Source organism: Microtus pennsylvanicus, chromosome 6 (genome assembly GCF_037038515.1).
Source record: "Microtus pennsylvanicus isolate mMicPen1 chromosome 6, mMicPen1.hap1, whole genome shotgun sequence".
NCBI classification, from domain to species: Eukaryota; Metazoa; Chordata; class Mammalia; order Rodentia; family Cricetidae; genus Microtus; species Microtus pennsylvanicus.
In genome coordinates this window covers 78,300,591-78,444,769 of record NC_134584.1, presented here as the reverse complement: position 1 = coordinate 78,444,769, position 144,179 = coordinate 78,300,591, and the positions used below count along the sequence as shown (strand labels likewise).

The following is a 144,179-nucleotide window of genomic DNA, read 5'->3' as shown; positions in this document are numbered from 1 at the left end:
CCACGAGGAGTGCACCCACCCACTGAGACAGTGGAGATGATCTACTGGGAGCTCACCAAGGCCAGCTGGACTGTTACCAGAAAAAGCATGGGATAAAACTGGACTCTCGGAACATGGCGAACAATGAGGGCTGATGAGACGCCAAGGACATTGGCACGCGGTTTTGATCCTACGCAATGTGCTGGCTTGGTGGGAGCCTAGCCAGTCTGGATGTTCACCTTCCTAGATATGGATGGAGGGGGGAGAACCTAGGACTTACCACAGGGCAGGGAACCCTGACAGCTCTTTGGACTGGAAAGGGAGGGGGAGAGGAGTGGGGGGAAGGGGAGAGGGGTGGGAGGAGGGGGAGAAGAGTGGGAGGAGGGGGAGAAGAGTGGGAGGAGGGGGAGGGAAATGGGAGGCTGGTGGGAGGAGGTGGAAATTTGTTTTTTTTTTCTTTATCCTCCTTTTATCAATAAAAAAAGCAGTTAAAAAAAAAAGAATTGTGGGGGCTGGAGAGATGGTTCATTCCATAAAGTACCTGCTATGCAAGCATGAGGAAAAACCTGAGTGCAGATACCCAAATCCATGTAAAATCTGGACAAGTGGCATGTGTCTATAACCCCAACACTGCTGGGCAGGCTGGTCGCTGGAACCACATTTAGTGCGTGTGGTTGATGAAGCCCACATTTAGTGGAAGACACTGTCTCAAAGCAGAGGAAGACTACTGATGTTACCCTCCACTTCACACAGAGCCTTGCATACACACAGAATAGCATTAAAATAAAGAAGAAACATGAGATTTTTATTTATTCTTTTAAATTTCTGTGCACACTTTCAAATGTTATTAAAATGGCCTGACCCACTTCCGTAGAGAAGAAATGAAGTATCCAGGGAAAATGTTCTGAGAGTGGAAGGCCTCATTAATTAGGGAGACCCAGAGTCCCGCCTCTCAGGGATCTGGAGACTATATAAATGAGAAGACAGATCTGATTGGACAGATTTAAATCCCGTCTGAGGCCAGGCTAGGGGCAGCAGTGGTGATTCACTTCCCAGAACCTTACAAGCAATAGAGAAAACGCTTGTCTGGTGTCGTTGCCTTAACTGCGGCATGACATGGCGTATGAAAGTGAATCATTGTCTTGGAATTAAAACAGTCGGGACACCTTGACCTACTCACTAGCTGGCCGGCAGTTCTGGTGACTGTCTGCTCACCCTGGAACCCACATTCTTCTCATTTATAACACAGAGATACTCTTCCTTCACCCAGTGCAGAGGTGAGGACGGCTGTAGGAGGAGGTCGCTTGTTCATTCCCAACTGCTCAACCCCGAAATAATCACACAGAAACTATATTATTTAAATCACGTCTTGGCCCATTAGCTCTATCTTTTCATTGGCTAACTCTTGCATATTAATTTAACCCATTTCTATTAATCTGTGTATCACCACATAGCTGTGGCTTACCAGATAAAGTTCTGGCATCCGTCTCTGGTGACTACAAGGCTTCTATCTAACTCTGCCTTTTCTCTCCCAGCATTCAGCTTAGTTGTCCTCACCTATCTCTATTCCCCTATAGCTCTGCTATAGGCCTAAAGCAGTTCCTTTATTCACCAATGATAATCACAGCATACAGAGGGAAATCCCACATCAGATGGCTCAACTTTTTGCTTCAGGGATTCCATATTCCTGAGTTTTCCCACCTGCCGAAATGTATTTGTAACCACCAAATCAATCTTCCCTGTGTTCGGAGTCAGGAAATGTTTGAGGCTCCCTTAAACATCCCCACAAGTGATGAACCAGGCAAACATCAGACTTTCCACTTCAGCTTTCACACTGTGAACAAACGTCCTTTCACCATCCACCAAGCACCACGGTTTTTGCATTTTTGTACTCTTGTGTGGGGATTGTGGTGTGTAAAATAACTCCTGAGCTGGTGCTGAAGTATCAGTTAGTGTTTCTAAATACAAGAAAGCCATGGTGTGCCAGTGGAGGGCATGTGTGTGTTGGTCAGTCTTCACTAAAGCGTGAGCTACCATGCTGTTGACCCTAAATTCCATGTTAACAAATCAACAACATAAACCAAGTAATATCATTGAGCATAAACACATAAAAAAACAAAAAAATAATTGGTTGATGAACATGTGATTATAGACTCATGAGAACACAACCTTGTATTTCCTGCAAATGTAATATTCTGTATTTAATAATTTATTTTCCTGGTAAATTTATAGACAACAACATGATTAGTGAGAACAAACTGAATGAAATGAAACTCTGGTTTCATTTGTGTTGCTGCAGCAGGCATATCCTGATAAAAAATCAACTGAAAGAGAAAGGATTTACCTGGCTTGTGATTCCAGGTTATACTCTATTGCATCACATCCGTGGACAATAGAAGAGAGAAAGGAATACAGCGTGTTAATTTGTTTGTGCTTGGCTCCATCCCCTTATGACATTGTCTTAGTTAGGGTTTCTATTGCTGTGAAGAGACACCATGACCACAGCAACTCTTATAAAGGAAAACTTTTCATTGGAGAAGCTTACAAGCTCAGAGGTTTAGTCCATTATCCTCATGGCGAAAAGCATGGTGGCCTGTATGCAGACCTGGTGCTGGAGAAGGAGCTAAAATTTCTACATCTTGACCCAAAGGCAACAGGAAGTAGTCTGAGACACTGAACATGGTTTGAGCATATATGAGATCTCAAAGCCCACCCTGACAAAGACATATTTCCTCCAATAAAATCACACCTCCTGATAGTGTTACTACCTGTGAGTTTATGGGAGCCAATTACATTCAAACCACCAACAGATCTCTTGTCTAAGGAACAGTGCTATTCACACAGGGTTGGGTCCTCCCACATTGACTAAGGCAATGAAGACCATCCCACACAGACATACCCACAGGCCAATGATTGTGCTTCTATTCCCTGTGTGATCCTAGGTCAAGTCAGGTTGACAAAACAACCATCACAAGTGCATGTACAATTTGTTTGGGCTTTGTGCAAGTATTATATTGAATTCCAACATAAACTAGAATTAATATGGTGCCTAAAATGAGGAAAATGAGCATTTAATAAATTAACATAATGTCACTTGAACTAGCAGGTCGCATACTATAACTACTTTTATTGGGGCCTAGAGCTCAAAAGAAAGACAAAAGCACAAAGGCTTTGTGTCTCCTGTGCGCAGGCTACATTTACAGCAGCGGTTCACTTTTATTTCCTGGGTCACCCACTCACCCAGGCAAAGATCTTACAAGGATAATCTCCAAAACAATGTCACTATGATGTTTTGGACCAAAGGCAGCTACTGGTTTTCTTTTCAGAGAGCCTTCTTCCATTAAAGAAAATAGGCATTCAGTCTCTTCCCAGTCAATTCTGTCTCCTCCCGCAAGGACACAACTCTAACTCATCACCAGTGGAGAGTCTCAGGGTCTGCAGCTTTCAACACCAGTGTTTCTGGAAGAGACACCAGAAAGAAAGTTGCTTAAAAACACAGGGAGGAACTGGAGAGATGGTTCAGCAGTTGAGATCACATGGCTGCACTTTCAGGGGACACGAGCTCAATTTCCAGCACCCACATGTGCTGTGAGACAATGGTCTTTTATCCTGCCACTTGTATTATTTTTAATAAAATACTGATTGGCCAGTAGCCAGGGAGGAAGAAGAGGTAGGGCAATAAGAACAGGAGAATTCTGGGAAGAGAAAGCTCAGCCTGCAGTTGTGACCCAGATACAGAGGACCCAAGATGTGACTGCCTTCCTGAAAAAGGTACCAAGCCACAGATAAGAATCATAGGTTAATATACGTTAAAAGAATTAGTTAATAAGAAGATCCTGAGATACTGAGCCAATCATTTTATGATTAATGTAGGCCTCTGTGTGTTTCTTTGGGACTGAACGACTGCAGGACGGGGTGAGACAAAAACCTCAGTCAACACAAATGTCCACTCACAACTGTCTGTAACTCTAGTTCCAGGAGATCTGGCACCCTCACACAGACACACATGCAGGCAAAACACCAATTCATATAAAAATAAATAAACCTTTTTAAAAAGCAAGAAAATGGCCATAGCTTGCGCTCACCCTGAGAAAACACCAAAGTTCAATAAGCAGGTTTGTAAAACCCTAGTAATCTTACAAAGTCTCATGGCCACACAAGGCAAAGGGAGACAGAGATGCGGTCACAGGTTTGAAGACAATAAAGAGCAATGGCCGCTAAAGCAATGCTCAAGTCTGGGGTGAGTCCTAAAGCAGAAAAGGGGGTTAAAGAGAAGGAAATGGAACTAAACACAGTCATTAGAGCCATGGGGCCAGGCTGCTTTTTAAATATATATATATATTTTTTAAGACAGAGTTTGTGTGTGTGTGTGTGTGTGTGTGTGTGTGTGTGTGTGTGTGTGTTTCAAGACAGAATTTCTCTGTAGCTATGGAGTCTGTCTTGTAACAAGTTCTTGTAAACTAGGCTGGCCTTGAACTCACAGAGATCCGCCTGCCTCTGCCTCCCGAGTGCTGGGATTAAAGGTGTGCGCCACCACTGCTTGGCATGCTAATGATAACGTGATAAAGCACGTTTAGTGTTTGTGTTATGAGAGGCCAGAAGAAAACTCCAGAATTCGCACACTACATTTACGACTCTTCTCTGCGACTATCTGAGATAAAGGAGAGGAGAAAAGAGTGGCTGTGCAGAGCAGACTCATCCTGCACCCGAGAACGAATTGTGAAGCGAAGACTGGTCGTGGGGGCCGTGTGCAGTCGGCTGCTGTGGTCCTGGGATGGGTTCATCTGGCCCATCCAGACTCATCGCTTTCTCACCACAAGGACAGGAAATGGTTCTTTTCCTGGTGCTGTGTAGGCTGAGCACTCTTCCCAGAGCCTCTACTCTCCTGCCTCAGAACAGATGTTTCAGAACGAACTAACTGTTGAGCCCTCTTCCCTTTTCCCAGTCAGGATAAAATTGTTCGTATGGGAGGGTGACCCAGACGCCCCTTTGGGGTGAGGGTAGCTCCCCTGCAAAGACTGTAGTAGTCTACAGAAAGCATCTTCTCTCAGCAGGAGCTCTGAGAACAAGGATCTCAAATGTCCTGGGAAACATGTTCCCTAGGCTCCCAATGTGCCCTTATCATATGATCATAGTTATATCTAGTTTGGTGTCATTACAAGTTACAGTGGCCCCTCCTTCAAGTGTTTTTGAAGGGTCTTTGCTGCTTAAAACCGTCTATTAATATAGTTACTGGCAGTCACACAGGTATGATCCAAACACATGGATAGACAGCCTAAAATAATGGAAACTTATTTTCTTCTCCACACCCCACATGAACCAGCCCCTGATGATCGTCAGTAGTTGGGGATACTCCCTGAGCCCTTAACAATCTGACTGTCCTGACTTTGGAACAATACATGTGACTATAACGGATATAGTGAACTGAACCTCTAGGCCTGCAAGCGAGCACCTCCACTAAATGTGTTTAATTACAAGAGTTGCTGTGGTCATGGTGTCTCTTCACAGCAATGAAAACCACTAAGACAGTTTAGCCTACCAGATCAATAGCTTTACAATATCACTGACTCAAGTGCTCTGAGCCCCTGAACACTCCAGTGCTACAAATAAATTTCTGATTCGAAACCATGAGGTGCTGGGGTTGACCCATGACTCGAGAGAAGTAGCAACAGTGCTGGCACTGAGCAGTGGCTCCAGCAGTGCCATTAGGGATGAGAGGAAGCACTGGCATCCATTAGACTATGGATCCATTAATGCAGATGTCCCAGCTTCTGTATTGAACACCACGCGAGCCACGGGAACTCTTGTAAGATTCTCCTCCGACCATAAACGTCATCTCTCATATGAATGACAGACATGTGAAGCCAAGCAACTTCCCCGTCATCTTAGAGCTATTAAACATATCAAAGAGCAGCATTCTACAAGAGAAGAAGGACATCAGTAAGGACGACATTGCGCTAGGCGCTATGTTTGATGATGATTAAAATCAAAAAGTTCTGTACGCCTTTCATCCCAATTGTCACAGCAACCTGGCCTCCGGAAGATGCTTCAGGCTGCAGGCCCTGGAAACCATTCTGGGCCTCCTTCCTTTGTTTCCCATCTACCCGGGAAGGCAGCTTGCTGGAGCCCATGGCCCTACAGACTCTTGAGACATAGTCAGGCCCAAACTGTGGCTCCCAGAGCTCTCTCTGCTCTCTGGAAGCCTTGGATTCGCACAGCTGCCTCACAGCCAGTGTTCAAATGCAACTGACCTCCCACAGCGTTCATGGTACATTCTGACAAAGTCTCCAAACCTACCTTTCAAGACAATGTGTCTCTTCTATCTATCTGTCCTGTGAGTGACCTTCCAAATTATTTCTGACCAGCATGGGTGCAGGGAAAGAGGATCTGCCCTTGTTCTCTTGAGTCCCAAAGCGCAAGTGTGCTAGGACTCTCCAGTCCCTGTCTTCTTTTGCATCTCATCTTATTACAATAATGGCCTCTTCATCCCTTTCTGGTTCCCTGCCTCCCTGCTTCCCAGGCTCCCTCTCAGCCTCCCAGCCTCCCTGTGCCTCTTCCTTTGCATGGTCCCCTTTCGTGATGTCATTTGTCTTAAACCCATGAAATATCAGTGGATCACAATAGAAGCTCTGTCTCATCTTTCTACTTTTAAGACTTTAACACTGTACTTGGAGACTCCTGCTAGTCAGCTAAAGACCCCTGGTCAGGTTCTGTGAAGGAGGCCAACTTAGATCACTTCACCATTGCTGTGCTCACAGATGCCGGGAGCATCTGGATGCTCCCCAGCAAGAACAACTGAAGAACTACAAGGCTGAGCTCAGCATAAATGTTGACCTGCAGAATCTCAAGTCCGTTAACTCCACTTGCTTTGCAACAATAGAGCTAATAAATAACGTCAGGATAATTTTGCTAGATGTAATTTATACAGAAGAAACTAAGACTTAGTCAAGTCTAGCTAGGGGCATGGCTGGATTTCATAGGGACGCAGGTAGCAATTTTACCAACCAGCACTGTGAAACTACGAGCGGGCCCGTTATCCATCTTTATCAAGGGTTCAGATGAGCAACTGCAAACCCGGAGTCCCGATCCACTGCACACAAAGCCATAAGTAACATGCTGGGAAAGTACCAATGGCAGCGTGGCAAACAGCTGCCCTCCTAGAAACAGAAATCTGTCGTTTATTGAGCAAGACAGTAAAGGTTCCCTTTGGTGGGGGCTACTGGGGCATGCACATTCTTAGTGTTTCATATTCTTTACATCAACTATTCCCTTTATTATCATTCCTAATTGTTCTAGCTCCTTCTTTACTGCAAACTAGAGAAGAGCGTGCAGGGTAAATGTATAAGTTGTTCAAGGTCACAGCTGGTAAATAACAAGGCTGAGATCTGAAGGGAAGGAGCCTGATAGCCAGGGTCATTTTCCAAATAAAAACATTACACAGCTTGGTTTTTCCCACAATGTGTATTTAGTTGTCCAGGGTCAGTTATAAAAATAATGTGTGGTTCCATTCTGGTCCCAGGAAAGAACACGTAGTTGTTGATGTGGCACGTAGACCTCGGAAGTAACACGAGACTTCTAAGCACACACACATCAACAGGAAGTCCTCCTAACCAAGGGGATTATGGGTGGCTTTTACTTTTTTTTGCATATTTCTGCATTTTTTGAAAAATTTCTACAATGAAAGTTTTCAACTTTATTGTGGGAAATACGCTACCATTTTGAAATCCCTCAATATGTTAACATGTGTTAAATGCTAAAATGAGTGCTGGGCACATAGGTACGTAACTCAGCACTGAGTCCTGGGCACATAGGTACGTAACTCAGCACTGAGTACATGCTCAGCCTGTGTGAGCCCTGGGTTCAAACCTCCAAGTTAACATTAATTAATTAATTAGCATCAAGTTTTAACTGCACAAAGTTTCAGGTGACCATGTAAAGAAATTCAAATTAAAACCATCAATTAAAGTGATTAATCCACTAAAGCAGTTGTTTATCCTTGCATCAAATGGGCAGCTTTTAAATGTCAGCCTTCAGTGCTTCCTGGAGTCCTGGGAGATGCTGCCTAGGGCATAAGTGACACAGCCTCTCTGGAATTGAATTTAGCAATTTGTGTGAAGAGTCCATGCAATATGACACAATAACAAGGAAGTACTGCTTAAGTCAACCAATCAGAAAAAAAACCCCACAAAGTCCAAGAATATGAAAATAGGAAGAGGCTATAATGCCCAGACAATAGAGGACAATGCAGTCATTCAAAGTCGTGTTCTTTGGAAATTGTTAATACCATGCATCTCCCATGTTACTCTGCTGTAGCATTTGAAGAACAGAAAATAATATGACAAAGAACAATATGATTGTATGTGATTGTGTGTGCATGTGTGCACAGAGGGTGTGTGTGTGTGTGTGTGTGTGTGTGTGTGTGTGTGTGTGTGTGAATGCACCAAAACTTTAAACATTACCACTGAGTGGGACATCCCAAATCACTTTGCTTATCTGCTCAGCAGTCCCAAGTGACCTCCTTCTGACTCGAGTACCCTTGAGATCAGGAAATCCTAAGACGCATCAGAAGTCAGTAGGAAGGAGTTCAAGGTCAGGGCCTCTGCTCCAGATCTTGGATCATATTTCAATAAACCTTGACTTTGTTGTAAACTCTCATTTTTTAATTTCTCATTAGCTTAGAAAGATGAATAAAATATGGCAAGATATGGAATAGAAATAGGTCATAAAGAAATGCCAGGGAGGGTGGTGCAACCTTAAATCCCAGGACTTGAGGGTAGATGTAGGTGGATCTCAGTGAGGTCAAGTCCAACCAGATCTACACAACAACTTCCAGGCCAACCAGATCTACACAATGAGGTGCTGTCTTTAAAATAATAATAATAATAATAATAATAATAATAATAATAAGTGAACACGATGGCAGAGACTCAATTAAGAATGGCACAAAAACAAAATCATATACTGCAATATCCTGCAATGCACTTGCCACCCTTTGCATTATAAATCTACACAGCATTTTAGAGCCATTGCATTTGATGCCAAACCAACATGGCCTCTGTGCATGGCACCCCCCACAATTTCAGGAATGTCAAGTAGTTCAAAATCATTTTTAGAGGATAATGAATGGGTATAGCTTCTGGGTCAGTAGGCCAGCTCCAATCTCTGTATGCAGCCTGAAATTTTCACTCTGAAAAGTAATGAGAGAAAGCTGTCAAGTAAAGGGAAGAATTTAATGTATATACTAATTACATATAATTAATTAATATGATATATATATATCAATAAGTTCCCCTCCTTTCCTCTCTTCTCCCCTTTACCCTCTCCCATGATCCCCAAGCTCCCAATTTTCTCAGGATATCTTGTCTTTTTCTACTTCCCATGTACATTAGATCCTCTTCATTGTCTAGGTTCTCTGGGATTGTAAATTGTAGGATGGTTTTTCTTTGCTTTATGTCTAAAAGCCACTTATGAGTGAGTACATATGATATTTGTCTTTCTGGGTTTGGGTTACCTCATTCAATGTGATGTTTTCTAGATTCATCCATTTGCCTGCAAATCTCAAGATGTCATCCCCCGCCCCACCAATGCTATGTAGTACTCTGCTGTGTAAATGTACCACATTTTCCTTATCCATTCTTCAGTCGAGGGGCATTTAGGTTGTTTACAGGTTCTGGCTATGAGAAGGTACATTTTTAAAAACCAAAATCATACTCAGAATTAACACTTGCCCTGAGAAGACTATGCCATACCGGAAGACCACATTCAGAGGTCACATCTGGAGGCCACACCTGGAAGCCACACCTAGAGGTCACACACTGGGGGAAATGCTTAAGCCAGTGGGAGAGCCTCTCACACTTTCCCGGCTCTCATCTGTGAAACACCATGGTTTAAACGGTTGCCTTGTTTCAGCAGTTCTCAGGCACTAATGTTAATAACCGTGCAACAAGTAGAGGGTGATGGGATATTCCACACGCATGAGAAATTGAAAAATGATGCTGATGGTGCCCACCCAAACCCTCATGAGTAGCAGTACAAAATAACAACTACACATATACACATATAGTATAAAATAACAAATATACATATACACATATAGTATAAAACAATAAAAACACACATACACATATAGTATAAAATAATAAATACACATATACATATAGTATAAAATAACAAATATCCATATACACATATAGAAGTTTTTTTAAAAGATATCATCACTTGGGCAAAAATTAACTGGAAACTCCTACACACTCAGATGTAACTTCTAACTTCACGTGCTATTTAAGTTTACTGACTTTAAGTTAAATAAGATGTAAAATTCAGTCCCTTGGTTATGTTCCTTACATTTTAAGTGCTGACCGGTCACATTCAACAGAGGATTCCACAGCTCTGGACCAGAGCAGGTTTGGCTACCAAAGCATTGAATAACGTTAAGGGTTATTTCACTTTGAAGCAAATCCAGCAATGAGAGCTTGATCTGTCTTCTGTGAAATTCTGGCCACCTTTCCCCAGAAGGAAAAAGACAAAAAGGTCAGGACGATGTGATCGCTGTTAATAAAAGAAGCTTACGTTCTGTCTTCCCAGCAAAGAGCAGCAGAACTCAACCTCAGATGGTGACATTAACGGGCCGCAAGAATGATGGAGAAAGAGAAAGAATGTGAAGATAAGCAGAACAGGCATCCTGCTTGGTGCACTTCATGCCAAAGCAGTTTGGTGCCCCCTGCCCTCCGGTTCTCTTGACCTCGTACAGATAGCAATGGCACGGGGAGAAAGTCTAGATGTTAGGGAGAGCACTTCCTGTTCTGCCCTATCAGGAACACTCCAGTCCAAGATGCCAAAAAGAAACCCACAAAGAGATGCATAAGGTGAGATTCTCCGTGGAAACGGTAGCTACCGTCAGTAACAGAGAGGCTGGCAAGCCTGGGTCTGTAGCATAGGCTGGGACAAGACCCAGAGAGGGGTAGGAACTGCAGTCTTGAGGCAAAACTCCTTGCACAAGGGACTTGAGTCTTGATTGTGCAAGGCCTGCCCACATTACAGGGAGTAATACATTTTACTCGAGGAAGGGAAGGCACTGTTTCATGCTGGCCACACGTAACCTTCACAGCAATCTTTAGACTGATGTTGACCAAACAGCCGGGTGCTGTCCTCACTGATGAGAACAGCCAACCATCACAAGGATGGGTGTTACGGTATCTTTAATTGGGGTTCTCCTGTCAAGTCCCTTTCTTGAATTTTTCCCACAGCAGAAGAACAGCACAAGAAGAGGCTGCAATGATCAGTAGCTGCTGCCCTGGCAGGCGAGGCTGTTGTAGCTGCCTCCCATCTTTTCACGAACAGTCTGCAGATACTGGCGAACAGGTCTCCTGATGCCACCACCAGGGTTACCTTGAAGACAGTAGAGAGCGTGACCTCCCTTTCAAAGCCTTCCTAAGACACTGAAAACTGGAGTCCCATCTTTTTAATAATATGGCCACTTGAGACATTTGTGAAATAAGTGACATGTTCGTTAACACTTTAAGTACTTTCTGTATAGGAATAAAGGGGGGTTATTAAAATAATCTTTCTAGACTGCTAAGAGTAGCTTGAATTTTTCCTGCGGTTGGTATACAGAAAAGGAATGAATTTTCTGACCTGGAAAAATAATGAAAAATTCTTTCCATGATCTTTGTAGTTTTACAAGGATTATGTTTTTCTTTTCTTGTTTTACTGAGATGTGATTAACAACTTATGTGTGTTTAAAGTGTACAATGTGGCTTTTCGTTGTTAATCTTTTTTTATTTATGTGCATTGGTGTTTTGCCTGCATGTATGTCTGTATGAGAATGTCGGGTCGCCTGGAACTGGAGTTACAGACAGTTGTGAGCCACCCTGTGGGTGCTGGGAACCGAAAGAACAACCAGTGCTGTCAACTGCTGAGCCATCTCTCCAGCCCTGAGAAGGCTGCACACCTTCGCACACCATTCTCAGACACGCAGTCACATGGGAGACTGCTTCATTCTGTCGATGGTGCAGGTGAGGAGCATCCAGAGGTGAAGTGATGCTCTTCCAGTCACTGAGCCACCTCCTTAGCCTTGCCTAAAGTCTTTCATAGTTGTAAATGGGATTCTTGTCTTAGTTTTTCTCAACTTGATTATTGATTTCTAAAAATATTTATCAATTTTTGTGTTTTAACTTTAATGTCTTACAACTTCAGTGCATCTCTTTGTGAGTCCTAAGAGCTTTCTTAGAATTGGGGTTTCTATGCACAGGACCACCTGCAGGGTTGGGGTTTCCATGCACAGGACCATATGCAGGGTTGGGGTTTCCATTCACAGGACCGCCTGCAAGGTTGGGGTTTCCATGCACAGGACCGTCTATAGGGTTGGGGTTTCCTTGCACAGGACCGTCTGTAGAGTTGGGGTTTCCTTGCACAGGACCACCTGTAGGGTTGGGGTTTCCTTGCACAGGACCATCTGTAGAGTTGGGGATTCCATGCACAGGACCACCTGTAGGGTTGGGGTTTCCTTGCACAGGACCGTCTGTAGAGTTGGGGTTTTCTTGCATAGGACCACCTGAAGGGTTGGGGTTTCCTTGCACAGGACCATCTGTAGAGTTGGGGATTCCATGCACAGGACCGTCTGCAGACAGATGACTTTACTTCTTTATGATTCAATGCCTTTAATTTCTCTTTCTGGTCTCACTGCTCTTTTCAGTACACCCCGTCTCCAGCTGAACACCAGTGGGGCGGGCAGGTGATGCTTAAGAGAGTGAATGTGGCCTTTGACTGAGAATGTCCCCAGTTGGCTCCGATCTTCAATCGGAGCTGTGGTGAGAGAGATCTTTGCAGGTGTGGCCTTGTTGGTGGAAGTGGTGAGTTTGGAGAGTTCACAGACTCACATCCTTTCTATTTGATCTCTCTGCTTTGTACTTGTGGTTCAATCTGAGCTTCTGCCCCAGCTACTGTGACTGCCACTCATTGTCACGTCTCCTTGCACGGCAGACTCCTGTTCTTCTGGAATGTTAAACTCCTTCCATAAATCGCCCTGATGGTGGTGTTTATCACAACAATGGAAAAGTACAGTTACTCTACAGCGGGTAAGGATCTTCAAGAGAAAGTTTACACTTTCTCCCATTGATTATGATGCTGGCCATGGGTTTTTCAATACTGGCCTTAATTTACAGCATGCAGCGCACACACACACATATACAGATGTGCAAGTACATATACAGATGTTTTTAAGGAGCAGTAGAATAGACTTAGAGAGCTTACGTGGGTTATAAACACAGGATCAATGGGCTAAATGGTATATTTGCACTAAAGAAATAGACTTGGAGGAAGAACAAATGATTGTTACTTTGAATATTGTCTCTTAATTAATTCAGAAGCCAAACACAGGGAATCAAGAGAAGTAGAGCCTTGTTCCCACCACCCATTAGGAAGAGAAGCAAGAAAGAGAGAAGATCCTGGAAAAGAGTGTCTCAGAAACCAAAGGCTACTTGAAAGACCCCAAACAAAAGACCAATGCCTCCTTTCTAGGAAAGGTCTAAGATTAAGGACTTAGTTACAGAACCCATATATAGGGCTCTACGCATGCGTGTTTCCATGGAAAATTCACTAAAGTTCTAAATGACTGCCAGACAAGTAGATCACAGAAGCAAGTTTTTGACTCTAAAAAATGTAAATTATATTTCATCCAGAGAAATAAACCTTTTCATTATTTATTATTAAACTTGCCCACTCAAAAACGAAAGAAATCTGATGCAGCTTTCTTTTAAAGTTGATCATAAAATAATACTGTTGAGATAGAAATCAAAACCAGAAAAGAAAGACACAAATATCTCCACCACAAAGGTTGACTGAGCCCCAAGCTTTCTGGCAGCCAAATGAAAGGAAAACACAGCGAGTTAGTTAGCGAGGCCTTGGAGGAAAACATACAAATGCTTCAAGGGAGAAAAATCTTTCTTTCTGCTAATACATTTTCCTAAAAGGATTCACCCCAAGATTAAACAATAATGAAGAACAGGTGGCATTATGGATGGTGTTGCTTGCACTGGTGTTTCTTAAAGACTGCTGTATTTTGTCTTGTCTTAATTTTGTTTCAGCTCTTATATAGAAAAGGGGAGTGGGCATGTTGGTGACGCTATAATTGTATAGTTTTAGAAAAATGCCTAAAATGTAAACAACAAGGTACAGTTTGGCTTTAAGTCGCACACAGGCAAACATCACCACTGGAACCCAGCAAGATGCCAGTCCAGGGTAGCAGCCAATAGAACTGGCTTTCATCTTCAAATCTAGCAAAGGCTGTAAAGAACTGCCAGTATCCTAATAAATAAATGACCATGCCAAAAGAATAATAGTGCCAATGGGATTTTAAGGGGGCTTTGATGTTTTATTATAGTCCAAAGCCTTTAGAAGAGTAATGTTTCCATTTTCACGTCAGAAGCAGAAGGATGGCTACTCTTATTCTGAGCAATAGTCAAGTGTGCCCGCAAAAGGGCAAGGCTCATGGGCAGCGCTGCAGAAAACAGGAAGTGGAGCTCTGGTTGGGGCCACCAAATGCTAATGAATGGCAAGAGAGAGGGGACAAAGACACAGAGAGACCACAGAGTCTGGGGCAAAGGAGAATTTCAAAAGGAAGTGATTAAAAACTGCCAAAAAGCCTTCTTTAATTACAGACATCCAGAAGAAAAACAACTTAACAATGGCTTTAGGAATTTTAGAGTCTGTGGAGGGGAGTTGTCTCTTAAGAAGAGTCACATAAACCAGGAATAATGGCCCATGTCTTTATTTCCAGCACTCTGTGAGTTCAAGGCCAGCCTGGTCTAGCATAGTGAGTTCCAGGATAGCCAACACTCAATAATGAGATCTTCTCTCAAAGACAGAGGGAGGGGCACATAATATACAAATATTATATATTAAATATAAACATATAAATGATACATAAAATGCATTTATACCTCATGCTTCTAGTAGAGGACCGCATGGGCAGCTGTATCTGCATGGGCATCTAAAGCCCTGTGACTGTTGCTGTAGAGAGAGAGGTTCTTCTGGTCTTAGGTGGGACAGGGGAGCAGCAGTGTGCAGTGCTCGGATGTGCCCCCATTCTCACCTCTCACTGGTCCTGTGACAGCAAACCAGCAGCAAGGCTGGAAAAGGGAGACCAGAATAGGGGGAGTGAGATGGGACAAGGTCCAAAGGACTTAACTACAACAGCGCCATCCACAAAGAAGGGAGGGCAATGATGCTTTCAGAGAGTTCTGGGGTAGGGGCGGGGCAAGAACGCCAAGGAAAATGGCGGAGGAAGAGAAAAGGGGAAGGGGGAGGCAGGAAGAGAAAGGGCGGAAGAAAAGGTTCTTGTTATGTTCACAGGGAATCTTAGACCCTCGGAGATTTTTAAATTCAAGTCCAGTTTTGCAGGAACAAAGTAAGGGGCTCCAGCTCAGGAACACACTGCAAGTTTTCAGTAGACTTTTCTCTGTAAAACAGCAAAACAAAACAAAACAAAGCAAGGCCACCCTGTTACCTTAGGAAAGCAGTGCTGACATTCGTGGCGTGCACACCCACCCTGACTGCTGTGCATTTACCACCTGAATTTGTTTTTATCTTCTTTGAACTTGGTCATCTAAAGACCTTCTCCTAAATTTAATGGATAATATTTCATGTTCCATTTAGGTTTAAAGTTAAAGGAGCCCTTGAACATCTTGCTCATTACAAGCCTGCCAAGACTGGGCATGTAGTTTTTTTGGAGTAAATAATTATTACCTCTTTGTTACTTTAACAACTGTCTCTGAAGACAATTGGGCCCAGACATGTCAATTAGTGGCAGAATCATTAGCTCTTGGCAACAATAACTTTTTGATAGCGTCTACCTTGTCCTAGCCAAATTCTTCCACTGCCCTATGGACTGGAGGTTTTTAAACGATAGGCAGAAAGCGTATATACAAAGGGGAAAAGTTGTGTTTTTTTTTCCTGAGGGGAGAAAATTTAACTCTCGTTGTCAAACACGCTTTGAAGGCATAAGTCACAAACAATGCCACACCAGTTTGGAATTATGATTAATAGGGTGGTATTTATTTAAAGGGGAAAAAACTTACAGATGACCGTCTCAGACAACAGCCCTCTGCGCAATCAGGAAGAAGTCTAGTCACCGGAAGCGGAGCAGGAAGCAAAGAGAGCGAGAAGGGAAGTAGCCGCTTTTTTAAAGGGAGAGAGACCATGCCCCAATGGGCTGGTATCTCAGCGGCTATTGGCTGGAGGAGCGGAAGGACCTCCCGCAACAATGCTTATATACAGAGAATAGTCGTACGTTTTCCTTATATACAGAGAGGAATCATATGTTTTGGTTCTTCCAGTCACTTTGCCCAGGTCACTGAGATGGACACAGGATTTTGATTGATGCTTGTTTTTCCTTTTAATTATTTCTTTTATATTTTTGAGTTTATAATTGAAAAGTTTCTGCACCCCATTAAGCCTCTCCATCGATGATGCAATCCAAATCAGACCCAATCAAACCAAATTAGAAAAAGCCCAGGATTAATGTATAAAATGCTTGGGGTTTGATTTTCCAGTGCCCTGGAGAGGAGATAGGGAAGGAAGACTAAAAACCCACATGTCTGTTTGGGGTGGGGGCAGTTTAAATACCCTGTGGGAATGGTCCTGAGCATCTCTAGGGGAGGAGACCTGTTTGGCGGGTTTTCTGAGAAGTATTAGGGTTTGAAGAGAGATGGAGGACAGGGTTGAGATGGAATTTCCATGGGAACATACAAGACTTTTTGGGTATATGGATGCCAGAGGCTGGGGAAAGCTTCCACCAGAACAATAATTACATCATTTCCCCCTCCCTTTCTTCCCTGCAAACCCTCCTATACACCTCTCCTTGCTCTCTTTCAAATTCATGACCTCTTCTTTCATTAATTGTTGCCATACACACACACAAACACACACACACACTTTTTTGTTTTACTGAGCTATACATTTTTTCCACTCTCCTCCCTTCCTTTCCCCTCCACTTCTACCCTCTCCCATGATCCCCAGACTCCAAATTTACTCTTTTTCTATTTCCCATGTAGATTTTAGGGTCCTCTTTGTTGTCTATATTGTTTGGAGTTGTGGGCTGTAGGCTGGTTTTTCTTTGTTGTATGTCTAAAAGCCACTTATGGGTGAATACATATTTGTCTTTCTGGGTTACCTCACTCAATACACACATTCTTAAATTCGTAAATACAACCTGCTTGGTCTGTGTAATGTTACCTGTATGTATGTTTTCAGGATAAGCAATTGGTGTGCTCCTCCCTGGGGAAGACTGTTTCTGCTCTCAGCATCCTTAGTTGCTTGAAGGTCTTTGCCTAGGGTTGAGGCCTGGGTCTTCCCCATCCCCATTATCATGCCTGCTGTTGTTGTCCCTTTAGGCATTCTATGGGTGTAGCTTCTGACAGGCCTAAGAGAGGCAAAACCCTAGTTTCTATGCGCTCACAATCCTTCCTGCTCCTCTTTCTCAGTGGTCCCTGAGCCCCAGGTGCAGGAGCTGTGTTATCTGTGGATCCCTTTGAGCTAGGTTCCACAGCTCTGTACTTTGCTTGGTTGCGGTTTTCTGTAACAGTCTCTTTTACAAAGAGGTTTCCCTGATGAGAGTGAGACTCCACGTGTCTGTGGGTAGAATGACAAATGTTCCGACTGTAGGTGAGGATGATGCTGGTGCTGTTTATTTTTCACCAACATACATCCATCTACTCGGGGCAACTGCACTTTAGATTTTGTTCAACATTTTAAGCAAATTTCTCAACTTCTGATTTGGTGACTGCTGTCAACCACACATATACACACACATATACACACACTAATACACACACAAATACACACATGCACACACTGAAAGAAGGACACTTAAGTCACATTATAGAAAAATGAATCTAATAATAAAATGCATTCCAATGCCTGAGAGAACTGGTAGGCAGGCCTGCGTGATAAGAAAAGGACACGGACACTTAGTGATGGGATAGAAGACGTATTTAAGGGTCAGTTCACAAGAAGTGTAATAATCTGAATCTGAGTGGTCAGAAAAATAAGAAAATCAATTCTGGCTCTGTTCTGAACCTGAACAAATACAAAGATGGCCCTACCCTTGACTGAACTTACAGAACTGATTCTACACTTGAGTGGATAATTTTCTGAAGTCAGTTCTGTAGAACACGTGTGTTGTAACTATAATATTAAGCCGGGGTGTCACCCCAACCCTCTAACACCCCTGTATCCAGGAAATCTGGGATGATTGGAAGCCCCTGCCCTGGCAGTTGCCCTGGCTTGGACTTCAACTCCCAGCCTGCCAAGCGCTGACCCCTCCCTGAGGAGGGTCAGGACCACTCCCCCAGGCTATTTAGGTTTGCACTGGAAAGAAGAACACATGGTTTTTGGGTTTGCGTGTGTGCTCCCTCTGTATTTCCCCTGCCAAGCTCTCCCGGCCACCCGAGTATGCCATCGATTAAACACAGGCATTTGATGTGTTTTAATCTATAGATGGTCTGATTGGATTTCTTCGTGCCGGTGGTCTTAAGATGTTTTCTAACAGTAACACGCGGCTCTTTCTTGCATTTCCTGCCACCAACAGTCCAAGTTTACCTTTCCCAAGGCGTAGCCCCCAAGTTTCCTTTCTTCTCCCAACCCTACAGCCATGGGCTCACGGTCTCACAGCTTCAAAGTTCACCTCTATGTTCATTATTTTCTAATTCCAGACTGAGCCAGTGCTCTGAGTCCACCCTGGTATGCTGGGGTATCCTTGAAGTCCACCCTGGGATGCTGGGGTATCCTTGAAGACACAGCTACCACCACAGACACATCCTCAAACAAGTGAAGCAATGGCACAGACAGAAGGACAAGGATAATTTTACTAACGTATTCTGGAGCTCACAACCCTGAGTGTGTGCTAAAGTAAGCCACAAAGCATTTAAAGTTCATACAAAGACTGCCACGCTCCTGGCTGTCTGTGGGAACATCATGAACACCTGGTTGAGCGCCTCTGTGAGTCTTGCCTGTTAAGTGATGGCTGAAAATCCTTGACTTCCAATGAGAAGAGCAGCGCTAAAGAGCTCAAGGTCTGGAAAAAGAAAATGTAACAATCAGAAGTGTTTGGTTTAATCTTAATAAAAGCCTCTCCGCTGACACAAGAAACTCCAATCAAACCAGATTAGACAAAATTTATTTATTTATTTTATTTATTTATTTATTTAAGATTTCTGTCTCTTCCCTGCCACCGCCTCCCATTTCCCTCCCCCTCCCCCAATCAAGTCCCCCTCCCTTGTCAGCCCGAAGAGCAATCTGAATGCACCAAGAAAGATCTAACAGTCCTATGCCTCCAAGTCACTCTTAAGCCCTTCAAAGTGGAACCAAGAGACAAGGTGAAGAGAAACTAAGTAGACAAAAGGACGGACAAAGCATTTTAAAGGAAATTTAGTAAAGATGACCAAAAATAGGGATGCAGCTGAAAGAGAAGGTCAACTCAAGAAAAATACTGAATTCTTTCTAAGCAATCAGGTAACCCTTTATTCTCTACATTTTTAAAAGATATTCCCCCAATGCACTGAAAGCATCATTTTTAAAATGTGGGCTTATAATGATCAAAGTTGTATTATATTAAATTAACTCACATTCCTAGTCTACTTATATGCTGCATTTGAAATGCACATAAGTTATCTATCATACTTATCATACTCATACTTATATCTAAAAACTTTAGCCACTGGGCAAAGGACAGAGCCTTGGCCTCCCATTCAGCACACTTTCTTCTGTCGTTCTTTTCGAATGCCGTTCCTCTCCATCCACCACAAACTTTCAACAGCCTTTGTCCTTTGAAGGTTCAAGTTCCATAACTTCAGGTCAGGGTGGGGGTGCCCGGTCCATTAGAGTGTTTCCCTATTGAATTAGCTGGGTCTAAGAGAATACTGAACCTTCGTGGCCTGACTTTGGCGTGGTTTCTTTTACAGTTCCTTGCCTGGCAAAATCCTCAAGCTGAGCACTGACTCACGCAGACTGTCCAATTAGACCCTCTAATTAAGAGAATAAACGTGTTCATGTGACCTTGTATGGAGCTAACCAAAAGTGATTCTCGAGCACAGAAAAGAGTCCCCCGCGCAAAGGGAGCATGCTAAGCATGGCTAACTCACTCTTCAAATGTTTCTAGGAAAACATCTCCAGCGGGGTTCCTCTGTGGGGGCATAATTCTGGAACACTGGTGAAAACGATCTATCCTGTCGGTCAGGGCTAATGGGTTGTTCTACTGAGCTAAACAAAAGCACTAGCTATTTTGTATCTGTCTTTTCTCATGTAGTAATGTCTCATTGTTAATAAGACAGACAGACTGTTGTGCTCAAGGAACCATCTCTAAGGAAGTCAAGAATTCTACTGACTTTTAAAATCGAATCCTTGGCCTGGTAGTGTGGTCGGTAAGGAAGAAGGAGATTTTTCGTTTGGTTTCCATCTGATTAGCACAAGACCGGTGGGAGAGAGGGACCTGCGAGGACAGTCTTTGCCAGTTCATGGGTGAGAAAACTGAGGTTCGGTGTTTGAGGGATTCGCTCTAGACCTCAAGGCGAGAAAGTATCAAAGGGGAAACCACACTGTGTTAGTCACTTTCTCAGTGAAGAACCAACCTCCCTGACAAAGGCAACTGAAGGGAACTCAGAATTCAGAAGGCCCAGGGAAGGAAAGGCATGGCAGCAGGTCGGGGAGGCAGAGTGGCAGAAGCTGAAGGCTGGCTGGTTACATCAAATCTGCACTCAGAAAGCAGGAAGGGGACAGAAAGTGGAAAGGAGACAGGAATCAGAAAGGGGCAGAAAGCGCTGCAGGACACTCACAGGAGCCTGAGGGAAACTTCACCTGCAAACCACAGCACCAATTAGAAGATGCTTCTGACAGCTCATATTGTCCCCTTTAAGTATCTAAGCAGACACCCATACTCCCCAGTACTGTCCCCATCCCAGAGGATTTATTAACCACTCCTTTTTCAGTTTACTTAGGGAATAAATTCCAGAACAGGATCTTGGTTACCCAAAAAGAGGGGAACATATCTCTCTGTGGGCCTGTGGACCAAACATGTAGTTCCAGGTATACCCATCTTGAGTTAGGTAGGAGGTTCAGAAGTTCAATACCTTCTGAATGAGTTCTGAATGCGCTAGAGTGAGTTCAAGGCCAGTGTGAAGACATCAGTGAGCCCTTGTCTCCAAAAGTGAAAAGGGGGCTTCAGGAGCCCCCTCCCCTGTTTAGTTATGTTTAATGACCAGGCTGGCCTGCCTTTTTCTTCGTCACACTTGAATTTTGAGTAAGTATGAAGACGTGCTGGAATACTTGGGCTCCTGGCTGGTAGAGCAGTCTCTCTCCAAACGCTGTTGAATTTGGAAACAATTTACTCCGAGCTACTGAAGATGCACCTTCCATTTCGCAGCACCCTGCTCACTCCTGTCAATCTTCCAACAACTTTCCCACTGCTGCTAAATCCAAACATCCTTCTTTCTCTTCTCTTTCTGATCTTCTGTCAGTCCATTCTCAAACTCCCTTTCCTTCCTTCTTTGTCTTTCTTGGTCTCTGTTTGTCAGACAGAGTTCTTCTGCAGCTCCAGCTTGCCTTAAACTTACGATACTCCTGCCTCGGCCTCCTAAGCACATGTACCTCCACACCCTGTTCCTCGCTGTTAACTCTGACCTTACCTCCTATCTACAGTGGAAACAGAAGCAAGCGGATGATGCCTGCCTCTTGGGCACTGCAGTATCTACGTGCCCTGCTGGGTCAGCACCACTGACACCAGGTCAAGGACTTCCTGTCCCACTGTCCCTAGACAAGACAGCCTGTGCTTGGCCAGAAATCCCTAAAACGTCAGAGCCTGCTCTGAATATTGAGTTGAGATCCCACTCTGAAAGATTCCCACACAGATAGACACACGCTGTGGCGGTACCCCACTTTCTGCTCTGAAGAACGGCCTCGACTCAACCTCTGCATTTCCTCCCATCCATCACCACCCATCTGCCTGCTTCCCTACTGGCCATATGGACCATTCTTGTCAAGGCCAACAAGACCTTCATCTTGCTTTCTCTGAGGTCACCTTAGAATTCCTGCCAGCTTCTTGGCAGCTCTGGGCATAGTGGATCATGTCTTCCTTGAACTGTATTCTGGGACACTACTACCGTAGTTCCTCTTCTTCTCCTTTATGGTCTCCTTCCATGCCTCTCTATTCCTCACCTCCAGGGTGTGGAGGCCAAGCTGTCTTTGACTCTCTCCCTTCTTCACATTGCTACGCTCTCCAAAGGAGACTCTCATTCTCATGGCTTTAAATGACACAGATAAAACCTAACACATACTCCAAAATATTCTACCTATACACTGGGTAAATCCTCTGGGTTTACTTGAATATCCGGCTGGCCACCAGGTACCACTCCTATCTTGCAGATATTTCACACACACATAAAACTGAGCTTTGGTGGAATCTGCCTTCCTGAATATGCTCCATCTCCATGGATGAGGGCAACCATCCTCACCTCTTCTCACAAAGATTCTCACTCAGTCTCCAGATTCTTCCAGAATCTTATTCTGTCTCATAACTTCTGTTGCTTCTAATCTTGACAGGCTTTTTGTTCCCACCCTTCAGCATCCTTCTACATCTTGGTAGTCTGTTTTTCACAGAGAGCATGGCATTTTAATAATCAAGTCTAATCGTCTTTATCTCTTTCAACCCCTCCAATATCTTAAAGACAACTTATAACAATTTCTGCTGTGTTGGGCTCACCGCAGAGATTTTCAATCATGAGAGTATATTGGCCCAAAAGCCCCTGAAATCCACTTGAAGTTCACCACTGGTCTCAACAAACCCACCATTCCTTCTGGATGCTTCCATCCAGTGACCAATGCTGAGTCATATCTTGGGACATACATGACTCCTCTGCTGGCCATGGCTCAGGGTCTCACTGGTGACCTTGCCATACCTGTATAGCAGTGTGACACACATCTGTAATCTTCTTGAAATAGTCCCATTTTATCAGAATCTTTGCCTACAGCATGGATCTTTAACTAAAGTTATATTAGGAGTGTATTTTGTTTAGTTATTGGTAGTCATGTCTCTAGAATATTAGCTCCCTGGGGGTAAATCTATTGTTTGTGTTGTTGCCCCACTGCCTAGGGCACTCAGTTACACACTGACTTTGTAAAATGTGTGATTTCTATAATCAAGCATGAGGTGATTAATATGTACAATAACTTTATAGCCTTCAATTGGTCGCCATCCAAAGCGCTAGGACCTTAATTAAGACAGAGTTTGACTCCAGCCACAGCACTGCTTCGACAGTGCTCCGTTTAAGAATTCTGCTCTTGTAGTCCAATATGACACTTAAGGTTACCAATGGGATGTGGGGAGCCCTGATAACTGCTGTCTGTAGACAGAGCATCTGGAGAGCCAATTTTATCTGCTGGCTGTCAGGCCATTGTGTCTCTCACTGAAGAAATTAAGAATGTTGGAGAGTGAACTTGAAAATCTTTAAGGTGGGGTGTGTGTGTGTGTGTGTGTACACACATGCACAAGCATGTGGAATCCATGGATCAACAGGATATATTTCTCAAAGACTCTCTTTCAGACAGGGTCTCTTGATGAGCCTGGAGATCACCAATTTGACCAGACTCCTGCTCGACAGGCTCCAGTGATCTTTCCATTTCTGCCGCCCAGTGCTGGGCTTACAGGTGTTACAGGGCACCTGGCTGATGTGGGTAGTGGGGATTGAACTCAGGGATTGAACTCCTCATGCTTGCTCAGCAAACACTTCACAGACTGAGCCATCTCCCCAGTCTTAGGTCTTTTCCTCTAATATTAATTCCTGTTGTGGAATATTAGTTAAAGATATGCTGCATTTGTTTATGCTATGGAACATTTATTGAGCGATGCAAAGATGTGTTGCATTATTTTATGTTGCATTTGTTTAACTCTATGAAGATGTGTTACTTTGCCTGCCTAAAACACCTGATTGGTCTAAAAAAAGAGATGAACGGCCAATGGCAAGGCAGGAGAAAGGATAGGCAGTGCTGGCGGGCAGAGAGGAGACATGTGGGGAGGGAAGATCTGGGAGCAGGAGAAGGAGGACTCCTGGGGCACTCACCCAGATACACAGCCAACCACGGAGAAAGAAGTAAAAAAGGTACACAGAAATAAGAAAAGGTACAAGCCCAGAGGCAAAAGGTAGATGGGATGATTTAAAGTTAAAGAAAGCTGGCAAGAAACAAGACAAGCCAAGACCGGGCACTTATAAGTAAGAATAATCCTCTCTGTGGTTTATATGGAAGCTGGGTGGTGAGCACCCAAAGAGCAAAGAGTAAAAACAGTCAACATTTCCCCCAAGGAACATTACTATGAGAATACATCCTGAAAGCTTTGTCAGGCTGTGTCTGTGGCTGAGATCCTATTGCATTGCTCTCAGGGAGGCTCTGGGGTGAGAGGGAACCTTTAGAAAGATGGGGTCCTCAAAGGCAACACTGTCACTTTGAAGAAAATAAGATTAGCCCACAATCACTCATATTGCAATTCCCAGAGGACTCTGGAGAGAGAGAGAGAGAGAGAGAGAGAGAGAGAGAGAGAGAGAGAGAGAGAGAGAGAGAGAGAAGAGAGAATTAGAGAAGAGAGAATTGCTGAGCCTGTCCTAATTTCTTACAGAAATATTAGAAAACTTTTGAAATGTTAGCTGTAAATACATTTTAAAAACTGTTTCTTTTCACTTCAGAGGCTTGAGTGTGGGAAATGAACTAAATGCTGTTCTCCGGGAAATCAACTAGTGTGTACCAATTTAGAAACCTTTCAGCTTAAAGCATGCAACCTGGTTATCCCCTATTCAGTTTTTAATTTCCTTCTCTCCAATGACTATTCCTACTATCTTTGTTTGTTTTTGTTTTCTCTTGTTTCATTAGGAGCCCCAAAGGAAGAAAGGGGAATATAATTCAACAAGCAGTTTAAAAATCTAGAAAAGAATAAATATGCAGGGGTCATATGTAAGTGGATTCACTGGGCATGTCTAGAAAGACCCCCTTGTCATGGAATGATCCTTTTGTAGACTGGGAATATGTGTCTTTGCCAAAGCACCTTCTGATTGGTTTGATAAAGAGTTAAATGGCAAGAAGAGATTAGGTGGATCTTCTTGGACCAGAGAGAGAAGAAGAGAGGAATCCAGGCATGGAGGAGACACCAGGGGGAATCTGTGAGGAAGCAGAGCATGCAGAAGAGGTAAAAGCCATGAACCATGTATAAGAGGCTATGCCCCAGTGGGCGGGAAACCACTGGCTGTAAGACTTCCTACAGCAACTAAGAAAGAGAATTACAGACCTATCTCACTCATGAACATTGATACAAAAGTAATCAATAAAATACTAGCAAACTAAACTCAAGAACACACCAGAAAAATCATCCATTATGATTAAGTCAGCTTCATCCCAGTGATGTAGGGATAGTTCAATATACAAAAATCTGCCATTGTAATCTACCACATTAAAAAAAAGTAATCATCTCATTAGATGCAGAAAAAGCCTTTGACAAAATACAACATCACTTCATGATAAAGGTCTTAAAGAGAAAAGAGATACAAGGAACATACATAAACATAATAAAGGCACTATACAATAAGACAACAGCCAACATCATACTAAATGGAAAGGAACTCAATGTGATCCTACTGAAATCAGAAAAAAAGACAAGGTTGTCCACTCTCTCCATATCTAGTCAATATAGTTCTTGATGGCCTAGCTAGAGCAATAAGACAACAAAAGGAGATCAAGGGGATACAAATCGCAAAAAAAAAGAAGTCAAACTCTCACTATTTGCTAACGATATGATAGTTTATATAAGTGAACCCAAAAATTCTACCAAGGAACTTCTACAACTCATAAACACCTTCAGCAATGTAGCAGGATACAAGATTAGCTTAAAAAGATCAGTAGCCCTCCTTTACAAATGATAAATGGGCTGAGATAAAAATCAGAGAAACATCAACATTCACAATAGCCACAAATAACATAAAATATCTGAGTAACTCTAACCAAACAAGTGGAAGATGTATATGACAAGAACTTAAAATCTTTGCAGAAAGAAATTGAAGAAGGCAACAGAAAATGGAAAGATCTCCATGCTCTTGGATAGGTAGAATTAACATAGTAAAAATGGCAATCTTAAAAAAAATAAAATAAAATGGCAATCTTACCAAATCAAATGAAATTCCATCAAAATACCAGCAAAATTCTTCACAGACCTGGAAAAAACAACTTCATATGGAAAAGTAAAAACCCCAGGATAGCCTAAACAATCATATATATATATGAGGTTCTAGAGGCATCACAGTCCCTGACTTTAAACTCTACTACAGAGCTACAGTACTGAAAACAGCCTTGGCATAGAAACAGACAGGAGGACCAATGCAACCAAATTGAAGACCTGGATATCAATCCTCACACCTACAAACACATGATTTTTGACAAAGAAGCTAAATATATAAAATGGAAAAAAAGAAAGTATATTCAACAAATAGTGCTGGCATAACTGGACATCAATATGTAGAAAAATGAAAATAGATCCATATCTATCACCATGCACAAAACTCAAGTCCAAAGACCTCAACATAAAACCAGCCACACTGAACCTCTCAGAAGAGAAATTGGGAAGCACACTTGAATGCATTGGCACCGGAAACCACTTCCTAAATATAACCCCAGTAGTGCAGACACTGAGAGCAACAATTAATCAATGGGACTTTCTAAAATTGAGAAGCAAAGGACATGGTCAATAAGACAAAACAGCAGCCTACAAAATGGGAAAAGATCTTCACCAGTCCCACATTGGACAGAGGACTGATCTCCAAAAAATACTAAGAACTCAAGAAATTGGTCATCAAAAGAACAAATAATTAAAACAAAATGGAGTACAGACCTAAACAGAGAACTCTCAACAAATGAATCTAAAATGGCTGAAAGAGACTTAAGAAAATGCTCAACATTCTTAGTCATCAGAGAAATGCAAATCAAAACAACTCTGAGATTCTATCCTATACCTATAAGAATAACCAAGATCAAAAACACTGATGACAATTTTGCTGGAGAGGATGTAGGATTAAGGGAAACTCCTGCATTGCTGGTGTGAGTGAGAACTGGTACAGCTGCTCTGGATATCAGCACGGCAATTTCTCAGAAAATTAGGAAACAACCTACCTCAAGACTCATCAATACCATTTTGGGGTATATATCCAAAGAAAGCTCAATGATACCACCAGGAAATCTGCTCATAGCAGCATGATTTGTCATAGCCAGAACCTGGAAACAACCTAAATGCCTCTTGACTGAAGAATGGATAAAGAAGATGTGGTACATTTACACAATGAAGTACTACACAGTGGAAAAAATAATGACATCTTAAAATTTGCAAGCAGATTTATGAATCTAGAAAACATCACAATGAGTAAGATAAGCCAGACCCAGAAAGACAAATATCACATGTACTCACTCATAAGTGACTTTTAGAGTAAAGAAATTCAGGCTACAATTCACAATCCCATAGAACCTAGACAACAATGAGGACTCTAAGAGAGACATACATAAATCTAATCTACATGGGAAGTAGAAAAAGGCAAGATCTCCTAAACAAATTGGGAGCATGGGGTTCAAGGGAGAGGAAAGAAGGTGAAGGGGGAGGAAGGGAGAGAAGCAGAGAAAAATACATAGCTCAATAATGACAATTAAAAAAAGAAAGGTCCCTGTCTTATAATGTTGTGTTTGGCCTTTCTTTTTTCTAAATTAAAAAAAAATGTGCCTTATTAAAAAGAAAAAAATAAGGACAGTAAATGTTCTGGAAAACCATTAACACAGCCAGAACATCTCCGAGAAGTGAAGCAAACGAGAGTACAAAATAAAATAGCCTCTAAAACCTAGGGTCCTCAAGGCAGGAATGATTTTCAGTCTCAGAGAATGAAATGACAGTGTAGCTGTAATGACCTTTCCAGTGATTACATCCAGAGGCTGTCACTAGAGCAACTGCAAGAACTTGTAACTACTTCCTGCAGATGCACAGACATTAGCATTTCCCAATATTATTTAAGCACAGACCACTAGGAGTGATGGCAGGCCTGGGAAACACCACTCTGGAGAGATGATGCAGAAGGAAACACAGAGCTAGGTAATTCAGTGCTTCAGAAAAATATCAAAATTGAATACTTGTATTTGAGAAGATGTAGGAAGTGGACATAATCAAATATGTGGAAAAATGTTTTTGTATTTTAGAGATACATGAAATCAAACACTTAATGATATGTGTCAGGGTATATTTATATTTACTTTAAAATACTTCCACAAAAAAAATATGTTTATGAAAAAAGAGTTAGAATCACTTATGAGAACATAAAGCAAACTGTGAATATTTTTTGCTGCTGTTTTCTGGGGGGTTTTGTTGTTCTTATTGTTGTTTTTTTTTCTTAGATACAGTTTATCTGTGTAGCCCCAACTATATTGTAACTCAGTGTGTGGAACCAGGCTGGCCTAGAACTCAGAGTTCTGTCTGCCTCTAGCTCCTGGGTGCTGGGATTAAAGGCATGCACCATCACACCCAGCCACGAACATTTTTAAAGTCATTAAAAACTATAGCACAACTATGGATCCTAGAGGGTAAGAGGTATGCTAAGTATGTCTTGAAAATACCACTTGAGACACCAAGTGTAAGCATAGTTGTTGCTAGGGATTGAGTTGTGTCTTCTACATTTCTGTGCTGCATTATCTCTAACTTCTTATTTGCTAACTCTAACATCTTAATTTAACCCATTTATTTTAATCTGTATATTACCACGAGGTCGTGGCCTACCAGCAAAGTTTCAGCAAATCTCTCTCTGGCAGCTCCATCGCGTCTCCCTGACTCCACCCTTCTTTCTCCCAGCCTTCAGTCCAATCCTCTCCACTTACATAAGTTCTGCCCTATCAGCAGGCCAAGGCAGTTTCTTCATTCATTAATGGTGATCACAGCACACAGAGGGGATCCCACATCAGGGCTTTGCTCTCTACTCCAGAAAAATATAATAGAATATTTCCCAATAAATCCTTTTCCCAAAAGTTACCAGTCATCCTTTAAAAGCCTAATGCACATGCTGGTAATAGAAAGTGTTGATTTTCCTCCTCCAAATGATAAATATAAATCTTGTGAAAGGATTCATACTTCATCTAAGTAATGAGCCTGTTCATCTTTTGGCAGTGTTTCTAGTTCCTGAGTTATTTTGAGAGTGTGTGAAACAGAGAAGTGAGCCTAAAGGCTAAGTCTGCTGTGCTTTGAGCAATATTCCCCACTGGCCATCTCCAAGGCCACTCTCTCCTCATTTCTCTGACCTCTCAGGACCACCCGTATTCTCTCCTCCCTCCACGTCTCAGACACTGACTGTCCCAACTCCCTCTCTGATGTCTCTATTTTGGACAAGTCTCCAGCTCTTGCTGTGCTAACCAAAAACTTGGCACAGGACTCCTTCTGGTCTCTTGCTGTTTTTCTTTTACTCATTCTGTCTTCAAATGAAATGCATCCAACTCACGGGTTCAGCCACTAATTACCCTGCTCTCCTAGTTCAAGCTTGAAGTCTTTACCTAGACCAGGTCTCAGCGGACATCAACCACCGCAGGCTGGCTGTTTGCAAAGTATCTCGGAACTGAATTCTTCTCCTGTAAGAAGAGAAACCTTCCTAACCCGGAGTCCCTTTCCAGAGACACTCAAGTGCTCATCTATCCGCGTTTGGCTTATTGTAATGCTTTATATTTAATAACATTATATATATGTATATGTATATACATATATATAATATAGTGTATTTTTATAACGCAATATAAATAGAGCTGTCCCTCCTTTTGTGCTATTACAGAAGTGCAATACAGTGACTTTAAGGGAGAAAAAAATCATCCTCAAAACTAAGGATGTCTTCCTCTTCGACAGCAATGTCCACTTCAAATCTAAAGGCAAACCTACACATTTGCCTAAAAGAAGTTGGAGAGCCGGGCGGTGGTGGTAGCACATGCCTTTAATCCCTGCACTCAGGAGGCAGAGGCAGGCGGATCTCTGTGAGTTCGAGGCCAGCCTGGTCTACAAGAGCTAGTTCCAGGACAGGAACCAAAAGCTACGGAGAAACCCTGTCTCGAAAATCAAAAAAAAAAAAAAAAAAAAGAAAGAAAGAAGAAGAAGAAGTTGGAGGTGGCTGTATAGCTCAGAGGCAGAACACCTATTCAGCCTGGATTAGTGCCCAGCACCACACATACCTTCAAAATGTAGACACCAGTGTTCTTTATGACTCTGCTGTAAAAGTAAAAATTGAAGAACTTCAACATCTGGGAAAACTAACTAAGCAATTTATAGTGTAGCCAGATTGTGAAATACTCAGAATTCTGACCCCCTGACATGAAAAAGACACTGTCAAGATATATAGGTGGAGATACAAAGACGGCCACAGCAGATAAGGTAATCTAACCTCATCTATATCAAATAAATAAATACAAAAAACCCAGTGTTCGTGTATGTATACGTGTGTGTGCACATGCATTTATGTTGCTGGGTTGGAATAAAAGGCAGTAAATGGCGAAAGCGACTCCCCCCCCCAGGAAGGGGAGGATAATGGAAGGATGCTGCTGAACCACCCTCCTTCTTTGCATGCTTCCACGGTTTTTCGTGAGGTGACATCTTCTACCACAACAATCTGGAAAAAGCACAAGAAGCATCAAAAATGGTTGTTCTGAGTGAGGGCCGTGTGCTTGCAGCCCAGCTGACTAGCACTGGCTCTTCTCTGCTAGATGTTGCCATGGCTGCATTGGGGAATACTCTTCATAGGCTCATGTGTTTGAATACTGAGACCCCAATGGATAGTGCTGTTTGGAAATACTGAAGAGCTTTTAGAAGTCCGAGGCTTGTTAGAAGTGACCACCGGGAACAGCCCTCGGGATTTACAGCCTGGCCCCACTTCCTGCCCCATCTCTGCTTACGCTCCTGCCACCGCAGCCACAGGCAGCTCCTATGGCTATACGTTCCCCATCGTGATGAGCACCCCCCCTCAGACCATGAGCCGAAATAACGCCTGTCAACCCTAATGTGCTTCTTATTCGTATTTGATTGTAGCAATGAGAAACGTATTATCAGACAATACCACACAGGTCGAACTCAGACAGCCACATGATTTTATTGTTATTGTTGCTTGCTTTTTGCTTTTATATAAATAAAGCACCACTTGTGTATTATCTATTACCGGTTCTCAGCTTCAAGGACAGAGTTAAGTAGCAGATACTAACGCCATTGGGCTTTTATAGCTAAACATTTTAATATCATGGAGCTTGCAATTTCTACTCTAGAACAACGACAAGGACACCCCCCTCTCCCCGTGTGTGTGTGTGTGTGTGTGTGTGTGTGTGTGTGTGTGTATGTAGAGGCCGGTTGTCAACTGAGAAGTCTTTCCTCAAGAGTCGTCCACTTTGGCTTTACAGACAAAGAAGCCTCTCACTAGTACAGGGACTCACCCATTAGACTGGGCTGACTGGCCAGTGAGTGTCAGAGACACACTCGGCTCTACCCCCCTGCCCTGGATTTGCAGCACAGGCCACCACCCACAGCCATTTTACGTGAGTTCTGGGGATTGCAAGCTCAGGTCCTCGGACTTGTACAGCAAACACTTTGCTGACTAAGCTGTAGTCCTAACCCAACAAGGTCAGAGGAAGGCTTTGTGGGGCTCAGACTCTAGACTGACCTCACTCTGGGCATGCTCTAATCAGGTTAGCCAACATAAACATTGCCTATGGGAGCAAGACAGATGTCAAAGCTAAGCCTCTTTTCACAAAGCCCTTTCCCTGCACTTTCTTTTTTTTTTTTTAAGTGTCAACATTTTTTTTTAATCTGGGCAATGTTTTGTTTGGATTCCATTTTCTGTATTTCTAGACCAAACCCCCTTATTTCTTCTATGAACTGAAAGGGACAATTGATTTTATAATTGTGGTTCTCTACCTGCCACAGAAGCTAGGTTCTGTTTGTATTCATAGAAGTGTAGGCTGTAGGTTTTTAAATTGTTTAAAGTATCGCTGCTGAGTTGGAGAGATGGTTCAGAGGGTAAGAGCACCTCATCCACAGATCCTGAGTTCAATTTCCAGCAACCACATGGTGACTCACAACTATCTGTAATGAGATCGGATGCCCTCTTCTGTCATGCAGGCATACATGTAGGCAGAACACTGTGTATATAATAAATAAAAAAAATGTTTTTTTTAAAAAAAAAGAATTACTGCCATTAGAACAACAAGATTTTAAGTATTCAAAGTAGTTTGAATTGCTATGTATTCCTAGCAAAATGAAGGTAAATAAAACCCCTACTCTCTTGGCCAACAGAACAAACCAGTGGAATTAGTAGATATTGTGTCCTGGAAGTGTAACAGGAAACAGGGAGACAGTAGTGCTTGACATGGAACTCAGGGCTGGGTAGAGGGACAGGATCCTGGAAGCACCTAGTAACCAGCCCAGCCACTGGCGAGCCTCAGATTCACGGAGAAATGCTGTCTCAGACAGCAAGGTGCAGGGCCGGAGAGATGGCTCAGAGGGAAAGAGCACTTGCTGCTCTTACAGAGAACCAGGCTTTGTTTCCCTGAACTCAAAAGCACCTGGAACTCCAGCTCTAGAAGATCTGACAGCTTCTTCGGGTCTCTCCAGGCATCTACATATGTATACACATACTAACCCAAACATATGTACAAACGCACTCGCACACACACAGACACACACACAGAGTGCCTTTTGATTTAATGAAGTAGAGGGTAATGAAATAAAATACTCAATGTCAACATCTGGCCTTTACGCATGCACACAAAAGGCATGTGCATGTGCACACTCTCATCCATGCACGTGCACCACCAGCAACAGCAACAAAAACAATCAACTAAAACAAGAAAGTTGGTGTCCATGATCCAGCTCCCACCCATCAGATACTGGAGAACTTGATCCATATGTGCTGCAGTAACAAAATGACACCTAAGCCTGGGAAGGTTTTTTGTTTTCTTATTTGGTTTGGTTTTTTGAGACAGGATTTCTCTATGTGACAACCCTAGCTGTCCTGAACTCTCTCTGTAGACCATGCTGGCCTAGAACTCACAGAGACCGGCCCACCTCTGCCTCCCGAGTGCTGAGATCAAAGGCTTGTGCCACCACTGCCTGGCATGTGGGAAGTTTGTAAGAAACAAATTACTTCCCACCATTACAAAGGCCAGGAAATTGAAAAAAGTGGGCACGTGAGGTCTGCTCTCTCTAGCCTTAGCATTGCGCTCTCCTGAGATGAACAGGTAGACAGGGAGGCCGAGAGGCACGGTGGTCAGCTCTCAGCCTCTTTCATAGGAACAACTATCCACTCATGAAAGCACTGGTAACTTCATTGCCCCTCCCAGCAGAGATCGCATCATTTAGTACTAACACATGGAGATGAAGCTTTAGCATGAATTTTGGAGGGAGCACTCTTAAATGATTGACTTTGGACAAACCACTCAGTCTTTCTAAGCTTTGGTCTTACCAAAAGCCACAAAGGGCCATAACAGAACTTATTGTACATTCATTCCAAAAGGGAAAAAATCCCCCCAAAGAGAAGAAATGACAGATCACAAGCAAGTCCAGAACAGGGAGGATAAGGTATCTAGCTTTGGTTTGATTCTTTGTCCTCCAGGCCTTCCTCGGTGGCAGTGTGACCTCAGCACCTCTGGAGGTGACAAATCCCTGAGGCAGCAGGAGGTGTCACAAGGGTCTAGGGAAGTGCAGAGGCAATCCCAGTCATTGCCAGTGAGATGCAGTCTTCCTTGGGCCTGTGGTGACAGTGGCGGTTCTGATTAATGATCTCTGCATCACCTTGGGGCCCTTCCTCGCTCCCCTTGGTCAATAGTGCGCATTTGTTGCAAGTCACCCACTGGCTGGACCTTGAATTATGTCTGCGCTCCTTGTAGTTCCCAGCCCTCTCCCTCTTCACAACTCACATTGCTCTGTCTATGCTTTAGTAATGAACGAACTAAAGAATCTTCAAAACATAAAGTTATTCCTCTACATCCCAAGACAGTGTTTTAACATTGAATGTATTTCTCTCTGGGAATATGTACCTCTATATATGTCACATGTTTAGAGGTGAGAGGACAATCTTGGGTATCATTTCTCAAGCACCTTCTATTTATTTATTTGTTTGTTTGTTGAAAGAGTAGGCTAGGCTGGTTGGCAAAAAGCCCCAAAGATTTCCTGGTCTCTAACTCCATAGCCTTGGGACAAATGCCTGCCGGCACACCTGGTGCTTTTCTTTCTTCTCCTTCTTTTCCTCCTATTTCTCCTTCTCCTTTTCTCCTCCTCCCACTTCTCCTCCCCTTCTGCTACCTCTTCCTCCTTCTTCTCCTTAGAATGTGTTCTTTGAGGCTTAACTCAGATTCTCGTGGACCTTTCAATACAACATTACTGACTGTGACATCTCCCCAACTCAAAACCAATCAATGTTGTTGTTGTTGTTGTTGTTTTGCTTTGCTTTTCTGAGATGGGGTTTCTTTGTGTAATAGCACTGGTTGTCCTGGAACTCACTCTGTAGACCAGGCTGACCTCGAACTCACAGAGATCCGCCTGCCCCTGCCTCCCAAGTGCTGGGATCAAAGGCATGCGCCACCACTGCCAGGCTGTAAATTCTTAGCGATATCTGATGCTGACTTCAAGTGGTCCAAAACGAACAAGCAAAAAAGATGACCTTTAAAGTTGGTTTTCTAAACCTGGTCCTAATCAAGACAATGCAAATGTTCTTATCCTGTCCTGTTGGCCGCCCTTAAATCTCTTTTAATAAGAGGCAGGGCTGGGGTAGGGATCCCTCTGTATTGGTTGGCTTGATGAGGAGACAGAGGTGGTGGTCTGGGTTAAAGTCGCCCCTTCAGGCTGTGTGATTGCTTCTCTTGTTGCCCCTTCACTCTATTTTCTGAAACTGGAGACAGTTTTTATTGTATTTAAGTCAGACATTTCTGGAATGGACCTCAGAGGACACTCAGCATCTGGTTATCCCATTATAAGTGATGCCAAGACTACAGATTTCTCAGCTCGCCAATGGAGTCAACAGCAATTGAGCTAGATAATGTCGTGAATGTTTTTGGATGGGATAACCTGGGGTTTAGAGGACTGAGTCCAAATTGTTGCCCCAAGAAAGAACTTTAGGCAGCAGTGGGGCATGCTTTTAATCCCAGCACTTGGGACCCAGAGGCAGGTGGATATCTGTGAGTTTGAGGCCAGCCTGGTCTACAGAGTGACTTCCAGTATAGCCAGGGCTACACAGAGAAACACTGTCTTTAAAAAAAAAAAAGAAATAAAAGGCAGAGAAAACACTTTAGAATTGTAAGCAAGCCATCCACAGACACACACTTCGGAATACAATAGACCCTGGGACACCACAGGTTTGAACTACATGTACCCTCTTGTTAATAAAATTTGAGTTTTCTTACCTGAAAATAAGGCTAGTTTAACAAGGAAAAGATATGCCATAAATCAGCAAAACCTTGTAGATAATAGTCCAGCTTATCATGTACTACCATAAAATATACATAAAGAGCATAGAAGTTAAAATTTAAATAAAATAGACACAAACACTGACAGACTATGCCTGGTATCATTGATCAAAAAGTATAAAACTATAATTTATTAATGCATTTTGTACTAGTGTAAAAACTTAGACACAATCACCTATTGTCGGGTGACAAGAGTGGCCAATGTCTGCTTAAAATCTATGTGATGTGTTTCCTCTTCTGGAAGCAGTTATGTTTCCAGTAAACTGTGCCTAACAATAAAAGTGGCCTCTCCTGATTCTCACACATTTTCAGCATATGCTACACATATGAAGGGAAAAATGTGAAGTAATCCATTGTTTCTGTTACCAGTTGGCTGCTGGTGAACGGGAGGCTAGTCAAAGCTGAATGCTAGAGAGTTCTATTGCCAAGCTAGAGCAGGAAGTGACCCAGGTACAGCTGAGCATCCCCCTCAAAGCCATCACATCCTGGGCTGAGTGAACCCCAACCCAGGTCACCAATTGCCATCAACGTGCAGCATGGTGGAAGCCCAACATCCACCTTGTCCTCAAATCTAAGGACACCTCCTAGGAGGGCAGAGAGGGGTGGCCCAGGAGGAGCCATGTTAATGGCACTTGGTCATGGCAGGAACAAGACTGTCATCGTAAAAGTTTAGAGAACATAAAAAAAGTCTATGAAGCAAATATGGGTTCATCAGCAGTTGTGTTCCAAAGACAACAGACCACTGTATGGAAGAAAAACACCTGGAGGTAGCTTCCTTGTGCAGAAGCTGGAAACGGATAGGTTTTGTTGGTGCCGTTGAATGGGGAAGGCTTGTGGGGGTAACAACATTACAGGCCCTGGTGACGTTCCTGCTTAAGACAGCTTGCAACCAGCCCACATCCAGTGTAGGCTCTAATCGCCTTGTAGGTCTCCTTCACATGGTACAACTACCAGAACAGTGAAGGAGAAATAGGAGAAGCCCCAAGGTCAGGCCTTCCTTAAGCTAGTCAGTCTGTGTAAATGCAGTGATAGAAATGCGATTTCTTAGGGCCCTGGACACTGGGCAAGGCCAGCCTACACTGTGGTGAAGAAGATGGGTAAACTCAAGAAGAGACCCAAGGTCAGCTGCCATCTCAATGGCCCTTCATCTCAATGCAACTTCAATTATGACTCAGATTCCATAAATTCAAAGAGGGAAAATCTACCTATCCCTAGATGAGAATGCCTAGGGATTCAAGGCCTTCCTGTGGGAAGGTAGGGTGTCAGGAACATGAGGCATCTCCATGGCCTGAAGCAGGGGAAATGCACGCTGATGCTCAGCTCACTTTCTCCTTTGGATTCGCCCTGGACTCTGCTCCCCACGTTCAGAGTGGGGCTTCCCTCTTCAGTTAAACTTTCTAGAAACACCCTCTAGACACACCCATTGCTGGGTTTCCATGGTGATTCTAAATATCATCAAGTTGGCAAGTTCCTGTCACCATTTTTCCCCACAGGGAGGCGAGCCTTGCACCCTCAACTGAGAGCCAGTGTGCACCCTACATCAAGTTGCTTCTCAGCAGGCATTTGGTCACATCAACAAGAAAGGTAACCAAACAGGGAATCAGTGTCCCCAACAAGTGCCAACCACATTTTCTTTTTTTTTTTAACATTTTTTTTATTGAGAAAAGGAGAAAAAAAAAAGTTTCCACCTCCTCCCAGCCTCCCATTTCCCTCCCCCTCCTCCCACCCTTCTCCCCCTTCCCCCAACACATTTTCTTTTGTAAAAAAAGCACGTACAAGTCCATTTTACACAACTCACAGATGTTTCAACTCATATCTCTCACAGACATCATACACACACGTCTCACACACACCACACACATCTCTCTCACACACCACACACCCACATCCCTCTCACACACACCACACACACATCTCACACACCACACATACACGTCTCACACACCACACACACATCTCACACACCACACCCACATCTCACACACCACACACACGTCTCTCACACACCACACCCACACCTCACACACACCACACCCACATCTCACACACACCATACCCACATCTCACACACCACACACACGTCTCTCACACACCACACACACATCTCACACACCACACCCACATCTCACACACCACACACACGTCTCACACACACCACACACACATCTCACACATACCACACACGTCTCTCACATTCACTGCTCAACACAGACTGCAGCAGCAGCTCTGAGCGTCGTGTTACCATATACGTCTCCCTTTTCCTTCTTTCCTTTATCTGTGGTTCTATAAATCCTTCGTTTCCTTCTTCCTTGGGGCATCTCAAGAACCAACCAAGGCACACATTCTCAGCAGATGCTGTGAGACACATCTCTTGCTCTGTGCTGAGTTTGAAGGTCATGGGAGTTCAGCACCTGAAGTGAGCTTGCTGCTCTGAACCAGGCAGTACACTTATGAGAATATTTGCCTTAGAAAACATGAACAGTTGGTTGAGTGCTGCCTCGAGTATGTTTTTCTTAACCTACGGAGGTTACTGTTTATTAGACCATCCTGGTCCGCTGCCCAGCAGTGTCACTGCAAATGGCTCCACAGAAAAGCTCGCTTAGCGGACTGGTGGAGGCAGAATGCAAGCAAGTTTCCCTACGTCTAGAAAGCCTTCAGACCTGCATGTTTCTTCCAGGGAAAACAAACAACCTTTCAAAGTCAAGCTTGGGAAATGTGGCTAAATATACTAATTGAATACCCTTGGGGAGACTAAACCGGGATTACAGAGGAGGTGGGGTGAGAATACTGTCTTGCCTACAGAGAGAAGGGTAACCAGAAATGACGTAAATTTGGCCAAAAAAAAAAAGATTAATTGAATTCACTGGGGCCATTGCCTTCAAAGTAAAACAGAAAAGGGAGCTAAATCTACAGTGCTAAGGAGCATCTGTGGTCTCTCACCGACGGGGCAGGGTAAGCTTTTCAAAGACAGAGCTGTCTGGAGCAGTGGTTCTCAACTTGTGGGTCGCGACGCCTTTGACAAACTTCTGTCTCCAAAAAAAAAAAAGTGAAAAATTACACTTGATCTATAACAGTAGCAAAACTGCAGTTATAAAGTCGCAATCAAAATAACATTATGCCTGGGGGTCACCACCACATGAGAAACTGTATTAAAGGACCCCAACCTTAGGAAGTTTGAGAACCGGTGGTCTGGTAGTTTCTATGAGCAGTCTACTCAGATTTGAAGATCTTTCTTCTAAGAGGCAGTAAGCTCACTTTATAGATAATAGGGCACATGAGCAAGGCGGGTTTTTGTCTTGACATCAGGAAGGTTTGTTTCTTCCTGGCAGACCATACACAGTATATCTTTATCACTTCGACCACTTATCAGTGCACAGTTAAAGGGCACTGAGTTTGGGTGGTGTGTGGCTCCCAGAGCCTTTACACCATCCACCAAAACTCTTAAACACACAAAACAGTAAGTTCCCCTTCTCCAAAGCCCTGGGAATCACAATTCTACCTTCTCTATGGTTTTGACTATTCTAGGTCCCTTTTATAAGTGTGAAAATAGTGTTAAATTTAAAAAAAGAAAAAAAAAGAGAACAAAGCAGGAACACATCAAGACGGACTCTCTCGAGCTGAAGTCCATGTCATTAAACAGAAACCAAGCTGTTGGTTATGACCTCTTGAAGAGGCAGTCAAACATCATGGGCATACAAAGCACTCCAGCCGTACACCCAACTTCCCAAAGTTGCCTTTTGACCTACACACAGACACTCACAAGCAAACAAACTCCCCAAATAAGCCAGTTAGGTGGAATTCTTTCTAAATACAGAAAAGCTAACTTGAAGTAAGGCCAGGTTACTTCAGCCAATCAGGTATCTCCCATTGATCTGCCTCTTGGAGCCAGTCTTACAAAGAACACAAACCAATCTCCATTTCTTTCTGCATTTTCAGCCTCACTCTGTCGACAAAATTAGCATCTCCTGCCTATTTTGTACACATATCCAGAAGCTGAATGTTAGACCACATAGCAATTCTAGGCTTAGTTACCTGAGGAACGCTGGTCTGTCTTGCACGCCTACTGATCTATTTTATACCCCTGCCCACAATAGACAGGGGTTTGCTTCTTAGTACCCATGCCAACACTTCGTATATTCTGGCTTCATTAGTGTATAAATAGTGACCATCATAATGGGTGTTAAAGAGGATCCTGGTTCTGTACCAGGGTGGGACCAGCAAGGGGTGGGGGCCACTAGGCGTGCTGTGACAGAGACGAGACCAACTGACAAGTTCAGTCACACAGATGCTGCTGGCTCTTCAAGCTTCTGACCCTGGGGTGAGTAGGGCCTCAGGTCCAGCACATTTCACATACCAAGTTAAATTCTTCCTGTAAAGTCATGTCGGCTTGCCAGGCTGTCGGCACAAAGGGCGGTAAAACCCGAGACAGTGATTCTGGCTCCTGCCTGGAGATACTCTAGGTAGACCAGATTCATGGACAAGGTAATGCCTGGTCCAACAGAGCTAGAAGAATATTAAGATCCTTTCCACCGTGGTATTCTGCTATCTCTTTAATGGTTTTACAAAATGGTCCCTGAGTTCCTTGACACTCCTCATATTGACAAGTGGGTTCTCTGTATCATCACCTTTTATCTGGAATCAGATGCTAACAGAATTGTGTGCCAGTATCTGGGCTGTACACAGGGGGGCAGTTTATATTTCTTTAGACATTTCTTCTTAGAAACTAGCCACTATGCTGTGAAGTTGCTAAAAATCCCTTGGTGGGGGGGGGGGTGTAAGTCCTGTACCCGCTCCTCCTAATATCCCAAGAACAAACTGAGGTACGATTCCACCACAGTTACTGTAGGGAACCAATGAGTTGTTGGGCACCCATACAGGCACGACTCTTTCTCTGAGGAACCCAACTGTTAACTGGCATGCAATGGCCTTTGGCCCTCATCCCTCCTCCTATTCCCTCCTCCCACCCCCTCCCTCCGCCGCCCCGCCCCCCATCCCCTCCGCCAACGTCTTGTCTTATCATAAGGTCTTGACACAGTCTTGTGATAAAGTCTTCTGTGTGGTCTCCCCATTATCATCTTAATTATTTGGGCATCACCATTTCTCTGCCCATACACTAGAACCTTCCACAGACTCCCCAGTTTCCCCATGCCCTGAGCTAGGCGTTGTAGTTTTTCAGAGTTCACTTGATCCAAGGACATATCTTCCTCAAAGGTAAGCAAAGTTGACAGGGGGCAAAGGAGGCACGACCCTTGGGCCCTATTTTCCCCTGCAGATCAAACCCGCCTGTACTCACTGCCTGGTGCCTTTAGCTTCTTCCTAAAGCCAGGCACAACTCTGAGGCCCTCTGAAAAGCTCTACTCCCCTTTCTACCCCATCCTAAGTCCACCCCCAGCTTTATCTCAGGAAGGAAATAGTTAAAGATTCCTGCCCTTAAGGGCCTGGCGGGGGCAGCAGCGCCGCAGTTTGGTGGCTGCTCCCTGGAGGGGAGGCGGGCTAGGACGCCCCTGCAGTTCGGTCCCAGAGTGGAGGGGACGGTCTGGAAGCCTGTGGAGCCTGGCGAGGACCGCGGGAGGCGTGTTCCTCTGGAGTTTGCTTTTGCTTGGGAGACACGCGCGCACACCCATTCCTCTGGCCTGGCGACCGTGCCGGGGAGGTGGAGAGCCACTCTGGTCCACCGAATCGTCGCCGGAGGTTGGGAGCGGGGCGAGATCTCCCTCAAAGGAGTCGGGCCCTGCCGGGGAAGTTTCCCCAAGTCGACGCAGTGCCGCAGCCCCGGTCACCCGCCACCCTACGCGCCACCCTTGTTCTCCCACTCCGGATCCGTCTGGCCCAGGCACGGACCTGGCGCTGTTTGCGACCTTATAAGAAGATCCGAGGTCAGTTCTAGTCTTTCCTAATGGGAACCAGAACTGGGACAAGGGATAGGGTCGCGGCCTGGGGCTATTGACTGGGAGGAGTTGGGGTGTCGCGCAGCGCCCGGGAAACGCCGCACCCGGGGCTAGCTCCTACCTGCCCTGGCGTCCTGTGTGGGTCACCTTCCTGGGAATCTTGAGCGCTGCGGGGTGGGAGTGGAGTGATGAGCTTTAACCACAGATCAAAAGCATTTTACATCCCCAGGCAAGACTCTGATTTTTAGGAAAAGGAAGTTGGGTCAGGGGTGTCTCTTTCTCCACAGGCAGAAAAGAGCTTTCAGTACATCATGCTTAAAGCCTGCTCCAAAGTTTACTGGTGAAGTTGGTGGAGCAGCCTCTTAGCATCCCCCATCCAGGGTGTGAGTAGCCAAGGACACTTACTGCGAAGATCCGACAGCTGTGAACCCCTCCTCACACCACGACTGCAGCTAGTGTTGGGAATCTGGCTGTTGCTGGAGGCCTGGGCTGTTTGCTCTTACTCTCCTTTAAAGGGCACTTGTTGCCTTTCACGCAACAACACTAGCAGTCTGCAGATAAGCCACCTCTGTTTACACCGTCCTAATGGCCTCACCCCAGCAGACACGGGGTGAAGGCATATTAAAGTCAGACGGTGCCACCAAGGAGCGGCAGAGAGCAAAACCACAGAGAACTTCAAAGAAAAGTTCTTAGTTTAATTTTTTTCTCCCCTTGTAGTCGTTTATGGATACCCCCCCCCACACACACACACTAAACCGTCTGTTTTTAAAGTGTTAGCCAACTGAGAAATACCCTGGCAACAGTATCTTGCAAATTACCTGTTCTAAACATGTGCAGTTTGTGTGCCATGGGAATTTCCAAAGAGCTAACGGTGAATGGACTTTCATCCGAGAGTCTGAAATGCTGAACAGGTAAAGGGCTAAGCAATCAGCGCTTGTTAAAGCACTCCAAAATCTCTACCCCACAAAAGGAAGAATGCTGAGTCCTTAGTCCCGTCCTTCAGGCTTGAATGGGGTTGCTTCTCCAGAGTTGTGTCTGACTACAACAGAAGATGCCCAACCAAGCTTGCCTCGAATGCACCAGAATGAGCTCCAGATCCGTCCTTGGGAGAGCATGCATTTGAAAGAGGTTTCTTTCATTTGGTTTTGTGTTTTTTCACTCTGTGACAATATGGTAGCCACATGTTTTTGGCAGATGTCCCTTAGATGTGGAGAACTGACAGAGGTGTCAGGAGTTCTTTGGTAGTGTCTTTGTTGAGGGGAAGCCGGGAAGGAAGAAATTTTGATGGTAGCTGACTCACACCATGACAAGAAGCCGTGGCTGATGGGGGAAAGCAGCAACTCGTGTGGGTACCAGTGAGGTGCTTTAGGAAGGGTACAGGGCCAGTGACAACCAAGTGGCTCATGAAGTCACTCCTAGATGATCTTAATATAGCTCATGAAGCTCTTCTGTTTGTGGAAAAGACCTTTGCCACTCAGTTGTAGGAAAACTACTACTAATTCCATCCCCGTTGGGAAACTAGGATCTTTTAATTAAAAAGCAGTCAAGAAATTAAAGAATTGTGTGGTCCCTCATTATTCGAAGAGACAGATTTTAACTAACTCTGTGCTTGGGATTCTGGCCTCCATCTGGGAAGGGTAATGAAGATACCCGATACTAATGAGTCGGCCAGAGACTGTTCTGTAGGAGACAAAAGAGGAAATCTGTAAATTACTTATAATTCAGGGTGAGCAGAAGTAACACGGCGACAGGATGGTGGCAGGTTCCTCACTTTGAAATCGTAGCAGCAAGTGGACCCCTACAACTCAGTTATGAAATGGAATGGCTGGCCTGCCACTGTCTCCCCATGGCCCATTTCTCTCAAGTGAAGTGCGGATTTTGCTTCTACCTGCTCTACTGGAAATGCTCAAGCCAAGAAACAGATGGTGTCCCTCAGGTGCGATGTGTAAAACGCTATTGTTGTTTCCGGAAGCAGAAGTACATGGCGCTTGGCTGGCCTTGGTGCTCGGCTGGCCCTGTACCTCCTGTGCCGGTCAATATGTCTTGCTTTGTCTACAGAGGGACTAAGACTCAACTTAGTGATGCCCCACGACCGCTACCAAAATTCATAAAAGTGGTCAGCCACAGTCTTGAGCAGAGTCCAGGAAAAGAATGTGAGTCTTAAAATTTAGGATTAGTTGTGTGCCTTCAATACATACCACTGCCCGTAAAGGAAGCTATGGTCTTCATGTTCAGATTAGTAAAAGAAAGACACAGAACACTGAAAGAGAAGGAGCTATTTGCCTTTGATTGCTAGCTTCTCTCCTCCAGCCATCCTCGGGTTTCTAGTGTCTTTTCTTTAGTGCTAGAGGAGAAACCTAGATTACTGGGCAACAGGGACCATGTGCCCTTTGCAGGTGACAGAACAAATGAATGCCAAGTAGTCTTTTGATAACATCTGGCCTCCCTCCCTAAACTGCTGCCTCATCTAAACTCTGGAGACATCGTCAGTATGATGTAGACATAAATAAAGCATGAACACGAGACAGGATGGCCTTGTGGGTAAAGCTCAGGTTTGGAGTCAGATGGACTCACAAGGGGGGAAATGACTGAGGAAAAGATTTAGTTTGAAACCCTTGAGTTGTGGATTTGCCACCATCTGTGGCCTCTGTGAGCTCCTGGGCTTTCTTTTCCGCCTCCCTGCCCTCCCGTGTGTGACTTCATGAACTAGACAGCAGCAGCAAGTGACATCTTCGCAAACCTACCTAGGTAGGATGCTTGCGGGATCGTATAAAGCTCGCTAGCCCTTGGCAAACCAAACAGTGCACCATCCTGGGGAAGCCTGTCACTCACATGGTGCCCACTGACAGGTAACGTGGTGGTTGCTGAGGCATGGAAAGGGGAGGGTGCTGAAGATGTGGATTTTTGCACATTAGTGGTCAAGGATTTCAAACTAAATCTTTTCATCAGTCACTTTTTCCTCCTTTTTGAGCTGCTGGAGATGGGCCGGTGTGAGCGTGCACAGCGAGTGTTCTCCTGCAGCCCCAAGTTATCCCACGGTTCCTTAAAACTTGAATTGTTAGATGTACTCATGGCGCTAAGCAGACATCTGGCTTTAACTGAATGCTTCAGTGCTCTAGACTACACCATTGTCCCGCTCGTTCCTGCCATGTGCAAAACAACACTCACTGGGGGAGCCTAAAATTTAAGTCACAGAATTAGATTCTTGTCTTTTGTGCCTCAATATGAAGCAACTTTTCCTCTTTTACCAAAAATGTTTCTGTCTCACTTTTGGAATATTCAGGTTCTTCTTAGACCAAATGAAGAGAAAAACCTGCTGTTATTGAGGGAAACAGAAATATCTTTATTTGTATTATGGTCTAGATATAGAAAGAGCTGTAGCTAGAGCCCAGACGGAGGACGAGCGGGGGTCATTTCTTGCTGTAATAGATCTTTGGTCTTTTCTATTGTGGTCTTCCATGGGTAGACTGAAGTAGTTATATCATATCCAATTACCAAATATGGGTTATATTTTCATTAAATTAGTCATTGCCTTTGGGGGCTGATAGATTTTGTAGCAAATAATAATAAGAATTTTTCCTACTTTTTTTTCTCCCAGGTGAAAGAAAGGTGTAAAAACAACTTAAGACTTTTCTTCAAATCCACACTAAGATGGATACTTTTTGCCTCACGACATCCCTTTGGCTCGTCCTGGTGGGAGGAGTAATCAGTGACAATCCCGAGAGACACAGCACGAATCTAAGCAGTCAAGCGGGGGACTTCACCCCTTTTCCGGGGACAGAGCTCAGCTTTCTGGGAACCACTCATCGACCTACGAATTTGGCCCTGCCCAGCAATGGCTCAGTGCGTAGCTATTGCCCACATCAGACTAAAATCACAACAGCTTTCAAATACATTAACACTGTGATATCCTGCACCATCTTCATCGTGGGGATGGTGGGGAACGCAACCCTGCTTAGGATCATTTACCAGAATAAGTGCATGAGGAACGGCCCCAATGCACTCATAGCCAGCCTGGCCCTGGGGGACCTGATCTACGTCGTCATTGATCTCCCCATCAATGTGTTTAAGGTAGGAAACTCCCGTGGACTTTGCTGACCTCTGACGCCTGCTCTGTTCTGACTGGGAGACTTATTTCTGCTGTCTTATAGTTCATTGACGGTTTAAGATTGTTACTGTTATATATTAGACTATTTTCTAACTTAGCTGTTGACAAAACAGTATTTCAAGGATGACCTTTGAGATGTGTCTACTGCATGAAGTGGGTTCCCACGCCAGTGCTCAGTTTGCTGGCTCCACAGGAGGTCGTGGAGCAGTCAATGACTGGAAGATTTTTGAGTTTTTAGGGCGAGATGTACCAAGCTCCCAAAGAACATAAAGTTAAATATATAGTCAGTCTTGGTTATCTTTCGATGGGATGCTGTTCAGAATAGATACCACAGCAGAGCTTCAAGTGGAACGCTTCTATTTTAGTCCGAGGGCCTGGGTGGATGGTTGAAGGTGAAGGACTTGCTGGCTTCCCTCACTATCTGGTGACTTGGAGATAATGAAACCCATCCATAGAAGGCCAGGACAGATTTACTAACTAAAACCATTCACAGAGGACTGTTTGCTCCTTCCCTTTTCCAGCTGTACCATGTGCCCTCCTCTGAGCTAGGCAACAGGGGTCCGAAGATAACAAGATAAGTTGCTGCTTCAGTGGGGGAAGATAAGTGTCTAAACATTGCGGTGATTGCCCTGCCTTAGAGACAATTTAAGCAAAATAAACTAAAACCGAAAGAAGCAGGATATTTCATATTTGCTGCAGTCTTTGTGAGAAGGAAATGCTAAAAAAAATTTTAGTAAAAGTCAAAGGAAATTGGCATATGAGTGCTGCGTGTTCAGAGATGCCTCACCCTAAACCCAAGGAAATTGCTTTCCCTAGACTTTCTCTCTACCCTCTCCTTCCCCTCCACATTCCCCCTTCTCCTTCTCCTTCCCTTTTCCTATCTCCCTCCTCCCCCTTCTCCTCTTTCTCGCCTTCCTTTTCTTCCCCATCTCCTCTAATGTGAAGTTAGCCTCCTCCCCATCTTCTTTTCCTCTCTCTACTTCCTCTTATTTCTTTTCCTCCTACTCTTCCTTTTCCTCCTCCTCTGCCACAGAAATAAATTAGTCTAGGTCAGTGGTTTTCAACCTGTGGGCCGTGACCCCTTTGGGGGTTGCATATCAGGTATCCTGCATATCAGATATTTATACTATTATTCACAACAGTAGCAAAATTACAGTTATGAAGTTGCAAAAATGTAATTTTATGGCTGGGGAAGTCACCACAACATGAGGATCTGTATTAAAGGGTCACACATTATGAAGGTTAAGAACCGCTGTTTTAAGTGATACAGATCTGAAATGTTACTTTAAACTGCTTTGTCAGTTGAATTATGAGTATCAGGGTAGCCTGGGGTCTCCTCCCCGTTTCTGGTAGATGTGCTAATCCAATGAAAACTCATGACAATATCACACCAGTGTTCAAGGACGAAAGATGGAAGAACTGGTTTGTTGTTGTTTTCTTCTTTAGGAGGCTTTCTCTGTTTAGTCTGGGCTGTCCTGGAGCTCCCTATGTAGTCCAGGCTGGCCTTGAACTCACTGAGATCCTCCTGTCTCTGCTTCCTGTGTACTGGGATTAAAGGCATGCGCCACCACAGACAGCTGATATTTTTTTTTTAAATGTTAAAGATTTTTCAAAATTGTACCATGTACTTTTTGAAAAAGTAGAGAAATTAAGACAATAAATAATCAAAAAATTACATACTCTTTCTTTGCTCAGAATAAGTTTGAATGCATGTGATTTCAGTTTGAACACAAAAACCGAATTTTGGAACTAAACTATGAAGCAAGGTTGAAAATACATAATTAGTTTAAATGTTCAGTACATGCTTCAAAATTTACTTTTTTATCTTAAAGAGTTTTTAATTTTCCATCTATGCCTAAGTTGCCAAGAGTACTTCTAGTGATAATCTCCAATGACAAACTTTGTCATGACTTTTGGTCAAAATTTGACTCTTTAGTCTGAGTTGATTATTGGTGAGTATTATTATGAATTCTTGATTATTTGTGTGTAGACACTGGCTACCTAGCTCATTCATCTTTGTTCAAGAGAACAAAGAACTTACTCCCTGTTTCTGTTCTGTCTGAGGCATGCCCTGTGCAACTCTGTGCAAAGCAGTCTTTTGGCAAACCAATAGGGGAAGCTGCAGGGGAGGGGGGGTAGAGAGTGGGGCTGCTTGTTTTGAGCTGCTCCTGCCAATCAGCACCTTAAACTTCATTTCCACAGGACGGTGGGTCACATTAGCTGAGAGTGTTCTGACTATTGTGGAAATCCAAATACAATCTACGTTGTGTTCACGTAGCAATTAGATGGACAGACACATCCATGTCCGACTCTGTGATTCTTCACTTTGGGGACTTTCATGATTGATGCACCTTCTTATAATTTGAAGTAATGTGGACAGTCTGGTCATGGTGCTTTCATATCACATGACTGTAGCTGTTGTTAAATACAATATGAATCAGTGGACCAATATGAGTTTCAGAAGTTAAATCTTTTAAAATATTTAAACATTAAGTATTTAAATAATTACGCCAGTCCTCTTTTGAGGAAAGGAAACAGCACTGCCGTGAGCTTAAGGGACCCAACAATGACGTTCTCTCCAAGCTGTTCTGTCCTACTCTTCCCCAGGTCAGAAGCGCATGACCTCTACCCAAGCTAGTGAGGAGACATCCTTCCGGGTAGTGGGGTCAGGCCCTGTTCCTCTCTCCCTCGCTGCCTCCTGCCAGTTCACCCCAAGGCACTCAGTTATCGCCTGTCTCAGACTTGGATCCTCTAGCCACATCTGGTTCACAATGTCAGCTCCTGCCCATCTCACTTCATCACTGTATTTAGGTGCCCAGAAAGTACGGTAGAGATTTCTCTAAAAGCATGGATGCATGAACTCTTTTCATCTCCCTTGTTACTGGAAGAATTATGTTGAAAGTAGAAGGGCTGGCCAATCTTCTAGACTCTCTAAGTAGTTGAGTTTCAGGGCCGGGGATGTGGTCTAGTGGACCAACTATGAGGACCCATGTTCAAATCCCAGCACCTGAGTGAAGAGCCAGGCATGGCAGCACACGTCTGTAACCACAGCGCTGCGTGGTGGACACAGGTGGATCCTGGCCACTTGATGGGCAGCCGGTCGAGCAAAAAGAGCGAAGTCCAGGGAAAGCTTCCTGTCTCAAAAAGCCTTTGACCTCCACGTTGCACACTTGCATGCACACACACACACACACACACACACACACACACACACACACACACGATGAGTTTTCCATCCCTCTTATTCTGTTTAGCAGTCACAGCAGATAATTTTTTTTAAACTCGCCGTCCATTTTTCATTAAACAAAGAATTTTTTTAAGTTGTAGGAATCTTTAAAAATACTGTTACACAAAAATGGGTCTTGTTAGAACTTCCGTTTCACTACACATATTTAAAGTAGAAGCCACACACACGTGGGGTGATCAATGCATGTCTTCATTCAGGAAGCACAGGCTCAAAACCATTTACCCCAAAGTCCGCTTCACCTGACATAATGTGTACAGGCAAGCCCAGCTGCCTCAGTCGCTCCTCACACCCGAGGGGGAAAGCAGCTGTACAGACCTCCAGAGAGGGAGGCACCTGGTGTCAATGCCCCTCTGATCCAAACATTGTATTGTTGTAGCCTTATGACTTTCCACCCAGCATTCCCCATGTGATGGACCAGAAACTGTTTCTTTGGCAGACAGCTAATGTAGCTGGGATCACAGTCGTCCTCGGGCATCGACACTTATTGTTTGACATGCGGCTTTAGCCCTATGGCTGGAAAGGTGGGCCAACGGTCATAGCCCTGACTGCTCTCGCAGAGGACCTGGCCTTGTACCCAGCACTCACTCTGCAGTTCACAAGCACCTGTAGCTCCAGGTCCAGTTCCAGAAATCCAGCTTTCTGGTCTCTGCAGGTTCCTGCATGTACATAAATTCATGCACACACACACACACACACACACACACACATACACACACACACACAATAATAAATAAATAAATCTTTTTTTTTCAAAACAATATTCTTGTTGTGAAAAAAGCCCACTTCCATTAATGGCACTTAACTACTGTTTGGTCTCACTTGTACATGAGAATAGATGGGTTAGAAATAGGCTAGTTACCTTCAGTTGAGTCTTACTCAAATGGGGGATCATAAGTTTTCTGTGATGAATTCACCTGTGACATAGGCCCTCTAAAAATTTCATCTCAACGTGTGATCTGAAACCCTGTTCTGCCTCAGTTACTGCAACCACGCCACGTCCATACTCAGCCTAAGGTGTCTTGGGTTAGAGTCCATTTGCAGAAGCGGACTATGTGCAGACGGCACCTTAGGGCAGCTACGTCAGCGGCAGCTCAGTCACGTGCAGCAATGCCCGGAAGAGAGAGAGACTACCATGGCTGGCATTCTGCCTATCAACGTTGTGTCTCTTTTCTCTCATTTAGGAAGGGATTGTACGGGAGTCCCATAGAACGGCTCACGGGAGGCAAGTGTCACACACAGCTGAGCTGTTTCCCATGCATCATTAGCCATGTAGCGGGGCCTTGGTGACTTTCCATGGTCTCTAGGCATGTGTACCAGTGAGCTCGACCCCAAATAGTTGCTGTCAAGGCATTTAAAGACCTTAAATCAAAAACTAGATTAGCTCTGGAGTGTATATGTGGCATTAGGAAGAAATGAATCGAAAAAGGAAGAGCATGGCTCCAGACTTTGCTTACACGCACACCCTCACACGGGTGACGAGAGAAAATCACACAATCTAACAAAGCAGAATGCCCAGCAGATGGGCCACAGAGCACAGATGAGTGTCAGTTGCTTCTGGGGTCTCGGACACCAAAGCCTTGCAAGTGGTGGTGCTGAGGGACAGCTGTGACAAACTTGATCCAGGACAACTCTAATTTTTAGTTGCTCAAAAGGCAGATAATAGCGTAATTGCAAAAGAAGACTAATAAAAAGGGGGAGTGAAAAAAAGAGCTTGCATGATCTTTCCGATGCCCAAGCTTGCAGTCTGTACTGGATACACTAGAGATGGATTTAATTTGCCAGCAAAATGCATTCTCTAGTATCCAGTATTCAAGAAATACAAAATTTGGCCAAGAATATTATTATGTTCACAAAGCATTTGCGTGCTAGAATGGCAACACAATGCAAATATCATCTCTGTATTTGAGAATCAAAACTAACCCCAGTTAGCATATTGATTAGATACATAGAATGTAATAATTTTTATTCTTTAATGATTTAGGAAATTATATTTATATCAGGTAGTATTGCCTGCCAGGATATGAGCTATGCTTTGCAATAAAGTAGAGACCTCAAAAGTATGGTTTGTGGGTGGGCCAAAGCTTGGCAGCATGTAGTTTCAGGATAATACCCAGATGTTCACACAGATGTTCCCATCAGCCACTGCGCCTTGCCTTTTAAGCAGAAATAAGAATGAGAGAAAACATATGTATGAGAGAAGCAGGGTGAAACGAATGAGAGGTACGCGCACGCGGAGAGGCGAAGAGCTGAGCTGTGGCACAGGACCTCAGGCAGTGACAAGCTCAGACTGCGGGAGCTCTTTGGACAGTACAGTGAATAACACCTCCACTTAGCGCAGAGCGAGAAGTAGGTTCGTGAGAATCAGATTCTGTATAGTGACTGGCGACTACTGATTCCGGCCTACTTTAGGCAACCACCCCTTACTGGGAGCAGCAACCAAGTTTGTATGAAATCATCAAGAGTGTTCTGCAATGGGAAGCCAACGCTCCCAGGGCCTCTTGCTGGCAGAGGATCTGAGCAGGGTGCTAACAAAAGGCCGATGACTCTCCATATTCACCCAGTCTCTGCATCTTGTACTCTTTTGAGGGCAGCGGTTACGAATGTCATTTCATGACACAGCCAATCACCAAGACAGTTTGGGTCTCAGAAATAAGCTGTCATAACTTATACACCAACCACCTCAAACAGAGATGTTCGATACCACGAGAAGCTCGGTAACGCTTGTTCTGATTAGACGTGCTCCTTGACTGTTGAAATTAACTTCAAATTGATTTTTCTTTTCAAGTTATTTATTTATTTTTATTTTATGTGCATTGGTGTTCTGCCTCTCTGTATGTCTGTGTGATGATGTCAAATCACTTGGAGCTGGATTAAAGACAGTTGTGAGCTGCCATGTGGGTGCTGGGAATTGAACTTGGCTCCTCTGGAAGAGCAGCCTGTGCTCTTACCTGCTAAGCCATCTCTTTAGTCCCCGTAATTGATTTTTCTGAGAACTTCAGATGATGATGGTGATGAAGCTGAGACAATGATGATGATGATGATGATTTAACCAAAGGATTTTTTATTTATAGACTAGGTACCTGTTGTCTACACCTCCTATTTTCCAAATTAAATTCCATATGTGGCATTCACACTGCTCCTACTGCATCTTCCACAGAGAGAAGCAGACCTTTTTCATTCATGCCAGTAGCCATGTTATAAGCATGAAGTTAACTGCAGAAATTGCCCCCAAACTTTAATAGAGAAAGCCTGTTCCTTTGGTCCAGATCTGTGCCCCTTGCTGGTGCCCTATATTCCAGCCATACACGCCTCCTCTCCAGTGCCTGTCTTTTTAGGCTTCTATCTACTCCAGCAACCTGACCTATCCAAGATCTCAAGATGGTTCATCCTCTTCAAATAATTTCCCCTCGTGTCTCTTCTGGGCTTATTATACTCTGTATTCTGGAACTCAGCCCCAGCATCTTTCTGCCTGGCAGCTATTCCTGACCCAGACTAGGTTGCTGCCTCCCATGTGCTCCCACGACATCCCCCCATTAACCCTTTGAGAACATTTAACACATGCTCCATTGTATTTGCCAATCTATTGGCTTGCCTGCAAGTTCCTTGAGGCAAGTTGTCATCATTCCCTTGTCTCATTGCCTCTCCTATGCCTAGCTTAAAATACTTGATGGATGAGGTTTAAAAAAAAAGCATTGTAGTTAACTTTATTAGACTGTTTTTCTCCCAGACCTAAAAGCAGACTTGATTTATTGACTTTCTTACTCAATTTATTGACTTTCTACTCCTCTCGCCCCCACAAATCAGAATGACTTGGGGCTCATAAAACTGAAAAAAACTTGAGAGAAACAGAACACCACACCGTTACTGAATAGACCCCATCCCTGTGTTTCTGGAGGCCAAGAATTCTTTTCCTATGGCTCAGGAATTATGCTATATAATTTCCTCTCTCTTTGGGAATATACAACAAGACAAAAAGTCTTTCCAAAATTACCATGCAATCCTCAGTTTTAAACTTATTTATGATGTGATTTAGATAGCCATATTTAAACCCACAAGTGATTTAGAATAGCGAAATGAACATTCATATAAGAGAAATTTCATTTACTTTTCAGAGAATAAGAAATGAGTTAAATGTTTCTGGCATTGTGAAGGCATGTTCATTGCAAAAATCCATCTAAATGGCTTAAGAATAAATATACACATGAAATGGCAGAGTGATAATTTATTAGCCAGTTTTCTGTTTGTTGTTAGGAAGTTGCTGTCTGGACAGACTTCAGAACCCTATCCAGGTTTTCCTCCCTCCCTTCTGACTGCTCATTTCCTGTGTCTGGGAACCTTATTGCTTTCTCTCATGGTCGTGTTATGTGATTATTCTCATGTGGGTTTGCTGTGCTGACCCTTGGCATCTGCCTTAAAGCACAGTGTTCCCCACTTCAGCTATGGGGGATGGAAACTATCGTAACTGCAAGACTCTTCCCCTGGCCAAGGAAGGGAAGATGGTTTCCATTATTGTTGGGAGGTTCTGAGAGGTAAATGGAGTCGTGGCTGATGGGATTTCTCCATCAAAGAGTTCACTCCTCCTAACCAGAGTTTGCTTTATTCCATACTGCGCATAAAATGAACATGTGAAACCAATTTAGAAAGTAGTTTTCATAGAATGTACATGTGGGTGTGTGTGTGCGTTCATGCATGCGTGTCTGCATGCATATGTGTATGTGTGTTGCCTTGATTGCAGTATTCTGACTGATAAAAGCAGATGACTCTGATGTAGATTTCTAGTGTAAGCTTACGAGTTGCAGAAGATGATGTAGTTAGTGTGGGCTGTGCAAAGTCAGGGGAGCCTCTCAAGCTGAGGTCAGGCTAGCATGGCAAACCGCTTTAGGACACCCAGCTGGGATGCGAAGGCTGCCTCCACACTGGCCATGCTCTCTTGGGAACTAGGATGATGACTTCCTGCATCTGCAGTTTTTTTTTTAAACTGGGGCCAGTTGTTCTAGAGAAACTTCTGCACTGTGAGGTTAACTGTATGATGGTAAAACTGAATGTGTCATTCAGGATAAATTGTGGATAGCCTTGTATCTAAATTTCTTTTTTAAAAAATATTTATTTATTTATTTATTACGTATACAATATTCTGTCTGTGTGTGTATGCCTGCAAACCAGAAGAGGGCACCAGACCCCGTTACAGATGGTTGTGAGCCACCATGTGGTTGCTGGGAATTGAACTCAGGACCTTTGGGAGAGCAGGCAATGCTCTTAACCTCTGAGCCATCTCTCCAGCCCCTGTATCTAAATTTCTACATCAACATTTTTCATTTAAATGTGGAGCATTTGAATTCTTTGACCTCAGGATCCTGAGTCAGACGCACCCTCAGAAAGTTACTATCAATTGCACACGTATTAGTGCAAATTTAGAATCTAAATTTCTCTTTCACTTTTTCAAGTGAAAGTTAAAAAGTTTTTAAAATTTTAAAACAATTTTTCTTAGACTACTATGAATAGTGGAAGCAAATTTCAAACTTTTCCTAACTCTTGCTCAAACTCAGGACTTGGGGCTGCAGAGATGGCTCAATGGTTAAAAGTAATGATGGCTCTTTCTAAGGACCTAGGTTTGATTCACAGCATCAACATGGCAGTTCACCATTGTCTGTAACTCAGGTTCAGGGAACCCAGGCTCTTTTATGTTCTCCTTGGGCACCTGGCAGTACCTGATACACAGACACGCGTGCAGGCAAAACACTCTACATATAAAAAACTGAGTAGAGAGGGGACAATTTAAACAAAACAGGAATCCAATCAATTCAACTTTGTATTCACAAGCCAAAGAGAAGGCAAATACTTAACCATTTGATTACTGAGTTTCATTAGGACTTTATTTCCTAAGTTTTCTTCATTAACTGTACAATAAAGACATTAGGGAAGTAACAGTAAACAAAACTCATAGACACTCTCACCTTTGTGGAACTTATAGGAAAGAACAACAGGCAAAAGGAAGATAAATAAGCAAATATGTATGTAGAAAAATTCTAAGAATAATAAAATGGGAAAAGAAGAAATATATTAACTATTAAGTAGGTAGAGGAACGGGCCTCAAAATAAGTTACAATTGAACAAAAACTTATATGGGGAATTGAGGTTGTAATTTAGTGAAGTCTTTGCCTGATATACTCAAAGGTCTGGATTTGTCAAAAGTACCACAGGTTTTTTTTTTTGTTTGGTTGGTTTTTTTTTTTTTTTGGCTGTTGTATTTTGTTTTCTAGGTTTTGGACATTATGTTATATTGTGGGTTTTGGCTTGGTTTTTTTTTCTGTTTTGTTGTTTTGGGGGTTTTTTGTTTGTTTTTTGAGAAAGAACGTAAAGTTGGATGGATAAGAAGGAGGCAAGGATTTAGAAGAACTTGAAGGAGGGTAATAAAATTATCAGAATATATTTAAATTTAAAAGTAGTTTTAAGCCGGGCGGTGGTGGCGCACGCCTTTAATCCCAGCACTCGGGAGGCAGAGGCAGGCGGATCTCTGTGAGTTCGAGACCAGCCTGGTCTACAAGAGCTAGTTCCAGGACAGGCTCCAAAACCACAGAGAAACCCTGTCCCAAAAAAACCAAAAAAAAAGTAGTTTTAAATAAAAAAGTAAATGAAAACTGTGAAGGCACACACCTGTAATCCCAGCACTTGGGAGGCAAAGGCAGGAGGCTTTGGGATTTAAGGTCTCTCTCAACTACATACAGAATTCAAGGCCAGTGTGAACCACTTTAAGACCCTGTCTCAAAAAAGAAAAAGAAAGGAAAGGAAGAAAAAAAGGGGAGAGACGGGAGAAAGGTGGAGAATCAAACTTTGCTGACTATCCAAGGCAAAAGTATTCCCGGTGCCAAAAAGAGTAGGTTCAAAGGCTCTATAACAAGATCACTGCTAAAAGTTTAAAGAAAGCAAGACGGCCATGATGGCTTAGTGGGAGGGACAGAGCGGTAATGAGGTGACAGGGACAAACGGGAGAGAAGCAGATCACAGAAGCCTAATTGAGGGTGACCATGTAAATTACTTGTCTATATCAGGAGGCATGATTAATAATTGCCTCTGGGTAGATAACAGGCATAAATCAGGAGTGATTTGTATATATAGCAAAGTGAGGGAAGAAGACAAAATATGTATATTAATTGTGAAGTCTGTAGAGAGAGAGTGAAAATTTACACGGGGAACTGGGATGTAATACAGGAGGAGGGATAAAGTGGGAAGAATGGTCCATCTGTCTCCATGTCCTTGTGAAGCCTGTGGCTTTCTTCTCTGAATGAGCTGGAGAGTTTAGAAAGGTGTGCAGGTAAGGGTGTGGTCTGGCTTAGACTCTAACAGGAACATCCCAGCTGCAGTTGAGAAGCATCACCACACTAATAAAACAGGAACGGGCCATCATAAAAGATGGTCTAGATGCCGCCTCTTCATGGCTGTTTATTTCCTTACTGCGTGTGGATTCATGACTGGGGAGTCAGAGGACTTGTGGGAATCACTCTCCTTCCACCATGGGGGTTTCGGGGATCAAACTCGGGTTGGCAGGCTTGGTGGCAAGCATCCTTACCTAATGAGCCATCTTGAGGTCCCAATATACTGATATTTATTCTGAGAATAGTTATTTCCTAACTTAGTGTCCACCCTCTGCCAGGCTCGCTAAGGCTCTCTCCCTAAGAAATTTACAACATGCCACTGTTAAATGACAAAATTGATACACAGACTATTCCAGTAAATCTCCTTGAGTTCATGCAATGCACAACTGCAGCGCTGGCCCCAGGGTTGCGACACCAGAGACTGCACTGTAAGCCAGTGAGGCTTCTTCCAGTACCTCCTAAAGCAAATGCATCCAAACCCCCACTGCTATCCCAGAAGCACAGCTCCCAAGACCTCAGTGACAGAAGCCATCCATCCTTCTTCTCATGTTCAGTTTGTAAACTTTATTTGCTCACTAATCTATTTATTATGGCACTGAGACTGGAACCTAGGGTCTCAAATACACAGGCAGCATTCTCCCACTGAGCTACAGTCCATAGCCCCCAGCAGTCTAGTTCTCTATTTAGAATGGATGTAACTTATTGTTAAGGAAAATGTGGACACTAGAGATTTCTCTCCAGGATCGCAGCTGTGCCGGAGACTTGCACACTGCCTCAGAGTACCTGGTAATCGGGATTTGTGTATGCTATATTTATTGTCATGAGAGTGAGATCAACCGACAGAACAAAACATGGGAAATAAAATATAAGTAAACAGACTAAGAAGAAAGGTTGGACTCTTGGATGGACTCTTGCCTAGACACGTGCTTAGAGGAATACTTTTGGCCACACTAATGTAGGACATTAGTCCTACATTATAGGATAGTTTCTTTTAGCAATTGAAAGGCCCGGCAACAAGGTGTCTCCAGACACAATGTAGAAAGATGGGTTCCTATGATTTATCCACCATGTCAGCTGAGATGGAAAGCCAGGCTTGGCCGGTAGACCTGAAGGTTGTCTTTGTAGACTTGCTTCCCGTGTGCTTGCCAGGTGCACAAGAATCTAAAGGACAATGTGGAAATGTAACATGTGACATTTAGGGAAATGTCTAAACGGATTGTTAAAATAAGTCAGAAGTCCTCAGTTTTAAAGGTATTTTTTTTAATTGACCTGTGATCACTGTATGTATTTACAAGATAAAGAGGCATTTCGGTACTCGCAGTACGATGTGTGGTGATAGACTTCCGTTATCTGCATCCGTCACCATTTGGCTGTATTGGCGACATTCGGAATCCTCCCTACCAGCGCCGTTTCTAAGTTGAAGTCTGCAGTTAAGTGTTCTCAGCTGTCTCTACTCTGCCACAGAACACTGCAAGTTACTCTCTCCCAGCCGCTCTGTATCCTTAGTCATCTTGGCTTGGTTTCATTCTCACCACCCCCAACCCCGTTTCCTGATAACCCCTATTCTGGTCTTTACTCCTTAAGAGCATCTTCCAGCTCCTAACGTGATAAAATGCTCTCCTTACCTCGTCATAGCTTATCTTGCTTAACATCACACCTTTAGTCCGTCCATTTCACCATGAAGATGGGGGCAAATCTCCCACTCTTACGGGGTTTATACATAAAGCACACCGGCTATGAAATAGTTCCACAGAATCTAATCTATGGGGATTTTCATTATTTGTCCCTGATTTAAAATATGTCTTGAGAATGTTCACACTGTCCAAAGTCATTGCCTGGATGCATGCCTATTTGTCAGGTATGGAATGCTATGCATCTGTATCGTGTGTGATTAATGTCAGATAAAGGATCTAATCAGTGTGAAGTTTTAGCTCACAGGAAGACTTAAATCTTAGGTTCTCAGAGTTTGCTGGAGTTTCTCTTTAAAGGGGTCTTTCCCCAGCTACTGCCATAGATTTATGCGTTTGTAGAAGCTAGTCCTATAAAAATGGCAGCAGTGCCCCGTCATTTAAGCACCATAAGTTAGACATCCCGCAGCAGTAAACGTACTGAAAAACGTGCTGCACAAAGTGAGCGCAGGCTCACCACTATAACTAAGACAGACAGAATGCTTCCCAGACGTCCCACTCACCATTGTCACCCTAAAGAATCCCTTCCTGACCAGTGGCATGGGGGTGCACACTTCTGGGCTTCCCCTTCCTGACCAATGGCGTGAGGGTGCACACTTCTGGGCTTCCCCTTCCTGACCAATAGCGTGAGGGTGCACACTTCTGGGCTTCCCCTTCCTGACCAATGGCGTGAGGGTGCACACTTCTGGGCTTCCCCTTCCTGATGAACGGCGTCAGCATGCTCACCTTTGGGCTTCATTCCTATGGATTCGGCTCATGAGATCTATTATTTTGTATCTGGCTTATTTGTCTCACCAACAGGCCTCTGACAGTCATCCATATGGTGGTGTTGAGTTATAGCTCATTCCTTCTCACTGTGGGAAAGTATCTCATTCCGTGAATAGGGAATTAAATAGTTTTCAGTTGTAATGAGGTGTGTACATGTGGACATTCTCACATGTGTTCTTGTGCACACATTTATGCACTCCTGTTGCATGTATAGGTATATGCTGAATAGACATTTTAATGTGATTATTTATACTAAAACATTTATACTTTAATTAACAAGTTTGGAGAACTATATCAGGACAAAGTACAGAATTATGATTGAAGTAGAATTTTCTAGGAAGAATTTTTTTTTACTAATTCAAAACCTTAGCCAGCCATGTAGCCTATTGTAAACTTTGTCCATTATGGTTCTTGACCTTTCAAGGAGATCTGCTATTTCTGCCCAGATGGATAACCTTTGGGTCAACCCACACACTGACTAAGCATCTGAGAAAACAGAGAAAAACTGAGGATACTTGTGACTTCAAGTTATACATGTTCTTTGATGATACAGACAAATATTAAAGTTAGTCTGAACCCCAGGGGAGTTTTACAATCTGTTTGTTTCTCTGTCTGTTTATCTGTGACGGTTCTGACTAGTCTGGAACGCACTGTGTAGACCAGGCTAGTTTCTAACTCCACTCTCCCTCCCAAGTACTGGGACTAAAGGCCACCTGGCTTTTATAGAACTTTTGAAACCATAGAGCACACAGACTATTTTTAACGTAAAACACCATAAAAACATCCCTTTAAAAGCATCCTTCTCCCAGAATAATAGATCCATCTGAAATTCCAATGGTCAAATTAATCTCAAAAGACACAGAAAGAAATAAGGTTTGTCTTCGGTGTTTCGCACTGCCGTTTTAACAGTCTTCTTTGTAAAGCTAAGGCACACTGTGAAGCATGGTTAGGAGGGACAGGCGCAGCCAATACATTTCCAGTGGTCAGAACTGGGTTGTCAAAGCACTCCTTCCTGACGGTACGGTGTGCAACTGGGTCTGCCCACTCCTAGGTCACGCAAGAAAAGTACACTAAGAGGATTAATAGTAAAAACTGTAAAAACTTTTGTTGAGTTTTATTGAGCTCTACATTTTTCTCTTCTCCCCTCCTTGCCTCTCCCCTCTTTTTCAACCCTCTCCCATGGTCCCCATGATCCCAATTTACGCAGAAGATTATGTCCTTCTCTACTTTCCATGTAGATTAGATTTATGTAAGTCTCTCTTAGTGTCCTCATTGTTCTCTAGGTTCTCTGGGATTATGATTTGTAGGCTGGTTTACTTTGCTTTGTGTAAACTTATGAGTGAGTACATGTGATATTTGTCTTTCTGGGTCTGGGTTACCTCACTCAATATGATGTTTTCTAGATCCATCCATTTGCTTGCAAATTTCAAGATATCATTATTTTTCTGCTGTGTAGTACTCCATTTTGTAAATGTACCACATTATCCTTATCCATTCTTTGGTTGAAGGGCATTTAGGTTGTTTCCAGGTTCTAGCTATGACAAACAATGCTGCTATGAACATAGTTGAGCACATGTGCTTGTGATACAATTGAGCATCCTTTGGATATATACCCAAAAGTGGTATTTCTGAGTCTAGAGTTAGGTTATTTCCTAATTTTCTGAGAAATTGCCACACTAATATCCAAAGGGGATGTACCAGCTTGTATTCCCACCATCGATGCAGGAGTGTTCCCTTTACCCTACAATCTCTCCAGGATAAGTTGTCATCAGTGTTTTTGATCTTGGCCATTCTTACAGTTCTAAGAGGGAATCTCAGAGTTGTTTTGAGTTGCATATCTCTTATGACTAAGGATGTTGAACATTTCCAAAAGTGTCTTTCAGCCATTTTAGATTCCTCTGTTCTCGGTTTAGGTCTGTACTCCATTTTTTATTAAATTATTTTTTTCTTTTGATGACCAATTTCTTGAGTTCTTTGTATATTTTGGAGATCAGACTTCTCTCTGATGTGGGGTTGGCAAAGATATTTTCCCATTCTTTAGGCTGTCGTTTTTGTCTTGTTGACTGTGTCCTTTGCTTTACAGAAGCTTTTCAGTTTCAGGAGGTCCCATTTATTAATTGTTTCTCTCAGTGTCTATGCTACTGGGGTTATATTTAGGAAGTGGTCTCCTGTGCCAATGCGTTCAAGTGTACTTCCCACTTTCTCTTCTATGAGGCTCAGTGTGACTGACTTTATGTTGAGGTCTTTGATCCATTTGGACTTGAGTTTTGTGCATGGTGATAGATATGGATCTATTTGCATTCTTATACATATTGATATCCAATTATGCCAGAATCATTTGTTAAATATGCATTCATTTTCTATTTGATATTTTTTGCTTCTATGTCAAAAATCAGGTGTTTGAAAGTGTGTGAATTAATATTCAGGCCTTCAATTCAGTTCCATTGGCCCTCCTGTCTGTTTTCATACCAATACTGGACTGTTTTCAGTACTGTAGCTCTGTAGTAGAGTTTAAAGTCAAGGATTGTGATACCTCCAGAAATTCTTTTATTGTACAGGATTGTTTTGGCTATCTGGGGGGTTTTGCTTTTCCATGTGAAGTTGAGTACCGTTCTTTCGAGGTCTGTGAAGAATTTTGCTGGGCATTGCATTGAATCTGTAGATTGCTTTTGGTAAGATTGCCATTTTTACTATGTTAATTCTACCTACCCAAGAGCATGGGAAATTTTTCCACTTTGTGGCATCTTCTTCAATTTCTTTCTTCAAAGATTTAAAGTTCTTGTCATACAAGTCTTCCATTGTTTAGTTAGAGTTACGCCGAGATATTTTATGCTATTTGAGGTTATTGTGAAGGGTGATGCTTCTCTGATTTCTTTCTCAGCCCACTTATTATTTGTATAGGGAAGGGCCACTGATTTTTTTTGAGTTAATCTTGTATCCTGCTGCATTATTGAAGGTGTTTTAGAGGTTCCTTGGTAGAATTTTTTGGGTCGCTTATGTAAACTATTATATTATCAGCAAACAGTGAGAGTTTGACTTCTTCTTTTGTGGTTTGTGTCCCTTTGATCTCCTTTTGTTGTCTTATTGCTCTAGCTAGGACCTTGAGAACTATATTTAATAGATATGGAGAGAGTGGACGACCTTGTCTTGTTCCTGATTTCATTGAGATTGCTGTCTCCATTTAGTTTGATGTTGGCTTTTGGCTTGCTGTATATTGCCTTTATTATGTTTAGGTATTTTCTTTGTATCCCTGTTCTCTCCAAGAACTTTATAATGAAGGGATGTTGTATTTTGTTGAAAGCTTTTTTAGCATCAAATGAGACGATCGTGGGTTTTTATTTTTCAGTTTGTTTATATGGTGGATTACGTTGACAGATTTTCATATGTTGAACCATCCCTGCATTTTTGGAATGAAGTCAACTTGATCATGGTGGATGATGGTTCTGATGTGTTCTTGGATTCAATTTGCCAGTACTTTATTTAGTATTTTTGCATCAATGTTCATGAGTGAGACTGGTCTGTAGTTCTCTTTCTTAGTAATGTCTTTCTGTGGTTTGGATATCAGGGTAATTGTAGCCTCATAAAAAGAGTTTGACAATGTTCCTTCTGTTTCTATTGTGTGAAATAATTTGAGGAGTATTGGTATTAGTTCTTCTTTGAAAATCTTATAGAATTCTGAGCTGAAACCATCTGGTCCTGGGCTTCTTTCGTTTGGGAGACTTTCCCACCTTCTTTATGTAGGCATTTAGTGCTATGAACTTTCCTCTTAACACTGCTTTCATTGTATCCCATAAATGTGGGTATGTTCTGTGGTCATTTTCATTGAACTTTAGGAAGTCTTTAATTTTCCTCTTTATTTCTTCCTTGACCCATTGATGATTCAGGTGAGCATCGTATAATTTCCATGTGTTTGTGGGCTTTCTGGAATTAGTATTGCTGTTGAATTCTAGTTTTAAGCCATGGTGATCTAATAAGATAAATGGGGTTAGTCCATTTTTTTGTATCTGTTTAAGTTTTGTATCTGTTTTATGTTCCCAAGTATGTGGTCAATTTTTGAGAAGGTTCCATGAGGTGCTGAGGAGAAGGTATATTCTTTTATGTTTGGATAGAATATGCTATATATGTCTGTTAAGTCCATTTGAGTCATAACATCTGATGGTTCCCCTATTTTTCTGTTAATTTTTTGTCTGACTGACCTGTCCAGTGGTGAGAGTGGAGTGCTGAAGTCTCCTACTACTAATGTAGGGGGTTTAATGTATGATTTAAGATTTCAAAGTGTTTCTTTTACATATGAGGTTGCCCTTGTATTTGGGGGCATAGATGCTCAATATTGAGATTTCCTCTTGATGATTTTTTCCTGTTACTAATATGAAATGTTCTTCTTTGTCTCTTTTGATTGATTTTAGTTTGAAGTCTATTTTGTTAGATATTAGGATAGCTACACCAGCTTGTTTCTTAGGTCCATTTGATTGGAATATTTTTTCTCAACCCTTTACTCTGTCTTTGAGGTTCAGATGTGTTTCTTGTATGCAGCAGAAGGATGGATTCTGTTTTTCGTATCCAATCTGTTTTAGCTTGTGCCTTTTTATAGGTGAGTTCAGTCTATTCATATTAAGGGATATTAATGACCAGTGATTGCTATCTCCTGTTAATATAGTTTTTATTTTTGGTGATGTTAATTTGTGTGTTTTTCCCTTCTTTGGGATTTTCTGCTGTAAGATCATCAATTGTCTGTATTTTTGTAAATGTAGCCTACTTCCTTGGATTGGAGTTTTACTTCTAGCACTTTGTGTAGGGCTGGATTTGTGGCTAGGTATTGGTTAAACCTGGTTTTGTCATGGAATATCTTGTTTTGTCCTTCCATGGTGATTGAAAGTTTCGCTGGGTATAACAGTCTGGGCTGGCATCTGTGGTCTCTTAATGTCTGCATAACTCTTGACCATGACGTTCTGGCTTTCGTTGTCTCCAATGAGAAGTCAGGTGTAATTCTCATTGGTCTGCCTTTATATGTTACTTGGCCTTTCTCCATTGCAACTTTTAATATTCTTTCTTTATTTTGTATGTCTAGTGTTTTGATTATTATGTGGCAAGGGGACTTTTTTTTGAACAAGTTTATTTGGTGTTCTGCACACTTCTTGTATCTTCATAGGCATATCTTTCTTTAGATTGGCAAAGTTTTCTTCTATGATTTTGTTGAATGTATTTTCTGTGCTTTTGAGTTGAACTCCTTCTATACCTATTATTCTTAGGTTTGGTCTTTTCATGGTGTTCCATATTTCCTGGATATTTTGTGTTAAGCTTTTATTAGATTTAATGTTTTCTTTAACTGATGAGTCTATTTCCTCGATTGTATATTCAACACTTGAGACTGTCTCTTCCATCTCTTGTATTCTACATGTCTGCATTTGTGGTTCCTGATCATTTTCTCATGATTTCTCTTTCTATAATTCCCTCAGCTTGTGTTTTCTTTATTGTCTCTATTTCTGTTTTCAAGTCTTGAAATTTTTCTTTCATGTTTGATTGTTTTTTCTTAGATTTCTTTAAGGGATTTGCTGGTGTCCTCTAATTTTTTTGTTTGTCTTTTCCTCTATTTCTTTGAGGGAATATCTCATTTCCTCTTTAAGAGTTTCAAATATTCTCCTGAAGTTATTTTTATGTTATTTTCTTCTGTTTCATCTATATCTCGTTGTTCAAGTCTTGCTGTTGTAGGGTCTTTAGGTTTTACTGGTGTTCTGTTGCTCTTTGTGGTATTGTGTGTGTTCTTACCTTGTCTCCTCATCTTTTCCTCTAATTGGTGTGGTTGGGGCCATCTGGGACTCTGATGATTAATCTTCTAGGTCCCAGTGGATCCAAGTCTCAGATGGTTGTTCCTCATGGTACAGTCAGTGCCACAGTTCTAGTTACCCCGTTGGTCACTCCATGTTCCTGGAGGTCACTCAGTTCTCCCAGGATTTGCTCCACTTTCTTGGAGTTTGCTGTCTCAGGCCTGCTCTGGTCTTGGTTGCCGGCTCAGACCTGTTTCTGTAAATGTCCCTGGTCTGGATCTGCTCCTGCGGAGGTCCCTGGCTTGGGGATGGCCCTGCAAACATCTTTGGCTCTGATCTTCTCCCTTGGAGGTCCCAGACTTAGGTGTTCCCAGATCCGCAGAGGTCCTGGCTCAGGCCTACTCTCTCAGAGGTCTCAGACTCACACCCAGACACCCAGGGGTCCTAGATCAGGTCTACTCCCTTGAAGGTCCCAGATTCACACCCAAACCTGCAGTGGTCTCTGGCTCTGGTCCTCTCAGCAGTTGCTCCCCTGTACCTACTCCTGTGGAGTTTGGCCATCCCAGGCCAGCTCCAGCCCAGGTCCCTGGCTCAGTCCTGCTCCAGTAAAAACTTTCTAAATTGTAAAACATAAACATAAATCTGAAAGAAAAATTCCTTTTTAGCCACCAGCCAAGTGTACATCATAGCATCCACCAATCCAAATTTATCTAAATGCTGTTCACATACTAAATAGAAATATCCACAAATACATTAGGCCACTCCTTTTCTCACTGAAATTGGACAAGTTTTCAACTCTTTGCCACTTGCTTAGCTGTGATCATAACCTTGTCTTTCAAGCAGTGAGAAGATGAGCACACTGGGCAGCCAGAGTTTTAGGTAGGCATTCATGTTTCAAGGAAAGGGAATAAGGGAAGCCTGGCCCTCTTTTCCTTAGGGAAGGTTCATGCTAACTGGTAATAAAGCTGTTAAAGATGAAAAAAAAACATTGCAAACTTGAAATATTCAATATGAACATTTCTATACATGACATTTGTTTAAATGGACTGATTAAATTGCATTGTCATAATTAAAGGAAGTGAATTTTCTTCCACTGTTACTGGAAAGATCAGGAATAACTTCTTTCACAGCCGTAAGAAAAGCCAAGTGGCCCACAGAAAAGGAAGACATGTGGAGGTGAGATATGCCTGCTGTGCTCCATTTAACACTGTGTGCACATGCATGCTTGGAATTCTATGACACCATGCTATTTGCATACATAGACCTTTCTAGATTGCTGGAGAGAAGAAAGGGAAACTATAGGGGTTGGCAAGAGGAAAGCAAAGTCAGATGGTGGAAGACTCCCCACCAGGCTCATCTCTTAGATGCCAGCTCTCAACAGACACCCTGTGTGGATTCAAGGGTGCTCAGATGCAGTGTGTGAGACTTCTACCTATGGTTTTAGTTATGAAAGAAGCCTGAAGAACCAGAACCATTTTTAACTTCACAGAGGCAGGCATTCCAACCAGCCCTTGTCTTTTGTTACTTTTCTAGTATGGTGATAAGACGCCATGACACTGGCAACTTATAGAAGAAAGAGTCTGTTTGGGGCTTACAGTTTAGAAGCTGAGTCCATGAGTTACATCATGGCAGGGACCATGGCAGCAGGCAGGCATGGAACTGGAGCAGTAACTGAGTGTTTACATCTTAATCTGCAAGTAAGAGAGAGAGAAACTGGGAATAGCACGGGCTTTTGAAACCTCAAAGCCTCCCTCCAGTGACATACCGCCTCCAACAAGGGCCACACATCCTAATTCTTCCCAAATAGTTTTACTGACAAGACACCAGGCATTGAAGTCTATGAGCCTATGGGGACCATTCTCATTCGAACCACCACAGCCCTGCTTGCAAGTGGAGTTATCCAGGCAGCCTCCAGTTGCTATACCATCCATGTCCCCTGTGAATTTGAAGTTCATTTCTTGTTTCCAGGGCACTAGTGAGCTGTCTGAAGTGATGAACGTCTAGTTTCCCTGTGAAATCTCAGGTGACAAAGTCGATTCTAGAACTGATGGTATCTGATAAAAATTTCTTTCTCAGCAAGAATTTCTGGATAAGTGATGAATGACGAAGACAATATTTGTCACTGGGTTGCTTTTCGGGGTCTGTGATTCTTGGTCCATGCCCACAGTTTGCTCCGACTACCCCTTCTCTGTGAGTGCCATGTCTTTCAAGGACAGTTCTTCCTCCACTAGCAGATGTACTCTCAAGCATTTATGTCTTTACAGTCAATAAAAATGTTCAGAGTAAATTCTAATTTTCCTTTTCTTCCTTCCTTTCTCTTTTTGTTTTTTGTTTTTTGAGTAAGAAATGCCTTCTTTTCACACACGAAGAGAAAATGATAAACGCACTGAGTTTTCCTGCTGGACCAGTTGCCCCGTTTCTGTTTCTTTTATAAAGCTAGTGTTTATGTCGTTTTTTTTTTTGTTTGTTGTTTGTTTGTTTGTGTGGTTTGACAGGATTTTACTCTGGACCTAAACATGCCCTTGACTTGAACTCATGATAATCCTCCTTCCATAGCTTCTCAAGTTCTAGGATTATAGGTACAAGCTATCATGCCTGGCTTTTCTGTTTAGTTGTTAGTTAGGTGTAAGTTGGAGACCAAGTAACAGGTTTCCTTCTAGAAGTCCCTCTATATTTCTCTCTTCCACCTCCCTACACCTCACCCCCACTTGCACCATTACATATTCCAGTTTCTTAATCAATATTCTGCACCTTGGTCTTTTCATTTATCATTCTATCCCAGAGGCCTTTGAGAACATATAAAAGGCTATTTCTTTCTTTTTACAGTTTCACACTCCCCACTGTGAGAGGACATCATAGTTTGTATGATCATTTGCTCTAACAGACAATGCTATGATTATAGATGCGTACATACACCCTCCTTATCAGTATGGGTATGATGAACACATGAGAAATTTCCTCATATTCCTGGAACCAAGGGTTACTATGCATATTGCTTTGGCAACTGCAGCCAGATTGTCTCCATAATAGTTACACTTTCTTAGTGTGTGGGTGCAAATGGGGATGTTCTACTGGGAACTCACCAAGGCCAGCTGGCCTGGGTCTGGAAAAGCCTGGGATAAAACCGGACTCTCTGAACATAGCGGACAATGAGGACTACTGAGAACTCAAGAACAATGGCAATGTGTTTCTGATCCTACTGCACGCACTGGCTTTGTGGGAGCCTAGGCAGTTTGGATGCTCAACTTGCTAGACCTGGATGGAGGTGGGGGTTCCTTGGACTTCCCACAGGACAGGGAACCCTGATTGCTTTTTGGGCTGGGGGGGGACTTAATTGGGGGAGGGGGAGGGAAATGGGAGGCTGTGGCGGGGAAGAGACAGAAATCTTTAATAAATAAATTAAAAAATAGTTACACTTTCTTGCACTCCCAGTCACAATGGAAGGGGTTTCTGTTTCCTAAACATGTTTTTTTAAATTGAGATTTTTCTTTCTTTTGTATTATCGTTTTTCAATGCCAAGGAGAATGTTGAGAACATAGGCCCCTGAGTAAAGTACTTGCTGCCCAGGTGTGAGGACCCACACTTGACTTTTCAGAGTCCTCATGAAAGCCAGACACAGTGCATGTATCTGTAAGCCCAGGGCTCCCAGGATTGGTCAGGAGGTGGATGCAGGAAGATATCCAGGGCCTGTGGCCCAGACACAGTTCATGCATCTGTAAGCTCAGTGCTCCCAGGACAGGTCAGGAGGTGAAGGTAGGAAGATCTCCAGGGACCTGTAGGCCAACTAGCCTGGCAGGCCCAGCAGAAAAACTACAAAGAAACCTTGTCTTAAATAGGGTGTAAAGCAAAGACTTGCTCTCAAATTCTGAATTCCACATGTGAACTGTACCGTGTTCTCTCTCTCTCTCTCTCTCTCTCCCTCTCTCTCTCTCTCTCTCTCTCTCTCTCTCTCTCTCTCTCTCTCTCTCTCTCTTTCCTAGTGTTGCTTATAAGAATAGTGAAATAAAGTGGAATAATTTGGAAAATCCCTTGGGTCTCAGAACAAAATGCTCAATAAATCATTCACTTATGCTTAAAAATAAAGAAGACACTAACTCAGAAGAACGGAGTAGAGTGCTCGACATTTTCCTACAGGCAGTGATGTACACTCTGAGTCAGTGAGTTCTACACTCTCATAACTTCAGAATTTATTCACCTGAAAGTGGCCAAATCCATTCACCTTCATACAGATTATTATTAATTATTAGAAAAAGAATCTATGGCACACTCCTCCAAGCTACTGTACATCACAAAAATGTTCAAAGTGGAACCAAACTATTCCATCATCCTGGAAGAGATTTCTAAGTTCAGGTTGAGAATAAAGTGAGGCCACCGTTGGCGGTGGTGGGCTGTGCTCAGTTTTAGAATTGAATTGGTGAATTGCAACAACTGTCTTCCATTTCATTTTCACTTGCATTTTTTGACAGATGAATGAAAACCTGGTCCAAACCCTGCCGGCTGGGCAGTGGCTCAGGCAGGAGCTGGAGCATGAGATAGAAGTCTCCAGTGCCAACTTAGACGGTGGCACTTTAAGGCTGATGTCGTGTGGCACTTTGAGTACCGTGACTAGCTTGACTCTGGGTCTCATTGAACTGAGCTAAGTGTCAAAATGCCCAGTGTGCTGTGCCCTCACCCATGTGTAGGCCGAGGCCCGTGTGCTGTGCCCTCACCCGTGTGTAGGCCGAGGCCCGTGTGCTGTGCCCTCACCCGTGTGTAAACCGAGGCCCGTGTACCGTGCCCTCACCCGTGTGTAGGCCGAGGCCCCGTGTGCTGTGCCCTCACCCGTGTGTAGGCCGAGGCCCCGTGTGCTGTGCCCTCACCCGTGTGTAAACCGAGGCCCCGTGTGCTGTGCCCTCACCCGTGTGTAGGCCGAGGCCCCGTGTGCTGTGCCCTCACCCGTGTGTAAACCGAGGCCCGTGTGCTGTGCCCTCACCCGTGTGTAGGCCGAGGCCCGTGTGCCGTGCCCTCACCCGTGTGTAGGCCGAGGCCCCGTGTGCTGTGCCCTCACCCGTGTGTAGGCCGAGGCCCCGTGTGCTGTGCCCTCACCCGTGTGTAGGCCGAGGCCCGTGTGCTGTGCCCTCACCCGTGTGTAGGCCGAGGCCCGTGTACCATGCCCTCACCCGTGTGTAGGCCGAGGCCCCGTGTGCTGTGCCCTCACCCGTGTGTAGGCCGAGGCCCCGTGTGCTGTGCCCTCACCCGTGTGTAGGCCGAGGCCCCGTGTGCTGTGCCCTCACCCGTGTGTAGGCCGAGGCCCCGTGTGCTGTGCCCTCACACGTGTGTAGGCCGAGGCCCCGTGTGCTGTGCCCTCACCCGTGTGTAGGCCGAGGCCCCGTGTGCTGCGCCCTCACCCGTGTGTAGGCCGAGGCCCCGTGTGCTGTGCCCTCACCCGTGTGTAGGCCGAGGCCCCGTGTGCTGTGCCCTCACACGTGTGTAAACCGAGGCCCGTGTGCTGTGCCCTCACCCGTGTGTAGGCCGAGGCCCCGTGTTCTGTGCCCTCACCCGTGTGTAGGCCGAGGCCCCGTGTTCTGTGCCCTCACCCGTGTGTAGGCCGAGGCCCCGTGTGCTGTGCCCTCACCCGTGTGTAAACCGAGGCCCGTGTGCTGTGCCCTCACCCGTGTGTAAACCGAGGCCCGTGTGCTGTGCCCTCACCCGTGTGTAGGCCGAGGCCCCGTGTGCTGTGCCCTCACCCGTGTGTAGGCCGAGATCCAGAGCAAGCACAGATCCCAGGAAACCAGAAGTGACAAGAAAAAGCTTTCATTCCCATGCAGAGCCCCTCTGCAATCATGAACCCAAAGACTCATCGGCCTCACTAAGGCGTCCAGCCTCCCCCACACTGTCCTCTTCAGATTGCCATGCTGAAAGCTAATGGAGGCTAGAGGCTACAACTGTAAGAAAGAGTGATGGCCACAAGTTCCCAATTAAGATCATGGCTTGTTTGCTTACCTAACAACAAACAAAAGAAAATATCACCAAGGTTTTTATGTGATCTGTAGTAAGCTATGTGGCAATTCTATCCCTTTGAGTTGTCCCATCTTTAAAAGTACCTTGAGAGCCAGCAGGATAGTTCAGTGGGAAAAGGCACTGGCCACCAAGCCCAATGATCTGCATCTTAAAATAGAAACACACATGGTGGTGGAAAGAGCATGCTCCAGCAGGTTGTCTTCTGACCTTCCACACATGCACACATCTGAGTGTGTACACACACACACACACACACATATCTCTCTCACACCACACACACACATCAAACACCATAAATACAGACACACCGCAACATACCCACACACGCCACACACACATCCCTCTCACATACCACACACACATCAAACACCATAAATACAGACACACCACAACATACCCACACACACACCACACACACACACACACACACATATCCCTCTCACATACCACACACACATCCAACATCATAAATACAGACACACCGCAATATACCCCCCCACACACACACATATCCCTCTCACATACCACACACACATCAAACATCATAAATACAGACACACTGCAACATACCCACACACACACACACACACACACATATCCCTCTCACACCACACACACACATCAAACACCATAAATACAGACACACCACAACATACCCCCACACACATATCTCTCATACACACACCACGAACACACACAGATGTACACCACATACCCATAAATATATACAAATATACACACACCAATAAAAACGTAAAAATATATATAAGTTTACTGATCTAGATTTATTTCCTCTAATTTTTTGTCTTCATTTTTGTATTCTTAAAAGTTGTTGAAGGGGTTGGAGAGATGTCTCAACAGTTAAAAGTGCTTGTTGCTCTTCCAGAGTACCTGAGTTCAAATCCCAGCTGCCACCTCAGGCAGCTCCCGACTGTCTGCAACTCCAGCCCAGGGAATCTCATGCCTTTTTCTGAGGTCCTTCACTACCCGCATGCATATGTGCATATTCACACAGAGACACACGTAAATAAAAGAAAAACAAACGCTTTTAGAGCACTATTGAGGCCTTACAACTAGCAGTTGTAGAATATTATTTTAAGGTGTGTTACATTTGTTTAATGATGCAAAGATGTGTTACATTCCTTTATATTGAGTTTGTTTAACTCTGTAATGCTGTGATCCTTTGCCTGTCTAAAATACCTGATTGGTCTAATAAAGAGTTGACTAGCTAATAGCAAGGCAGGAGAAAGGATAGGTGGGACGGGCCGGCAGAGAAAATAAATAGGAGGAGAAATCTGGGAGGAGGGAGGAAGGAGCAAGAGAGAACAAAGAAGGGGGAGTATCAGGGGCAGCCACCCAGCCACACAGCAAGCCCCAGAGAAAGAGAAAGTAAGAGATACAGAAGTAAGAAAAGAAAAAAGACCAGAGGCAAAAGATAGACGAAATAATTTAAGATTAAAAAAAAAAAAGCTGGCTAGAAACAAGCCAAGCTAAGGCTGGGCACTTTTAAGAAAGCTAAGACTCTGTGGCAGTTTATTTGGGAACTGGGTAGCAGGCCGCCCAAAAGAGTAACAAGTAAAAAGAGTCAAAACAATCAAGTACAGCTAGTTTCTTTATGACTATTGAAATGTACCACATTACAAGTAAAAACTTGGAATTCTATAGAATATATATGCCTTGATTCACAAGAAAGTAGGGTAAACCCATTAAATATTAATCATTTTTGTTGAGAAAGGGGTGTTTTTAAACAACAAAATATTTAATGAGAAGAATGGCACTAATTTGGATTTGAATAAAACTCTTTAATGTCCAGCGTAATAATACGCAGCTGAATTCTCCTATTAGTTCCTGATTTGGATGGGTTGAATTATGCTTTTTTGTTTTAAACATATACATGAACACATCTGGTCTCTCCCATATAAGTAGTTGAAGAAGAAAGAGAACATTAAGAGCTTTTTCATATCATTATGACTATTCTTAATATGCTACCCACCTGCCCCTGGCAGCATTTTAAGCCTTTGATATGGCCTTGAGGAACTAATGAACTCTCGATACACTCACACTGGAAGCCCGCTGTGCTTCCCACGCATCCTTAGCAGTCACAGGCTTTGTCATGCCTGTCGGCAGACAAGTCCTGGGTCGGTTTTTTTTTTCTTTTAATTCATCTCGATCTTCTAAATGTCAGCCTATTTGTGGTATTGTACCAAAGACACATCCACCAGTACCACTAATGGCTTTGTCAACCAGGAGATTAAAAAGATTCACCGTCTTCATGGAGCTTGAAGACTGAAATCAGATTGCACTGCGTTGACCAGTGGGACCACATGCTATCTCCCAAAGATACGGACAAAACAAGTCCAACTCATCTTCAGAGCTCGAAAGTAGTGTGTATGTTGGCAGACCCACGAATAGAAGCTCAAAATTAATTCACTGAAATTGTCTATGAAATCACTAATAGTTCCACTGTGATGTTTATAGCCCACTGAGTTAACCTACTAGATGGTTTAGCTTTTCCTTTGAAAACCATAAAATAGGCTGCACACCCTCAGAACATACAATCTTGTGGCTCCATCTGTGGACTTTCCCAAGTTCTAACAACCTTGATCTTTCATGTAGGGAAAATATAGAGGGATAAAAGACTAAGGTAATCTGTGGGAGAAATAAAAGAGAAATAGAGGCAAGAGAATTAGTCATCTAGACCAGGGAAAGGATCGTGGTCAGGCTAAGAGGAAATGGAGCAATAGCTTCAAACAAATTTCATTTGGACGTGAAAATAATAAATAATTTAAGAGCTTGCTAAGGATTTGGGGTCAGGGGTGAATTCTGGTCCAGAGATTTTTAACTGACAAAGACCAGAACCAAGACTCAAGGATTTCAGCTGGGGCTAAAGCCCGCAGCCAGGTTTCCACCCGCTCCCATGGCACATAGGCTGCATCCTCCCTCTGTGTTATAGGCCTTTTGTGACTCTGATGTTCTGTGCACTGCACATAGCACTTAGCTGTGCTTCTGGTGCCAGAAGGGGAGACTTGTTAAAGCATATGTCATTTTCCCATGCAGTCACTGAATAGTGAGGTCCCCTTGAGTTTGCTGACTCTAACTTAGGCCTCTGCTATCAGAAGTGTGATTTTACTCTCACACGAATTCCTGTTACTAGATACTCAGAAACACCCCCATCTTCTTCCCCTTCATATTGGCCACAGCGTTGATGGTCCTCAGAACACATATGGCATTGTTTGTCGTCATGCACACAACGCTGTCTTTACAGACTCATTGTTTCCACATACACACACGATGATTGTGAACACATGGCACACTCTAAGTTCTGAAGAATTTTTACATTAAATCAGTGCATCAACTGCATGTTTGCAGGTATGCTCTTCCATGTCTCCTAACTGTTGCCACTGGGAAGACTACTACCTAGGTCTACATCTGCTCATCTGAAATAAGCCCCAGAGGGTCCTATCACAGAGGCTTAGGATTACAAGGAAGTCTAAAATTTTCCATTAGGTTTTAGGCCTTGTTATACATCCTCCTCAAGGCACTGACTGTCAGTAATTCTGCTCGTCTTTTATTACAACAAATCACCGGTCTCCAGTCGGCAGTCAGGTCTCATTCACTTTGCCACATGAACCTCTGCTCGGGACAAAGCTGCCAATCGCTGGCCACACACTCATTGTTACATAGTAAAATTTCACTCTTAACAATAGCTCATTTTTTTTCTGCTTTAAAATTATATTCTTTCCACTCAGTGATCCTTTGGTTTTATGTTTGCAATCTAGGAAGTCTTGGGTCCTTTGGTTCTGTGTCCATTTCTTTGAATGTGTTACTCAAGAAAAGACTCTGGTTCCTACCCATCAGGAGATGATACTGTGGTATGAGAAGCCTCTAGGGTAGGAAATCCTCTGGAACTCTGTTTTATTTTGTTTTTCTGTTTGGTTGCTTTTGTTTTGTTTTTGAGGCAGGGTTTCTCTGTGTAACCCTGGCTGTGCTGGAACTCACTCTGTAGACCAGGCTGGCCTCAAACTCACAGAGATTCTCCTGCCTCTGCCTCCCAAGTGCTGAGACTAAGGGTGTGCGCCATCACACCTAACATTGGATCTGTCTTTAAAAACCATCCTCTGGGCTGCAGAGATGGCTCACAACAACTACAACAAAAAAATCATTTCTTTCTCTTCTAATCCCTCTTCCTTCTGGTTAGTATTAACATCTATGTGTTTCAGATTACAGAAATTAAAGGCCTCAGTCAAAAAAAACCCCACAGAAACAGTTAAAAAAAATAGTAGCAATGATTCTATGCTTCCAACACAAGTCAGAGGAATAAGACAAACCCTCAACCTTCAGACCCCACCCTGTTCACCCTCCTGTGCTTCACATCCTGAACAACGCACCTTGCCACCGCAGTCATGGACACCAGCCACACCATGCGGGTGCTCTCTGATCCACACCATGCGGGTGCTCTCTGATCCACACGGTGCGGGTACTCTCTGACCCACATGGTGCGGGTGCTCTCTGACCCACACGGTGCGGGTGCTCTCTGATCCACACGGTGCGGGTGCTCTCTGACCCACACGGTGCGGGTGCTCTCTGATCCACACGGTGCAGGTGCTCTCTGACCCACACGGTGCGGGTGCTCTCTGACCCACACGGTGCGGGTGCTCTTTTATTCACAGTTTCCATCGAGGAACAGGGTCGTGTGCTCTTCGTGTGAGATCACATGACTCCTTCCGTTGAGGTGTGTAGCTTAGAACTTCGGGTGCCATGACTTCTGCCTGTCTTCTAGACAGTAGATTCCTTGAGAATGGGGGTCTTGTGACTCTGTACCAGGTACCTGCCCACTCTTCCTCCACCTTCTGCTCCACAAAAGCATTGGAGGCTTAGTTCCCAGTCCATGACACTATCAGATGGTAGAGCCTTTAAAGGAAAAGTCTGGAAGAAGGAAGTTAGGTCATTGGAGGCATGTCCTTGAAGAAGACTGTGTAACTTTGGCCCCCTCCTCTTCCTCTGCCTTTGCTTCCAGGATACCATGAGGTAAGCAGCTCTCTCCAGCACACATTCCCTGCCATGAAGTGTTGCCTCGTAGGCCCAAAGACCATGAGGCTGGGCAGTCACAGACTTCTAAAACATGAAGCCTCACCCTTAAGTTTGATTGTCTCAGATATTTTGTCCCAGTAACATACGCTAGACAACCTCCTTAGCAAAATGAGACCAAAACATAGAGCTGGCCGAAAGTCATCAGTGACTACATTTCTCGTTTCTAAACCATTCCTTGTGTCAAGCTCTTTGCTATCTCTGCTGCTGTCTGTAGCAATTAGTCCTCTGAGGCGGCTACCAGAGTCTCCATCATTTATAGAGGAAGACATGAGAAGACGAGGAGTGAGCCAGTGTGCCTGAGCCGTGGGTCAGAGAAGGCACAAGTCAGACCTGGTCCACAGCTGAAAGGAAGCTTCCTCTGTCCCCCGTGTCACTGAGAGCACCCAAAGCCAGAGCAAACAGCTGTGCCCCTTCTCTGAATGTCACATACCATGGGAGGCAATCGGAACCTTGACAAAGAACTGTGTGTGGATGGCACAGATGCCAGCTTTTACTACATTTGTGTGAGCTCTGCCTCAGTCCAGAGGTGGTTAAAACATAATGGAGGGGCAAGAACCTTTCTTGTCATGAGAGCAACTGATCTTGGAGCTTCTGACCGGAGAGCGGAGATAGCCAGAACTCATATTCTCGCTAAAAGCACTGTCGTGGGATCACAGGCTTTGAAATCATCTCAGTCTGTGCTAGTGGGGCCATAATCTTTTCGACGGCTTGATAGTGTAACAACCTGTATATCCTGACTCTTAAGAGTGGAAGGAGAGGGAAGCAAAGAAAAAGGAGTCAAGGGAAAGGAAGGAGGAAGAGGAGGAGGGGAGAAGAGGAAAGGAGGGAAGAAGAAGGGAGGGGGAACGAAGGAGAGGAGAGGAGGGGATGAGAAGGGAGGTGGGGAGGAGAGGAGGGGGAAGGGAGGAGAGGGAAAAAGAGGAGTGGAGGGCAAGAGAGAAACAAGTCAGTCCCTGCTCTTCAAGGACTAGAGTCTGTCTGGTTCCAAGTGACCCACAACAATGCATGTTCCAGGGGAAGTGAACATTTTTTAAATGGTGAGGTTTTAAATATTGCAGACTGTGTCCATAAATCCTTCATTCCTGTCTAGGATGGGCGTGGTGAGACAAAGGGAAAATCTCCCGGCTTTACCAGAGGGGTGGGGGGAAATCAGGACAAAGGAAAAGCTGCTCCTGGTTTCTGAGTGCAGCTTTAAGCTGTGGTGACAACGACAAACCAGGGCCTGAGTGACGAGATTCAGTGGGGCAGGAAGTAAGATCTGGAGTCAGAAAGCAGGCGCACAGTTACTCAGATTACTCATTTTCTCACTAAAGTCATGCATAAATGGCACATGCGTTTATTTTGGGTTTACAAATTATAGCAATCCAAAATAATATAGCATTGATAGTATGTGCTCAGATGGCAGGATTCTCACATTAGCATTGTCCTGTCTGAGCCTCCCGAGTGGCCATTGCACCGTCACCGCAGGCTTGAGACCACCCCCATTTGATTGGTACAGAAACCGAGGTCCAATGCGTTAAATAGCTCACACTAGATCATGCAGCATCAGGAAGTCCTCTTCTTCTGTCCTGACCAGAGGGCAAAAACAAACAGCATCAAGTAGTGAGGTCCAGACACTGGACTGCTTGTTGCATTGACTGAGTATCTCTGTGCACTGCCCTTAGGACAGTGAGGGAAATGAGCTGTCAACCCCACATCCCCAAACTGTTACAGTGGCTTTCTCCCTCGTATTGTATATTGTAAAATATACTGTATATTTTCCCCTGCTCGTCCAGTTCTAACTGGCTACCAACTCTCATTCTCACTGCTCACGGAGCTCCTAGCACACTGGTTCTGAAGCAGCTTCCGAGCCTCTGAGCAGTTAGGAATGCCTATGCCCAACCCCAGAGCTCCTGACTCCCTAGTTCTGGGACACAGTACAACAGTCTGTGTGGTCAGGAGCCCTCCGGGTGCCTTTGATGCTGTGCAGCTCCCCCAAAGCAGCTAGCCTAGCTGCCCACACATCCTCTCTTTACTTCTGTCCACTCCAGAGATTCTGGTGTAGTTCCTGGGACGGTGTGTTTCAACCTCAACAGCACTGATGTCTTGCATCAGGTGGTTATTTGGAGGAGATACTGGCAACTGCCTTGCAAGATGTCAGCATCTATTCCCTAGATGTCAGGAACATCCCTCCTAGTCCTTAACACCCAGAAGATTCTGATATTGTTTCATATTCCCAAGAGAGACAGATCCGCACAGGTCTGGGTTGTGGCCCAGGTGCTGGGATGGTTTTCACTAACTCCCTTAATCCTCATACATTAATCCTCATATTGAGAGTACTTCTCCGAAGTGCTTCTCCTGGTGATTAGCTTGAATCTGCCAACAAGTTAAAAAAAGAAAAACTGAGCTTGTAGCACTGGAAGGGATGTAACAATAAGCCAACCTACAATGAGGACTGTGTTTACCTGCCAGGACTAGGGATCGCTAGGGCAGGATGTTACATCATCTAGCTCGTCCCAGACTTTGCCCTTACATCTGCTTGTCAGGCATGTTCTAGATAAACAACGGCACAAACTGACACTGTGCATACCAAATGAGACACCACTTTGCACAAAAGTACAAAATACCGAAGTGGACATAAAGGTGCCTGGGATTTAGCCATTCTGAAAACAGGCCCTCATATGTGTACCAGATTATACACATTTGTAAGTAACCTATGTCTAGCAGGTTTAAGAAAAGACACCCTGTCGATTTTATGACGTTGGCTTGACACAATCCAAATCAACCACCTGAATTGGAGTTTTTACATTAATTTGCAGTCTTAGCATGAGCATCTACTTCAGCTGGTTAGAAAAAGGCCAGTGTCCCCTGCTGAGAGGACTGTCCTCTGTCATCTGCGGTGCTCCTCTGAACTCTGCTGCAGAAAGGGGAGGAGACAAGTTGAGGGTTTACCCACATGACTTGTGTCATCTCCCAGATCTTCCCTGGACCTCCTAGAAAGCTATGCACCTGTCACCAACAGGAGGGCTTACGGCAGCCAGCCACCATGTAGCCTAAGTTGATGCTTTCCCACCCAATGCTCTGTGCATCATTTCACTTAACAAAAATAGTGGAAACGCTACTTTGGAGCACTAATACCTTGTGCTGCAGCCAGCGCAGCCTGAATAGCCAAGACTGGCCGGGGTAGGGGGGACGGGATTGAGACAAGGAGGCTTCTTTTCAGGTGAAGAACAGCAACCTTTAGTTTCCTTCTGTGGAGACCCACCGGCCAGAAAGAACACAAACATCCTTGTCAATTAGAGACCACAAGGAAGTTCCCCTGCCGGTCAGGGGGAGTGAGGGCAGGCAGCTGGATCACAACACTTTGGAAATGGAAAATAAATCACAGCGTGAATATGCACTCCGAGCCTGCATTCCTTCATGTCAGAACATGAGGTCATGATCTGAGTTCATGACTTTAGGGTCTATGATGCAAGGGTGGAAGCCCTGGTGCAGTCGGTGCATAGGGTCTCTGGTGCAGGATGGGCTGGAAGCCCTGGTGCAGTCGGTGCATAGAGTCTCTGATGCAGGGGTGGAAGCCCTGGTGCAGTCGGTGCATAGGGTCTCTGGTGCAGGATGGGCTGGAAGCCCTGGTGCAGTCGGTGCATAGAGTCTCTGATGCAGGGGTGGAAGCCCTGGTGCAGTCGGTGCTTAGGGTCTCTGATGAAGGGGCAGAAGCCCTGTGCAGTCGGTGCATAGAGTCTCTGATGCAGGATCGGGTGGAAGCCCTGGTGCAGTCGGTGCACAGAGTCTCTGATGCAGGATGGGGTGGAAGCCCTGGTGCAGTCGGTGCATAGAGTCTCTCATGGAGGGGTGGAAGCCCTGGTGCAGTCGGTGCACAGAGTCTCTGACGCAGGCGTGGAAGCCCTGGTGCAGTCGGTGCACAGAGTCTCTGATGCAGGATGGGGTGGAAGCCCTGGTGCAGTCGGTGCACAGAGTCTCTGATGCAGGATGAGGTGAAAGCCCTGGTGCAGTCGGTGCATAGAGTCTCTGATGCAGGATCGGGTGGAAGCCCTGGTGCAGTCGGTGCACAGAGTCTCTGATGCAGGATGGGGTGGAAGCCCTGGTGCAGTCGGTGCATAGAGTCTCTCATGCAGGGGTGGAAGCCCTGGTGCAGTCGGTGCACAGAGTCTCTGATGCAGGCATGGAAGCCCTGGTGCAGTCGGTGCATAGAGTCTCTCATGCAGGGGTGGAAGCCCTGGTGCAGTTGGTGCATAGAGTCTCTGATGCAGGGGTGGAAGCCCTGGTGCAGTCGGTGCATAGAGTCTCTCATGCAGGGGTGGAAGCCCTGGTGCAGTCGGTGCATAGAGTCTCTGATGCAGGGGTGGAAGCCCTGGTGCAGTTGGTGCATAGGGTCTCTGATGCAGGCATGGAAGCCCTGGTGCAGTCCGTCCACACTCTCATACCAGGAACCACACACTGTTCTCAAAGTGACACAACGTGAGACTTTCATAACACAGGCCTTTCTATGGTATAAAAATAAGCTATGGCTCCCATGTTCCAAATGAGCCTTTGAGTCACTTCGACTTGACAGTTTGTTGTTTCTCTCATGGCGCTGATCATCGCTTGTGATCATTAAAGAAATCAGCAGTTACTTTTCCGTGGCCGAGATATCATACTAAATAGCTGCTAATCAAGCGTGGTCCTTGCGAAAACTGTTTCATCCAAGCCCTTTTAAAGCCCAAGACCTTATTCTTAAGTAATAGTGCTTTCCATTAAATTGCTCCAGAAAAAGAAAACACACTGAACTTTTAAAATTATTTTTGCATATGTTCCTGTTTGTTTAAGAAAAGGGCAAAGACTATATTGCATTAAAAGTTTTCTGTAAGAAACCACATAGCCATCAGGAAGGGTTGCCTTTAGGTGGGAAACTTGGAGACCTGATGGACTTGTCATTTGGTTTGGTTGTCATTGACTAAATGTAATACAGCTTAATTCTCACCATCTTAAAATATTCTGTTTTTAATTTTACGTGTTAGTAAATAAGAGGAAAGATGTATCTCTGGCACTCATCAGAAACCCCAAGAGCGAAAGAAAGAAAGAAAGAAAGAAAGAAAGAAAGAAAGAAAGAAAGAAAGAAAGAAAGAAAGAAAGGGAGAGGGGGGAGGGAAGGGGGAAGGAGGGAGGGACAGAGGGAGGGAGGGAGGGAAGGAGGGAGGGAGGGAGGGAGGGAGGGAGGGAGGAGGGAGGGAAGAAGAAAGGAGAGAGAGAGAAAGAAAAAGTATGTTTAGTGGCAACAGTGTTTACCTCAAAGCCTGCTGACCTGAGTTTTTCCCTGGGTTCACAGGATGGAAAGAGACAACCAGCTCTGATCTCAACACTTTTGTCACCACACACACACACTCACACACACACACTCACACAAATAAATAAATAAATGTAATAAAAAAGAAAAGCCAGGAAGCTGTGCACTGCACTGCTTGCTTCCATGGTGCCCCCTCCTTTTATTCCTATTTTATTGCTAAGACAGAGCGAACTGAAAGATCCCCCATCCTTTGAGCTGATTCTAGTTTGTAGCAAGTTGCCGTTAAAACCACGATCCTTGTGTTTTCAAGGGTGCTTCAGCCCGAAACTCATAGTCCGGAAAAGGTAGTCCGGAAATAGTGCCTCGTGCCTTTACATGTACCAGACACTAGGCAGCCACAGTTATGGAATTTTTCATGAAGTTCACAAAGAACCTGAGTTCAGAACAACATTTTAGTGGCAAGACTGTGGATGTCCTTGGACAAAGTTTCTGTGGAAAGTTTGATAAGCTGGTTAAGACGGTTATAGTGCTTGAGGAAGAGGCTGGGTCAAAGGAAAAGCTTCTTTCGAAAGATATTCGGAAAGAGGGGGGGGCTTGAAAGCTAAAAGGAGAAAACTGTTGCTATCTGGCTACATGTTCACACACAATAGTAAAAGTGCAACTGGGGACGCAAGCGTGGGTGCATTCTGGGCCAGCCTCTCTGGGGACACAAGGGGGTGCATTCTGTGCCAGTCTCTCTGGGGACACAAGGGGGTGCATTCTGGGCCAGCCTCTCTGGGGACACAAGGGGGTGCATTCTGGGCCAGTCTCTCTGGGGACACACGTGGAGGAGGGGGCGTGCATGCTGGACCAGCCTCACCATTTCTTATTCCTGTCTCATCTTTTCAGCTGTTGGCGGGGCGCTGGCCTTCTGACCACAACGATTTTGGGGTATTTCTCTGCAAGCTCTTCCCCTTCCTGCAGAAGTCATCCGTGGGCATCACCGTCCTGAATCTCTGTGCCCTCAGTGTCGACAGGTAACAAACCACTTTCTTTTCACTCTAAAGAGGTTTAGAAAGTCACCTTTCTCAGAAAAAGAGTGTGAGAGTCAGTGCCACAGACGACTATTAACCACAGGCAAGTGAGGTAAGACGTTAACAATCTTGCCCCCAGCGTTTAGAATTGCTTCCCACATTTGCCAATTGGTATCCATCTCATTGGTACATCCACATGTACCTAGCATATTTGCCAATGATACACAATTTGGCTTCCTTAAGAAATAAAATTAGTATATTGGAATAAACTTGCTGAGAACAAGAGACCTAGAATATGCAAATCCTATGTTTTAGACTGGTGATATGCCATTATTATTAAGAAAAGGAAAATGCTGTTGAGTCATATTTCAAATGCTTGAGCCACGCAATGATGCGCAAGGTTGTAAGATGTTATTTTTCAAGCGAGGGCAACAAAAGAAAGAACTCCAGTTTGAAAGACCCATAATCCTCACAAATGACTTTGGGGAAGAGCTTCCTAAACTGATGCTTGCAGACCCGAAGTTGCAACAGCAGCAACAAAAGGAATAGTAAGAGGTTTCTGAACATTTGATGACTAAAAATAAACTCAAAACCAAATGTGTAGTGAGCCGGAAGGTGTCTCTGTACTGTTTGCCCCTGCTGCACCAAGCGGCTTTGCGGTAGCCTTGGTTCTGAACGCACAGTGTGACTTTACAGTGTGTGTGCTCTCGTCACACAGGGCCGATACACACTGCCTGGAACACCTCGGCCCAGATTCAAGATGCACGCGCACACACACACACACACACACACACACACACACACACACACAATATATATATATAGAGAGAGAGTAGTATAATATAAATTTGCAGTGTTTGTTGTACATATTAAACATAACGGTTTAGTTACAGAAAACAAAGACTTGCAATATTCCCCTGCCATCATTGCTAAGCAAGTACATTTGCTTTGACTTGGGTTAGAATGTTTGATTTTAAAAGCTGCTCTTTGAGTTTCATTTTAAAACATCATAAATGCATCGGGCAGTGGTGGCGTGCACCTTTAATCCCTGGAGGCAGGGGCAGGCGGAGCTGGAGCTGTATGAGTTCAAGGCCAGCCTGCTGTACAAAAGCTAGTTCCAGGATAGGCTCCAATGCTGTTTCAAAAAAAAAAAAGGATTAGAGCAGACTTTCCAACAGTTTCTAAAACAGCTCTAAACATGCTCTTGCCATTTTGTACTATGTCTTGTAAAAAGAGATATTCGCAGCACTGGCGATTATAAAATCAAAAAATCAGTCAGTTCTGAAAACAATTGAATTTAGTCCACATGGTACAATACAAAAATGATCTTATTTTACATGTGTGTATGCAGGCACCCACAGAGGCTAAACGAGGGCATCGGATCCCTTGAAGCTGCAGTTAGTAGGCTGTGAGCCGTCCAACACGGGTGCTGAGAACTGAACGTGGGTCTTCCTCAAGAGCAGAAAACACTCTTAACCACTAAGCCATCTCCAGCTGCCCAAAATAGTGATCTCAAGAGCTCCCATATCATTAGTGTACCATATTGAATTTATTTTTAATAAATGGCAGAATTGGGCCGGTGAGATGATTACAGTGCAAGTCCAGTGATTTGAGTTCCATGTTCAGAACCAACATAAAAGTGGAAGTAAAGAACTGACTCCACAAACTTGTGTTCTGACCTCTACAAATGCCCTGTGACGGATCACACACTTACTATGCTCACACACAATAATAAGAAGTAAATAAAATTATATGTATACTAAACAATTGGGTTGATTTACTCATGGCACATTATCAGTAAATGTTTCATCTATGTGTTTATTTTATGTGCTTATAAACATGGTGTCTCATGAAAATTTTCTCAGGCAAGGGGCTAGAGAGTTGGGTCCATGGTTAAGATCATGCATGCTCAAGACCCAGCAACATCACTTTTGGGTATGTACCCAAAGGATGCCCAATTATAACCCAAGGATGTGTGCTCAGTTATGTTCATAGCAGTGTTATTCACAATAGCCATAACTTGGAAACCACCTAGATGCCCCTCAACTGAAGAATGGATGAAGAAAATGTGGTACATTTACACAACGGAATACTACTCAGTGCTAAATAATAATGACATCTTGAAATTTGCAGGCAAATGGACGGACCTAGAAAAAACCATATTGAGTGAGGTAACCCAGACCCAGAAAGACAAATATAATATGTATTCACTCATAAGTGACTTTTAGACATAAAGCAAAGAAAAACCAGGCTACAATTCACAATCCCAAAGAACCTAGACAACAAAGAGGACCCTAAGAGAGACATACAGGGATCTACATAGAAAGGAGAAAAAGACAAGATTTCCTGAGTAAACTGGGAGCATGGAGGTCATGGGAGAAGGTAGAAGGGGAGAGTGGAGGAAGGAAGGGGAGCTGACAAAAGTGTGTAGTGCAATAAAAACAATTTTTAAAAAAGATCATGCATGTTCTTCCAGAGAACCACAGTTTAGTGCTTGACACCCAGACCACCTATGATTCCAGCTCCTCTGGTTCCATGAACCTGCACATCCCCCACAACAGACACACACAATTAAAAATAATAAAAGTTTAAGAAAACTTGGAAGTAAAAAAATGGCTCAGGAGTTAGAACACTGGCTGCTCTTGCACAGGACCTGGGTTCAGCTCCCAGAACTGACATGGCAGCTCCAAACAGTTTGTAACTCCAACCCTGGGAGATCCAATGCTCCCTCAGGCATCCAGAGATGCATAGGGAGTTCAAAACCCCCTGCAACTCCAGTTCCTGAGCTTCATCGCCCCCGCTGGTCTCTGGGGACACTGCATGCACGTGATGCACATACCTATATCCAGGCAAACACCCAGTACATAAAATATACATAAGACTAGACAAAATATATTAGGCAAAAAGAATCACTAATGGAAAATTTTTCAGATGACATTGAAAAAAAATACCTGATTTAAGTCAGGTAGTAGAGACACATGCCTTTAATCCCAGCACTCTGGAAGCAGAGGCAGGAGGATCTCTGTGTTTGAGACCAGTCTGATCTACAGAGCAAGTTCCAGGACAGCCAAGACTACACACACACACACACACACACACACACACACACACACACCACGAAATCTCTGTCTCTAAAGGAGAGGGGAGAGAAGAAGAGGAAGAAGAAGGGGAAGGAGGAGAAGAAGGTTTGATTTTTGTATACTTCTAGATGATGTTACCTTCAGCTTCTAGCATCCACCATGACCATTACTATAAGGAATCAGAGTCAGGACATCTTGTGGTGCTCCTGCACATTTCATACAGTGCTGTGTGCTCAGTGTGCACGGTAGCGTTCCTTTGGCTTATGTGCAACTTAGAAAAACTTTCCATGACCTTAAGTCACGCCACTAACGATCACGGCTGTCAGCACCGAGTGAAGCTCTCTCTCGTAAAGAACTGAGTGCTTATGGATCCTCAGTTATGATTAATAATTTTCAAATAAAATTATTATTGTTAAGACATCAAAGCTCATTGGTAGTTATAAATTATAATGGTGTCCTTTCATATAGTGCCATGGCCCTGATAACAAAAATAAATAAACTGTCCTGTACTGCTATTTAAAATAAATTTATTACTTTTTATATTTTATTTTTTAAAAATAATTCCACCGATAGTTTAAAATACAGTGGTATTTTATGGATGGTAAATATGGATGATAAAAGATGCCCTTGTTTCTGTGGTTAAATGCAAAAACTAGCTATTAGAATTCGCAGCAATCCACTGAGAGACAAGTTATAGGTGATATGCCTCTGCCTTGTGTCAGATGCTAAGGGTTGCCGCACTACGTCACGGGAGATGTGGCTCGTTGGCGAGCACCTCCAGGCATGTGCAAAGTCCCACGTTTAATTCCCAATAGAAGGAGAAATGAAAAGCAGCATAAGAGACCACTGAACAGTTCCCACCGACTGAATAGCAGATTGTGGTGAGCTGGCCATTTCTCTAAGAAGCTAAACAAGTCTCAACAACCCGATTTGAGTCACTAATAAATTCTCACTGTTACTCCCTTCATGCCAGTGTGACTTCTTCCATCGTCTAAGCGCTGTATTACCCGGCACTGGAGGGGCTGTGGTAGGCATGGCTGCCTCCTGATGTGCTGTGAGATCTGAGAATAAGAAGCTTTTATATGGTGCCTGTAACGTCACTGATAGAATGTACGATTGGAGATGTATTCTCATTACACTCTCTGTTTAAAATAAGTCTAAAAGTCATGTGGGGAAAAGAAACAAGAAAAGAATTGTGACAATTGACGAAAGGAAGAACATGTTATTCCATGCACTGTGTTCAACGTTTAAAAGCTATAGAGTTGCCGCGCGGTGGTGTGCATGCCTTTAATCCCAGCATTCAGAAGGCAGAGGCAAGCGGATCTCTGTGAGTTCAAAGCCAGCCTGGTCTACAGAGTGAGACCAGACTCTTAAAAAACTACAAAACCCTGAAAAAAAAAAGAAAGAAAAAAAGAAAATGAAACAGGCAGTAAGAAAGGGGACGTCTGGAGTCCTTTTAAAATAATTTTCAGTTTATAAAACCATATTTTTCTTGTTTGAACCAAATTACCACCCAGGCAGAGTTTCCATGGCATTTTAATGATATTTAATGATAATCATCTTTCATTTTGGAGTTGTTCAGAGAGACAGCATATACCTAAGGACTTTTGGATTTCTTCTCTAATTACTTGCGCAAATACAGAATGCAATCAAACCGCAGAAATGTCCCAGCTTCCTCGCCATGGGTCTGAGTCAGATAAACAAGGCAGTCAGGAGTCATAATTTGCATCTGGCTGAGGAGATTTCCTTGTTCATCTATGTACTGACCTCGGCTTATCCTTTTTACTAATCCTCCTTAAATTAAACTATTATTTACTTACCGTAAATTTATGTTCTCATTCTCCTATGAAAGAGAAAAGAAACATTTTTCAAAAAAAGAGAAATTTAAGAACAAGTTTTGACCTCTGTTCGGCTTTATCAGTAACTTTCCAATGCAAAGATTAAGTACACTTGTGCAAGGACTAAGTTTCTCCCAGAAACTTTGCAGAATCAACTGTTACCAACCATGAAGTGGTTTTTCTTGCAGCTCTAATGAGCTTCAAATGTTACTTTTACTTTATTTGGGGAAGAACCGAAGAAGAAAGGCGATTCAGTGCTGCTCTCTGTGAGGTTAATGGTCTTGTTTAAAGTAGAAGATGATGACAGGGTCAAGCTATAAACAGGCCTGGGTACGGATCCAACTTGTAGTTAGAAGATGTCTGGAGAAGGAGCCCATAAAAAGATAAAGCTCATTTAACGACTCTTCCAGAGCAATGTATAATTAGATTCCTGGAAAAGCTGCAAAGATCATCAGGAAGGTAGCTTTCCTTTGTATGCCCTTCACTTCAGACGCGATGGCGGGCGCGGCACTGCTCAGGGCCCTCGCTCACCATCTCGCAACGAATCCTGACTCCACAAACCTAAGGTGGTGTCTGAAGTGCGTGCCTTGCTCTTGAGTCCAGTGTCTCCTGTCCTGTTTGTATATCCTACTGCTGTGTAGTAAGCGTGAAGGCACAGAAGTAGCTGAGCCAGAGACCATGTGTACGGAGTCCCCCACTGGCTAGGGCACCTCAGGATCTCGTCTCGGGTCTGTTCCGGCAGCACGCAGTTCATCATCCTTTATCTCGGTCTCCTGTCAAGGATCAGGCAGCTGCTCAGTTTTGTTAACTGCTTTTCTCCTTGATAACCAGCTACCCTCAAACTCGGCCGTTTAAAACCGCCATTTTATCAGATCTTACCATGTTATGCAGGAATTTGGACGCTTCTGCTCCATGTCACCTCAGCTGGGGTCACGGTGTTTGCAGCTGGCACTGAGCTTGTCTCGGGTCCACAATCACTTGTCTGACCCCTTGGCAGGGACAATTGGGGCCTCCCAGCCTTCTGCCATGGCAGGACCGTGGTGCCAGTTATCAGAGGCCCAATCCTGGAACAGGCGGTCTTGAATCAGCCAGCTACAGAAATGTCCGCATCTGCATCTCCCGTTCACCCGGCTCAGATGGTCTCTTGAGAAAATTCTCTCGGACAGGATTCTCCCTCCAGGGCTCGGTATAGCAGTTTGTCCTTCGTGTGAGGATATAAATCAGAGTAACCACAACAAATGAAAGCTTGCTCTCAATTAGACAGACAGGAGCAAAGGTGGATGTACCCATTACCGAAGCAGCAAAACTGAGGAAACCCCAGTATGTTCCGGTGTGAGCAAGCTGTTGTCAACAGGCACTTACTAGACCATGCTTTTTCTACCACATGAGCCAGCGTGCTGAAGCACAGCCATCATCCAGGTGCTTGGGAGACCGAGGCAGGAAAATTGCAGACACTGGAGCAGGCTACACAGTGAGGTCCAAGCCCGGCTGCACAGCACAGGGAGACTTTATCCCCAGAACAAGTGTGTTTGAGCTGCCTCCCGTTGCCTTGATTTAGCGATGCTACTCCTAATAATTCATCTAGGAAAGTTACTCACAGTGAGGAAAAAATATGTGTACAAATGTGGTCTTCACCCCGTGACACACTAGACATGACACACACAAGGCTGACGGAAATGGGAGCAATACCATTTCACCGTGTGCAGCCGTTAAACTGACGAATGCCATGTGCCTATGGGAGAGAGTTCTTCCATATAAACAGGGCAAAAATACAGTGATAACTGATTCAAACTATGCTTATAGTAGTAGCGATGGCCAGGCAGTGGTGGTGCACACCTTTAATCCTAGCACTCGGGAGGCAGGGGCAGCCAGATCTAAGGAAGGTCTCTGTGAGTTTGAGGCCAGCCTGGTCTACATAGAGAGTTCGAGGCCAGCGTTCTACACAGAGAGTTCCAGAACTGTCAGGGCTACACTGAGAGACCCTATCTTGAAAAAAATAATAAGAAAGAAAGAACTGCTTCTGGCCTTTTAAACATTTTTAAATTGACGTATAGGCATACGCTAACTATAACAAACAATTTCACCTATGTAAAAGATGGTCTACCCTTTTATTGTGACATGCCACAAGTCAGTTCGTCAGCAGACACACATCCTGTCCCAGGCTCCCCATTCCCTGGAGACACCCACCCTTTGCCTTTCCAATTCTTAGGGTTCCCATCTGGAATACAAAGGCAATATTGACAGCCCAGAGGTCCATCCTTGTTTTAAAATGATTTAATTCTATGCTTTAAAAGAAAAGGAGAAAGGATTAGCTTTTGTATGTGTTACCTAATCCAGGACTAGCCTGAGAAGCAGCAAAGTATTCATAACATACAGTGCTTTGTCCAACAAAGTAAAACAGCGCGTGGTCGGGTGGGGGGGGGGGACACAGCAAGGATGGGAGAAGACACTTGACTCAGCAGGTATCTGTCCGGTACCTGTCCCTTCATACGGGAAACACTCAAAGTGCCCTCTATGGCAATGGTTGTCTAGATGGAGGGCTGGCTCAGACAATCAACAAATACATAAAGAAAAAACTTTTGGTTTGTCCCATAGTGGTTACTAAGTGGAAAACAGACAAATGTAAATGGAACAGGAAGAGGGCTCCGAAGTTTGAAGTAGGGGTTTCATAAAATGTCAGGTGATCCCCAGCTCAACAGATCTGATCCCAGCACCTGGGACAGTAATGTAGGGAACCACAAATCCAAGCCCACCTGTGGCTAAATAGTTTGTTTCAGTCCAGTCTTGGATGCATAGTGAAACCTAAATTTAAATTTTTAAAAATGTTTTTAAGATACAACTGAATGTCTGGCAGTGGTGGCGCACACCTTTAATCCCAGCACTCGGGAGGCAGAGGCAGGCGGATCTCTGTGAGTTCTAGGTCAGCCTGGTCCACAAGAGCTGTTACAGAGAGAAACCCTGTCTCAAAAACAAGCAAACAAAAGCTACTACTGAGTAAAGACCTAAAGGAAGAGAGCAAGCAGATGTGCGGGTGCCTCATGGGTGTCCCTGAAAGGAGAGCAGTCGAGGCAGGTGGGAACAAACTGTGTCCTACTTAGTAGGTTCGTCTCCATTGCTGTCCAAAAAAGGCTGTGGCAGGGCAAGATGGGTCCAGACACCAGCTAGGAAACTATCAAAACAATTTAGGCAGCGTGATGATGGGTGAGGGGGAACGTGAGCACTCCTTTTTGTGGGTTTTTATTTTAGTTTGGTTTGGGGGCATTGGTTTTTTGGGGTTTTTTGGTTTTTATTTGTTTGTTGTTTGTTTTTTGAGACAAAGTCTCTCTGTGTAACCCTGGCTGTCCTGGAACTTGATATGTAGGCCAGGCTGATCTCGGACTCTCAGTGATCCTCCTACCTCTGCCTCTGCCTCTGCCTCCTGAGTGCTGGGATTAAAGTGTGTTGCACCATGCTAGGAGTGGGCACCTTTGAAGGCAGATGTGAAAAGATTTACAAAAAAAGACTGAGTGTGTGCTGGAAGAGGAGAGAAGCAAGGTTTGGGAGCATATATGGGTGCTCACAAGATGCCCAGTAGAACTCTCAAGTTGATAACTACCTGTTTAAATTCACAGTGTGAGTTGGGTTCGAGGCTAGAGCTATAAATTTGGTCATTATCAACACATTTGGTTTAAATGATGATAATTCCGTAGGATGGAGGTGTTCCGAGGACTGGGGTCTAGCAAAATCCACTGCTAAAGATTTGGGGCTGGATTGGACCCAGCTAAGGAGATGAGGACTGACCTCATCCGTGGTGACGATGATGGCAGAATATGACACCTGAAAACACCTTTCACACACACAATCAACTAAACTAAAAGCTGTTCAGCAGTAAGAAAAGGTGTGTGTGTGTGTGTGTGTGTGTGTGTGTGTGTACACACACAGACACGTGCTATAATAAAACTTCCAAGAAAAAAATGAACATTTAAGGTTTCTTATTTTCCACAGCCTCCCATGTCCATCATTACAAGCTGTTGTTTCTATTTGCTCTGTAGTCATTTTTTAAATCTCACAAAGATGATATCAAGATTCATGTGATAACAAATGGAAAATAATCTAGTGAAAAAAGGACGAGACAGGTTATGAGTTGTTTAGTGAACTAGTTGCTAAACATTATTTCTACGCATGTAAAAAAAAACCAAACTATACCAGATTATGGGTGTGTGTGTGTGTGTGTGTGTGTGTGTGTGTGTGTGTGTGTCAGATTTACTCATGATACAGTATGCAATGATGCTGATTTGTAAACATAGTCATCACGTTGTCTTACCATCTTCTTCCAGAGATGCCAGCTAAGAAACCCAGCTTCTTCGGCTCTTGGGAGAAAGGGTGTTTTATTTAAATCACCTCAGCTGGCAGTCTCTGGACACAGACATCCTGTCTCCACTCCAGCTTTTACAGAACATCAGGCTGCCAGATCAATAAGCCACAAAGAGAGTCAAATAGAATGGGAAATCAAAATAGGCACCAAACTTTATCGTACTAAAAAGAACCGTGAGTTTTAGGATGACTTTCTGCCGAACTATGAGAGGTTTCTCGTGCCTCTTCGTATAGCTGCATTTTATCCCATTCTCAACTGACCTGGCCTTTTCCCAGACATTCTTATGCACATAAATCTTACTCACCCTGAAAATATCCTGTAAAACATTTCTCCAGCCAAGTGGGCTCCACATGTGTCCTGTGGTGTCATCATAACATACAGAAGTTTATAGGTTCTAATCTCTAAGTAAATCTCAGAAAGGATTAGGCATTATTGTTCTCAGGAGCTGGGTTTCACAGATAAATACTGTGTAGACACACTGAGATGGTGAAATAAATATAAATGGCGAAAACCTCATTTTGGTGAAATTGGGGACTTGTACACTGCCTTGACTCACTGATTAATCTTCAGCAGTCAATCTCAGGTCCTACAAACCCAAGTGCATCTGTCTCCGATGCTTTGGTTTGTTATACAGCCTTCTCCTGCACTATTCAATGAATGCTATAAAAATAAAATGTTTATTTTTCCATTACAGCAGGAGGGAAAATGTCGAGAATAAGACCACAAAAACACCATGCCATAAAAAAATAAAAATAAAAAGATCATGCTATGTCCCAGGTCTTTTCTTCGTAGTAAGTCTGACAGCAGTTACCATCGGGCCATCAGATCAAGTCAAAGAGCATGGACTTTCCAAGCCAGACATTTAAAGGCAGTGGCTATCATAAAAAAAATTAAATAGCCAGGCAAGTGGCACACATCTATAATCCCAGCACTAGGGAAGTAGAGGCAAGAGGGTCAGGAGTTCAAGGTCATCCTAGGAAATGTGAATTCTACATCCTGGGCTCCATGAGACACTGTCTCAATTCATACACACACCATAATATTGAAATAAAAACTAAAACAAGCATGATTTCCTTTTTAATTGTTTATTTTTATCTTATGTGCATGGGTGTGTTGGGTCCCCTGGAACTGGAGTCACAGATAGCTGTGAGCTGCCATGTGGGTGCTGGGAATTGAACCCAGGTCCTCTGGAAGAGCAGTCAGTGCTCTTAACCACTGAGCCATCTCTCCAGCCCCAATAAGCACGATTTCTTAATATCAGAGAGTTATTTATATTTTATTTCTTATTCATTTACCCTTATGCTCTATCATCAGTATGAACTATTGTTTTCTCTTAGGTTGTTAGTCTGAAGGTTAGGAATAAAGGGTTTGTAACTCGCTTTCATATTCCCTGGAACAGAGCTAAAATGTGAGATACTTAACAATCATTTAGTACTTGCAAAAATGGTATTTGTTGAGCCTGCTGCCTGGTAAAGCCCACTCTAATAATATCTTGAAGACAAAGGAAGGGAGGAACTATGGAATATGTGTGGTGATGATTTACTCAAGAATCGCACACTTCATTAATAATCTTTCAAGTTTTGTTAATAAAGAGAAGCCAAAAGTGGTGGCCCATGTCTTTAAGCCCAGCACTCAGAAGTCTGAGGCAGGCAGATCTCTATGAGTTCAAGGCCAACCTGGTCTACAAAATGAGTTCCAGGATAGCTTGAAACTGTCTGGAATATGCATTGTGTGTGTGTGTGTGTGTGTGTGTGTGTGTGTGTGTGTGTGTGTACATATTGCTATAGAAAGAACTCGAAGGTTTCGCTACCCTGCTCTCCTCCTGGTCCTCAGCGTACAGCTCATGGGCACACCCACAGACTGGTATCTCTAAGTATGCCAAGATTTTCTTTTCACTTTTGCCATTATTTGCTTACTTACTGCTTTATTGACAATTTCATACTTATATGCAATGTATTATGATTATATTCAGCCCCATTACCCTCTCTTGTCTCCTCTCTCTGAGCCCCTTCTTCCCGACTAGTCCTGTATCCCACCCATCCCTCAGTTTAACTAGGTTACTTACGAGCATGGGTGGATGGTTATTTTACTGGAACATGAACAACTTGCCAGTGGCCACACTACTGAAGAAAAAGACACTGCCTCCCAGTACTACCATTAATGGCAATGACAATTTCTCAGGAAGGGGGTGGGTACCAGCCGCACCATGATGGACTGCCAAAGGGCCCAGTCCTGTGAAGACCTCATGCAGGAGGAGTCCCATAGCTGCTACGTGCTCATGGTTACCGCATCCACATCATATCCGGATGACTATTTCATGGCACTCCTTAATCTTCATTCTTTAGAGATTTCGGACAGCCCCGCCATGATGGGTAAACTGCTTTTGCTTTGTTTTGTTTTATTTCACATCAAGGCTCAAAGAAAACACCCGAAAGCCAATGGTGTTCTTCTGCCAAGGGGAGGCACCTTCTGGTCAAAATTAGTTGAAACTATACTAACTTGATTTAACACTCTCCCTTCCCCCTCCCCCTCCTCTTCCCCTCCTCCTATTCAGGTATAGAGCAGTGGCCTCATGGAGTCGTGTTCAAGGAATCGGGATCCCCTTGATTACCGCCATTGAAATTGTCTCCATCTGGGTCCTGTCCTTTATTCTGGCCATCCCAGAGGCCATTGGCTTCGTCATGGTACCGTTCGAATACCGGGGTGAGCAGTATCGAACCTGCATGCTCAACGCCACGACCAAGTTCATGGAGGTACTGAGCCCAGTTCACCCACCATATCCAGGTCAACATTATAAAGACATGCTAAAGCCCCAAATGAATTAGCTGGGCAGGGAAACTCTGTCCTTCACTGTCCTCAGCTGCCAGGAAGGCAATGCTGGCCTTGTGTAGCCTCTTAATTAGAGCAGCTGTGTCCTCTCCCACTCTCCCCTCATAGCGCAACTACAGACATTCCGTCCTACAGACACGGACATGTCACTGAGAACGTGCGGGTTGCTCAGTTAGAGTTCTCAACACAAGTCTTATTTACCCTAAACGTCCGTCACAAAACTCTTCTCCAGCAAAGCGAGCTGCACGCGTGCCCTAGGGGGAATCACTGTAGCACACACCAACTATAGATCCTGACCTCTACACACACTCGGCAAGGAATTGGACACCCAGAGTCCCGGAGGTCAGGCTCGCTCGCTGTAAACAGGCTGCCTTGCTGTCTGGGCTCATACTGACACCAACTCTAGGCCTGGCCCCCAGGAACACATCAGCATTGTTCTGAAAAGCTTAAGCACCTGCTTGAGCACACTGGGAAATGCAGTTCAGAATGCATATTCCCTTTGCAAAACTGGTTCCAGGTGGACAGAGGGCAGAACCACCAAGTTATCCATGCCCCCCGAGGCGGGAGAGTTAAGTGTTTTGATGCCAGCATCACCTGCTCAGGTCCACATCACAGACAGCTCAAGCTAGGTTTTCCTAAGAGGGAAATTCACCAAATTCATGATTTTGCAGTTTATCGGTTATCCTGCTTGGACATTTTTTTTTTTTTTTTGGTTTTTCGAGACAGGGTTTCTCTGTGGTTTTGGAGCCTGTCCTGGAACTAGCTCTTGTAGACCAGGCTGGTCTCGAACTCACAGAGATCTGCCTGCCTCTGCCTCCTGAGTGCTGGGATTAAAGGCGTGCGCCACCACTGCCCGGCCTGCTTGGACATTTTTATTTTAAAATTAAAAAAACTCATGAAAACTGGCAACTCAAAAATCCAAGTCTTTTTCTTATTGCCTTCTTAGACAGGCCAGTTTACACAATGAAAAACCAGACAGTGGGTGGTGCAGCCCACAGTTAGGGTTTGGAAACGGGAGGAGCACATAAGCATTAGACTGTCCAAAGAAAGGCAGCAGAGGAGGAGGGTCCTGCGAGAAGGCCCTTTCCAAGCCCTGGAAATAGAGCAGATGAAGCAGGCAGCATCCTAAAGGGTTTGAAACGAGGGAGGCCGAGTGCCGGCAGGGAGGGCCGTGGGTTGCAACAAGGGTTTAAGTCGGACTGGTGAGGTTTCGGAGTTCGTCCCAAGCCTGGAATAAACACACTTATTTTTCTAACATGACCTCCCATTTACTTTCAGCTCCCCTCTTCACCTTTGCTCCACTCTAGACTGGCCCAAAGCCCTCTCCAGTCCCCAGCTAATGACATCAGGTTCAAAACAAAACTGTGCTCCCCTTTCTCAGTAGGCCTCTGAGATGGGGGTGTGGGGGCTACTGCAGCCAGCTCTGTCCTGGGTCACCTTCCAGCCCCCAGGCAGCTGCTTCTAGGCCACACCCACTTGCCCTTGGTTACTTAGGAAGAGGATACAAGAGTGGGGTGGATGGAGGAGGGAGTGGAGGGGGTGGGGCAGCCTTAGAGGATGTTTGTGCTTGCAAACAAGGACAGAGTTGGATTTTTTTATTTTTTTAAGTTCCAAACAGAGATCCTTCTGCAGTAGGTGCACTAAGGGAGATCTGTTTAACAATCTGAAAAAACAAAACTTCTTTGGGAATCTGTACTTCATCTGGGATTGAATTTCAGGAGTCTAGGAGCTTGGATGGGAAAAAGAATGTGTTTGTTTTCACTGAGTTCCTCTGACTTTAAAGGTAGACAATAGCCTGTCAGTGGTGGCACACATCCTTATTCCCAGCATTCGGGAGGCAGAGGCAGGTGGATCTCTGTGAATTGGAGCCAACCATAATAAGTTCCAGGACAGCCAGAGCTACACAGAGAAAAGCTATCTCAAAAAACCAAAACCAAAACAAAACAGAAGTGTAGTTAGCAAAGCGCTGTGACTTCTTAGAGAGAAGCAAGTGGGCGCAGTCCTGAAGTGTTAGCACTCACTGCTGGCATTAATGCTTGATGCCTGGCAGCTTTTTAAGCCATTATATTATTTAGCAGGACCCATATGCTATGCAATTTTCTGCTGAATACATATCTTTATCAGAATTTTATTTTCAGTATTTTGGTAACTCCATTTCAATGTAATTGGTTTCCCTTGTGACCAGTTAACTTTGTGTCCTCTTTTTCCACTGTGACATTTAACTTTGTGCTTTTTAAAATACAATGCTGATGTCTAGGAATTTTACCAGTTGATAAAATGATAAAGTTCAATCAACAGAATCCATGTAAAGAGCTGGGCATGGTGGAACAGGCTTGTAACCCAGTGCTGGGAAGGCAAAGGATTGCAGGTCCACAGGCTTTGGCCAGGAAGCCTAGCCAAAGTGGCCAGTCGTAGGTCCCAGTGGGAGACCCTGTCTCAACAAACAAGGCAGATGCTTTCTGAAGAATGGTATCTAAGGTTGTTCTGCCCTACACACACACATACACACACACACACACACACACACACACACACACACACACACAGAGTATTGTTCTCGGAAGGAACCCTCATGTTCACCAGATTTTTAAGGGGGTCTATGGCATTTGACAGTTAAGAAGCCTTGTCTTAACTTTTGTCTTCTGGAACTATTTTTAGATTATTTAAACAGTCATAAAAGGTTCCTTTCCACGTCCAGAAGCTGTCAGGATTTAGGAAACAGGGTGACCATATTGAGCTATTACTAGAGGCTACATGAGAAGTTAAAAAGCATGTCTTCCCAAGTTGGAGGTTAATTCAGTAAAGCATTTGAGCATCATTAGCCAACTTTCAGCTGTATGCTCCTTTAAAAAGACAGAAAACCAGGGGCTGGAGCGATGGCTCAGCGGTTCAGAGTACTGACTGCTTTCTCAGATGACCTGGCACCCTCACACATAGATGCAGACAGAGAATAAAGATAAATCAAGTTTTAAAAAAGACAGAAAACTGAACAGTTTGGATTTGTATAACTCCTTGCCGAGAGAGACACATTGCAGCCTTTAGCTGCCATGTTCCAGGTCAGTAGTTTCCAGGTGGCAAGTATTAGGAGAGAGAGTGGAGTTATTGATGGCTGCGCTGCTTGACTCTGGGGTCACATAGCAGTCATACCAGGCAAAGGGTTAAGTCCACTCACCGCAGCCACAGATAAGCTATTCGCCGTTAGCTTTCACTGTTCCTACATGAGTATGCCTTAACTACACTGATCTTATCAGAACGTTGAGGCTCATCAATACTCAAAGATGAAGTGTCTCGGATCCCATTTTATGAACTTCAAGAGGAGACTTTGTACTGATAGAGCTCCTCCACTGTGTAATAGAAATTGGAACGAGGGTCTCAGAAGTCTCCTTGTGGGGATGAGGAGATAATTTTGAAACTCATGATTTTCATGTGCTGCAGTTTAGAGTACAGAACTTGCCTAAATCCACTGCTAAAAAATAAAAGTAAATATTGAGCATAATGCAAGTTCTTTCCTGCTGTCAAAGAGGGGCATGTGACTGCATCTGTAAGCACAAAGGGTGGGGTGGGCAGCGTGCTGCACGGTCTGCTTACGTCCCGTGCCCCTCTTCCCTTGTCCTCACGGGACAGGCAGCGTGCTGCACGGTCTGCTTACGTCCCGTGCCCCTCTTCCCTTGTCCTCACGGGACAGGCAGCGTGCTGCACGGTCTGCTTACGTCCCGTGCCCCTCTTCCCTTGTCCTCACGGGACAGGCAGCGTGCTGCACGGTCTGCTTACGTCCCGTGCCCCTCTTCCCTTGTCCTCACGGGACAGGCAGCGTGCTGCACGGTCTGCTTACGTCCCGTGCCCCTCTTCCCTTGTCCTCACCGGACAGGCAGCGTGCTGCACGGTCTGCTTACGTCCCGTGCCCCTCTTCCCTTGTCCTCACGGGACAGGAAGCGTGCTGCACGGCCTGCTTACGTCCCGTGCCCCTCTTCCCTTGTCCTCACGGGACAGGAAGCGTGCTGCACGGTCTGCTTACGTCCCGTGCCCCTCTTCCCTTGTCCTCACGGGACAGGAAGCGTGCTGCACGGTCTTCTTACGTCCCGTGCCCCTCTTCCCTTTTCCTCGCTGGACAGTTTTACCAAGACGTGAAAGACTGGTGGCTCTTCGGCTTCTACTTCTGCATGCCGCTGGTGTGCACGGCCATCTTCTACACCCTCATGACCTGTGAGATGCTCAACAGGAGGAATGGCAGCTTGCGGATTGCCCTCAGTGAACACCTCAAGCAGGTAAGTGTCCACAGTTGCCGGGAACTCGGCCGAGGCCATTTGGGATGAACAAGCCCGTGAATGCAGGCACTTGCTTACAGAAGCATCACAGTCGGCTGCAGCTGCACAAATGACCCTGGCTTCAGTAAGATTAAAACGGATTGAAAACCGTCATCGTTTCTTACAGTGTCTTCTCCATGCATTGAATAAGCAAACATCAGTGTGTTACAATTACCTAAGCTAGCCAGCACAGTAATGTGTTGTACAGATGTGTAGTCTAGGAGTGACAAGCTGGACCACACAGCCTACTCTGAGGTAGATAATACCATCCAGGAGTGTGTTAGTACATGCTATGGTATTTGCACAGTGTTGAAACTGCCTCGCTACACATTTTTCAGAACATGTCTCTGTCTTTAAGCAGCACATGACCATGTGTTATGTAACAGATTTATGCTGATTTTCTAAAAATAAAGATGTTCTCCCATAGATGTTTTCTTTATATAGCCTTAGGAATTCCTATTGGGAAGTGGGAATCCTGCCTGTACACCAGATGGCCCTGGGAGGCTGGGCTTAAAGATAGTTAGCTCGAAAAGTGTATTGAGCATGTGTGTATGGGTGCATTGAAATGGGCTTGTGGTTGTGCCAGGACGGAAAGATGCCTGTGCTCATCTTCCCCTGTGCATTTTGTAGTCTAGTTGTGAATAAAATACAAATGCAGACAATTAGAAAACAGAACAATGCAGGGCAGTCCAAGCAGCCCTAGAATACGAAGCCGGGGCCTGTATGAAATGAAACTGGAGAAACTGCCTGTGGATGAGGGAGAAAGCAGAGGACAAAAGCTGTCTCAGTTGGAGGATGAAGCCTTGGGAGAACGTGGAATGGGCACCAGGCAATTGGAAACGGGAATTTAAGAATCAGTTTGGTCAGATGAGCACCTCAAATAAGACTCATGATAGGAAAACTGACTGAACACAGAAAAGGAGCTAAAATCGTGGAGGGCCAAAGTCTCAGAAGGAATTTGGACATGCCAATGGGAGTTAATGTGTCCTGTCGGCAGCAGCTACAACAGTCATATGGACTTCCTAGTTACATGACATTGGGCAGATTACTTCATGTCTCTAAGCTTTTAGGTTCTCATAAGCATGTAGTAATATGTTTACAGATTGCCAAAGGTGTATGAAGTGCCTAACAGTGTTCAGTTCCTAGTACACACTCAGCAAATAATTCACTTATGTTGATTCATAAAGTGGAAGTGCAAGTAAGTGCTTGGCAGCGGTGGGAGAGTACATACGAACATATAATAACATGGGAGAGTACATACAAACATATAATAACATGGGAGAGTACATACGGACATATAATAACATGGGAGAGTACATACGAACATATAATAACATGGGAGAGTACATACGAACATATAATAACATGGGAGAGTACATACGGACATATAATAACATGGGAGAGTACATATGAACATATAATAACATGGGAGAGTACATACGAACATATAATAACATGGGAGAGTACATATGAACATATAATAACATGGGAGAGTACATACGAACATATAATAACATGGGAGATTACATGCGGACATATAATAACATGGTAGAGTACATACGGACATATAATAACATGGTAGAGTACATACGAACATATAATAACATGGGAGAGTACATACGAACATATAACATGGGAGAGTACACACAAACATATAACATGGGAGAGTACATACAAACATATAACATGGGAGAGTACACACGAACATATAATAACATGGGAGAGTACACATGAACATATAATAACATGGGAGAGTACATATAACATATAATAACATGGGGAGAGTACATACAAATATATAATAACATGGGGACAGTACATACAAACATAACACGGGGAGAGTACATATGAATATATAATAACATGGAGAGAGTACTTATGAACACTCAGTCACATATGGAGAGTACATACGAACACTCAGTCACATATGGAGAGTACATACGAACACTCAGTCACATATGGAGAGTGCACACGAACACTCAGTCACATATGGAGAGTGCACACGAACACTCAGTCACATATGGAGAGTGCACACGAACACTCAGTCACATATGGAGAGTACATACAAACACTCAGTCACATATGGAGAGTGCACACGAACACTCAATCACATATGGAGAGTACATACGAACACTCAGTCACATATGGAGAGTACATACGAACACTCAGTCACATATGGAGAGTACACACGAACACTCAGTCACATATGGAGAGTACATACGAACACTCAGTCACATATGGAGAGTACATACGAACACTCAGTCACATATGGAGAATACATACGAACATTCCGTGACAACAAAGGCAGTGAAGCTGTTGCTGGAGCCCCTAAAGCTAGCCATATAATTATCACACACAAGCACACATCAGCGCCCTTTCAGTCACTCTGCTGATTTCCTGAGTTTCAGCCCTTGCCTGCAAACCAGCCATAATAATACATGAATGTGCTTTTATGAGACTCTCAGGAAGGAATGTGCACATGTGTGCTCTGTGAAGTCTACTGTGTCCCACAAATGGTAGCTATTACCTTTGACTGACAGGAGTGTTTATGCTGAGAAACTGTAGCCCGACTTTGTTCAGGCCAGTTGTGGTGGTGCAGTCTTCAATCCCAGCAGTAGGGTGGCTGAGGCAGGTGGATCTTTACGAGTTTGAACCCAGCCTGTTGTACAAAGTGAGCCCCAGGCCAGTCAAGGATAGTAAACAAACATTGTCTCAAAAATAAACAAGCAAAAACAAAAAAAATATAAAACTAACTAACCCAGCTTTTAAAAGCCCCCAGCCTGCAAAGTGGAATGCTCTCTGTCCCTGCTCCACACAACGCTCCGGAACCACACCCCGGCTGGTGTCATGACTGTGGGGGATTAAAGGCTTCAGTCCTCTGGGCCACAGCAGCAGTTTGGTAGAGAGTCTCTGCGAAGGGCTCAACTGCATATGTTTATTTTAGGCTTCCTGAACTTAATGTTAGAAGTCTCCAATTGAGGCAGCATTATTTTCCCCGCAGTCTGTTTCCAGTCAGCTTTGTTTGGTGTTGACTGACCCCAGTTTGCATTTTATGTCCCTAGTTCTGCTTCTGACTGTGTGTTTGTGTGTGTTGGGGGGGGGGGGTGATATATCTCAGCGGTGTGAGGCTATTCCCAACCTATGGCTGCTAAGACCAGGAGCAGACCCAGAGAGCGGTGAAGCTTCAGTTGGAGTCATTGCCTCATCAGCACCCAACGCTTCCCGCCATCGCTGCTCATAGCCTCACCCTTGCCCTTCTGTTTGCAGAAAGCAGGTCTCGGGAAACTATATGGCATTAAAAAGGAATTTTAAAATTAAAAGCAAATTTCAACCCAGGCATAGTGGCACATGCCTATAATGAGGCAAAGAGATCTCTTGGGCCCAGGAATTCACAACCAGCATGGACAACAAAGCAAGACCCTGTCTCAAACAAAATAAGTAAACAGTAAATAAAAGCAAAACAGTTGTAACAGTAGTTTCAAAATCAGAAACAAATGGAAATGGGCTGCTTTCTCTATACACTTGTTCCTTTGGGCGCTGTGTCTAGTCACCTTGGCTGTCATGCCAACTGCCTGACACTCAGCTTTCAACTAACTTTAAGGAGTGGCCTCTAGCCCTCCGCACTCCTCGAAAACACACATGCCCTCAACAAACACACATGCTCGCATGCTTAAACTCACAAACACACATGCTGCATGCTTAAACTCACAAACACACATGCTGCATGCTTAAACTCACAAACACATGCTGCATGCTTAAACTCACAAACACACATGTCCTCATGCTTAAACTCACAAACACACATGCTGCATGCTTAAACTCACAAACACACATGCTGCATGCTTAAACTCACAAACACACATGCTGCATGCTTAAACTCACAAACACACATGCTGCATGCTTAAACTCACAAACACACATGCTGCATGCTTAAACTCACAAACACACATGCTGCATGCTTAAACTCACAAACACACATGCTGCATGCTTAAACTCACAAACACACATGCTACATGCTTAAACTCACAAACACACATGCTGCATGCTTAAACTCACAAACACACATGTCCTCATGCTTAGATTAAACCACAGTGTAGACTCTGGCCACTTCCTGATGTTCTGGCCTAGACCTCTACTGTTGTCCTGAGGACAACATGAGCCCGGCAACTGAGCAAAGGCGTGGTTAATGATGCTTCCATGAGACAGTTGCACTCTGGGTATGTGGGGGCCGCTCTCTCCTCCCTCTGGTGTGTCACTATTCCGCCCCGTGGCAGCACTCACCTCTCTCCTTGTCTGCGTGCACTCTCCCCTAGCGTCGAGAAGTGGCGAAGACCGTGTTCTGTTTGGTTGTCATCTTTGCGCTCTGCTGGTTCCCTCTTCACTTAAGCCGCATTTTGAAGAAGACTGTGTATGACGAGATGGAAAAGAACCGATGTGACCTGCTCAGGTACCGTTCCGGGTGCCCACTGAAAAAACTAGTCTCCCAGCTTTCCACATTTATAGAATGTTTGCATTCTTACTAGCTCTGAAACTTAAAATTGTAACCTTAGTTATATGTTTTTAGCTGACACAGCCCATAACTGATCCCAAAATGTGAGTCCTGTCTGTTCCCTTCCTAAAGCCGGGCACAGGGATTGCCTCTAACCACAGCATTGGGCCTGCCGCCCTTCTTACAAATGTCCACCTGCCACTGTGAGACGTGGCTTTGGGGCACAAGAAATGCTCATCTGAGGGACAAATGCTGCTTACAGGTTTTCAAGTGGCGTGTTCTGATGACACTGTTTTCTTTTGCTCTAGCTTCTTGTTGCTCATGGATTACATCGGTATCAACTTGGCAACCATGAATTCTTGCATAAACCCAATAGCTCTGTATTTTGTGAGCAAGAAATTCAAAAATTGTTTCCAGGTAAGACTGTTTTGCAAGCTCTCTAAGGGCTACCGGCTCAGTGTGTCCCATACCCAATGGGCATAGCCCACTCCATTTCTTCCTGCTTTGACCAGTCATGTTTCTCTTCATTCAAGAAATGAAAATCGCTTCTTGCTGCCTAGAAAGAAAGTCAGACTTGAACACGGAGCGGAAGATCGGTATATATTCAGATGACATATTCACAGGTTAAAGCTAAAAGGACTGTCTTTACCGCATGCCAGTTTAGTGCCTCCCTTCAAGAGGAATGCTCAAACGTAAGCACCATACTCTGGAAATACAGAAAGCTGATCCACACCTTTCATTGTCTTAGACGTGAACTATTCTTAGGCAAACATGAGCTCTGTGGCTGAAGAAGCTCTCGCTAAACGCAATTAATGGTGCATTTGATAGCATTCTTTTCCCAGTTGGAGAGGTGATCCAGCAGGTAAGGACATTCACTGCTCTTGTAGAGGCCTCAGGCTCCCCTCCTAGCACTCACATGGTAGCTTAGAGCCATCTGGAACTACAGTTCCAGGGCATTCCATGCCCTCTTCTAGCCTCCTGGGACACCAATCACACACGTGGTGTGCATGCAAGCAAGCTCTCATACACATAAAATAAAAATAAAAAATTAAAAATAAATATAGTAATAATAAGTAATAGTATCTCCAAGAAAATGGGATACATACTACTCTGGACATCTGTCTGTACTGCTGTGACTTCAGACGAAGTCTATGTTCTTGTTTCAAATCTTCTTCCAGACAAGCCAACATCCTTAGGAGCCCCAAGCCTGTCATTGATGTGCCTTTTTCCCATTCTGGACTGACTGTAGCATAGCCCTAATGTTTACTGGGTTGTGTTATCTTGAACCAAGATGTTTGACTTTAGGTCACAATACATATTATGCAGAACATAGTAGAGGTAAGGGGAACAGGCCCTGGAAGCAGCCAATCTTGCCCGACAGCACCACTCAGCATTTATTAATGGTCTCATCCATGTGTGATTGGTGCCCCTCCAGCTCACTCAGTAACCTCACCTGAAAAATAGATGGGCTAAATAACCATCCAGTAAGTACGACTCAGTGGGCATGACTGATGGATGAATGGATAGGTAGGTAGGTAGACAGACAGACAGAAAGACAGATAGATAGATATAGATATGTCTTAGGTTTCTATTGCTGTGAAGAGACACTGTGACCACGGCAACTCTTATAAGGGAAATATTTAATTGTGATGGTTCACTTACAATTCAGAGGTTCAGTCCATTATGGTGGGGCGTATGGTGACATGGAAGCAGGGATAGTACTGGAGAAATAGCTGAGTGTCCTACATCTTGCTGGCAACAGGAAGTCAACTGACTCATTGGGTGGTATCCTCAGTACCTCAAAGCCCACGCTCACAGTGACACACAAGGCCGTACCCACTCCAACAAAGCCACACCTAATAGTGCCACTCCCTATGACATTATAGAATTATGGGAGCCAATTACATGCAAACTACCACAAGATGATAGAGAGATAGTAGAGAGATAGACAGACAGACAGACAGATAGTAGACAGATGAATGGATGGATGGACGGACAGACAAACAGATACATATACACACACAATAAGTACCCAGTATGAGTAGCTGGCTATTGCTTAACATAGAGAAGGAAAACAGTAACTTCTCTCACAGAACCCGTGATCTAAACAAAGACAGACATATCACTCAGAGGTTGGTACAAGCAGGTGAGAGTTGGTGATGGAGCTTCACTGCCATGACTTTGAGGTCTCCCAAAGGCTACAAACCACGAAGTGCTGGGACTAACATAGTTTGGCTCACATACGGGTCCCAACTTGTGTATTTATATATTAATTATAGGACAAGAAAAATTTCCTGTTAAAAATCCTCAGAAACTAAAACACATTCCCAAAGGAAAGAGTCCGGTCTGGAGAGCCCTGCCTTGCAATTCCCATTCTGCTCTTCTCCTTGGACCCCACTCTCATCCTTTATAAAGAGGTGTCAACAGCCCTACAGCGGGGCTGTAAGGAAGGTTAGCGGAGATACTGATAGATGCCAGCACCTCATAAGGAATACACTCTGATGAAAGCAGGTACCAGGCCCTTTCCCAGCTGATCTCCTCATGCCTTGGAAGAGCCTCCTCTCTTCTGTCCCTCTTCCGAGCTGTGAAGAACACAATTAATAAGAAGCAACTTCTGCTCCAACTGTCCTCAGTTGTCCATGGGCGTTGAGCCCTCACTGGTGATCCCCAAGCCTTCATGTGTGGCTAGGAATGGGCGGGCTGACTCAGTCACTCACACACCCTCTCTCTTTCCCACCCCCAGTCGTGCCTCTGCTGCTGCTGTCACCAGTCCAAAAGCCTCATGACCTCAGTCCCCATGAATGGAACAAGCATCCAGTGGAAGAATCACGACCAGAACAACCACAACACAGAAAGGAGCAGCCACAAGGACAGCCTGAACTAGATGAACCAGCCCTCTGCAGATTCGCCAATCACTGTGTCTTCAAGTCCTGGCGGGGAAAATGGACACACAGCAGCGGGCCTCCCTAAAGCTCCCAAATTCTCTCCCTTGGTCCTTCTCTAATACAACCCAAGAAAAGAAAAGCACTCCTGCCCTCCCAACAGCATGTGGTGGAACAGCTTCCAACCACAGTCAGTGGGTCTACCTAAAAATTTGCATATTTTGCATGTCATATCCAACACTTGAAAATTATGAGAGCTGAGGGAGATCGTTCAAGGAACCCATACAATATCTGCAATCTTTGCAGGAACACAGAGTTTGAAAGTTCAACCAGCATTCAGGCAGTTCTATGGGGCAGTGAGTAAGCTGAGGACCCTAGAGCAGTGGTTCTCAACCTTCCTAACCCTGCAACCCTATAAGACAGCTCCTCAGATTGTGGTGACCTCCAACCATAAATCATTTTTCTTTGTATTTCATAACTGTAATTTTTCTACTGTTATGAATCATAACGTAAATATCTGATATTTCTGATGATCTTGGGTGACCCCTCTGAAAGAGCCATTCGACCCCAAAGGGGTCTGACCCACAGGTTGAGAACCACTGATCTAGTGGTTCTACTGGGTTTAGTGGAACTGAAGAAGTGAGGCAAAGGCAATCAGGAGTTTGAGGTTAGTCTCATCCTCGTGGTTCATAAAATATTCTGTGTCAGAAATACAGATTTTAAAAAAGTTTAGAGATGATGACAAGATTCTTTTCGTTAGCCAGAAGCACTGTGAGGCTAAAGTACTTTGGAGATGTCATTTGGTGTTAGTGTTTTATATCTGCTTGGACCCTGGAAATGATTGTCCCTCTTATTTGCATATACTCAGAAGAAGATGCAGATGAGAGGATGGCATCGATGAGCAATGGGGCATGTTTCTGTGTCACTGTTTATTTGCAAACGTGACTTCTAAATGCCACAAATGCAGCCAGAGCCTGGCACTGCCGGAGCAGTGTAGTAGCTGCTCAACAAAGAATTTTTAAGGCCCTCTATTTTCTTTTTTTCTTCCTTTTTTTTTTGTTTTTTTTTCGAAACAGGGTTTTTCTGTAGCCTTGGTGCCCGTCCTAGAACTAGCTCTTGTAGACCAGGCTGGCCTCGAACTCCCAGAGATCCGCCTGCCTCTGCCTCCCGAGTGCTGGGATTAAAGGCGTGCGCCACCACCGCCCGGCTCTTTTCTTCCTTTTTTTTAAATGATGTTTTTATTAGATCATATTTGGATTTGGTTTTATTTAAATTTTGAGACAGGACTTCACTATGTACATCAAGCTAGCCCCTGAACTCACAGATATCCACCTGTTGCTGCCTCCCAAGTGCTGGAATTAATGGCGTGTGCCATTACATCTGGCGTGAGCATATTTTTATGTCAAATTAAAAATAATAGCACTTAGGAGCTGGACAAGATGGCACATGCGACATGCTTAAGGCTCTTAACACTTGGGGAGGCTGAGGCAGGATGACTGTGAGTGTCATCACAGTGGGAGGGATTCCACCTTAAAATAATAGCTATTAATAATAATCTGACATCCTCCAGTTCTAGTTCTCATAACCCATCTTTGGCAATGTGAAGGCATGTCCTGAAGCTAAAGTGAGTCGCTGGAGTGTGCCTGAGACGCCCAGTGCCATGCCGGAAGCACACCTAGGAGGAAAATGCCGAGTGGTTTCTGAGGACCTGAAAATCTTCTCCAAGTTCTGCGGTAGTAGCACGTATATGATGTGCGGTCCATTTCGTGCACTCAGTGTCTTCCACAGCGATGCCTGGCTACGGGCTTTCCTGCTCATTCCTTTTTCCAGGCAGGGAACAATGTCATAGTGGCCAAAAAAGCTGATTGTGTTGAGTGAAATGTATTATACCTGCGTGAGCCTTTAACTCTTCACTCCTCTCTGATATAAACTTCAATCTCCACCCTGTCCCCAGATTCCCAGTGGTCACCATTTCAAAGGGCCCTCAGTAATTCTACTGGGCATTTTCCCAGATGTTTACAGACTGTGAGAATGACAAATATCTTTTATTCTGTATGTATATAAATATATAAATAATTGTAAATTGCTTGTAGCCAAATTTTCTGTGATAGTCTCTATGGAATGTGTGAGAGTATAAGTGTGTGTGTGTGTGTGTGTGTGTGTGTGTGTGTGTGTGTGTGTGTGTGCGTGTGTGTGTGTGTGTGTGTTTAAGTACGTTTGGATTTAATATAATCTTAGGATGCCTTGTGTTTTTACCAAAGCACATGACTGGGAATGGATTCTAGCTTGTTGTTCATTATATAACCCATAAGAACCTCAAGTGTTCCATACTTGTGACTCGGTTACCATTACAGATTGTGGACAGCATCATCCAAGGGAATGAGCAGTCCATAGGCTAGCAGTTGGGGATTTTGTTAGGTTGGATGACTTGAAAAAGCAGCATTCGGGGCCATAGAGTTGTCCATGCTGGAGCAAGGTGTTTTGTAGTTGGAAGTATCATACTTCTCTCTTTATTTCCTTGAGTGTCTTTTTATTTGTGTGTGTGTGTGTGTGTGTGTGTGTGTGTGTGTGTGTGTGTGGTTACTTTTTGTACTGGGGATTAAGCCCATGACCATATGCTAGGCAAGTGTTCTACCATAGAGCGACATCTTCAGCCCAGAATTACTTTTGTTCTAATCCTCAACTGTGGTACAACTGAAAAGCTGCCTGGAGTTTCTGCCATATGCTTGGCTTATGGATAGATTGTTGGTGGAAAACTAGCTATGTTGACTTGTGTCCTATTTTATTACAGTCACCACATCAGGTTGTTCGGACTGCAGGGCTGAGACATACTGTCCCTCTGTGTGGTAGTAGTCAAGTCCCATTGCACCACTGGAGTGTCACACACCTGTACATGCCTATAATTAGATATAGAGGCACACAGTTTTGTTTATTAGGCCGTTGTCTTCTTAAAGATGCTCTTTTTTACATATAAAATACATGTTTTAAATCCAGAACCTCTTAGATCTGAATACACAGGCTTCGGTGTGCATTTTGTTCTTGGACTGATAACTGTGGCTCACTCATACAAACAGTTCTGATTTCTACCTTTACCATATTTCCAGCAAATTACTTTGTCGAAATGAGGGAGAAGCTAAGGGCCTGGGTTGGTAGTGTCCTTAAACAGAAAATAAAGGTTTACAAAAATATTGCAAGTGTCCTTCTCTCTCTTCTTTTTTTATCTCTTTCCCCCTGAGACAGGGTTTCTCTGTGCAGCCCTGATAGTCTTAACACTCATTCTGTAGACCTGGAACTCAGAGAATTGCCATCAGCGCTGGTGTGTCTTCTCACTTAAATAGATCTTCCTAGGAGTGCCTGTTGTAGAGAGTCTCGAGATTTCACCTTAGTAGCAGTCAGGCAAGCAATCTCACTTTTGAACAGATCCTCTGTCTAGTCTCCATCACCCTGCCCTGTTGTGCCGCACAGTTAACTCTCCCATCCGTCCCTTATCTTTCTAGTCAAATCATACTGCTTGATATTGGTTATACAGCAGTGAACAAAACAGACAAAGTCCCAGATCTGATGGAGCTTGCGATCCAGAGGAATTAAGAGCCAATAAACAATATGCTGTTTGACTACACAAAGAAAAACACACACCCATGGCCTGTTTGTTTGACATCGCCAATTAGATGGCTAATAGACCATAATATATACAGAATGAACCTGACATCTCCCAAACTGTGCTAGCAAAATATTCTGTTCAGTTAAATACAGTCCCATCTTTGGGCTATTTAAGACAAACATTTGAAGCCACTTCTCATTGTTTTCTCTTACACCTTACACCAACATCTCAGTGAGTGCAGAAGCCCCCTTGGTAGATTGTGCCTAGGACTGTGCCACCTTTCTGCCCACCTCTGTCTCCTACTGTGTCGTCTATGTCACCTGTGACACTCCACCTGGGGCCGGTGTTAACTGTAGCAGGTTCTCATCCTGTCTGCTTGTTCCCTGCTTTGCACACACCCACACTCGTGGGAGGTCACACTCCATCCACACTGAGACTGGGTAAAGCCAGGCTGGCCAGCGTATTTGTGGGGGTTTGGGGTCTAAGAAAGCATTAGGTAAGAGAGATCCGTGTCCCTCTGTGCTAGGGCAGAAAGCTCGTGAGCCTGGAGCTGGCACCCGTGGTTTGGGATGATGAAAAGAATGAATCTATCCAAGACACAAATATGATGAGTATTGAGGTTGCCATTTTGGGGTTTTCTTAATGCTTCCCATGGCTTGTGGGAACAAATCAGCTCCTTTACCTTTTGTCCTGTTCTGGTTAGAATCCGTTTTCCATTGCTTAGAAGAACACATTATAAGACTAGCTCGCCTAAATTATCTTGATTCATCTTTTTGCATTTGGAATTGGTTTGTTTGTTTTAGAGCAGGTTAAAGTGTGCAAAAAAAGTAAACCAGAATTGAGTTGTTTCTACACGCTCCCTTTTCCCCCCTCCACTCTCAGTGTCTCCCATTACCCTTTGGCTCAGGACAGCAGGGACTGAACCAAGGCTAACATGGCTTCATTACTAAAGTTTAGACTTTACATCGGGACTCGCCCCCTGTGCTCTACATCCTGTGGGTTTTAGCAGGTGTCACATAACCTCCAATACCGTCATTCAGGAGAGGTCCCAGCTCAAAAGCTCTGGCACCTCTCTTCTCTTCCCTCCTCTCTCAGCCCACCTCTGTCCCTCAGACCCCTTGGCTTATCTTTTCACACAATACAAATACAGATGTTCTGGCTAGTTTTAAGTCAGCTTCCACAAGCTAGAGTCCTTTGAGAGGAGGGAACTAGAGTTGAGAAAATGTTTCTGTAAGATCAGGCTGTAGACAACAAAATAGACGGGAGAGGGTGCAAACTGTTGTAAGTGGGACCATCCGTGGGCTGGTGGTCCTGGGTTCTATAAGAAAGCAGGCTGAACAATCCATGAAGAGAAGTAAGCACCCCTCCACGGCCTCTGCATCAGCTCCTGCCTCCAGGTTCCTGCCCTGTTTGAGTTCCTGTCCTGACTTCCTTCAGTGATGATTTGATTGTGACACAGAAGTGGAAGCCAAATAAACCCTTTCCTCCCCAAGTTGCTTTGGACAACGGTGTTTCATTGCAGCAATAGTAACTCCAAGACAGTGAACGCCCCCCTGTTACATGGTATTAACTGCCAGAAGCACGCCAAGAGATGTAGAGATAAATAAATGCAATGGAATATTTGGTGAGAACTCAGCAGACAAAGGAACTCAGGGCTCAGGAGTCAGCATGAGCGCAGACATTGTGAGCCCTTTTCAAGTCTGTGGAAATAAGACAGGAGTCTAGCATCATAACAAGAAACAGCAGCCTTGCCTCTGCATTGTGTTAAGTCAGTAAGTATTACTTCCCATTCAAAAAGGTACAGCTACCCAGGGACTGGAGGTCTTGCTCAGGGTTAGTGTACCTACCTACCGTGTGGTAGGACTGAGTTTCCATCCCCAGCACTGCAACTATAAATAATAACCAAACGAATACTTAACTCTATCCAACGAATCTTAAAGGACTAACATAATGAACTAAGTGGACATGGGTCCAAATAGCCAAGCTAAGCGTGCATATAGACTAGCCTGCTCCCTGCATTCTTCTTCCCAGTGCTGCTAGCCCCTGGCACAGTATGGAGGTGGCACTCTATGCCTGAACTGAGGGAACACTCTGCGAAGCTCATGGAACTTCCAATCTAGTGATTCTGAGTTGGTCAGAACTAGTGCTGTGCCATCTCCACTGATTTTACCTGACACTTGAAACAAGCAAAGTTACATCAGAACACACGTCTACCACACACGCACTGATTGGTTCTGAAGGGGTAGTGAGGTCTTCCTATTTTAATATTCCCCAGCGGTTTTTAAATAACTCTCCATGCGCTAGAGTTTCTGTCATTCTTTTTCTCTGAGTAGTAACAAAGATGACCCGGGATCTATATTTGGTCAGCATTGTGCTCTGTGCCTTTTTATTTTTATAATAAAACCGAGAAAAGCCTCAGCTCTGAAAATAAGAAAATAATAAAGGATGCAGAACGCTTGCCTGTGTAAGGCTGGTCTCCCGTAAGGCAGCAGACTAGCACACTTCCTTTGTCTTCCCCTCCTTCCCTAAGCTTTGGCATCAGGATTATTCAGTAGAATCTATCAAATGTGTTCGTTCCTGGGAGGAATTAAGCCAGGAGCTTCCATGCCAACTCGAAATAGAATCAGAGGAGTCATGGAACCTCCCCAGAGCAAAAAAGAGAATTCCAAAGATTTTTCCTTTTTAGTTCAAAACTACCATCCCCTTATCTGGTCGATGATCAATGCTCACTTCAATGTGATTCTGTGATGGCAGATACAAGTATGTGTTTGGTGTTGTGTAATAGATTTGTCCCAGATGGGAGTTAACCTTGCCCAGACTATGTACTACCCCACTGTCAGCCAAGTCACTGGCCCAAGCCCCTCCAGGGCACAGCCCTGACTCACTCCGTTTACACATTTTCCCCAGAATACAGCCACTTCTCCATCAACTGTAGCTCTCTACTTATCCTCAAGCTTAACTAGTAAGTCCAAAAATGGAAAATCTACCAACACACATGTGTGTGCATGCTTGTGTGTGCGTGTGTGTGCATATATGCATGTGTGTATGTGTGCGCAGTGTGTGTGTGTGTGTGTGTGTGTGTGTGTGCAAGAGAAGGCTTGGTGCATTTAATAGACTGTAAATCAACAAGGGGAACGAACCAGGCTTGTAAGCAGTTGTGGGAGAGGACCTGTAGATGGCATCGGCCACCAGCTGACCCCAGAAAGACAGTTCAAGAGAAAAGCATCCCGTGTTTCTGAGACAGAAGAACTGAGGTTGGCAAAAGGAAAAGACCCTATGTGGAGACAAAACAAAGACAACTGATATATCAAGGTCTCCAGGAAGTGAGAGCAGGATACAACAGCCAAACTCCAGAAGGGTGATCCTCTCTGCCGACAACCAACAGCTATATTTTCCTGAATCCCTTGTCTTCTGGCTCTGTTTAGAGTCTAAGGACAGGAAGGAGACTTTTCTGCCATTTAAAGGCATGGACCAGTAAGATGGCTCAGCAGGTAAAGGCACTTGCCCCAAGCCTGGCGATTCAGAGTCAGCCCAGGAACCCTTGTAGACATAGAGAGTCCAGCTCCTCCAAGTTGTCCTCTGACCTCCACACACCCATGATATACAGGATCCCCCTCTGTATAACAACAGCAACAAGAATAATAATCCTTCTTAGGATAAAATATGCCTAAACATTGAAAAGGTAACCAAAAGTCACCTTCATGAACGCTTACTTTGCCTGAACCACCTCTGGCTGGGGTGGGAGTGACAGGTTGGAGGGAGCTAATCTACAACTGGGATCAGAAGAAATCTTAGAGACTGTGGCTGATGTCCATGGATGCTCAGGTCTATAACGTATAAGGTGACCAGGAAGTGTGTGTGCCTGCATTTACAAGCACTATAGATTTTTATATGAGTTTTGATCTCCCTCAATCTCGCTTTTAGCTTCACACATGCCAGGCAAGCACTCGAGCACCAAGCTACAGTCACAACTGAAGTATTCTCAACAACAACTGTTACAAAAACTGTAAGAGCATTCAATTACACGTCTATATTTTTTTGCAGAACTGAGAGGGATGGTGAACATCCAGTTGCTGAAGATCTATCTGTACGATGATGCCTTAGTACCCCATGACAGCCTACACGGATGCTCTTTCTCAGTATCCTGAGTCCGTCTGCGATGGTGATATCAGAGATGAAGCCCTGAAGCAGTCTAGCTTCCTATATCTGTCCTTAGAGAATCTGTCATGTTGTAGACTGTTTTCTAACTACCCCTCCCTCCCTAGGCAGCACATTCCCCAGTATGCTTGAGTCTGGTGTTCATTAGGCAGGAGAGATCCTGGAGTTACAACTTTCTCTTCACTGTCTCTGTTTCTCAGATTTCATAACACTTGTAGATATCCAGTAAGTTCGTTCTACACTGCAAAGTTCTTTAGAACCTGCTAGGCGGTACAGTCACACGTGTCTACAGGCTGCCTGGTATCCAAAGGATATTTTCAGCCAAACCACAGAGGGCTCAAAGGAGCTCCATCTACTGGACTCTGAGCCAGCTGAGGCAAAATGATGGTTTAAGTTCCAACCGTCACCCATCATCCCCACAGACTAGCTCGGTACTACAGGAAGTGCTTTGTGGTTATACTTATGTAATCTCAACCAGGAATTATGATATATGACGTACAATTTACAAGTTCTTGCCTCTGTTATTATACAGGACGCAACAAGAAAAAAGCGGTCAGTTTAAATGTTACCTCCCCAGAGGAAACATCCGGTCACAGAAAGGTTTTTTTTTTCTCTCACTTAATAATGTGTATGTATCATTTGTGTCCCCTCATTACGCAAAAGACATAGTTGCTTTATGGTTTATGGTTGGGGACAGTTTATTATACTGTTCCCACTGCCTCGTGTAATTCTGGGTGGCACAAAGTGTGTGCTCAATGTGTAGACATTAATGACTTTAAATCAAGGGGACACAATATAGGAAATGAGTAGGAGTCTACCTAAGCATTCCTCAAGTCTGCCTTTAATCCACGTTGAATCTTCCTTATCTAAGGTCTTGAGCCAGAAATATGTTAGATTTTGGAGTTTCCATGGGCTGTGCATATTTGAATAAAATTTAGTTGAACTTCCATAATTCAAATTTCTGAAACCTCAAATGCTTCAAAATCTGAGATATTTTAAACATCTTACAGCCCTGGAAGTTTTTGGTTCTCAGATTTTCTGATTAAAGAGACTCAGCCTGTATCTGAATAAGCAATTCTGTAGAGCGGGCAAGAAATAAATGGCAGTAAAGAGGTTTTGATTGTTACCTTGGCCTTTACTCCAAGGCCTTTCTTATTGATTTGATACTGTTCTTATGAATGAATGTTGGAAGGAGCCACTGCTTGTTGGTTCCCAGATGCCCAGCTAGCTTAGACCTAAAATAATCACACAAAAACTGTATTAATTAAATGACTGCTTGGCCCATTATCTCTACCTTCTTATTGGCTAGCTCTTAAAAATTAATTTAACCCATTTCTATTAATTTGTATATCACCACGAGGTTGTAGCCTACCAGCAAAGTTTCAGCACATCTGTCTGTGGCTGCAGCTCCACGGCTTCTCTCTGACTCCACCCTTCTTTCTCCCAGCATACAGCCTAGCTTTCCCTGCCTAATTCCATTCTTTCCTACTATATGTTCAAAGCAGTTCTTTATTCATTAACCAATAAAAGCAACACATAGTCAGAAATACTTCCCACACCATTTCCCCTTTTCTGTTTAAACAAAATGGAAGGCTTTGACTTTAACATAGTAAAATTACATATAACAAAACAGTTATCAAGCAAGAATTACAGTTACAATATTTATATCTACTTTATCTTTTATAATAACTAAGGAAAACTATAACTATAAATTCTTCAACTTCATCAAAGACTCCAGAAGGATATATTACCTAAGTAAACAGGAAGTACATTGTAAGCAACTTCCAAAACTCTAGAATTGACAGAGACATCTCACTGTCTGAACAGTCACCCAAAGTTCTTCTGTACCGTTGGGTCATCTATCTTCTGCTTACAGGTCCATAGTATCCTGCAGACTTTTCCATGAAGCAAGAAATTTCAAAGACAGTTCCACCTATATTGGCAGTTTATCAGTCACTTTCTTCTGTGTTCTGCAGAATGTCTAGCAAACTCTTTCATGAAGCAGGAACCCCAAAGGACCATCTCACCTTTAGGCAAGTTCAGCAGTCATTTCTCTTGGGTCCTTCATGTTCAGTTAAGCAGTCCAGGCAAGGGCAGTTTCTTGCCCAAATGGCAGCAAACTCCATAAGGAGTCCTTTGATGCCCATCTTCCTCTCAAAGTAATTGGTACTGCCAGGAGAAAACGTGTCTCATTGTCATGAAAAGTCCTAAGGCATTAAAACATTTTAAGTACCATACTCTGTAGTCTTTGAAAGGTTTGAAGAATACCTACCTATCTGAAATACATCTTTGTACACCTTGAAAACCTAACTAACATAACTACAAGCTTGGCTTTTATAGAAGACTCTCTATTTGCCTATACTTCTTAATTATTCATTACATTTTAATGAGCTGCACAATCACAATACCTTAATCAAGAGCAGAAATATACATAAAACAAATTTGACCCAAAATTTATTATTAATAAACCAAGATCCACACCAATGCAAAGTATTGATCTCTATAGCATGTAAAGAAACATTAACAAACAATATTTGGGAATATGGGTGGAGTTTTTATCCAAACTTCTTCCTGCTGTTTATTGGGTGAAGTAATTTTTTGAGGGTAATCAAGGCGACCTTTCGGGGGTCTTGTTCCATCAAGCCGTATTTGTCTGGAAGCACTCCACAGGGTCTCATCTTTTGTGGAAACAAAAGAAGATCATTTGGCCAAAGCAACATATCCAGACCCAAATTCTGGAGTCAAGATACCTTTATAATATACATGCTGGTTAAGCTTAGTAGCCCATACAATGAAATGTCTCTCTGTACTTAGCTCCTTCACAGTCAAAAAATTCAAAGCAAACACAGTAATATACATAATCCAGACTCTTTGTGAATTGTCCATTTTGACATGGCTTATTTTTCTTTACTCCTTTTAAGCTATGACTATATGTACTCTGTCTCCTTAAAGACTTTACCATTTTTTTTAAAAAGCATTAACTTTATTATATGACTTTCTATACCTTTTTCTTCTCTCTTCTATGCCTACATACATTTATCCAACACTGTGACTCATCTAGATTTGTCATTTTTGCATATCTGTGATTTTTTACTGTCCAGGAGCGCATTTTAAAATGTTCAGCACTTCTTACAACTTAAGCAGCGTCATTACTAGGGTATATACAGTACTTCATGTTTGCCCCATCCAGCCCAGCATGGTGGAGCTGCTCATGCCTCTGAGCCCTGCACATCACCCCACTTCCAGGCACACAGCTGGTCCATGTTGCCACCAAGCAAGCTGCAGCACATTGCTCACAAACCCCATCCAAATGCTCGGTTTCCCAAAAGAGTCAGAGTTTGTGCTAGCAACACAGCCCACGGCTGGGAAGCTGCCATTTTGAAACCACACAGCTGCTACCACTGAATCAGTAAGACCTCTCTTAAAGGAACTGCAGCATGCCACTAGCAAACAGCAAGAAGCTGTATTAAACTCTGTGTTTTTGTGTCTAGAATTCCTTTTCAAGCCCTCTCAGGTTTTAAGTGGATTTTAGTCAATCATGTTGGCACCAATTTGTTGGAAGGAGGCACTGCTTGTTGGTTCCCCAGATAGCTTGGACTAGAAATTAATACAGAAACTGTATTAATTAAATTACTGCTTGGCCCATTAGCTCTAGCTTCTTATTGGCTAACTCTTACAAATTAATTTAATCCATTTATATTAATCTGTATATCACTGCGAGGTTGTGGTTTACCAGCAAAGTTTCAGCACATCTGTCTCTGGTGGCAGTTGCATGGTGTCTCTCTGTCTCTGCCCTCTCTCTCCCAGCATACAGCCTAGCTTTCCCTGCCTAGTTCTCTTCTTCCCTGCATAGGCTCAAAGCAGTTCTTTATTCATTAACCAATAAAAGCAACACATAGAGAGAAAGACCTCCCACACCAAATGAAGAATTTCTTTTCTACTAAATTATTGTTGTTTTGGTTTGGGGTGGTGTTTTGCTTGTTTGTTTGTTTGTTTGTTTGTTTGAGATAGGGTCTTATGCAGCCCAAACTGGCCTTGGATTCAGTAAGTAGCCAAGGATGACCTTGGATTTCTGATTCTTCTGTCTCCACCTCTCTAACTCTTGGTTTATAAGCAAATGACACCATCACGTCTTGAAATGCTGAGGACAGAACTCTGACCTTAAAGATCACAAAGGAAGCACTCCACCAACTGAGCACATCAGAGCCTAGTCATTGGAGAGTGGTTGGGAAAACTGTGAGCTTAACCCCAATTTCAACAAAGCAGGTACCTAGTTACATACCCATAAGGATCTATATTCTGGGCTTCAAAGAAGTATTGAGGCCAGAGATGGAACTCTGGTATGATACAATTATCTGTATTCTGTCAATTATATTTTAAATAAATGCTGATTGGTCAGTAGCCAGGCAGGAAGTATAGGTGGGACAACCATACAAGAAATAGAGATGGGTCAATGAGAACAGGATAACTCTGGGAAAAGGAACGCTTGATCCACAGTCCTGGCCCAGCCACAGAAGAAGCAAGATGTAACTGCCTCGCTGAATAAGGTACTAAGCCACGTGGTTAGCATAGACCAGAATAATGGGCTAATATAAGTTATGAGTTAATAAGAAGCCTGGGCTAATGGGTCAATCATTTTATTGTTAATGTAGACTCTCTGTGTGATTTCTTTGGAACTTAACGGCTGTGGGAACTGGGTGGGACAGAAACTCTGACAACGGAACTCACTGATGGGGAGCTTGCCTGGTGTACTCCAGACTCTGAGTTCAATTCCCAGCCCTCCAATTCCTTTTTGTGCAACTTCTGGCTTTCACTACTTCTGGATTTCGTATGTTCCTTTAAATTTATTTATTTATTCATTGATGATTGTCCTTGGATAATTTCTTTTCATGGATGCAAATTACCTTATTCCTTTATTCTAAAAGTCCCCTCCCCAAGGTCCTTGGACTCCCCTCAAGGCAGGGAACCCTGACTGCTCTTCGGGCTGAGGAGAAATTGGGAGGTGATTGGGGAGGGAGGGAAATGGGAGGCGGTGGCGGGGAGGAGACAGAAATCTTTAATAAATAAATTAATTAATTAAAAAAAAGTCCCCTCCCCACACAAGAGTGATCTTTTGTCTGGGTAATGAATTTTAGGGAGAAAACCATCTTTTCTTAGGCCAAGGTGTAGTTAGTGATAGAGCACTTGCCTAAAATGCCCAGTGTCCCAAAATCCTGAGTGAAAGAGAGAGAGAAGAAAGAAGGAAGGAAGGAAGGAAGAAAGGAAGGAAAGAAGGAAGTTAATTTGATGTGTTATCATCAATACCTATAGTTACTGGATTGGGGATGTGACCATTGCCTATGGCACAAGCATTAAATAAAAGCTGAGCCCAGAGGCACAAGTCTGCCTTACTGCAGCAGAGGACCCCTCATAGCTCACTGAATGGCTAGTCCGCCTGAAGGAATGGAAGAAGATACTTGACATTGATCGTTGGCCTGCTGGCCTTCACCGAAGTGCAGGCACCCACCACACAATGCAGAAGGGGGGGGGGCGGGTAGAGAGAGAGAAAGAGAAGCCGATGTTGTAGGAAACATCTACTAATTATAAAGCTCTTACTGAGATAATCTATTGTTTTGCCCTCTGTGTAGACATTTTGCTTTGCTGCCTGACCTTGGAACTTCAGAGCTTTCTAAGATTTTCCCCTCAGCCCGTTTATTCATTCACTCATGCACTCAACAAGCATCAAGTTACACATGTGTGCAAGCGATAGGGCCGCAAATAAACAATCCAAATACTCTGACCCATTTGGTTTTGTTATTATTTTATAAGACTGGACCTCTATCATCTCTTTTCATATGAAAACTCAATTATTTTTAATCTGGAAAAAAAGTATTAACTGCTATCTATTTTTACTTTGACTTTGCTGAAGACAGTAAGGTAATAAAGGTCTCTCAAATCTTCCCATGTGTTTTATTCAACTCTAAATTCTGAAGGATGACCTAAGTTTTAAAGTTGACCATTTGAACTTCTTTCCCATCAGCTTTTTTTAAAAATTCTTTCACCAATTGTATTTTTTTTTTTTTTGCCTTTTCACACTCTGCCTCCTCCTTTCCTATAGCAGCTTGGCTTTGTTTGGTAGATGCAAGTTTCCCTTAGGTCTCTCTGGGGATCATATTTACAATTTGCTTGAGGCTCTCCTTTTTTTGAATAATGTTGTCTCCAGGACCAACTCCTACTCCACCTTTGCTCATCCATGCATGTTGTTTGTTTTCCTCCCCATCTAGCAATCCACTCTCTGTTCACATCACTCAGTACTGGGGGAGGTTATTTAGCACAGTAAGTTGAGCTGCCTTCTCTTAGCTGTGACGATCTGTTTCCCATGAAGGCTAACCTTAGATAAGTGGGCAAACTTGTGTTTGGAGGCAGTCAGGGTGAGTGAGGAGCCACGGTCCCTTTCAGATGTCAAATTATGGGAAGCATTTTTGTGTCTTTTACCCCAAACACTTTCTTCTCTTTAGCCCGCTTTTCCTTTGTGCTTTGTGTGGTATCTGAGAAGCCTGGAGTCTTCATAAACGTTGGACTGCTTTCTTCTCAGGCATGAGTAATCTCTAGGGGCCTCATGCAAGCCGGCTGTTATTAACCGAAGCCTGTGGGACAGTCAGCTCCAACAACATCCCACCCCAGCCATGCAGAGTGTCCCAGTTAGAACAGGTGTATAATTTGCAGGCGCTGGCATCAAAGCAAAATGTCCTTTACAGTTTATTTTGCCTTTATTTATGTGTATGTCTTGTCACTTTTTAATTGGGATTTTACTTTAGTTTTCTATTGTGCTCTTTGTTCTCCATAGACAGTCTGCTCACTTGCTGTAGACTGTCCCTTCACCTGCTGAATGGCTGCTTTGTGACACCCTCCCTGCAGTCCTGACAGCGAGCACTCTTAAGCCCCGAGACAGTTCATTTCTTCCTTCTGCTTCTCTCCCCAATAAAACACCGTTCGCTTTCTGTCTTTTTTCTTTCTTTTTCTTTTCTTTTCATGTTTTCTTTTTTATTTATATTTGGTTTTGTTTGGGGGTTTGGTCCTTTAATATAAAATTGTTATTAGTTTTTGATAATTTCTTAATTGCATAAAATATATTTTGATCATCCTCCCTGCAACTTCTCCCAGACTCATCCACTCTCAACCTCATGTCCTCTTATTTCTTCCCCCATAGCCCATCTGGTTCAATCTGTGCAACCCATATAATCACAGGCATGGGGCCATACTGGAGTGTGGTAGACCTATAAGAAGCCATACCCTTTAAGTAAGGAAAACTGAGTCGTCCTTCCCAAGAAGTGATGTGGGATTCTCCTCTATATGATGTGAATATCATTGGTTAAAAAAGAAACTGTTTTGGGCCTATAGCAGAGCTATAGAGGAAAGAGCTAGGTAGGGAAAACTAAACTGAATGCTGGGAGAAAGGAGGCAGAGTCATAGAAAAGCCATGTAGCCCCCACTGGAGACAGATGCTGGACGAAAGTTCAGCAGGTAAACCACAGCCATGTGGCAATACACAGAATAATGGAAATGGGTTAAATTAAGATGTAAGAGTTAGCCATCAAGAAGCTAGAACTCAGCCAGGTGGTGGTGGCACACGCCTTTAATCCCACTCAGGAGGCAGAGGCAGGCAGATCTCTGTGTGTTCAAGGCCAGCCTGGTCTACAAGAGCTAATTCCAGGACTGACTCTAAAGCAACACAGAGAAACCCTGTCTCAAAAAAAAGGCAGTATTTTAAATAATAAAGTTTCATGGACTGAGCTGCCGCACAGCAGGGGAACCAATTAGCGGCCTCCCTACAACAAAGAAGTATCTATCAATACTTCCTCAGCTGGGGAGGGACTTATGAGCACCTCCCATCTCAGCACTAGGCTGTTGATGGGTTTACCCCTGTGCAGGCTTCATGCAGGCTCCCACAGCTGTGAGTCCATGAGTCCAGTGATCTTCCCTTCTCCAGAAGACAGTCTTGCCCAGTCCTCTCCAACCGCTGGCTCTTATAATCTTTCCAACACCTTGTCCACAACGGCCTTTGAGTCTTGGGGAGAGGAAAAGGATGTCCCACTGTGGCTAAGAACAATGACGTCTTCGCTGCACCTCTTGTGGGCTTCTGCAGTAACCACCCGTCCACTGCACAAAGAACCTGCTCTGATAGCCTCACTAATCTTTGAATATAGAGACATAAATTAGAAAATAGGGTGATTTTATAAGTATTTAGCAAAATAATAACAGTAAGTTCACCCCTTGGCCCTATGAGCCCCTTAGTCATAGATTCTTGGTCAGATTTACAGCATCTGGTCTGTTTCCTCCTATGGAGTAGGCCATAAGCCCAACCATAAATTAGTTGATTACCCCATAACATTCATGCCACTGATGCACACAAGGGCATATTTTGTCACTCTGATTAGTACTGTAGCTCATGGGTTTACAACAAATACTGTTGAAGTCCGTAAGCTACCCCAGGAGCCTACATAGCCCCTTCCTTCGAAAGCTGGCCAGCCAAGAGGAAGCTTCCTCCTGGTTAGTACCAACTTGATTTTTCCATGACCTGTGACCAAAGTGTGTGGTGTCTTCAACAAGATCTCACTATCAAGTTCTAGCAGACAACCAAAAGCAATGGCAATACTGTAATGTTTTGGGGATCTCTAGGGCACTGCTGATCACTAGTTCAAGGGGAGGTTTCTCATACCAGGCATGGGTTTGTATTTTTCAGACAGAATCTCTCCTCTACAGCCTGGACTGGCTTAGGGTTAAGTAGCCCAGCCAAGCCTCCAATCCCTGAGCCTTTGGAATGTCAGAATTACAGGCATTCTAGCCTAGTGGTAGGTTGTTTTGGTTTTGATTTGATTTTTATGATAAATGCTTAAATAAGCAGTACGTGCAGATATACAAATATACAGATAGGGAAATTCTCAGAATGCCAGTCTGTGGGCTCCTGCTGTTTCCAGGGGAGATGCAAGAATGGGGAGGGAGGGAGGGAGGGAGGGAGGGAGAGAGGGAGGGAGGGAGGGAGGGAGGGAGGGAGGGAGGGAGGGAGGGAGGGAGAGAGGGAGGGAGGGAGGGAGACACTGAGTGGCTCAGCAAGCAAAGGTATTCTTCCTCAAGCCTGAAGACCTTGCCTTGAGTTTGATACCCTGAACCCACATAGAAAGAGAAGAGTGATTCCTACAGGTTGTCCTCTGATCTCCTCATGTATGTCATGACTGTGTGCCCCCCCCCACAAACACATGTGCACACGCACAAAATAAATAAGATGCCTTTTTGAAAAGCAAAGCAAAGATCCTGCTTATTCAGGAAATTGGAGCCGTAGCCGGGGTTCTGGGTCCCGGCAGAAGCTCTCTGGAGTTCCCTGGTCATGTCTGAGGCAGCTGTATATAGAGAGCAGGCAAGTGTACACTGAGTGACTCAGGGAGCTTCTGCTTCCCAAATAAGTAGATAAACAGAAGACTTCAGTCTCCAGACTCATTAATCGGATACCTTCTAGGAGCACTTAGCATATACACAGGGCCAGAGGAGAGCGTTCAGTATAAATACATCAACAATAACATATGTTTTGAATTGTCCAAAGAGAAATTAATTAATTAAATGACATTTAGAAATAAATCACTTATCCCATAACACATATGACATGTTTTTTAAAAAGAGAGAGACACTGATCCACCTGATGCGCTTTCTTGGTGCAACCTTGTGAGCGTGCCGAGGGCGACGAGCCTGTAGATCCGCTGAGCTTTTCCACTCAGATGCCTAAGAAAGCTCTTTCATTTGTTGACTGAAATAGCTGAGTAGTTAACCGAGTACATCTCATGTTTTAGAACAAACTGAGCTTGTCGTGGAACAGCACACAGTGCTGCTCGGCAGTGTTGAGCAACATCGTGAAGGGCCCGAGTCCACACCTCTGTGCCAATCTTCGCAGGAGACTGTCCTGTGACGCTGCTTCTGACCCCTGCTGGACCACTGACCTTTGGGGAAGTCTGTCAGGTAATAGTCTGTTGCCGTTGCCGCTATTGTTATTGTTTGGAAACAGGATCCAACTATGTTGTCCCAAGCTGACTTGGAACTCTTTTTTCTCGTTTTTTTTTTCTTTTTTTCTTTCTTTTTTTTTTTTTATTTTTGGATTTTCGAGACAGGGTTTCTCCATAGCTTTTGGTTCCTGTCCTGAAACTAGCTCTTGTAGACCAGGCTGGCCTCGAACTCACAGAGATCCACCTGCCTCTGCCTCCCTAGTACTGGGATTAAAGGCGTGTGCCACCACCGTGCAGCTATGACTTGGAACTTTTTATGTAGCCCAGGCTAGTCTCAAATTTGTCATCTTCCTGCCTGAGCCTCCTGAGAGCTTGGATCACAGGTCTGTGTGCCACTATACTTAGCTTCTGTGAATAATCTTAAATACATTTTCAAATACACAGAATCATCTGAACACTAAGAATACTTAAATATAGTTACCAAAATAATTTTAAAAATGAGCCTGTGACAAGACAAGGTAAGACTTCTTTACTAACACATCAGAACACTCAACTATCATCATCTCAAAGGAATAATGAATGGAGGTGATATGAGGAGACATCTGCCAGAAATAGAAAAACACGTTTCTCTGTAGAGCTGAGAAGTTGATCTCACGGGGGTGGGGGTAGGCTGGCCGTCCAGGAAGGCTGGGAAAGGATGGTGGCCTGGCATGGGTGATGGGCATAGGAGTGTGGCTGGATAGGAGGAATTTCTGCATGGAGCACAGTTGGGTGGTTATGGTTGCAACAACTAATTTTATATTTCAAAAGATAGTAGAGAGGCTTTTGAATATTCCTAACCCAGAGAAATAATACATTAGGAACCTGGTAAATATGCTAATGTCCTGATCTGATTACTCGTTGTGCATCTAACACATAGGATGACCAAATGCCATACCGGCTTCACAAATACAGCCAATTATTGCAGGTCCATTAAAGATAAAAATAAAAACGTGTATTTTACATGAGTCTGTATGTGTGTGTATATTTGCATGTATGCAATTACTATGTGCATACAAGTGCATATGTGTGCATGCTTGAGGCCCAATACTGATGCCAGAGTCTTGCCCCTTCCACCTTAGTCATTGAGCCAGAGTCTCCCAGTGGAACCAGAGTTCACAGATACAAGTCTAGCTAACCAGTTTATCCCAGGGTCCCTTCTACACCTTCTGAGTGTGGGAATTGCAAGCAGGCCACCGCCCTATGGCACATACACAGGTGCTGGGAACCCTTGTACAGCAACGTTTCCCACTGAACCATTTCTCCAGCTCTGTATTTAAAGTGTGTGTGTGTGTGTGTGTGTGTGTGTGTGTGTGTGTGTGTGTGTGTGTGATATGCCCTTATCCAAATACTCTGTCCCCAAATTCTGACTACCTCCATGCCAGTCTCTTTGATTTTAGAAATTCTTCTCTCTAAACTTACACTGAAGTTGATAAATTATGTAAATGACTTAACAATGTCTCCCTGCTTCACCTGTGATTCACCTAAGGAGAAAATGAACTGAGTGAAATTGAATAGCAGAATAAAATTTGCCATTTTAATCATTTCACAGTCAGGGGGGTAAATGCCGCAGTGTTTGCGACATCACCACTGTCTGGTTGCCTGGTTTCCCATCACCCCACGATGTCTCATGTTCAATAGACAGTCACTCCTTACTCCCATCCCCCAGATGCTAGAAACCACTGATTTCCTGTCTCCACCAATCAGCTCCTCTGGTTACTCCAGACGACTGGAATCCTGTAACAACATGGAGTTTGTTTAGGAGCTGCTTTCCTTTGCTTGACTGGGAAGTTTTAGCCTCTGTGTCTTGGGAAGGTGGGAAATAGGAAGCAGAAATAAAAAGCAGAACTGTTTTGTCATAGAAGTATTGGGAGGAGTCATGAAGAACTCAGTTTTCTGCCTTACTATTTTATCATGACTTAGATAACACATCTTTTTCATCTGCTCCAGAAACTATTCGGTGTGGCTCTTTCTATGGCGTTCCACGCTGACCACAGCTGGCTTCAGGTCAGGGCTGAGAATGTGAGTGATGTCAGGGGGCCATTCTTCCCCTTAGGGAGGCCCTCCTTCCCAGAAAGTGGCCAGACAAGACCCCATTGGTCTTAAGGTCACATAGCCTGAGGGACCCAAGGGTATTTATTGCCAGACACTTACTAAGGATAAAAGCAAGCCGTCTTTGACAGCAGGAAAAATTATTCATGGATTTTATTTAAAAGGGACATATTTACAAAGAGAAAAAAAAAGAAAGGAAAAGACAATCACATCAATTCCAGAAATTTTTTCCAGAAGAAAATTTCTACCCCTTGTGATACATATGGCGCCATATTCACGGCCCGAAGAGCACAGCTTACTGGGTTTGCTCGGAAACCGGTTGCTACAAAGCATACACAGAATGAAGGAACACGCAGCATTTGGAGATGAACCTTGATGACCCACCACGACTTCGCGTCTTCTGAAGCTGGCTGAGAACGAAGGGGCTTGGCAGAAAGGACCTGAAGGCTCTGAAAATGGATGCCTCACAAATGTGGGGTCCCCCCAGGGCCAGCTCTCAGCACAGCAGCCCTTGCAGCCCTGTTTCGGGGCTCCTAGGTCTCACTTGCTGTGCCCTGCAATTCTTATTTGATCTGATGAAGGTCATTAAGAAAGACAGTGGTTTATTTGTTTTGTTTTAGCTTCTCTCTTAATACTCATCTCTCTCTTTTTCCCTAATAGCCAAACACGAATACACTGCAAATCATTTTAACCTTTAACTGCTGTAACTTACACACTTGCGATCATCAAGTCTGGACTCTTCCTCAAACGGACTCCTGATGTTCTGCTCCTACTTCCCGACATGGACCATTCTTCCTACTGTTATCCCGTGCTGACTTTCTTAGATGTAATCGAATACAAAGGTGCTACAGCAACTCAATAACGCAGTCCTTGTGAGGGTAAGGGAGCTAAGGGGGGTGGGCTGCAGGGATAGCCCAGCCCCCTTAGGGGGCGTGCTCGCCTCAGGCTAATGTTTTCATATAAATCTGGCGAGCATGAGCCCGCCACCCTCTTTTTTTATATCTCCTGCTCACCACTGGATCCCTGGTGTTGTAAGCTATCCCCTCATTAAAATTTGCTGTTTCATATTAAGCTAGCCTGGTTATTACACCAATTACAGGGAGCTTCATCTCGACACAAAAGGCTTTGCAGTGTTCTTTCCCCTCAGAACTTTCTGGACTCTGTAACAGAACTCAACAGACTCCAGTTACAAACTCACATTGGCTTCCTTTCAAATAATTGCAGCTGTCTTTTATGAGAACCCTCATTCTATGCCATAACATTTACATGCAAAAGATGTGACTACCAGACGGTGCCACTTAGCTTGAACAAGTCTACCTGCATTTGTCCACTCATATGAATGATGTCCAATATAAGCAGTCAGCAACCTGCTAAGGATTTTCAAAATAGCTCTGGCGTTCCAGTTAGGAGATGAAACAGCTTAATCTAAATACAAGACTGATAGAATCTTTCCTTCTCCCCCTTCTGGTTTCTCTTTGTGTGTGCACACATGCACCTGAGTGTGTAGAGGGAGTGTTCATGAGAGAGGGGAGAGAGAGGAGGGGAGAAAAAGGAGAGACAGGCAGAGGCAAGCTCTGTAGGCCAGGCTGGCTTGAAGCTCCTTGTGCCTCTATGTAAAGTCTACATGCTGAGACTGTGGGCACATGCTAACAATGGGGTTCTTTCCACGTGCTGGGACTATGGGCACACTACTACCAACGGGGTTCCTTCCACGTGCCGGGACTGTGGGTATACTGCTAACAGGGTTTCCTTGCTAATACTAAACATCATTCCAAAATAAGAGCCAGAAAGATCTGGAACTATAGCAGTGCTGTTGAAAGAAGTATCCAACCTTCCAAAGCAGCTCCTCTAAAAGATGACATTAATTTGAATATATGGGTTTTTCTTTCCTGAGAAAAACGAACTATTTTTAACCTTGCTTGATTTTCACACACTATATTACTAGTTGGCTAAAGGCAGTTGGCTCTTTTTCAGCTTGGTGTAGAATCCAATTTTATCTAGTAACTCCATTTTTGGACTGAACAGATGTAGAAAATCTTCAAATGCATTCTTAAAACATGCATGGATATATAATATCAAAACCAAGCCATATTCTATGTGCAACTGATATGTATAAACATATATATGATTTGTATACAGTCATAATAATTAAAATTAAATATACATATGTATATGAACAAAGTGTTCAAATATAAGCTCTCTCGCCATGTGCTTTCAGGGACTTGTTTCCAGTACGAACTGTGTTAATCATGCCTATGACTGGCTTCTCTTCTAGAGAAGAGCATTGAGGCTGGAGGTGAGGTCAATGGAAACCCTGCTGGATGTCCTCTGGCCTTCTCTCTGTTCCCATGTCCTAGTGATTGCCTAGAAAGAATTCAGACTAGACATGCTGAGCAGAGTGCAGAGACTTTACCCTTAGGTGATGTGGAGAAGGCTCAGGAATGAGAGTGGGCAGTGGCCTGAGACCACTGTGCTGGCTGTTTTCAAAAGACCTTGAAAAGGGGCCAGAGAGGTGGTTCAGAGGTTATTGTTGTTGCTCCTACAGAGGACCTAGGCTTGATTCCCAGAACCCACATGGCAGCTCATAACTGTAGTCCAGTTCCAGGAGATCTCATGCCCTCTTCTGGCCGCCTCAGGCACTGCATGCTCATGGTGCACATATACACATGCAGGCAGGCAAAGCACATAAAATAAATAAATCTTAAAAAGTTTAAATTAAAAGCAGACTATTGGAATTAATTCATAAAGGGAGAGGACAATGCTATGTCATTTTTCTTTTCCAGAAAGATTACAATCTTACAAGTCTGGCAGTGCCACTCACACAGGGCAGAGGCGCAAGCCAGGCCCCATCCTTCTGGCCATAATCAAAGCCTGGTAAGTTTCTGCTCCTGGTTACAGATGTTGATTTTGAGAGATGGGTCAATCCTTGATGTCCTCAGAGCGGCTAATAGCTATGGAATAGCATGTGTGAGACCCAAGCGCCACCAGTGCCCACATACAAAAGAAGACATACATCAGAAACGTTAGATAAAGTTAGTCTAAAAACATTTTATGTTAATACTCTCCTAAAGGCATATATAAAGAAACTTGTGTTTTGTTTCTTGTTTTTCTATCAACAAGGAAAAGGCACTGGACATTATCATGTGCTGAGGGCTGAATCCGTTATGAACTCCATGCTCTCTGCATCTCTCAGCTAAGGATGAGGAAAACGAGCTTTGAAACAGCCAACAGTGGCAGGCCCTGACTGCCGAGAGAGCATCACCTGCACTGAGCTGGAGGAAAAGGCAAAGGCCACACCCACGTGTTCAGGAAATGACACACCATCTTCTGGATCACTCTTTTGCTTCCCCTAAGCAGAGGCTGCCAATCCTTCCAACTGCCTTTCCACCAGACTTAATAATTCTCTTGTCAATCAGGGTTCCCTGCCCTGTGGGAAGTCCAAGGACCACCCACCTCCATCCAGGTCTAGTAAGGTGAGCATCCAAACCGCCTAGGCTCCGGGCAGATGAGGGAGAGGGACTTGATCCGGGTAGGGGAAGGGAAATGGGAGGCGGTGGCCGGGAGGAGGCAGAAATCTTTAATAAATAAATAAAACTAAAATTAAATAATTCTCTTGTCATACTTTTCCAAAAACGAAACAGGACAATTACTTCCCGATCTAGGAAAATAAAATGTTCTATGAATTTTTCATCTTGTTATTTAAACAGCAAGCTTTTGGCACCCATGGTGTTTGGGTGGGGCATTTAAAGATAAGGCAAGCCAAATAAAGAACTGCTGAAGCCACAGAACAAAGGAAAATCAGGACTTCTAATGAAATGAGACCCAGAGACTTAAACATCTAAGGGGCAAAGGTTACAGATGTCAATCAAAGAAAGAGTAAGGGGGAGGCCTTCATGCAAAACAAGGGGTGGGGTTGAGACTGTGGCAATATTTTTCATTTGACCTTAGAGACTACCTCACTGTGACTTTGTTTTGAAGTGTTTCTACCGTGTTGCTGTGTTAATGGCTCTAGTGTGTGAGCACTGGCCCCTGGCTCCTCTTACCCAGCCTGCCTTGGGCTTAGTTTCCATCACCTCACACCCTATCAGTTGCAATTTGAAAGGAAACAAACTATTCAGATTAAAAATAATGTTTTTATTCCCCATATTCTTAAAGAGTTAAAAAAATCAGAGTAAATATAAGCACCACAATTTACTAATATTTCACAAGGATACACAGAAATTTGCGTTCAGTGCTCATCTCGCGGAGTCTGTAGAGGAAGCAGAGAACGTCATCCACTTCAAAGAGCGCATTCACCAGAGGGTGCCGAGAAGGGAGGGTTAGGTCCCTGCAGCCACACATTGCCCTCTGGCACCCAGACTCAGCTCCCCAGGGGGAGACCAGGACAAACTGGCTTTTGCAGTTCTAGGTAACATTTCCCACAACCCCTAGTTCACAGATATTGACATTTTGGAAAAAAGAAAAGGAAAAAAAAATGCTTTGAAAAAAGAAGTTGAAATGTTTATGTTTTTTTAAATAAATATGCACTATCTTGGGATTTTTAAAAATCAGCAACTAGATAGTCTGAAAAAAGAACTTCCAACGGGGCTTTCTAATCTTTTCTTTTTCTACCAGGGAAGTCCTTCCAACCAGCAGAACTGAGTGAGTTTAAGGCCCTTTTCTCTAGAAAATGCTGCAGCCACCTTTCTGGATGTTATTTTTTTTCCTGAACAACCAATCTGTAAATCATAGTAAATTTGAGATTATTTTTCGTAAAGTGTTTTCTTTTTTCCTTTGTGATATTTCCTTCCACGGACCTCCGCGGATCCTCGGAGCCCAGCCTGATTCCGCTGTGGAACTACAGCGCGACCTGGTGGTAATTTCTGTTCCCTGCCACGGTTTGCGGGTGTGAATGGCCGAAACCCAGGGAAGCACTGTGTGTCCAAGCGGTGGAAAACAACCAGCGAATAATCCATAGTACCGCTCTTCAAGCGTAATCACCATGCAAGGAACTTTTAAAGTGTTTAACAGCAATATTCCTTTGAATAATACTTCGGGACGATTGCTGGTGCGTCATTACATCAACAGAATTGTTAGCCTTCCTATTCTTCCACAATTCTTTTCTTTTCTATGGAGACTAGGAACACTATGGACCCCAGGCTTCCCTGGAACTGGCTATGTGCACAAGGCTGGCTTAGGACTCACAAAAGATCCCCTGCCTCTGCCTCCTGAGTGCCACTATGCCTGGCTAACACTCCCCTTTTCCTGACTTCTGCATTTATCTAAGTAATTTTTAAAACTATTCTATGCAAAGACCTTACAAAGAACTTAAGCTAAGTAGTTGTCAACTGTGGGAGGCGTCTTCTCCTTGTATATAGGAAAATGTTCAAAAGAAAGAACATGCCTTTGTCCTGGGATTTTGTTATAGTTTTCAAATTCTAGATAATTTGACTTATTTAATTCTGCAAAGCATGCCTCAGCCTCCCCAAAGGAGTGCCGGCTTATAAAATGCCCATGGATGGAAATGCTAAGGGATTTGGTTTCGGTTTTTTGCAGGGATGGAGATAGAATTTCAAAGCAGTTCATCAGAGCGGCATGACTAGCCCTTGTTCATTGTTATTGTTGTTGCTGTTGTTTTATTTTTGTTTGCTCATTTGCTTGTGTTGAGATAGGGTCTCTGTATCTAACTAAGCCTAGACTGATGTCAAATTCAAAATCTTACTGCCTCAGTGTCTTGAGAGCTGGAATTACAGGAATCCATTCTGCAGAAATGAGTGGTTTTAAGTAAACTCCTTCACACACACGTTAGTTTGCTACTGAAACTTGAAACACATCAGAAGTTCCTCTTGCTGCAATGTGCAGATTCAAACCAGGGAATCCAATTATCTGCTCTTGTTGTGGGGTTTCACCAGAGAAGACATCTCAAACATGGCTTTAAGCCAATGGAAAGCTCTTAATTAGGCAGTCAGTGCCTACAGCAGGTGTACGGGACCCCACTGTAGAACCGGAGCTTTCTCGGGATGGGCTTTTAAGTACAGAAACCATGTTCCATCAACAAGAACAGTTAGCCAAAAGGCAAAGTTAGTACATTTAGGGACTTCCCCTGATCTATGGCCTGTGATGGATAAGGTCTTTGTTTTCGTTTTGACAGATGCACTGTCCGTCCCCATGCTGATTTACAGCCTGAATGGCACTTCCATCATGGAGTCCTACGAAGCACCGGGGCCTGATACCCTCTGCCCAGCATTTTCTTTACCGTGGTCACTGACAGCCTCCTTTGCTTCGCTTCTTCTTTTCCCTCTCACTGATATAAACACACGGGAACACGTGAGACCTAGCATGGCTCCGGCTGGTCAAACGGGCACAGCTGAAGTCTGCTGACGACAGAAAGACTCGGGCTGCATATGCTCCTTACAAGTTACTGGCATCTAGGTGGAAAGAAGCAAAAATAAAGAAAAAGTTTAGAAAATCCACTACAGATTATCAAAATCACAGCTATGGAGTCAACCAGAGCACACAGTAGCTTTTTCCGTGGTGGCAAAATAATGCCAGTAAGAAAGAACATTAGAAGATCCGTGTCATGATTTTCAGTTCAGCGCTCCCATAAGAATTCAGTCTGTGCTGCAGACAATACTGCAACAATGTTTGGATGTGTGTGTGTGTGCACATGTGTGTGTGCATGTGTGTGTGCATATGTGTGTGTGCATGTCTGTATGTATGCATGTCTGTGTATGTGCATGTGTGTGTGCATGTGCGTGTGTGCATGTGCATGTGCGTGTGTGCATGTCTGTGTATGTGTTTCTCTGTGTGTGTCTGAGCATGTGTGTTTCTGTGTGTGTGTGTGTGCACGTGTGCGTGTGTGTGCATGTCTGTGTATGTGTGTGTGTCTCTGTGTGTGACTGTGCGTGTGTGTACAAGTCTGTGTGTGTGTGTGTGTGTGTGTTGTGAGGTATACACCAGAGATAACTATTCAGACTTGGGTTCAAATCACTAGAAGTCTCTATTAGCTGGCTGGTGACTACACTGGGCGTCTGGGACACAAGTGCAGTCCTGAGCCTTTCTCAAGGCGAGCTTTGAAACATGATGATCACATCTGGGGTGGACACATCTCAGTTAACAAGAACAGTTAGCCAGAAGCAGAACTGCAGAAGCCCAAAGCCAGGTTAGTACACTTAGAGACTTTCCCAGAACTATGGACTTTGATGGATTGGGTCCTTGTTCTTGTTCTGGCAGGTGCTGCTGCCTGTGTGCTGGGTTTCAAGGCCTGAATAATTCTTCCATCACTGAGCCAGTTGTGCGAAGGTTTGAGGTTGTTACATTTGTCTGTGTGTGTCTGTCTGTCTGTGTGTATGTGTGTGTGTATAAAATCTTTATGTATTTACATGTGTATATTAAAATATATTATAAATATCTATGATATACTATAAATATAGCATATACATTTTTATATGCAACATTAACATAAATATAACTTATAGTGTATAATATGCATGTTACATTATAGATTCCATAAATATATCATATATTATATTATATATTATAAAATAAATTTAAAATGTTATAAAAGTGTAATAAAATGCTAGATATTAAATTTATATTATATATGTATTTTTGTGTAAATATATTCTATGTAATTTTTTGAGACGTGGCAGATAGCCAAGAGTGACTTTGAACTTCCAGTCCTCCTGCCTCTGTTTTCCAAGTGCTAGAATTATGGTCATTGACTGCCGTGTCTGATTTTTTTTTCATTGCTGGGGAATGAAGCCTGTAACATGAGTGGGTCCTGTTTCTTGTTGGGTTTTTTTTTTTTTTGGCAAAGTCAGTCAGGCGGTAGCAGTGCACACCTTTAATCCCAGCACAAAGGAGGCAGAGCCAGGCGGATCTCTGAGTTTGAAGTCAGCCTGGTCTACAGAGCAAGTTCCAGAACAGCCAAGGCTACATAAAGAAACCGAGTCTGATAAAACCAAACCAAATAAACAAAACAAATCTTAAACAGGGTCTTGTTGTGTAAGTGACTGTCCTGGACTCACTAAGCAGACAAGGACAGCCTTGAACTCACAGAGGTCCTCCTGCCTCCGTGCTGGGATTAAAGGTGTGCACCACCATGCCCAAAGATACTGAACTTTTTCAAATGCCTTTCCTGTGGATATTGGGAGTATCGCGCAGTTTCTGTCTGCAAGTCTTCTCATGTTGTATTGTGTTAACTGAGGAGCTGTGAGCTTGTGGAAGTGTTACAGTGGCTTGCTTACCTGGTCACATTGCATCATCAGGAAACAGACAAAAGAACGTGTGTACTCAGCTCATTTTCTCCATTTTATTCATTCTAGGATTCGGACCCATGGAAAGGCATAGCTCACGTCCAGATGAGCCCAGTGCAGTGGGCACGGTCATCACACCCAGATGAGCCCAGTGCAGTGGGCACGGTCATCACACCCAGATGAGCCCAGTGCAGTGGTGCAGTCATCACACCCAGATGAGCCCAGTGCAGTGGGCACAGTCATCACACCCAGATGAGCCCAGTGCAGTGGGCACGGTCATCACATCCAGATGAGCCCAGTGCAGTGGTGCAGTCATCACATCCAGATGAGCCCAGTGCAGTGGTGCAGTCATCACATCCAGATGAGCCCAGTGCAGTGGGCACAGTCATCACACCCAGATGAGCCCAGTGCAGTGGGCACGGTCATCACATCCAGATGAGCCCAGTCCAGTGGTGCAGTCATCACATCCAGATGAGCCCAGTGCAGTGACTGCAGTCATCACACCCAGATGAGCCCAGTGCAGTGGTGCAGTCATCACACCCAGATGAGCCCAGTGCAGTGACTGCAGTCATCACATCCAGATGAGTGCAGTGCAGTGGGTGCAGTCATCACACCCAGATGAGCCCAGTGCAGTGGTGCAGTCATCACATCCAGATGAGCCCAGTGCAGTGGTGCAGTCATCACACCCAGATGAGCCCAGTGCAGTGACTGCAGTCATCACACCCAGATGAGCCCAGTGCAGTGACTGCAGTCATCACATCCAGATGAGCCCAGTGCAGTGGGCACGGTCATCACACCCAGATGAGCCCAGTGCAGTGACTGCAGTCATCACACCCAGATGAGCCCAGTGCAGTGACTGCAGTCATCACATCCAGATGAGCCCAGTGCAGTGGTGCAGTCATCACATCCAGATGAGCGCAGTGCAGTGGTGCAGTCATCACATCCAGATGAGCCCAGTGCAGTGGGTGCGGTCATCACATCCAGATGAGCCCAGTGCAGTGGTGCAGTCATCACACCCAGATGAGCCCAGTGCAGTGGTGCAGTCATCACATCCAGATGAGCCCAGTGCAGTGGTGCAGTCATCACACCCAGATGAGCCCAGTGCAGTGGGCACGGTCATCACACCCAGATGAGCCCAGTGCAGTGACTGCAGTCATCACACCCAGATGAGCCCAGTGCAGTGGTGCAGTCATCACACCCAGATGAGCCCAGTGCAGTGACTGCAGTCATCACATCCAGATGAGCCCAGTGCAGTGAGTGCAGTCATCACATCCAGATGAGCCCAGTGCAGTGGGTGCAGTCATCACATCCAGATGAGCCCAGTGCAGCGGGTGCAGTCATCACATCCAGATGAGCCCAGTGCAGTGAGTGCAGTCATCACATCCAGATGAGCCCAGTGCAGCGGGTGCAGTCATCACATCCAGATGAGCCCAGTGCAGTGAGTGCAGTCATCACATCCAGATGAGCCCAGTGCAGTGGGTGCAGTCATCACATCCAGATGAGCCCAGTGCAGTGGGCACGGTCATCACATCCAGATGAGCCCAGTGCAGTGGGCACGGTCATCACATCCAGATGAGCCCAGTGCAGTGGTGCAGTCATCACATCCAGATGAGCCCAGTGCAGTGGTGCAGTCATCACATCCAGATGAGCGCAGTGCAGTGGGTGCAGTCATCACATCCAGATGAGCCCAGTGCAGTGGTGCAGTCATCACATCCAGATGAGCCCAGTGCAGTGGTGCAGTCATCACATCCAGATGAGCCCAGTGCAGTGGGTGCAGTCATCACATCCAGATGAGCCCAGTGCAGTGGTGCAGTCATCACATCCAGATGAGCCCAGTGCAGTGGTGCAGTCATCACATCCAGATGAGCGCAGTGCAGTGAATGCAGTCATCACATCCCGATGAGCCCAGTGCAGTGACTGCAGTCATCACACCCAGATGAGCCCAGTGCAGTGGTGCAGTCATCACACCCAGATGAGCCCAGTGCAGTGGGCACGGTCATCACACCCAGATGAGCCCAGTGCAGTGGTGCAGTCATCACACCCAGATGAGCCTAGTGCAGTGACTGCAGTCATCACACCCAGATGAGCCCAGTGCAGTGGCTGCAGTCATCACATCCAGATGAGCCCAGTGCAGTGAATGCAGTCATCACACCCAGATGAGCCTAGTGCAGTGACTGCAGTCATCACATCCAGATGAGCCCAGTGCAGTGAGTGCAGTCATCACATCCAGATGAGTGCAGTGCAGTGGGTGCAGTCATCACATCCAGATGAGCCCAGTGCAGTGACTGCAGTCATCACACCCAGATGAGCCCAGTGCAGTGGTGCAGTCATCACACCCAGATGAGCGCAGTGCAGTGGTGCAGTCATCACATCCAGATGAGCCCAGTGCAGTGGTGCAGTCATCACACCCAGATGAGCCCAGTGCAGTGAATGCAGTCATCACACCCAGATGAGCCTAGTGCAGTGACTGCAGTCATCACACCCAGATGAGCCCAGTGCAGTGGCTGCAGTCATCACATCCAGATGAGCCCAGTGCAGTGAATGCAGTCATCACACCCAGATGAGCCTAGTGCAGTGACTGCAGTCATCACATCCAGATGAGCCCAGTGCAGTGAGTGCAGTCATCACATCCAGATGAGTGCAGTGCAGTGGTGCAGTCATCACATCCAGATGAGCCCAGTGCAGTGAGTGCAGTCATCACATCCAGATGAGTGCAGTGCAGTGAGTGCAGTCATCACATCCAGATGAGCCCAGTGCAGTGGTGCAGTCATCACACCCAGATGAGCCCAGTGCAGTGAGTGCAGTCATCACATCCAGATGAGCCCAGTGCAGTGACTGCAGTCATCACACCCAGATGAGCCCAGTGCAGTGACTGCAGTCATCACATCCAGATGAGCCCAGTGCAGTGACTGCAGTCATCACACCCAGATGAGCCCAGTGCAGTGGGTGCAGTCATCACATCCAGATGAGCCCAGTGCAGTGGTGCAGTCATCACATCCAGATGAGCCCAGTGCAGTAGGTGCAGTCATCACATCCAGATGAGCCCAGTGCAGTGACTGCAGTCATCACATCCAGATGAGCCCAGTGCAGTGAGTGCAGTCATCACATCCAGATGAGTGCAGTGCAGTGGTGCAGTCATCACATCCAGATGAGCCCAGTGCAGTGAGTGCAGTCATCACATCCAGATGAGTGCAGTGCAGTGAGTGCAGTCATCACATCCAGATGAGCCCAGTGCAGTGGTGCAGTCATCACACCCAGATGAGCCCAGTGCAGTGGTGCAGTCATCACATCCAGATGAGCCCAGTGCAGTGGTGCAGTCATCACATCCAGATGAGCCCAGTGCAGTGAGTGCAGTCATCACATCCAGATGAGCCCAGTGCAGTGGGTGCAGTCATCACATCCAGATGAGCCCAGTGCAGTGGGTGCAGTCATCACACCCAGATGAGCCCAGTGCAGTGGTGCAGTCATCACATCCAGATGAGCCCAGTGCAGTGGGTGCAGTCATCACACCCAGATGAGCCCAGTGCAGTGACTGCAGTCATCACATCCAGATGAGCCCAGTGCAGTGACTGCAGTCATCACACCCAGATGAGCCCAGTGCAGTGACTGCAGTCATCACACCCAGATGAGCCCAGTGCAGTGGGTGCAGTCATCACATCCAGATGAGCCCAGTGCAGTGGTGCAGTCATCACATCCAGATGAGCCCAGTGCAGTGGGTGCAGTCATCACATCCAGATGAGCCCAGTGCAGTGACTGCAGTCATCACACCCAGATGAGCCCAGTGCAGTGGTGCAGTCATCACATCCAGATGAGCCCAGTGCAGTGACTGCAGTCATCACACCCAGATGAGCCCAGTGCAGTGGTGCAGTCATCACACCCAGATGAGCCCAGTGCAGTGGTGCAGTCATCACATCCAGATGAGCCCAGTGCAGTGGTGCAGTCATCACATCCAGATGAGCCCAGTGCAGTGGGCACGTTCATCACATCCAGATGAGCCCAGTGCAGTGACTGCAGTCATCACACCCAGATGAGCCCAGTGCAGTGGTGCAGTCATCACATCCAGATGAGCCCAGTGCAGTGGTGCAGTCATCACATCCAGATGAGCCCAGTGCAGTGGTGCAGTCATCACATCCCGATGAGCCCAGTGCAGTGACTGCAGTCATCACATCCTGTTTGAATCATGTTCCAGCTGCTTGACCCTACCATGTGGGTCCAGAACTTGTTTGGGTCACACTACATCTTCTTTTCCAGATCAGTATAATAAAGGAGTGATGTGCAATAAAAAAATAATAAATTTCCCAACCTTAAAATAATCTGACTACAGCAACCAGCCATTCAATACAATCAAATCTTTTTACTATGGCCTTCACCATCATGTCTCAGGAAGGAGGCTGGTACAGCACAAAAGATGCTGCTGTCTCTAGAACAGGGATGAGCAGACGCACTCGTTTATTGAAGCAGAGTGGATATGATGACCAATAGGAGACCTGTACAACTTGGATTAGAGTAGCATTGCTTTGTGAATATATGGGGGAAATGCAGGGAACTATAAAGCCTTCATGAGCCCTTCTTCTCCCCAAGATTCCAATCACATGATAGCCTTTTCCATAACTTCAGTTTCAACATTTGTGATCTGATGGACCCCAATCTCCTCTCCTCTACCTTATTTTAAGGATGCCTGGGATTCCAGTTTCTTTCTAAGATGGGTGACCAGGTCCTGATCTTGCCTGAGGGCCTCTTTAGAATGAATGGACTCCTGAAATGGTCATAAAGTGTGTTTCTCAGCCAGGAACTAACATGTATCCTTCTCAGTAACGTTAGGCATACTTTTAGTTTTACTTTTAAAGATCCAGACCTGTGCTTTATTTGGCATAATCATAGATTCTGTGGAAAACATATTCTTCCTTCTTGAGGTCCTGATAGGAATGGTGCAATACGCGCCTAATCACCACCAGAGGCGCTGTGGGTGATTTATTGATTTCACATTATAACAACTCCTCAGGTTACCCTGCTTCTTAATATTTCATTTCCAGAGTCAAGGACTAGAGAAAAACCATTGGTAAATAAAAAAGATAATAAAATCAGGAAAAAAATAATAATCTGACTACAAAAACTACAGTCTCTTCCCAAAGCTAAAATACTTTAAATCCTGAATAAATACAATATATAAATAATGCAATATGTAATAATATAACAAGAGCTCATTATTAGAAATATTAGAGATTAACTATTATTGGAAAGAAACCAGGCCATCAAGCTTTCTTGGGTATTACCTATTCTTGCACAAAAGTCAACTAACTATCAAGGTCAAAATTTGCTAATTTGCGCTCTCGCTCTCTCTCTCTCTCCCTCTCTCCCTCTCTCTCCCCACATTAGGCACACAGCAATGCAGTTGACTCTGTGTTCCTGTAAACTTCAGATCTAGAGATTGTCACCCATTTGCTCTTCCAGAGACACATGGCCCTGATTTCAGGACACCTGTCACATCGTATCGCACTGTTTAAAAAAGCCCATGACAGTGCAACCGAAAATTCAAATGGAATGAATTTGAGTGGGTCAGCAGCACCCTTCCCGTGATTTCGACCTGATTTTTGAGGCCGACATTTCTATGCAAGGTGAGCAGCTATGCAAAGCCAAGCCCATCCCACAGAGGTAAAGTCCTCTTACCGGTGTCTGTGATCATTCAGTTCATTGACGACACGGTGATGAGAATCCAATGTGAAGATGGCTGAAATAATTGGGTCAAGTCCACATCAGGTTGGTTCAGTGGCCACACGCAAATGAGGGCATATTAAAACATTGTAACAGACTGTATTCTCCCTGGAGAAAATGGGAATGAGGATGGTGGTGTCTCCATCAATTTCAGAAGACACTAGCAAGTAAAATGTAAACCACTGATATTTATACAGGTGTGAATAAAAGTAAACAACACTGTGTAGTATAAATGTAGGCGGAATTCTGTCCCAAACACCTGATCTCCAGTTCATGGCTTCCCATAAGAATAGTTCTAAAGCAGTTAGCCCGTAACGGAAGCTGTCCAGAGTCGGAATATTGGAGGTGAAGGATTACTTCTAATACTCTTGGTTTTGCTCGGTTGGGTTGGCTTCCTTTCATTTGACATGCCAAACCCAACCTCTTCCCTTCTCTGCCATGCTCCAGGCCCATAAGCAAGCTCCCTTGTCCTCTGGCTTCTACTAGATCTCACCAGCCAAGAGCAAGAATGGGTGGGAAAGATAGGAGAAAAACCAGCTGATTCCGCTCTGCCGGTGGGTAAGTCCAGCACAGGTCAGTGCTCTGCACACAGCCGGCCTCGCTCCATGTTCTGGTGACAGGATACACGACTACTCCATGTGCCTTCTATGCTCCTTGCTGACACCTGTTGTGAACAGCCCCTCACTGAACTCTCTCTGTTCACTAGATTTAATTTGTCATGTTTTTATCTGGACTCCTAAATGAATTAGTCAGAAGTTCAGGATTCTTTGGCAATTAGTGTTCATTCAAAAAAGTTGTTGGACAGTAACAAAATGTATGACTGTTTTTTCTTTACCCTGTTATGGTTTCTTTGGCAAGTCTGAGGGGACTGTATCTTTGAGATTATCTCTCAACTCTTCTTTAAGCTTATATGGCTTAAAACGACTTTTGGGTTATGTGCTGTCTTAAGGAGTAGAGAGCAAGTGAGCAGCTTAGCCAGATTGACTCAAGTCAGCCCTCTATCATTCCACTGTAGTGTGTGTGTGTGTGTGTGTGTGAGAGAGAGAGAGAGAGAGACAGACAGACAGACAGACAGACAGACAGACAGACAGAGGTGAAACAGATAGAGATGAAACAAGTCTGGCTTTTGAGTTTAATTATTTTTAAATATTTAAATATATTTTTAATTCTTTTTAATATTTGTGAGGTTTTCTTTAGTATTCCTGCTAGGATTTTAGTTACGGTTAGGTTTAGACTTGGGCTGGTGTTAGAAATAGGATTAGATATAAACTTTAAAATGGAGCTATGGGAGCATTAAATTTAAAGTTCATATAATTAGGGTTAGGGATTGGTGTAACACTGGTACAGGGTATAGTCACTGTTAAAAATGGTTTCTAGTTAGTTATAGTCCTAGTTTTACACTGGGTTATGTGACCAGTTAGGGTCATTTAATTCTTATTGAGAGACAATTCCCCAGGACAATGGGACATGGTTTCTAATAACTTTTATTCTAGAGTGTCTTTTCAAGGGTGTTTATAAACAGCCTCAGGCAGGGAGCACATCTTTTCCTAACCAAAGCTGTAAGAAGAGACAAAGTCTCCCTCCAAGTTAGCTTATGGTTCTCTAGAGGAGACTGGAAATTCTAAACTATGCCCACTGTACCTGAAGCATGTAAATGACCTCTTCACATAGCCTTTGGGACTTGAAAACAAGGGCCACCAATGCAAGCATGCTCCCATTCATTCTGACTGCTGTCTTATGAGTAAATGTGGCCTGTGTTTCATGTCTTCTGCTAATACCTAAGGACTGAGGAAGTTAAACGGCTGGCTTAGGCACTGGTCCCCTTACTACCACTGTAACAGAACTCCCAAGATAATTGACTACTAAGAGAAAAAAGTATTCTAGCTCCCAACTACAGGGTTGATTGAAAGAACCTATAGATTTTAGGGCCTCTGGCATGGTTGTTAAGACAGTCACAGCAGGGTGCACATGGCCCAGAAAACAGTTGATTTCATGGCCAAGATGCAAAGGGTGACAGGAAAAGCCCATCTGACAGCATGCTCCCAGAGCCCTAAGGACCTACCACCTCCCCCCAGTAGCACCACTCTAGAGACCAAGCCCTTCAACATATGGGCCTTTGGGTGACATCTGTCACTCAAACCATAGCAGCTTGCACACACAGTCCTAGCTCATGCCCTTCCAGGCCTTGCCAGCCTAATAGCATCCTTGGATTAGCTTCCATCCTGAAGTTGGGTCATTTCTGTATCAGGCCTGCTGCTTTTGACAACAGTAACCACATTCCCTCTAGATACTCTGGGCCATGAATGTTGCTAGGTAGCTTATTCTGGGTCTCTATCCTTCCATCTTCATTGATTAGAAGGCCGATAGCATTACATTGCTCCTCCAGTAGCAGCTACACTCACAGGAAGTGGTCACTAAGGCAGTATGGGCAGTAACACTTCTTTTATCAATGCTTTTCTCTGGCCCCATCTGAGGAGATAAAGTCGGAATTTGATGCCTATGTTAGCAACACATGAAAAATCCATTCCCATGTCCCTGTCTTACATGTCTAAGTTCTTTCCTCTTTGTCTGGAGTGATGGTAGTTAAGAGCACTGGCTGCTCTTCCAGAGGACCTGGGTTTTCTTCCAGTAACCATATGGCAGCTCACAACCATACATAACTCCAGTTCCAGAGAATTTGATGCTCTCTTCTGTCCTCCGTGGGCAGCAAACACATGCGCGAGGCACAAACATTCCTGCAGATAACATACCCACACACATGAAAAAACAAGATAAATTCTTTCCTCTATAGTATGTAAAGGAAATGTCAGGGCTTGGCTACATTCAGTGCAGAGTCCCCTGTTCAGTTAGCATGGCTTGCTGGAGTCAGGGAAGTGTGCTGGCAAGGTCTGTTAGTTTTCTGACATTGCTGTGACCACAAAGCCTGAGTGAATTGACTTCAGGGAAGACTTATTGTGGTTCGTGGTTCCTGAGGGTCCCATCCATCAGTGCACAGAGAGCATGGTAGGGCAGCTCAGTTGATGGCATGAGACACACGTGGTGGAGACCCCAGAGTTCAGGGCAGGAGCCCGCGGCAGGTGTAACCCCCAAAGCCCTTGCCTTTGATTGCTTCTACCAGGGTGGCTCTATTTCCTGCAGGCTCCACAGGTTTCCAAAAACAGCACCACCAGTGAGGGGGCAAACATTCAAAACTGGCATTTCCGATTCAAGCCACAACCGATGACAGAGGTTTCAACACATACACCAGCCATGAAATACTTTGGCCTTGGAGTACACCTTCCATCCACCTTAGATTCCATGGCATGTGACCATTGGGGCACAATGCTCCAAGCTCTGAAACCCTGATACTCACCTGCTTTCAGTGAACCCCGAGACAAGGACAAACTGCAGCGTCTGAGCCAGGTTGTCCAGCGTCACTGGGTGTGTGGAGGACACGTGAAAGGGCAACCCCTCAATGAAAGGACAGGATGTCTGGGGGCGCTGCACCCTTGGAAGGTGGAGCTGCACAGGAATGAAGTCGCAGTATCCCAAATTATTACACATCCTGTGGGGAGTTCCGAGCTCCTGAAGCTTTCCCCCTGGAGGATGGGAACAGCTACGGGGCTTGTCCTCCGGCCGTTTCTTTTTTCCATTCCAACTGGTATGGAAAATGCCTATAGTGACTGTATTTTAAGCTGGAGTATTTGAATCTGCATCAACTCCTGACAAGCCACAGTCTACACATTAGCTTGTGTGTACTTCTGGTACTTACTTTGGCAGCACATATACTAAAACTGGAACAATGCAGAGAAGATTAGCATGGTCCCTGAACGTGGATGACACACAAATTCGTGAAGCCTTCCATATTTTTTTTAAACAAATAGTATTTGGGGGCCTAACCAGGGTTGTCTAATTGTTCCTCCTGTTTTATAATGGATCACTGGTGTGTGTGTGCCCAGTTTTCAGTTGCAGTAGCTGGTTTATGATGGGTGGTTCAGGCTGCCTAGTGATTTATTGACCCCAAGTGTGATGTTTACTTCTATTAGGAATTAGATGAGCTAAAAATGGCTTTTCAAATGAAGAATGGTGATAGTGTGGGCTTCTTCCAAAACCAACAGTGCTTTCTCTGCAGTTTGGGATCTCCAAACAACACCGTTGTGGTATGCACACATCCTGTGATGCTGGACGTCCTGGCTCAGATGCTGCAGTTGTCCTTGTCTCGGGTTTCACTGAAAGCAGGTGAGTATTATGGATTTTCATAGCTTGGTGCAATGTGCCCAAATGTGGTCTTGTCACATGCCGTATCCCTTTGTGGTGGATTGTGGGAGGTGATGCCACTTCCCTTTTCCCTAGAAAGGAGTTCTCAGTGTGCCCCACATCTCTGGACATCTTGAAACATCAAAGAGGTAGGGCCCTGAACTCTTATAGGATTTATTTGTTGTTCTTTTAATTTTATTTTTAGTCTAATTTTGTTTGCATATGAGGGCTTTTGCTCACAGAGTCCAGAAGAGAGAGTTGGGTTCTCTGTAACTGGAATTACAGGTGGTTGTGAGCTACCTGATATGGGTGCTGGGAACTGAAATCCATCCTCTGTAAGAGCATGTACTTTTTTAAAATTTATGTGCATTGGTGTTTTCCCTGCATGTATGGGGGTGTCAGATCCCCTAGAACTGGAGTTACAGATAGTTGCATGAGCTTCCATGTGGGTGCTGGGAATCGAACATGGGTCCTCTGGAAGAGCAGTCTGTGCTTTTGACAGCTGAGCTGTCTCTCCAGCATGCACTCTTAGGCACTGAGCCATTGCCAGTCAGTCTTTTACTGGTGAAACATAACACTCCACACAGATAAAGGAATTACCGCCCGACCTGTTTGCACGCTTTTACAGCAGCAGCAATAACTACAACACTGATATTTTGGGGCTGTCCAAACTAAACTGCTCAAG

The 144,179-nt window shown here is 44.2% G+C and overlaps 1 protein-coding gene and 1 non-coding gene across 2 annotated transcripts; both read left to right on the top strand.

Annotated features, from left to right (window-relative positions):
• The first annotated feature begins 40,965 nt into the window (after window positions 1-40,965).
• On the top strand, window positions 40,966-108,676 carry Ednra (endothelin receptor type A). The gene is made up of 8 exons (XM_075976515.1): window positions 40,966-41,384; window positions 44,995-45,467; window positions 81,588-81,715; window positions 93,539-93,737; window positions 97,926-98,078; window positions 102,431-102,564; window positions 102,915-103,023; window positions 105,350-108,676. Exons 2-8 carry the CDS (start codon window positions 45,048-45,050, stop codon window positions 105,488-105,490), a joined length of 1,284 nt encoding a protein of 427 aa, XP_075832630.1. The 5' UTR covers window positions 40,966-41,384; window positions 44,995-45,047; the 3' UTR covers window positions 105,491-108,676.
• A 34,325-nt stretch (window positions 108,677-143,001) lies between these two features.
• On the top strand, window positions 143,002-143,108 carry LOC142853183 (U6 spliceosomal RNA). Its single transcript, XR_012911111.1, has one exon. It is a non-coding gene; the product is annotated as a U6 spliceosomal RNA (small nuclear RNA).
• The last annotated feature ends 1,071 nt before the right edge of the window (window positions 143,109-144,179 follow it).

What these genes read in the sequence shown, in the direction of transcription:
- Ednra (XM_075976515.1), top strand. Translation starts at nt 45,048, where the DNA reads ATGGATACTTTTTGCCTCACGACATCCCTTTGGCTCGTCCTGGTGGGA. An exon ending in TGTGCCCTCAGTGTCGACAG is followed by an intron (nt 81,716 to 93,538) that starts GTAACAAACCAC and finishes CCTCCTATTCAG; the next exon opens with GTATAGAGCAGTGGCCTCAT. An exon ending in TCAGTGAACACCTCAAGCAG is followed by an intron (nt 98,079 to 102,430) that starts GTAAGTGTCCAC and finishes ACTCTCCCCTAG; the next exon opens with CGTCGAGAAGTGGCGAAGAC.